Source organism: Chroicocephalus ridibundus, chromosome 6 (assembly GCF_963924245.1).
Source record: "Chroicocephalus ridibundus chromosome 6, bChrRid1.1, whole genome shotgun sequence".
NCBI lineage: Eukaryota > Metazoa > Chordata > Aves > Charadriiformes > Laridae > Chroicocephalus > Chroicocephalus ridibundus.
In genome coordinates, this window is record NC_086289.1 from 21,632,258 (window position 1) to 21,737,167 (window position 104,910).

The following is a 104,910-nucleotide window of genomic DNA, read 5'->3' on the forward strand; positions in this document are numbered from 1 at the left end:
AAACCCCAGCCTCAGCAGCATCTGGAAGTGAATTTGGCCATTCACTTCAACAGGATAGAGATCTGCTGGCCGTTGTAGATATGCCACAGGTGTCTTCATTAAAAGTTTTTAAATGCTAAAATATGGTAAATTTCAGCCTGTATTTTCTGAGGCATGGTCATGAAACAGTCCTCCAGAGTTCCCGGCTTGAGGAAGCCTTTAACCTAAGGGACAGCAATCAAGATTTTTACTTGTCTCTATCTGTGCCTTTCATGGAAAATACCTCCTAAAGTCTGAGTGCAGGATATGGAAAGTAGATATAGAGCCTTGTCTACAGCAGAATGCCTCTGATGTTAAAAAGGAAGCCCTGGACTAAAAGACAGCGCGTAAGGCTGCTGCAGTGAGATTAGCAGAGTTTAGCGTCACCTACGGTGCGCTGTGTGTGACACCCACGGTCCGCCAGCAGCTTGCTGTCTCTGGAGCAGCACGGAGGCAGCAGCATGTGGCACACGCTGCTTCCAGAGCATCCCGCTGCTTTCCAAACCGAGGGGAAATAGTGTGGTTCTTCATGCTAAGAGCAGGTAGAGGATAGTTTGTGATGCTGAATGCTCCTGAGTAACAACGGGGGCCAGCCATGAGTTCAGTAGAAGGGGTCAGCGCTTGGCGAAATCACACCCCAGCAGCAGGGTGTGGGTAGGCATCACGTTTCCTCTCCTCTCTCCAAAGGGAATCGGAGGCTGCCAGGCTTGCAGCAGTGCCTTCTCATGTTGACGTGCAGGACTACGACTCTCTTTACTCTGGGAGCAGAGCCTCAGAGGAGGACTCCTTCAGCCATATTTACGACACAGTGCTAGAGACGGACCCTGATCTCCCACAGGCTGCTGGCAATGCGTTGGACCCTGGTGATCCCCCCCAGGTAGAGGTGTTAGAAGGGAATGATCTTTATTTCTCCAAGCAAGACAAATGGGGAGAGATGGTTTATGAGTTTGAGGCAAAAAGAGGAATAGAGAGGAGCCCAGCCACTTTGAAGGAGACTGGATGGTATGGTGATACTGGCATTAACTGGCATTAAAACAAAAACAAAAACAAGCAAACAAAAAAGATAGAAAAAGCAAGACGCTGGACCTCTGCAAATCCCTGATTCATGGCAGATGAAAATCGCAGCATGGCCAGTACCAGCCAGGAGAGGGCACTGGGATCTTGAAACACTCAGAGGAGCCTGAACACCTTACACCATCACTGGTGGGACCGAAGAGCAAAAGGACATCCCCTCTCCTGCATCCTCCTATCCAAATCAGAAATTGTTAACAAACTAGCCAAGCAGCAGAAGTTGTTCATTTCTCAAAATAAGACAGTATCAGTTAACACAGAGGATTCCACAGTGGTGGTTGGGTTGGGTTTTTTTTTTGCCAAGGGACACCCACCAGCCTCTCAATGGGCTGTTTAATAATGACACTATTTCCAAACAGCATTCCGCACGATTTCTCCTCTGGCAAGGAGAATGCATCAGTGGCGGTCAGGATCCCAGCCACCTCCTATACACTACCTCCATGACTGTACTGAAAGGACTTAACTTCTATTCACCTTTAAAAAGCATTTTTGATGTTAACGTATGAGTACATGACCTTTGTAAATTAAACTGATTTGTTTACTGAAATACAACTGTGATAACAAGCAGTGATGATCTGTTTATTTTCAAAAAATTGTTGGTGGATTTGGAAAACTGGAACAGAAAACCAGAATTTACTTCCTGCTGGAGAGCTACGTTTGTGTCCCCCCCACTACATCAGCTCTGTCATTGGGTGAATTAAACACATCCTAAATTGTACAGCAACACACAGCTGGACATGTGTGCAGAAGGGAGTGTGAGAAGAGCCAGCAGCCTGGCCTGGGCCAGAGCAATGGTCCACCTATGCCAAAACCTGTCTGATAGTGGCCAGGAGCGCGCTGAGTAGGTGAAAGCGTATAGCACGCACTGCTGGCTGCTTGCAACACACTCTGTAGTGATAGTCACAGGGTCAAAAAGATGGAGTTTGGGAGAGAGGACAAGGGTTTCCTCACCCCTCCAGTCACAGCCCTGGATGGGGACGAGGAGAAGACTGAGCTTGTGTGAGGGACTGTAGCAAGGATTTCAGTTGCTCAGCTCTTGAAGGGCTTAATTGCTGAGTCCATGAGATTAAGGGCGTAATTAAGGGCGTAATAAAAAAGCATGTAAAGAAAGTAATTTGTATTGATCTTTTTACTTTTTCTTATATTTTGCCAAAAATTTACTTAACCCAGCACAGCCATAAGCAATTTATCAGATTATTACTTATCAGATTGTCACACTGATAGAGCGAGACATGACACCAGTAGGCGACAAATTTCCATATGTATCAATACAATTAAATGAACAAACAATGGCATAGGCAAGTAGTTTAAAATCCTTTTAAAAATTGTATACCATGGTTATAAATTATCCAGATAGCTGTATTTGTTTTTGTAAATAGCTGCTTTATCTCATCTAAGTTTGTTTGTTACTTTCAATTGCTCTTTATATCAGCCAAGATTTATTTCCCTTCATGACAGAAGGGGAAACGCCTCAGAATTGCCTCCTTGACTTTCGTAAATCCCTCGCTTTCCAGCAGCAGAGTGTGGCTGGGTCTAAGGAATTAAATGGGACCCTTCGATTGGACACTTACCAGTATCTGTCCCTCCTTCTTCCTCCGAGCCCGTAGTCCCCTGTAGCTCTCAGAAGTGGAGCTGCTGCCCAAGAGACCCGATGCTCAGAGGCTGCACCCTCATCCTGCCTTTTTTCAGACACAGATTGTCTTTTAACCCTGTCTACATGCTACTCCCAGATAGTTCTTCCTTACTGACCAGGTTTTTCTGCTGAGGTTTCCTGCCAGCAGCACCCCGGGACCTCTGCATCTGACACGTCTCCTTTGGGGAAAGATGATGGACCCGTGCAGCTTGGATCTGCTTCTCTGGGGTCATATTTTACCTAGAGCCCCCCTCTCCTCTTGGCTGGCAAGTATGTAGCCTGTGAGCCATTCAAAATTCAGGACCTGCCCTTAGTGGTTTGGCTGATGATTTTCTGCCTTAATGTCTCACTTTCCCAAAGGCAGCAGTCTGCGGTCTGCATAATATATTCAGACGGACCCATGGAAAACAAAACAAATTACTCTGCGTCCAATAGTGGCACAAACCACAACGTCATAAGGATGAACCCAGTATTGAGGCTAGGGCTTGGGGAAACTTGATTCAGACTTAGGAAGAACACTTTATTGTTTAAAAAGAGGGTGGTGATGTTCCTTTTTTTTTCTTTTTAAATTTTCCTTTATTAAGGATGAAGTACTTTTAGGCGGGCCTTCACGCTCACTTGATCTATAGGTCCCCTCTAGTACACCTGGATCAAATAATAAATAATGGTCCTTCCTTAATAGCTCTTAGTCTGAAGAGCCAATGTACCTTACTTTGAAGCGTACAATGAAAGAGGTCATGGTACATTGAAAGGTACATTGAAAGAGGTCATGGAAGTTCACTCTCCATTTTCACTGAAAGCTATTTAAAAAGTCTGATGTTGGACCCTTCCAGCTGATGCCTGGATTAACAGAGTTCATTAAGAAACATTTAACCAACCCATTTGCACTGATAAATCAAATATCCTTCTTGCCAAGTCCTTGTGAAATATCAGATAGGCTTTGCAATGTGTCTGCTTAGTTCATATTTATACTTTGTTTTGCTTCCAGCAGTTACATCATCTGAGCTATTGAATACTAGCAGAATGTATTGTACTGTACTACATGTGGATCACCGAGTATCGTTAGCCTTAGCACTACTGGGAGACTTACTTCAATGAACTCTATTTCAAAGTCACATAGGAAGAAAGCAAGGGTACATACACAAATTTTTCTTTTTTTTTTAAATGACAATTTTTCTTTGAAATGTCATATATTTCACACCTTTCAACTAGGGAAAATAAATCATAGTTGATGTTCTCCTTTTCCACTATTCCAAATGAGTTTAAGCTAAAAGATAGGGGACATCTTTCATGTTTATGAGAGAGAATGCATTAGGCACCATCATTTCCAGACGAGATGATGAGCCACCTTCCACACTTAAGGGAGGCAGGGATGAGAGCTGCAGCAGAAGAGTCTTTACATGGGCCTTGTTCCCCCAGTGGTCCCACACATGAAACCAGTAATGGGGGAGGACTGGAAGAGCTTGTTACACGCTTTGGCTGTGGGATGGGGCAAGAGAATCAAGACCCAAATCTGGACAGCTGCCACAGAAGACACTGGTCCCTGTGGGCTCTGAACCAAACACTGTCAAACATTAAATGAAACTCAAACACAATGATTAGCTTAGAAAATCTCACTTCAGCATGAAGTAAAAACGTATTTTGCTTTAATCAAGTGAACTCTGTCTTTGGTTCATTGACAAGTTCCTCTTCCAAGCCACCGATGTTTGTGTCCCGCCAGGAAAGCACTCCCTGTTCATCTGCTACCCAGGTACTGCTTGTGAGGTCATGCAAGTTCTTGTTCCTTGTGGCACGCAGATCATGAAAGTTCAAGCTGTGTCAGTTCACTATTTGCTGCCAGAGCTTTTCATGGATGGTTTCCATTGTGAAGAGTGGAAAAGGCGTCCTGGAAACTCCCCCTCAATTCTGCAAATACTCCTTTTCCCTGTGTCACCATGCAGCTGGTGTAGTTCCTCACAGAGGGAATGACTTGAGGTTTATGTCCAAGGCCACCACTGGTCCTCCCTGCGTCACCTGTCTCTGTCCTTGTACCCTATAGCCCCACCACATACTCACCAATTAGGCACTGACTTCTACAGAGAAAGGTCCTCCCAGGCAGTGCCCTCCCTCCATCCTGTCCAGGGCTCTCTGTACTTCTCTCTGACTTATAGTATTTTAAACACACTTCCCTCACTTTCTTCCATTTTCTGACACTGTCCTTCTTTCTAAAGTTATTCTACATTCCCTCAATTACCATCTAGAGTTGGGAAAGATGATTTACACTTTTACTGCACTTTTTACTCATGATGTGACAGCTGGGGACATCTGATAAAGTTGCCTCTTCACTTCTTTATCTCCTGGGGCATGGACCTTTCAGTTGACCTGCTGTACACCATGGTGGTTCTGCAGATGGTTCAGGAGGAGCTCTACTGCCCATGCAGCCAGCTGGGAGCAGCAGTCTCCTGAGCCCTACTAGGCTCAGCCATCTTCTTTGCAATTTGGCAGCCATCAGTTCTGTGCCTTCCTTTACCATGTATAGCACCAGGACAGACTTTTCCCATTTCCTGACTTTTTTCTGCCTGGCACAAGGAAGGGTCTATGCTTTCTTAATGATGATCACAGTCTAGAGCTCAGCATCTTGGCTTTATTCAAAGATGATGGATTGTAGCAGGAACATCGTGATCTACTTTTGGTGGAGCACAGGTCACAGGAAGGCTGTTATCAGCTTAATTTCCTTGCCTTTTTGGAGACTAAACAGGCAATTTGCTATGTATTGCAAGTGACTGATGAACTTCATTGACTTCATCCTTTTCTGCTGAGTTATGTTTTGGGTCCAGTGAGTTCATGCACAAATATTTAACCAAGCTTTTTGAGCTAGCTGGACAAATGTCATTTCTATGATCTGAAAACTAATGAAGTGATTTGTATCTTATCTCTAGTACTAGTGTAGCATGTTACAAGTATTGACGTTGCACAAATTGTTGAATGTTGAAGTTATCATTGAACCTTAATACATGCTGATCATGGCAGATCCTTTGCCAAATTGCTGTCAGAAATAAGGCAGAGGTTGATATTGTGATTTTTTACAAGGCACTAAGAAGAATCCTATCTGAAAGTAGTAAGAGTTTAGTAGGTGAGATGTTATTCACAGCAGAACAGGCAAAATGATTTCCACAGGCTACTCTGCTAATCTGCTCAATGAAAATGTTCAGTGAAATGTCACACTGTAACATAAGAACATAAGATTCTGAGGATGGATGTACTGGATTGTGACAATAGTCAAGCCAGCCCAGAATCCTGTCCAACTGTGGCTTAAAAATGAGTTCCCAAGGAACGGAATAAAAGCATGGCAACAGGAGAATGCTTTCAGACTGCTCCAGCCTGTAGTGGTTCCCAAGACATCAGTGGTATCTTTGTGTTTGAGTACCCTCAATGGGTTTTCTCTCATTTGTCTGGTTCCTTTTTGGACACATGCATCTTTCAAAATGGTGTTCCACAGCTCAAGGGTATGGTGCGTGAAGAGCCACCTTCTTTTGCCTGTTTAAAACCTGCCAGTTGCTATTTTAATGCTCTATAGCTCTGTACAGGAAGAGAATATGATCAGTCATTCCCTTCTTTCCTTCTCCAAACCATTCACAGTTTCACAGGTGTCTGTTATATCCACTGCATTCATATCATTTCCAGCCCAGGGGTACCTAGTCCATTTAAGCTGCCAGATTTTCAGTCATCTTAAATGCCTTATTCTAAGGCTTTTCAAGATCTACTCCATCCTTTTGGAAATGCAGCTTCACACAGAATTCCAGATAAAGGTCCACCAGAGGCTTGTATGGTGGTGTAAAGAGGTGCCCTTATTGGTCTCTATTCCTTTTTTAATAATGCCCTAATGTTTGGTTTGCTTTTCTGGGCATCCTACTGGGCATAAAGCCCCCTTCATATCCAGACTACAATGGAGGAAAAACTTAAATGGGTGAAAAACTGACACGGTCTCCTCTTCCATGACCTCAATCTGCCAAAAAGCAAACGGTTCAGGACATTCTCCAGGAGTGCCGGCAGATTTCCAGGCTTCATCAGTTCTAGACCCTCTTGCATTTGTCTGCCCAGGGGCTGCCCTCCACGGCAGCAGGACGGGGGGTGCTGCTGCAGCACACGCCTTTTGCACATCTTGTTTCTCCCAAGCACTCCCAGCCTCCTCCTAGCAAAGAGAAAGGGTAGAAAGGCTCTGTCCTTGAAAAGGCTAAGGAAAGATGGGAAATCTGGCCTATCTAAAGAGACGCTAATGTTGCTGATAATTTTGCAGTTTGATCAACAGTCTTCATCAGGTCAGGAAGACCTTTCCCCACCAAAACCAGTTGTAGCCAGCCAGTCTTCCCTACCTATATCTTTTCTCACTAAAGCATGTCTAACATATAGTTGTGTCTCAGGGGTGAGAAAAGATTTGAACGCTGGATGTCTTACAGTGTATGTGCAAGTATTATCCAGCATTCCAAAGTGCTTGACTGGAGCAGATAGCCCAGGAGACTTTTGAAAGAGGTTGGAGCTTGCACAATTGGTGATGTGATGTAATGGAATGGAATGGAATGGAATGGAATGGAATGGAATAGAATAGAATAGAATAGAATAGAATAGAATAGAATAGAATAGAATAGAATAGAATAGAATAGAATAGAATAGAATAGAATAGAATAGAATAGAATAGCAGCAGAGCATTTTCAAGGGACCTACTATGATCATCTAGTCCAACTGTCTGACCACTTCATGGCTGACTAACAGTTAAAGCATGTCATTAAGGGCATTGATGCTAGAAATTTGATTGCATATCCTTGTCTCTCAACTTACCATACAACATCCCACTGCCTGGGGTTCAAGGGCTTTCCCTTTCAGAAGCTGGATCTGGTTTCAGTTTGTTTGTGGAACATACGTAGTTGTGTAAGGGTTACCCTATGTAAAGCTGTTCTTAGAAACTTTGATACCCATCACACTCCCCATGATTAGCCAGAAGGTATATATTCTGATGTTGTAAATGTTTGTAGCCAGATAGCTTCCTTTGCTGGGCAGTATTTCTGAACATTGAATAAATATTGAAAATTGTTACTTTTATTTGTATATGGAAGTCAGGGAATAGACACTGGCTAATAGCCTGCACCCAGCTTGCCACTGTGGAAACTCTGGATCCCTCTCCATTGCTGAGCATGATGTTAGATGACATGGATTATCTGGTCAGTTTGGGTTAGTTGTCCTGTCCAGTGTCCCCTCCCAACCTCTTGCCCACCCCCAGTCTGCTACCTGGATTTGGGGGCAGAGTAAGCAACCAAGAAGGCATTGATGCTGTGCAAACACGCTTCAGCGATAGCTAAAACACTTGTGTGTTATCAGCACCGTTTTACCCACCAATCTAAACCACGGTGCCTTACAGGCTGCTGTGAAGAAGCCAGATCCATTACACCCTTGTAGGCTGTGAATACAGTTGAAGGGGCTGTTTTGGGGATAAGACGTTGTCTTTTTAGTCACAGACCCAACCTGGAGGAAAACAGAAGCAGGTGAATTAAACAGTAAATGCAGGTCCCAGATTAAAGGCTGCGTATTAACACAGGCTGGGATCCCAGGAGGCAGCCCATACATGCCAGTAGGCAGGTCCAGCAAAGCCACAGCCTCCAGAAGATATTGAGAGGAAGGCCTGGATTTTGAAAGTTCGGTTCATACAGTGGTGTTTTGCTTGGTGCCATTTCATAACAAGACCAGAGGCCTCAGCATCTGCTTTCATACCCCGCTGGGAAGGAAACAGAGTCTTTCAGGTGCATCTTGTGAATGTGAACTGTCTCAGGATGGGTCTTTTATACTCAAATAATTCCTGTCTTTCTGTCATCGGTGGTGATACAAGACCTTTGGCAGTCAAATCTCTTTCCAGTGAAACTCATGGATCCCTTCAAGCAGTTCTGGCTTTATCCCAACATCATTTTGAAATACTTCAGGGCTTATGCAAGTAATTAGACAAATAATAAAAAAAATCCGTGTCCAGATGTGGGAGCCATGCTGCGAGCAAAGCCCTGCTTTTCCAGCGCATTAGGCTTCACAGCAGTTGTTCATCCTCAGCGCTGCCAGTAGAGGAACACGAGGCACCTTATCTGCAAAAGTAAAGAAAACAAAAACGCAAACAACTTCAGTTTTTCCTGGATGGCAATAAAACTGAGTGTTCTCAGCAATATAATCATGTCTCCAGACACGGCCTAGAAGGCTCCTCTCAATTTCATTCGTCTGTCCACTTCTGATTTTAAATACCCTTGGTGTGCAGTATTCAGAGCAGTGCCCATTGTAACAGAATATGTAGAATTTGTTGCTGATAAAGAACATCATTAGGATCAGGAGGGATGTGCAAGCAATCAGTCATCTGCCTCAAAACAGATCCCTAGCAATCAATCAGAGGTGTAAATCTGTATAAGTCTCCTGAGGTCCCTTCATAGTCAAGAGGCACAAGTAAATTTCTTCAGTGACTGACTCATTTCACACTAAAATAGGAGTATAAGAAAAGTCAGACGACCTGTTCTCTGGAAGCGTTAGTGTTTCTCCACTAACGGGAGACTAGCTGATTTGTAGACCTACCTTTTTAATATCTAAATTTAGGTGGGAAATGTTTCTTTCCTTGCTGCTGTAGAATCTGCTCATCCTCAGCTAATTGGGCTAAAGATAAAATCTGCCCATCCTTTAAATCCCATTTTGACTGCTCAGTAGAAAACAAAGTCTGCTGTTCACAGTATAGCCGGCTATTTTTGTACACATGAAAGGGCAGATACGAGCACTCAAGAACTGATTGAACCAATGTGGACCCAAGTTCTATGCCAATGAGTTGGTGCAGGAAAGAAAATGCTTTTCATAGCCCATAACCTGAAAGAAAAATAAAAGGCTTTTTTGTATGTATATAAAAGAATATCTATATATAGGATATATAAGAATACATCAGTTTTAACGCTTACTTCCAGTGTCACACCACCTAAGAGGTCAGTAGCATTTTGGTTATGTATCTCAAAAGGTGTAATGGGACGGGCTGAGTGTTGGCAGGTGGCAGAGCCTGTTTCACTGGCTCAGAGGAACTGAAATGGTCCCTGATGCGGTCATTTGGATGGGATCTGTCTCATCGGACATTAGTTGCCTGAAAGTCCGGATGAGCTCCCTTTCTGGTCTGTGGAGAGAAATAGGCACTGCCAGAGGACACTGACACCCATTTATGCTCACCCACTATCAATAGGTGCTGGAGAGAGATCCTGTGTGTCTGAGGCGAAGAGCGAGAAAGTGGTCAGAGTGTGACCAGAGCCTATGGAGTGATGGGGAAGGGGTTCTTCTGTGGGGCAAGACCTACCCAGGAAGCATAGAAATAGGGACTTCTTACCCCTGCTGGGGATGTGAGACTGTAAAATACAAAGCTCCTCAACAACAGAAGGAAAAAAAAAAAAGAAAGAAAAAAAGAGAGAGAAAAAAAAAAGAAGGAAAAAAAAGAAGAAAAAAAATAGCAAACTGTTTGAAACAGAGCTGTCCAGGAAGATTTTGGTACAGAGCAACTCCGTTTGACCCACTCCGTTCTTACCAGCGTTATCCACTGCATTGTTTGGCAACAGTTTGAGCGCCAGTTTCATAGATAGGAAATATCTGACCTTTGTTAATCAGAGGAAATGAAAATACTATCCTTTGGCACTGATTCTCATTCAGAGTGAGTTTAAGAGGAATTTCATGTCTCTTGTTACACTGAGACTTCCTTCAGTGGTGAAACTAATTGGTTTTTTATTCCAATGATGTTCCCAACCCCTTCCTTAAGCTGCAGTTATCAGCTTCCATTCTCTACACCCCATGGTCTCTTCCCTTGCTTATTTGTTTTGCTACTGAGGCTTCACTGGGTCTGAATTAACATTACTTTAGGCCAATTATATGATTCACAAAAGCCAGGTTTAGTAACATTCCTTAGCCTTAATAACCAAAGAGTAATTCACGCTCTTCACACTTAAGCACTGTCAGAAAATAAGTATAATTTTTGCACCTAATAAATTCCTTTTTCCCACCTTGTACCCACTTCGCTGGTTTGCGCACTACAGGTTTCCTGAAACCTGAGCTATGCTATTCAGTAATTATGTGTGTAGTTTAGGAAAGACTCCTTCCCATACCTAGTTTTAGGAAGACATCATCCATCCAGCAAGCCCGAGTGTCTGCTGAAGGCGTAGCCCCTTTCACATCCCCTTGTACACCGATGTTTCCTCCAAGCTTCCCTGACTTGCCTTAGTCATCTTCCTTCCATGTTCCAATGTGCTCCGAGAGAGAGGCAGTATCTCCCTACGTAAAGTCACATAAAAAGGAAATATACGGCCTAATGCCATGCCATGCAGTTGGGGAATGAGTGGAAAGTGGGGGAACAGTGGGGGAGGCTCATTAGACCCAAGGGGCTGTAGGAGCATGAGTACAGTGTTTACAGTAGATGGTTAGTGCTTTACAGACACTACGTATGATGTACAGACAAGATTTGACACTGGAGTCCTGGTATCAGCTCTTTGGTCTCAGGTGACTGAATAACTGTTCTGCTCTACTTCTTTGCCAGAAAACACATACAGTTCTCATCCTATTTGTAGGGTTTTTGATTTCTGTGGGGAGGAGGAGTGGGAAGCATAATAGTAAATTTAAGATTTTACATTGTATTAAATACTCAATATTAATTAAACCAATCATTCTGTTAAGCTCTGTTCAGGGTGATGCATGAAAATCCTTTACCTTTCATGGATCTTCACACCTTCAACTAGTTTCTAGAAACATCAGAAAGGACACTGCAGGTAACTGCAGGGACTTGTGGTCTGGGGAGAACCCATGACCATGCAAATGCTGTAGATAGTATGGTTTGTCTGGTTAAAATGTCAGATGAGGGTGAGTTGAGTGTATTCCTCAAAACCTGCATGTGTGACTTGGGTACAATTACATAATTTCATTCCAGAAATGGAGGTGAAATGACAAGGGAGAACCTGGAGTGATGCCCCTTTTCAGCCACACCACCTCCTGCCACTGTGCTCAGACACTAGAGGGGCTGGCAGATGTCAATCTATGCGTGAGGGCAATCAGCAAGAGTTTAAGCATATAGATAGCAGCTAGGCTGTCAATATTTCTGCATTTTGAGTTTTTTTGACAGCATTTGAACTTGGTTTCTTTAGTGCTACATGAATGATTACGCAAAAGAACACAAGCTGGAGAGGGAAAAAAATCAGTATGCAAACAAGGAGTTCATCCCTTTGTTTGTTCATTCTTATCTCGAGAAGATTAATAAGTAATCTCATACCTCAGTAGGATTAGGGAGGCACTATTGGCTAATTTCATCCATGTGCTTTGGTATCACAGCATATAAATAAGCATGGGTTTACAGGTCCAACATCAGGCTCTTCTGACATTTGACCTCTTCCTCAGCCCACGATGGAGCTCCTGGGAGCAACCACTATTTTCCTGCTGGTCTGCATCTCATGCCTTCTTCTCTTTGCCACATGGAGAAGCATATCGCAAAAAGAGAAGCAGCCTCCTGGTCCCATCACACTCCCCATTGTTGGAAACATATTGCAGCTGAACCTGTGGAACTTGCCTGAAAGCTTGAAGAAGGTAAGAGACTGTATCCCTCTTTCTTATGTTTTCTCCATTGCATATAAAACCAAGTATGGTTCAGACTGTCTCAGTTTAATTGACGAGTTTAATTTGCATTGACCAAATGTCAGACTCAAACAGAAGCAAAAGGTTTCCCAGAAAGACATGCTTCTGAAGTCTATATATTGCAATAATCTATATATCTAAGCCTATATATTGCAAGTCTAAGTCTATATATTTGCAATAATTATACTAATGATGCATCCTGTGCTGACCTCACAGCAGTACTGTAATTTGCAGTGGATTTGCAATCAAGGCACTGATGCTGTTGCAATATTCACTATACTCCTCCTGTGCCCAACTCCTCACAACACTGGAAACACGGCCTGGCCCTTTTTTGGGAAGGAGTCTGCTCCATTTTGCTGCCTCTGTTCCCTAGCAGATAGGTAGGGTCTCCTGGGCGTGGAAGTAGAGAGTGAAGGGGTTGAAGCAAAAAAGTTTGGAGGTGAAGTGTGTTCATTCCCTCCCCTGGCTAATGTCATGCATCTGTCAGACAGAACCTGTGTGTTGCCAGGCCTGGGAAGGGGTAGGTGGAGGGAGTTCAGCTGGAGTGCCCTGTCCATAGGGGCTTGTGACAGGAGGGTGGCAGGTGGATGGGAAGGGGGGGTGTGTCACTGGGTTCTTCAGAGCAACATCGTGGTGCTGGCTGACATCACTGTGTGCGTCGTCAGATGCACACACACCCATATGAGCTCCTTTTTTCCTCAGTGCTTGTGAATATTGAGAATCACGAGCAAACTCAGGCATCCTGCTTTGTTTCAGAGCACTAGGTGATGCAGTTTCCCGCTATAAAAAAACCTGGGACTATATCTAGCTTGTTTTCAAAAAGTGAACGTGACAAGAAGTGTTCCAGGTCAGATCAAGTAGCCCAGGAATCCTTCTGCAGTTGTAGCCAAAAGCAGATGCCCAGGAAAGAGTACGTGATTAGTGCAGGGAGGCAGTGACTCTCTGCTGAGATACTCGTCCAGTTTCCAGAGATCTGTGGCCCAGGAGGTTTTTAGAGACAACTGTGGGATGTTTATGCTCAAAAGCCCTTCAGGCACTGGCTTGCATAAGTGTACATAATTGCTTTTCGGGCCCATGTAAACTGTTATCCACTGTGCCCTGTAGAAAGACATTCCAGAATGTTTTTCCAGCCCTATGAAGAACTATTTTATTTTCTGGAAGTTGGACTCGACACGTCACCATTTCTATTCCTATCTATCTCCTATTTCTAGTATAATTCCCTCTTCTCTGGCTATAATTCATAGTTGAAAGGTCTCTGCAATGCTGCTAATCAACGCCATGTCTCAGCGATGCTAGGACAATGGCATATCACCCCTCAGACCCCTCTGCTACAAACTTCTTTTCACTTGATTAACATTCAAACATGTTGCTCTTTGTGTTCCTCTTTCCTACAGCTCAGCAAGAAGTATGGTCCCGTCTTCACAATATATTTAGGCCCACAAAAGGTTGTGGTGCTGCATGGCTATGATGTTGTGAAAGAAGCTCTGGTTGATCAGGCAGATGTCTTCAGCGGAAGAGGCAATCTACCACTGTTTAAAAAACTCTTCCAAGGCACAGGTATGTCCCTGGTAATGTTATCATACCGAGCTCATGCTTTCCACGCTTTAGGAGCACAGCCAAGAGGGCAGTGGAGGAGGGAATAGTGGATTTCACTTACTAATTTCATGCATACAAATCAGCAATAAAAGACTAAAAGCTCAACTCATTACTTGGACCTTTGAGTAAATTGAACCCCTGGAAAACTGTTTAAGGTCCCAGGTTGGCTTCACTGACTGCCTTTCTATTTTCACCATGCTTCAAATTCTGGCTAAAATTTTCGTTTTTAAATGTGCCTCTAACATCTTATGTTCATTCTCCCATTTCTGAAAATACTGACAACACACAAACAGCTAAGGAACCAGCAAAAGGAAAGTCCACAGCACAACAAAGACAAGATAATACAGGCTGTCCCAGGAAGGACCACATTCAAGATTAGGCCCTGAGCTTATTCACCAGGGCAGTTCCCAGTATGGCACGTATCTGGGTAAATAGTACCTGTTTCATGGTACTATAGTACAGTATCAATGGTATTGTCAATAACAATCCGCTGTGTGAAGGCGCATAGCAGAACATTTGAGCAGTTATGTCAGTGCAAAGGCCGTGTGCCTGTGGCCAAGATCAATTCAGTACCAGTGTTACTTTCTTATTTACATCCTAACATATTTTTTTCTTATTCTGGAAATAAACTCAGTTTTACTCAAAATGCTGTGACAGGTGGATCAGATTTGTCGCCTACAGAAGTGCAGAGAGGCTAAGGTTTTGGGAATATAGCAATTGCAGTATAACTCCACATAGGGGTGTCTTTGCATGTTGAGTTCTTACTGTGTATCTCCCATTCAAGGGGGGGAAAATGTTTCCTCATGGAGGTCTTCTTTTCCTTCCTCTGTCAGGCATTGTGACGAGCAATGGGGAGACCTGGAGGCAGCTCCGACGATTTGCACTCACCACCCTGCGGGATTTTGGGATGGGGAAGAAGAGCGTTGAGGAGCGAATCCAGGAGGAAGCTCATTTTCTGGTGGAGAGGATCAGGAACACATGTGGTAGGACATGGACTTTGTGCCTGCTGGTGTACCCTGTGTGTCTGCAATGAGACAATGAGGGGTATGGGGTTGCTTCACCAAATCTATGACCCAGGAAGCGGCCATGCAGCTGCTGTTTCTGCTCCCTGCTCCAAAAGGCAAATTTGTCACTGTTGGGAGTGGGTCAGTCAAAGGCACTGTGACAGTATGGAAGGATAAATGTAGGAGATTGGGATTGGAAAGCATCCTTTAACCTGTTCTGCTTGAGGAACAAGACAGGAAGTGGCAAAGGGAATGGCTTGGCCTCGAAGCCAAAGGTTTGGTGGAATTCAAGCCATGGAGACAGGGCTGGGCACTGCCAGGTAATCAAGCAATGTGCACCTGCCGTGAATCCTGCCAAGATACTGATATCCTTCAATATCTTGAAGAAGGGGGTGACCAGAGAACTCATTTACAGATATTTAGGTTTGGGTTCAGTCCATCTGAACACTAGACAATACCTCCCAGTATTGGTGGGGGCATGCAATGGGAACAGGGAATATAAGCTGCTTTTGAGGGCAGGGCATAAAGTAACCCCCTTGGTTTCAACCTATAAATGCGTTTTCTGGTAGCATATAAGACAATGTTACTTGTAAGTACTTCCCCTGAGAATGGCACAGTACCAGCCTGGACCACGGGCTTCCTTTCCACAGCCAGCCTTCAATATGTGCTTATTCTGGAAAGGAGAAAAAGCAGGTGGATCTAAAAGGATGCTGAAGCTACGCTGTTTCCCATGAGCCACTAGAAAATTCAGTCTGGCTTCATAGATAAACATTCCTGCTACAAATCAGAGAAAACACTCTCACTTGCATTGCTTTTATCCTTTCATGAGCGCAGTAATGCTGTATTTCCTGTGCCGAGCTGCACGCTTCCATCTCTGGCTCACCTATTTACAGCACCTTTTACTGCATACTAAAAGGCTTTGCAAGCAAGATATATACAACTGAACAGTATAAAGCCATTACTTACTCTTAATGCAAATACAAGCAGATAGGAGTAGTTATCTACTAGGCTCAGCATTAACATACTCACAACCTCTGATGAGGCATCTGCTGAGTCTTCAATGGCCAGGGAGTCATCAGTCAGGCAGAGAAGGGTTGGTGCCATTGCTCCTTGGAATAGGCTGATTCTCAGTGCTGACAAGTTGTCATTTTCTGACTCCTTGGTTTTCTTTTAGCATTTTATACCTTTTCATCTTGTTGTTTCTTCTCTTGAAACCTTAAGATGCACCCTATCACTGTCTACAATTATACCTTTCCTTTCTTTCTTGGGTCTAATCTCACTGTTTTCTCACACTGTAGTTCTCAGAAGTTTATGCAGCTGTGCTATCAAAACTAGACTTTGATTACAGGCATCTGAAACCATAGGAGAGGGTTATACAACTGAGGTTACGCCAATAGAGTTCATAAACTGAGTGCAATAACCTAAAGACATGGCTAGGGCAAAGTCCTTATGGTTTCATTGAGTGTTGGTGGGAATCTTTAGGCCATTTCTAAGTAACAGTCTATAAGACAGACAGGCGTGTGTCAGCTGAAGAGGAACCAAGCCACTCAGACCAGTGTTCTGCTGAGAACAGGACAAAAGAGATACTTAAACCATTCAAACAAGGAAATTAATTCACTGCAAGTAGAGAAGAATAAATTGGATAAGTCCTTCACCATCCTTTCAAACTGTGCAAAACACTGGGTCTCAAGAGAATGCAAAACTTCCCTTAATGTCAGAGGAGAGGATGATGCCTGAAATACTGAAAGCAAGACACCGGGTTTGTTTTTTTTTGTTGCAGAGCAACCCTTCGACCCTGGCAACTTCCTAATCCACGCTGTTTCCAACATCATCTGCTCCATCGTCTTTGGGGATCGGTTTGACTATGAGGACAAGAAATTTGTAACTTTAATCAAGTTGCTAGAGGAAAATAACAAGCTCCAGAATTCTATACACACACAGGTGTGTAGAGTTTTATTTAATTAATAAATTTGTTAATGATTGTAATATTTTATTAATGTTTATTCATATTATTAATTTTTAATTGGAGTGGATTTTCCTAAATTTGGAGAAATTTTTTGAAAGCCAAAAAGGCAGTTAAATAACCAGTTCCTGTTGTTTTTTCTTACCTTATGGAATTGCGATTATATGTCCAAAGAAGGATATAATTGCAAAAGTTGCTCAAGTGAAGTCTATCCTTGAATATAGTGAAACCATAAAGTAAAAGGCATTAAAATCCTGTTGAATAATAAACCCTTTTGGAACAGTAGGTCTTTAATTGCCCCATTTTCATAGTAACATTTAGGGGAACATTTTATTGTATCCACATTAATCAGAATATGCTTTTCCATCATTTTATTTTTACAGCTATACAATTTCATCCCCACTGTCATGGACTATTTACCTGGGCCTCATCAAAAAATGATAAAAAATATTGAGGAAGTTGATAAATTTACTTTCAAAATCATAGCAGAACACCAGGAAACCCTGGATCCCACTTGTCCTCGAGATTTTATTGATGCTTTTCTTAACAAAATGGAACAGGTAATGTAAGAGCAACAGATTTATTGGATTATAAGAAAACCACTGCTTGAATCCCAGCTTCTTTTCAGTTGTGGCAGGGCACTGGGCTTTTGAAAATACAGAGGGGAACTTTCTTTTCTTAGTATATCAGCTTAGTTCTATCCTCTCCATTTTCTTATCAAGGATTTTTAAATATAGAATTAACAGCACTAGCCAAAGTTAGGAAAGCTAAGACCAGTCTGGCTGATATAATTCAGTGCTCCTCCCATATTAAAAAAGGTTCATAATATTATTTAGTAAAAGTACCATAAATGCTGGTGTTCTGGAGAGTTATTGTCGTATTTTTGAAAGTACGTTAGATGTGTTTAAAAACATACATTATAGGTATTTTTTTAAACAAGCTGCTTAGATTTGTCATTCAAAACATTCTGCCAAATCTTCCCCCAGGAGAAAGGGAATGGTCACTCAGAATTCACCGTTGAGACCTTGAGCAGAACCACCCTCGACTTGTTCCTTGCGGGAACAGGAACCACCAGTATCACACTGAGACATGGATTTCTGATTCTCCAGAAATACCCAGAGATAGTAGGTAATAGAAATAGAAATAAACAATTGAAAACTTTTTAATACGTCATGGGATCAACTTGGACAATTCCTGTCACTACCACTTGTGGCAATGGTCGCCCGACAAAGAAAACATGTATTTGCAGTGTGGAAATGTGTGTTAGTCTTAGTTCTATTCATAGGAAAGAAATACCAGTACTAAGTACATTCATATATTCCTGGTGTGTTAAAAGAAAGTTTTGCTGTAAATATGGGAAGACGTTTAGGCAAACAGGTGGGGGACCTGTCCATTCAACACTTACTTATTTCCCAACAGAGAAAATTCAAAAGGAGATTGACTGTGTCATTGGCCGAGACCGAAGCCCCTGCATGGCAGATCGGAGCCGGATGCCCTACACAGATGCTGTGGTCCATGAAATCCAGAGATTCATTGATTTCATTCCACTTAATGTCCCACATAGTGTGATCAAAGACACCAAGTTTAGAGATTATTTTATCCCAAAGGTATGTTCCACTGTGTCCGAGAAAGGTCATAATCTCTGGGAAAAAATGATGTCTTCTATTCATTGTATTTTATTTTCACAAACACTGAAATGTGATATAGAATTGGAATAATTTTGTTTGGAAGGGGTTCTGGAAGTTATTGAGTCCAACCCCTTGTATTTGAAGAAAAAAGGAAAAAAAAAACTTTTCATCCTCTATGTGAAGAGAAACATAGAGCTTGCCTTTTTTTTTTTTACATAAATGTAAGCAGTCGAAGTTCTAACTTATTTGGAAGCACTATTAAATACTCTAATCAGACTTACCATTAAAATTCATTTTAAAAACATCTTTGCCGTACCAATAGCACACATTTTTCTTCATTAAATGCTCATTTTGAACTGGTTTAAACTGGTTAACTTTCTTCTCCTCTCTCTGTTAATTCAGGACACTATGATATTCCCTATGCTGTCTCCCATCCTACATGATAGCAAAGAATTTCCAAATCCAGAAAAATTTGACCCTGGACATTTCCTGAATGCAAATGGTACCTTTAAAAAGAGTGACTACTTCATGCCATTTTCTGCAGGTAAGACCTCTTTCTATTTCAGATCCTAGACTATCTTCTCCTAGAACCTCTTTGAAGATTTTAGTGGCTCCATCACCATGGCCTGTACAGTGATGTCTGGTGATCTGCTAGAGTCACCTCTGGGCAGCTTTAACCCCTGTACCAGAGTTTCAGTTTATTTCTTTTTTTAGCAATCACAAAAGCTCCCCCAATGCATTTCACAAGAAGAGATGTATGAAGTGGGACTCAGCCAGGCAACGTCTCTCTTTCCAAACTTACCATCAAACTGCAGCAGAACATTAGAAACCAAAGCCTCCCAATTGCCTTTGCCCACTGAGCACTCTCATTGTTCTAGATACTTAGCTCCTAGTTTAATTCATTTGCTACCTCAAAATGCTACAGCGCTGCCTGACCATTCTGAGATGCCTGAACTTTCATGGAACAGTGGTTAAAATAAGTTGCCATCAAAATACTCCACTATCACCTCACTTTTTGTTATTTTTTACTTGCAGGAAAACGCATGTGTGCAGGAGAAAGTCTGGCCCGGATGGAGCTATTCATATTTTTAATAGCCATCCTGCAGAACTTTACTTTGAAACCTGTTATGGATTGCAAGGACATTGACATTTCCCCGTTAGTCAGCACTCTGGCAAACATACCCCGACCTTATAAGGTCTCTTTCATTCCACGTTAGCCAAGTGAAGACAGTTGCCAGTTCCCACGCTCATGAAAACTCTGGTTGAATGACAGTCATTTCCCAGTCCGTTGAGACCGAAACACTTGGATCTATTTGCTAGATACTTTATGGAGAGAAACGTGCTTAAAAAAGAAAATTGTACGGTGCTTTTATAATCACCTCAGCCAGCTCTAAACAGAGACAAAGCAGGCAATTGCATAGTGAAGGAGACAGTTCCTTGTGCAAAACGATACAGGCTCTCCTCTGCACCTACCTCACCTAGCTCAGGTTCCTATCTGGCTCCTGACATCCTGACGCGTCAGGGTGTGTACAGATGCTCGTACTCCAGGGTTTCCACAGACTCAGCTTGAGGTACCTCTCTCCTCTGTATTTTCAGTTTCTTTGTGACCTGTTTGTGAAGGTAAACATAAAACAGTGTGGGGGTTCTGTCAGAAGATGATAATCTACCGTATTCTTGCCCCAATACATATTGTCTCCTGTGGTGGGGATGGAGTTTATTGATGACTGGGCGGATGGGTCGTCTCTTGTGTGATTATAATGAAGGTTTGTGAAATTAAAATTTAAATTGAAAAATAAAGTATTAGTAGACTGAATTGTTGTTTTTCTGAGATCCCAGGAAAAAACACCTGCCACCACAAAGCTAATACTCCCAAATATTTTCCACGACTTGTACATATCTGTCTGTTTCATTTCACTCTTTTATATGAAATGTATTATAGACCGAAGACTGAGCTGGCCCATGACCTATAAAACTTCCATTCTCACTCACAATGTGGGAGGAGGCTGGACTGACCCTACAAGACCCATCAGAACCCCAAATGTGGTTACAGAGTTGTGTATTGTGGCAAAAGACGACAAGCAAAATAACACTGGGATCCCCCCAGTGCTATTTACTACATGAATGGCAGCTTGCACCTTCCCATTAATTTATGAAGCACAAAAAGATCACTAAAGCAATGTTACAATCAGGCAAAAAAAAGATAAAGATTTTGCATGAGTTGCCAAGCATACCTGTACAGATGTAGGACTGCCTTTTCCTAACTTGATCTCATTCCCTGTGATGTATAATTTATAGTGGTTATTGTGAAGACGGAGACATGAATTTGTGCTATGTGGAAAAAGACAACAACTATAATATTGCCACAATAGCATTAACTGTTTATGTGAAACGGGCAAAACTTCTTTCCTTTAATAAATCTTAATAAGCTTGATGTACCATGAGTTGGTGGTATGGCATTGCAAAGGCAGAAGCCACAAATGTCACAGAATCACAGAAACTGGAATGAAAGAAGGATATATGAAAATATCATCTAGTTGATCGCCATATACCAAAAAGGATCAACCACTACAAGTCTTCTCACCAGACAAACAGAAGAAAGCTCTCCATACTTCCTCTTCATCCGTGCCACAACTGAAACAGGCAATGCAAATGGCCCAGGGGCAGTTTCCCTGTTCCAGACATCTTCCTCCATGCTGAAAAGACAAGGAGGAGCAAATCAGCAAGAAAACAGCTTTAGCTCCCAGAGACTCCACCATGATACACAGCGGGGCTTTGAGATTAAAGGAGGGCTAAAGCTGAGTCCTGGAAGCCTCACTTTCTTTCGCCTGCATTACAAAAAGCAGTGCGATGGACAACCAACAGCTGCTCACATTTCCTCTGGGTTAACTTGATTTAGCAACGAGTAATATTATCACCTTCTGAAGGACTAAGCATCAGATTTTTAAAAAATGTAATGCTTAATGAATAGGATTTATCTCAGCAACCTTTGTTGACCACTAAACAGAAAAAACATCAGTTTAAAAAATCAACCATCATTGAAAAGCTCTACATATCTCACAAAGCCGTACTGCGCGCTCTCTCCCTGCCTGCTAGCACTCAGCATTACCCAGACTTTTTCTTCTGGTGGGACTGTACAGAGAGTGCATTCATTGCTTGCTCATGTGCAGGACTAGGTAGGGATATAAGAATTTCCTATGGCAAACCTGACACAATGTCCTGTCACTTGGAGACATGAAGAAGTGGCTTTCAGACTCGATTAATCCATTCTGTGCACTGTTGCTATTAGTTCCCAAATACCTCTCACTGAACACAAACATCTCTCTCTGTGAGCTCAAGTTTCTAAGACGTTTTAAGAAGCTGGGAAGCAGCTACGGAAGCAGCAGCCAGCTGGGCAAGCACTAACAAAGAAAAGAACTGGCAAGTTCTCAAACCCACTAAAGGTGTCCCAAGCGAGGAATTCAGTGAAATTACCCATGAAGCAAACAAATGTGCTTGAGCACTTTTCCCATAACAAGGCAATAGCACTTGCCTGAGCTACTGTTATAAATGACATGACATACATGACATCTCATGTTATAAAACATGACATACATAGATTGATTGTATATCTGGACATTGAGGATAGATATGAGTCAACGAGATGGAGTGATCAAAGGTGAATACAAGCAGTGTGAATCAGCTGGATGTAAACTCAACTCAAATATCTCTGATTTTTTTTTTGTTGAAGAGGAAAAAAATCACGGACGGAGTGCATACCAGAGCCTTATGTGCACATATATGTTACATACCCCTCGAAGGCTGCAGGAAAGGATGCCAAGACATTTGTGAATTCCCATGTAGAAGCTGCATTTAAAAGGAAAAATTATGAAAACAGTGTTTTTAACCACAGCTATCAAGGTTCTGAGTTATTCTCCCAGTTACAATTCCAAAGATACATTTTGACCTCTTGGGATGTCAGTGCTTCCTTGATCACTCCATACAGTAGCATGTTAAGCTATATATGACTGTCAAGAAGCCTAAGAGTTGAAAGTGGCTTTGTATCACACAGGATGCATTGAGGTTCACCAGCACTGCATTATCCTGTGGATGAAGCTCTCTATTGGAGTATTGATTAACACTGAAGAACTTTGGTTCTAGGACTCACCTTTCTAAATGGATCTTCTGTTTGGCACACAAATACACCAGAGATGTTTTTCACATGGGTCATAACCGTAACTCACAATACTCGTGTGCTGTGGGATACACACGGAGCAAAGGTTCCAACTTTCTTGTGGCTGAGGGACCCAAGGAATGTTTTCACACTTGTGCTTTTTCTTTTTCAAGCTCAATTATGGAGTATGCCTTACTTGGCTTCTTTCTTTCACTGAAGACACTCAGTCCAAGGAGCACAGCTTTTCCACTCTCTGCAATGTGTGGCCCTCTTAATAGTCACACACACACACGCCCACACTTTGGTTACTCATTTTTTAGATCAAGATCGCAGAACTGGTTAGATTGCAGAAAGGATAGCCAACACATTTTACTGCTTAGCTCGTGAAATCTAATTTCTGTTCCAGCTGACTCCCTGCCCCAGCTTCCTGATGTGTTTCATTTGCAGTTGTCTGAAATATGACTTGAAAAGTAAAGGAAAAAACTCAAAACTCTGCACAAGGGGATTAATTCCCTAAAAATAAAACCCTCCGTCCCATGCTCACACACTGCAAGAAATAACAAGCTCTGAGAGCCATACAGGCTAATCTGAACTCTCTTCATAGGCTAAATTGTGGCCTCTTTTATAGGAAACAGCATATGATAACCACTAGAGATAGAATAAAATGATTGTGCATGCTGTAGGTTAGCAGCATGGGTAACCAGTATGGGCAGTTAAGCTTTAGCAAGGCTTTAAGTTGCAGAGTCTAGGGAACACTAGTTGTAAGAAACTTCAGCAGGCAAAAATGAATTGGTCTTTCCATTGGCTTTTGCCCTTCAGATGAAATTTGGACTCTGTACTTAGGTAAGGTAGAAAAGATTTCCTGCCATAATTCCCAGGTTAAATGCATTTTAGCATCTTTCAAAGCAACCTTTACCTTTAAATTTGAACTGCTATTCACTCTTCTCACATTGATTCTCATTTTCATTTTATATTTCTAATTGCAAATAGTTTGTACTATTTTACTGCATGGATTTCCTATATTGTGTCTGTATTGAGTTGCTACTCCCTATGCAGTACCTTTATGTAAAATTCTTTAACTTGCTATCATGTCAGAGAGATACCTGGTTTCTTTATGGCAGCTTGCCTAAACTTCCTTTGTTCATAGTCCAAGTCTTCGGAAATGAGGGAGAGAGGGAGGGAGAGCAATGGCCCCAAAAGAAAAGCAGCCCTGGCTATCTTAGGATATACTTGTCGCACTGAGATGTCATAGTAACTGGTTACTAGGGTGGAAAGCTGTGTGAGGATGCCACCACAGCCACCTGCTCACCAGGTCATAACCCAGACCTTACAAGGTCCAACAGCTACCATCTACAACAGCAAGAGACTAGGACCACTTAACGTCAGTGAGCCAAAGATCTCTCCAGATTCTGCCAGGCTTTGCTCATATACTAAATGAAACATCAGCTCTTCCCACTTCTGACTTCTCAGTTATATCCTCCCCAAAGAACAACTCTACCTAGGGAGAATCTTGCAGGAAAGTACCTGTTCCTCTGAAGAACTTTTGGGAGAGTGGCATAAGTCCTTTTCCACTGAACTCTACACCTTTGTCAATCAATCAGAGCTTATTTCACAAGGTCCATACAACACCATTACACGTACCGAGCCCAAACATATTGTGAACATAGGACCACACTTGTTACTGAGCTGAAACAATTTACCAAAAAAGAACACAGCTTTTAAGTTACAACCACTTGACTCAGGCAAGTTATTCTTCAGCTGCAGCAAGTTTCCTATGAGGGGCAAAGGAAATGACCCAGGAGGCAGCTTCCCAGTTTCAGACATCTTCCTCCATGCTGAACAGACAAGGAGGCAGACACTGCAAACCAGCAAGAAAATGATTGTAGCTCCCAGGGGTTCCATTGCAACGTGGAACAGGAAGGGCTGAAGCTGCATCCTGGAAGCCTCGCTTTATGAAGCCTACGGTAAAAACAACAGTGCAAAGCTAACCAATAGCTGCTCTCATTTCTTCTTGGTTAGACATACTGGTTAAAAAAAATTACTCACTGCCAACAAACTCGAATTAAATGCTTTAATTTTTAAGTCTTGGGGACCTTCTTAAAGGTCAACCTTGTTCTACTGTAATATCAGAAAGCAGGGACAAACAATAATCATTAACAAACCCTGTCACACTTTCATAGTATGCTTGTCTTCTGCCTATTACTGTTGCTTCGTCCTCTGATGGGACGCTGCAAATACAACAATGTATTTGTCTTCAGGCCATTATATACATTTGTGATTAACATAGGCCATTATATACACTTGTGATTAACATCCCATTGACTTCTATTGAACAGAGTTCCAGGTTAAAAAGTTTACTCCATTCTAGAAGAGTTGTTTTTCAGCTGTTGGACATGTTGCAGTTTCCATTAATGATTTAAGAGTCCATTTTGAAGACTCTGGACATCTCCACAAAGTACTGCGCTGAAAGTTGGATGACTTCAGAATAACCTGTTAGTGCAGCTGAGCACCTGTCTTGAGGTGCTGGGGAAAAAAATACTCCTCTGGAACTGAATTCTTCTGTTTCTGGTTAAAGAGCTGTATTTGCTAGGCTGATTCACTCCCTGATTTATTTCAGTCCAAGTCCTCAAGAACTGCTTCAACTCTGAAGCAGCTGCATAGACTGCTTTGATGAGGTACTTTGCCCCTTGACGCTCATCTGTCAGCCCACCCTTTCCTCTGTTCTGTTCCACGTTCTTCCCTGCAAGCACCCGTTACTTTCTTATTATCTTTTCCACCAGGAGATGCTGCAGAAGAGAAGAGATAGAGATTTAGTCTCCCCCCTGTACCTCCTCTGACACTTCTCATTCCAGGAGAAATGTCTGAGCAGCAACCAAGTTGTACCTCCATTGTTGGACTACACATTTCCCCGGTACAATGCTGTTCACACACACCTAGCTATGTCTCTTCTGTGGTGCTGCTCTCTAAGGACCTGCCATCCTTGCTGTGATTTGGATTCTACCAGTCACGCAGAGGGCCCTCAGGTGGAGAAGGGAATGGTTATTCAGAGACAGAACTGAGAAAACAGCTGTCAGCTCTTGGCCTAATTGGGATGCCACCATCGCTCAATCATCCATCCATCCAGGTAATCAGTCTCTAAAATTCCTTCCAATAAAGAGTCACTTATGGGACAAGCTCCTTTTCCCATTTCTGCTTCCTGGAGGTGGGATATTCAAGAATTTATGAAAGAATCTGCTATTTCTTAGCTTTCTTACCAGAAAACACCAAGCACTTGCTGGCAATGCATGGCTAGATAGATTTCCATCTTCAGAGTTCCTGGAGGTTTTAATCTTTGTAGTTTTAAAATAGCATTGTATTTTCTTTATGTAGGAAAGCATTTTTTTCAACAAGAACAAGATCTGGCCACTTTGCCTTTACTTCATCTTGTGGAAGTTTTCTCTGCTGACACATCGCCCTCTCGTGGCCCTCCTGAAATCCTGTCAAGGAAAGACAATGAGCAGAGAAATGCCATATTTTTCTTTGAAATTTTCTATGCGTCGATCAAAAAGATTCCTAAACCTTCCAAGAGCATGCAGGGTTGCATGTGGTGAGTAGATCTCTTCATCAAGACAACTATCAAGTGCACCACTGTTCTACAAAACTGGATCCGAATAGGAGCATCACTGGAGTATATTTAAACCTGTTCTTGAGCCTGCTCTTTGCCTTGCTGTAAAGATACAAACAAGAAGACACCAGGCCTCGGACTATGAAGAGGTGGGATGGGGCAGGCCAGGAAGCTCCATGAAGACTGAGCCTTCCCCAGATGAGGTAAGTAGAAGGAACATGATACAACAGTTTTATTTGCGTGTGACCGTATTTATCTATCCACTGTCACTCAGGCCCCTTGATCCCCTTCACCTTGAGTGGTGAGGAGCAATACCTGTTAACACCAGCTGCATGGATGCTGTCTTAGAGAGCACCATTCCAATTTTAGTCCTGACACTGACAGCATCCTCTGCTTTCAGACACATCTTTGAAGATCTGAGAAGTGCTGACTAGGGCTTACAGCTAGTATGTGTGTACTGCAGAGTGGTTTTTTTTACAGTCACAAACTGCTTAATCACAAATTTCCAGTTCTCTGCTGAGCAGAAGACAAACTCTAGCCCTCATACTACTAAGACTTTGTTCTTGCTTAGCTAGCACTAGCCTATTCTTGAATGCAACCCTTTCTGCCCAAACACTCTGACAATCCTTATATCTAACTCCTGTGTTAACTTCCTTCTGGGGTGCCATCACGTCCATAGCTGCCTTTGGCAACACAGCATGCTTCAGGCACACATGATGGAGGGAAAGTCTTGCTGCTCAGGATGAACTCGGTACCTTAACCCACCCTTAAGAAGGGTTAGGTACCTAACTGTCTCCTCTTTTCTATTAAGACGAGCAGCCCTGAAACATCCTCACTATTGTGTGCCTCCCCATGGCCTCAAGGTGAAAAGCTGCCCTATTGTGTCCAAGGCAGCCCCTCTGGAGGTGCTAGAGCATGTAAACACAGAGAGGAGCGCCATGCCGCTGTTCTTGGCCACTTCAGGAACTTACACAGCAAGGCTGCTGTTATGATCCCTGTGACAGTGAATCCTTCTTAGTACAGAACTATGAGTTTTGGCATCCCAACTGGAAGGTGGACAGTATCTATTAAGGCAGATGGTGACTGGGATGCATCCTTAAGACAGAGCAGGATTGTCATGCATACAGTTCCACATCTAGTTTGGATCTGTGGACTCTGTCTCCCCTTGAGGGTCTGAGCATACAGTCCATGTCCAATAACTTGCAACTACATTGACAGTGTGCTACCATTAGAGCACGGAGCACGTCCGGGCCATGCTCCATTCTATGTTCAATACTTGATCTGCAGGCTATCTGCCATGAGGAGAACTTATTTGGCTTGCTGCCATGCAATAGGACAAGTCACTGGCACTCAGGGCTTGGTATTGTCCTTATCACATGGAGATGATCACAAGTCTCTAGACAGCAGATGGCCAGCATCTCCTTAAGGTGCAACTCTGTCACCCCTTCATCTTGGCCTTTGCACCTAGCTGAAGTGCAGAGTCAGCTGCATCCCTGCAGTGGAGAAACAGCACCCGCTCTTGTGCCTCTAGCACCATCTTCCCAGAAAAAGCTGGGAATTAGAGACCACTAGTACAGGAAGGGAACTGGTCTTGTTTCAATCCTGAAACAACCAGTCCTGGTAAGCGTTTCAGTGGCTGTTCAGCTCTAGGTGATGTTCACGTATCCAGAACCATTTCCAACCTGATACAACTGAATAACTTTTCTGTTCTTAGGCATGGGTAGAGGCCAGGCAGGGGGCCTACAGGGGATTAGGGACTAAGCTCCCAGCCACATGCAAGTGCTATATAGAATCACAGAATGGTTTCAGTTAGAAGGGACCTTAAAGATTATCTAGTTCCAAGCCCCCTGCCATGGTTGTAATGAAAATCTGCATTCTTCCAGGGAACAGAGAAGCTCTGAGCAGCACCCTCAAGCTTTTACATTTGCAGCCAAATACCTGTGATTCTCTTCCATAATGGCAAAGAGAAAGGATGGTACTATGAAAACCACTGGTGAGTCTGGCTGAATCATATCTAGCATGAAGCACTAGAGAAGCAGGACTTTTAGATTGTCTACAACCTTGTCTTTTTGCTCTTGATGTACTACACTTCCCATCATCAGAGGTCACCAAGCAGGCCACCGTCCAGGCTGTCATTCAAATGCCAGTCTCTAGGCATGAAGATTTTAGATCTGGCTGGCTAGATTCTCTTATCCAGCAGAACTGCAAACACACCACGAATCCTGAGATCATGATGATCTGTCAGATTTTAAAACAGGCTGCTGTTCTACATCGTGTAATTTCCTGCAACACAAAAATGGTAACTCATCTGTCGGTACCTCTTCCTGTTGGGTTGCAGCATGTTGCTTCGGTAACGATACTAAATGTCTGATTTGCTTTCACAGATGTAAAAGTCATCAGCAACTAACTATGGATAAAAGTAATACAGGTGCAAATGGCTGGATACCTCTGGGTGACTTAACCCTGTTCTTTAGAGATGCTCATTCCAAAAAGGCCTTTCTTCATAGTGAACTCAACTCTCCCTCTTAAATCCTACACCAAGGCCATATAATACAGTATTTTTCATTTTAAACAGAGGATTTTTAAAGCGATGTTGAAGGCTCTCTAAGGTCAACTGCTTCACTGCTTTTAAATAGCACCAGGGAATTGTGTCAATCTAGACTATTTACAGTGGCTGTACCCTGACTGACAGCATTACCACCTTTACCACATTGACACCTGACTAGACATTCTTCTAAACAGCCTGTAGGAAGTTTGAACTACTTCTTTCCTACATCAGCACTTGTACTATCCTCGACTGCAGCTCACTCAAAAGCCAGCTTGAACTAGTCAGGGTCAACAGGTACAGGGAAAAAAACCCAAACTTGGAATAGAAGTACCTGTTCAGTGAGAAGGCCTCTGCTAAATTAGCAATTTGGAACACTGTTAATCTAGTAAAGAAGCAGCTTTTTGCGCTGGGCATGCCTCTTCAAAAACTACTAGGATCAAAATGTGCTGGTAAAGTAGAGAAAGAATCTGCTAAGTTAACTGAGCGTGTGATAAAGCAATACATCTTGCAGTTTCACCTGAGGTCCAGACAGTCAAAGAATATAATTGCATGTTCTCTTCTATGATCTCCAGTAGTAGGAATGACTTTGTCTTTATTAACAGACCCTTCGAAAAAATAAAGACAACTTATACAATCTTTCCAACAGGAATTTGAGATTCCAGAAAGACAAATGCAGCAACTTGTTTTATTGTAAATTTGTAATGACTAGTCTCTCTATTTCAAACAGATGAAGACAGATACCAAACTGAAGTGTTTTCAGTACCATGGTCATAACTCCAAAGGTCTGGGTATCTTCTCAATGCAGAGCTCCATGAAGGAAAAAATGATGTTTAGGTCCTGCTGCTACTAAGCTAAGACATCCTTACAGGTTACGGAGGGCTTTTCCTAGAGTATTTCATGTGGGACATAGGACTAACACACAGATAGTCAGTATCAACGTATGGGTTAGGGACAAGTTTCAACCTTTCATTGCAGAACAACTGAGGCAACAGAACCATTTGAGAAGAGGAAAGTATCATTCAGTCTTAATGCCTGAATACAGCCTACTGTATTCAATAGATAGAAGTTACCAGTCTTGATGTTAGCTGTAACCAAAGCCTTTTCAACATACAGAATATCTGTTGTGCAACTGAAGCAGAGATCAGTCTGACTCATAGACCAACTTCAACTTAAAGACTCTTGTAATTTCATCGTTTTTCCAGTTTTTTGTACTTGGCTTCTGCAGAAGGAAAAATAACAATATTTTAGGACTGGACAGGTAAAAACTTTGAATCCTGTAAGCTGCTATACATCTTAAAACTCATGTTAATTTAGAGGATGATTATTTTTTTCTAAAGCATTTAGGCAAATATAACTGTACAATAATATTTTTAAGAACCACTAATACTACTTTAAGTCAGGGGGAGTTAGGTGTCTGGTGGAACTTTGTGAATCCCTCTATTTGCAGGATTAAACATCTGTCTTTAAAATTTGGGTCAGTGCACATTGTAAAAGAGAAATCAAGCCTCACTAATAATCTGTAGTTCAGTAATACCTGGTACTAGTCCATCTCCCTATAACTTGATAAATTTATCTTTTCCCAACACTTGCTGCTTCACATTAAATGTTTGTTGTTCAAAAGCAGGGCAACACTATTCTGCATAGGCAACTCTGCAGCTCAGACTTCTTAAATAAAGGAGTTGTTTACTTCACCTTTTTAAATCCCCTTGCAAGGGACTATGCTTCTAGGTAGTAACAGTAGAGGATAATAGTTACCAAGTTTTTTGGAATATGCATCCAATTTATAAGCTGCCTGCTCGAGAGCTGCAACTTGCTCCTCAATTAGGTTGATTTGTTCCAGATATGGCTGAAGAGCAGCATCTTAAAAAAGCAGAAAAATCGTATCTGTCAGTTCTTAGTAATCCACTTCCAAGAAACAGTTCACATTTGAAACAAGAATTTCTCATTACATTCTTCAGATAAAACACTTTAAAAGCTCATTCCTTCCCCTGCTCCAGAACCAAGCATTGATGCTGATACTCATGTTCCAGAAAAGTATGAATACAGGCTAAACTCAACACAAGTAACAATACAACGTGAATCAAAACAAGTCCTATTTCATTCCTATCAGATCCAAAATTTGGGGTAAAACAACACATAAACTCAGATGTGTTTTCTCTTATGCTAGTCTATGTAGTCTATAGCTGTAAAGAAATATACAAGATTGGCATTGTATAGCAGCACGTATATTTCAGTGAGTTTTCTTTCCTTCAGCACCTAATGGAGTGTGAAACATCCAACTCTTAAGTGCTTCATTTCCCAAACAAGTGTACCATTCATTATGCCCCTACCCAATTTGATTTACTTACATTTTTGATTTAAATCCTTCAGATTTCTACTGATGTTTATAGCAATATCTTTCATTTCTAGGTACTTCAAGCTAGTCAGCTTATTCATGTTTTCCAAGAGTTTGTAGTCTTCACTGGTGGCTTAAAAAGAATAGAGTTTATTTTAATTAACGGGTGATGTATGTGGTTTGAATTGGATGCACACAAGAGGACAAGCGATTTCAAACCAATAGGCAAAAAATGTAACAAGAATAGTTTAGATGGCAATTCAGGTATTAGTATAGTGCTCTACAAAAAGAGATGATGTTTTTTGAACTGTAAAAATCAACCAGACTGATGAATACTTATTCACTTGCAATTTTTTTGAGAGAAAAAATGACTAATTCCTCATATTTCTACTCTTACTCTGTCAGTTAACCACTTCTGTTTACAAAATTGATAGCACAAATCCAGACAGCAATCTGTACCATACGCCCTTCAAGCCCATGCAAATCAGTAGTGCTGTGGGGTGTTTTCAAAATTAGAGCCTATGGTATCCACTAACTTGTTGAGGAGCTTACTTTGCTCCAGTTAATGTTGCACAGCAGTTTATTGTAAAGCACAAACATCGGAAAACATGTGTATGATCATTGCTCTCACTCAGAAACAAAACAGCTGCACATGTTCCACTCTCAGTTGTGCTTCTCTTCCAGGCCTTCTTAACCTAGACCCCTTTGTTTGTTTGTTTTTCCATGTGCAAGCTTCTGCAAGACTAAAAAGATATTTTTTTTAAGTTGCTGATATCAGACTGAATTCTTTTGGAATGTATTTGTGCTCATCTGGGACTTCATTAACATGACTGTGTTGCTAGTAGTCAAACAACAAGTCAGACTTGAACTGCCAGTCTTGCTAGATATGCTCTAAATAGGTATAGTTTAGACAAGCTACACAACAGAGTTCTTTAGAAGAAACAAAAAGTTACTTGCAAGTCAGTATTGCGGTGTCTTACCTGTCAGTTCACCCGTTAAATAAATGGCCATTTTGTTGAACATGTCTTTACAGAGTTCATTGATGTCTGCCTCTGCTGGTTCTTTAGCTTCCTCCGCTGTTTCAACAGCAGGCTCCTCTGATCAGGGTACAGACATTACAGGGTTAGGGGGAAGTTGGTAGGTACAGAAACACACCACAAAAATTTAATGGTCCCATTTTTTTCAAATCGACCGCAAAATTTCCATATAACTTGCCTACTTTACACTAAGGGCTAACAAACTTAGGCAGTTTCCTTAAAGCGGCATCAAGATTATTTCAAAATAATGCTTTAGGGAACCTTTAAGGGACAGACACCTGGCCTGACCACACTTGCAAACACCAGCCCCCTCCTGTGCTTAGAAAAGAGAAGAGGAATTCGAGAAGAAATTTTGAGTGACTTTGTGCACAACGCTCCTGATGTTTATTTCTAGTCACTGATTCAGAATAGGAGAACAGTTCCCCCAGCCATTTCACGAGGGGCTACAACAGATTTCCACCTGTGGAAAGCGATAATCACAGCTTTTCTCCTCCAAACCCGTTTCTACGACAACTTGCCCTCGCTCTGCTCCCCGCAGCAGCAGTCATCCTCTGCTCCTCTGCCCGACAGGCTGTTTTTCGCTCTGTCGGCACCATTTGCCGGCTCGAACTCAAAGGCCGGGCCGAGGCCCGCAGCTCCTACCGGCGAAGCGGCGGCGCAGCGGGGGTGACAGGCACGCGGGGGTAAGCCCCGGGGAGCCGCCGGCCGGCCGGCAAACATGGAGGCCCGGGCCCGCCCCGCAGCCGGCCTCCACCCCACCGCCAGAGCCCTTCCCGCCGTGGGGCGGCGGCTGCCCCGCCGGGAGCAGGCCGCGGCCTGGCAGGGCCCGGCCACCGCCACGCCGCCAAGGGGGGCGAACCCGGAGACAACCCCCGCGGCCCCGGCCCCGGCCGCGGCCCCTTACGCTTGGCGGGCTGCGCGCCGGCCTCGGGCAGCCCCTCCGCCGCGGTCGCCATGGCGACAGGCCCCCTCCCGCGGCGCCCGCTTCCGCCTGCGACCCCACGCAAGGCCGTGGCCCTGCCCCTCGCCGTCGCGGCGCATGCGCGGCTGCCGGCGGGCCGGGGAGGGTGGCGGCGGGGCCGGGGTAGGGGCAGGCAGGGGTCCGCTGGACTGGGCCCGCGGCCGGCGGGGTTGGCAGCGCCCTGGCGGCCCCGGGCGTCTGTCCCCCAGCGTCGTGAGGGGCGGCCTCCGCTGCCGCGTCGAGCGGGTGGCTGATGGGCGGCAGCGTCGGCTGGGGGAAGAAGCAAGAGCAAACAGCCTCCCTCAGGGAAGAGGGAGAAAGACAAACACCGTAGATGTAAAACGTGGCACGAGTTTACTTGTCAGCAGCTGTAAAAGGCAGCGGAGCGGCACAGAAAGAGCAGATCATTTCCCCTCTTTCTAACACCACGACTGAACCATTTATCGCAAGAGCACCGGAAGCCCTTTCACGCTGCAGGCGGCTGCTGCCAGGCCGGCCCTCAGAAACAACCTCCCTTGTGTTTGATGATGTTTTCCTGTGGCTGAGCTGCACCAGCTTAAAAGCAGCTCTGCTTTTGCTAATGATGTGGTGAGGAGATAACTGCTAGCACGCTGCCTTCTGCCCTGTGGTGACTGCAGTAAGCGTTGCTATAGTTTCCACAGCAGTATCTCCACGGTCTTTTTCAGTCCATGGTGTACTGGTGCAGCTAAGCATTAAGTCTGTTAAAAAGATCTATTACTGAGTATACAAACTTTTATTTAAAAAAAAAAAAAGGAATTTCTTCCCTTAAGTAGTAAATGTATTCTTTGCAGTCGGTGGGCGTGGATTTTTTTTGTTTGTTTTTTTTTTTTACAGTACAACAGCCTCTATTTCTCACTCTTCTTAGATGAGATGTCTTACACCACTACTGTTTAGGTTTTAATCATCAAAAGTTGTTTCTGCAAGTATCTTCCACTGAGAAACTACTAGAAGTATAACTGCTCTTTTTCGGTAAGGAGTACTCAGTCCCTGTACTTAACTCCAACTCAAATGCATCTCCAACATGCTGTGAATGGTCTCTGTCTCTCCTCAGATGTGACGAGCACTAACAAGGGGCAACATATTGATGCATAAATGCCATCATCACCTTATACCATTTGTGATGGAGAAGTTTACATGTTCAAAGGAAAAGGTTTCCCTATGGACATTTACTGTATAAGTTGGCCAAAGAAGAATAATGCTTGCCAAGACATAGTTTGATATGTACCTAAAGAATTACAAAAATTATATTCTTACAAAAAATGATGTATGCAATGTACATTAATGCATTTCTTCTTAAAAACCAAAATCATACAATCACATGGAGATCATGCCCCAGAAACAAGGGGACAGAGTTCCCATCTGAAGTCCAGTAAAGTGAGTTGAAATCTTTTGGCAAACTCCAGGAGGCCCTAGCAAGCTTTGCAGTTTTAAGACCGGAGAAGCTGCAGAGCAAGGCAACGCAGGAGTCTATGTGAACTTTCTCATAAACCGAAGTTTTGCGTAGGCAATGATAAGGAAGATAACAGTCATGCAGAAGAGAGCCACTATGTTTTCCCACATTGCCCAGTCAGTAGGTGCGATTCCTTGGCTGCACAGATATGCTTCACCAGAACACCTGCAGAAAAGCATGGGGGAGAAGTTTGCATTACTATGTGGTGCAAGTCTTCAGGTTGTTACTTTTATTCCTGCTCCACAAAGATTCTTCTACCCTCAACTCTGCAAAACAGGTGATGAAAAGAGAGTAACTTCATAACCTATCACTAAAAAAGCTTAAGGGACAAATCTAGAGCTCTAATTCTCATCTTTTTTCAGTACTATCCTAACTGTTATTTATAGATAACTGACAATTTATGAGTAAACCTGAGAACCACATTAAACCGTGGTGAGTGCAAAAGCATTAGTTTCACACAGCAATCATTGGAGGTCCATAGCAGGGGTTTGGGGTCCAAAAGCTGCAGAAACAATGCTCTAGCACGGTTCCCTGCAATGACCTCAGTTTGCCAGCCCTTTAGCACGTGTCATGAAATACTTGCATTGCTACAACCTAAGGTAGCAGTAGTCAAGATTTTAGACAGGGCAGTAGCACTGGCAGATAGCTACCTTGGCGCTCTGCTCTATCTGCAGGGAGCTTAATATTTACAAACAAGCTCTGAAGGGCAGGTGTGTTTCTGATCATGGGTCTGCTGCATCCCAACAACTTTGTAGCTGTCCACACGTTGCATTTCCATTGCTAAGTGACCCTGGGTTTGTTTTAAGAAAACTGATAAGCCAGGGCTAGGTTACCCAAAACAAAACTTAATTTAGCTCCTCTGCCTATTTTTAGGAGTAAAGTTCCATCCCTATTTCACTCTTGGATAATTGTGAAGTTTTACTATATAATCCTAAAATATGTTATTTTGGGATATATTATTGAGACTGGCCTGTGGGGGGTTATTCTGTGAATAATACAAAGATTTGAAACAGTCAGACTTCTCTTTAAGCAACCCACTACAATTCAGGCCCAAGAACCACCATGAGTTAGAGACTTACATTTCTCCTGAAGTATCGGGGGGACAACTGCCTGCATCTCCCACAGATGCTGTAACATTTGGATTCATCTCACCACAGAAGTAGAGATCTCTGTACTCATTCACTTGAAGAGCCTAGGGAAAGAGGCAGACACCAGATTTTTACAGAGTTAGCGATTTGGGGTGCTGAAACACCTTAAAGGAACTTGATTATTAGAATACACATATCACTATTCTTGGAATTGTTATGTTCAAGAGCTTTTTCTTTTGAAGCTCTTAAATCACTGCCTTTCTGAGGAACTGCTACAAGTTCTACATGCAGGATGGTTTGGTGTCTGAGTCTTTAGCTTCAAAGTTCATTTCAATGATTCAGGCATGCGTTTCTGGCTTGCCAGCTACAAGTTCCTGTTCATCCACTGTCATGTGGGTCAGTCTACTGAGCCAGAAACCATGTGGCTGCATGCAGATACCCCAGCACCAGCACACGAAGGCAGCTGGCACAGTCAGCCAAGGCAAGAAGGGAAGGGTTCCCTTGCACTGGGAACTCAGGGGTCACCTCCACGTTCAGCAACACTGATAAAATATCTCAGTGATACCCAAACAGGGGAGGTCTCACATCTCCCCCTCCCTGATCCTACCTTTCTCTTCCACTGCCGGTCAACATGGTCCTGCCCACACTATCCTTCATCATCTCCAGCATTCATTTCACTCATTTTTACTCAAAAGGTAGGAAACTGTTCCTCCCAAATAGGCTTGGCCAGGATGAAGACAGGAGATGGAAGCACAACTCCCACCTTTGACGAGCGGGTGACCTGCTATGTCGAATTACTGTGTTTCGAGCAGCTGCACCCTTAGCTTTCTGGTATCCCAGCTTCTTATTATTCATAAATGGCAGTAAGTCATACTTCACTTCAGAGGAAGCCACACTGAAGACTGAGACCATCAGGCATTACGGTAAATCCTTTAACCAGTTGGACAGTCATTAACCTCAGACCGGTCACCCAAACAGCAGCCTCTGGAGAGGCCATGCAATATTTGACTTTATCCTAAACAATAGGGATCAGCTATTCAGGCTAGGAATTAGTGCCTCACTGGACAGCTTGCTCCACTGCTGTCCAAGCAGCACTAATTTTGTGGCACGAAGGATTTGTTCAGTCTCTGAGACTTCTATCTCTCACACAGAGATTAACTTTTGCTTCCTTTTTGGGGTCGGCTGGTTTGTTCTTCTTTTACCATGTTCGCACAAGAAAAGAAAAAAACCACAATATGACTTTTAAGAGAACTTAATTTATACTCAAAACCTCTCCAGGGAGCAGCAGTGTGGCTACATTACTCACAGGAGAGCAACGCTACTTTCTACTCACAGTGAGGCCGTATCTGGGGATGCTGAAGTACTTGAGCCAGTTGAGCCAGCCCATTACGGAAGGGAGGTTTACTAAGAGGCCTGAAAAGATCTGAAATAGAACAGAATAGATTAATGAGTCACAGACTGTTTACTGCAAACAGGGCCATTCCTGCACAGATATCGGAGTTGCCCAGCAGAGGTGCACTGGGATAGACTGACCTCCTGCTGCTGTTATGCCTGTGCCTACAGGCATGAGATTCAAACCTTGCAGCAGTCCCAGGCAGCTGGCCCAACAGCACACCCAAATATTCTAATAGATAAAAAGCTACATCCACATGTGAGCTAAGAAGCATGCGTGCTAACAAGCTCTCACTCTGGAGGACTGTCCTATGGTGGAGCTAGCCAGAGGCTAAAGAAGGATGACTGGGAGATGAGGAAGTAGAGAAACAAGAAGGAAACCATGGGGAGCCTTAAGGGCTGTTATTGTTTTGGCTCTCTCCTCTGACCTACATCTTTTAACTATGCTCACTCCTGCCTGGAACAAGGTTTGCTCTTTTACTCCTTAGAACCACTGGACTTCATAGCTAACCATGATGCTTCAGGCTGTGCTTCATCACAAGTTTTTATGTGCTTATCCTGCTGTTTTTCAGGATGTGCACGTGCTGTTCCTTACACACTGTGACTTACATCAACATACATCAGCTGGCCATCATTACGCATGCCCACTTCTCACCCACAGCAAGCACTTGAAGCGATACACTCTCTTAGCTTATTGCAAATTGAAGCGTTAGGGATGTGCAGTGGGCTCAGAATATGTACACAGACAGATACACCTGACAGAAGGTACTTTTTACTCTAAGGTAACCTGATAGGTCTCACAGTCAGGAAGTTTCATCACTAACATTATCTCTTTGAAAAAGAATTCACATCCTTCATCTATAAGTAGTCAAAATTCCTTTCTCTCTCACTTGCTGTCTTCCCTAGAAGTCCTTGAAGAACAGTATGGAAGTAATTTCTGGAACCCAAAGGCAATAATAAATTGAAATAAAGAAAGAGTATGCTCCTACTAATCCCACTGGGCAATAAAATCAATTGATACAGGTTTATTTCAAGATCTTTTTCCTTTTAAATGATCTAGTTGATCACTTAGATTTCTATTACTGGAAATGTGAGATTTTTTTTTAAATCAATTTTTGTGAGGACAATTTACAAAAAACCACCCCACTTTTTTGGGGCACACTGTTTGCAAAGCTCTGGTGGCATCACACCTACTGAATCGCACCTGAGCAATGATCTGACCCTTAGATTACAAGTTGACAGAAGTATATCATTGACTATAGTGACAATAAAATCACAGGCTTGGGGCTGACATGCTACTGGACTGTGGCTTCTCAGCCTGCTTAGGGCTGGCTCAAGCCAGTCCTCTCAGCTTGTCTCAGCTGCTTCCTCACCTCCACCAAAGGAGCCCACACATCCTGCTATACTTACAAGCATCAGGACAAAACAAATAGTGATGAGCAGATTGGCTACAGCCACCACATCCATCCCAGCACTGATAGCCAGAGACATGGCCGTGGCAGTGTAGGACACCAGCACTAGGGTCAGCATGAAGAAGAAGAATCGGCCTGCAACAGCTTGGTACCCTGTCAAAAAACAGGAAGGAAAGAGTCTAGTAAGCAACCACATTATGAATCCCAGAGAGGTACCCTTGGACTCCTATACAAGACAGGGAAAGCAGGAAGAAAGACCAAGTTTGGAGTGGGCAGGAATTATGCATGCTCCAAAGGCCCAAAGAGCCCACTGAAAGATATGCTCAAGCAGGTCCCTGTCTTTGCTGGTGTCTCTGCCCCTGCCCCAGAGTCCTCCTAAGTCATGATGCCAAGCACTTAAATCAGCCGAAGGTTCAACTAGCTTCATGTTATAGGTATAGGAATTAAACTGTGGCTAAGTCAGAAATCAAATGTGTTGGAAGATGACAGGTTCAATGAAAGCATCAATTCTTTACCAATCATCCAGTAACTGATGCATGAGAATATGATGGCTGGAGCAGTTCTCATGGGCAGCAGATCTCCTATCATCAAGGCCAGGAAGTAGGCAGACACACGGTAATATCCACTGGTGTACTGATGGCTGTGAGGACAGGAAGGAGGGGAGTTGTACAGGTTTAGAGGTTATCTAGGAAGCAGGCTCAGCTTCTGTGTCTGGTTTATCCTGATTCGGTTTCTGTTCTCTCTACCACTGACTCCTTCTCTATATGCAAGTTGCTTATTTTCCTCTGTGTTATCACTTCCCACTCTGTAAAGTAAGGGCTGATCTATCTCACAGGCCCTGCAGTCATACTGAGAGCCCTCTGAGGAAAGTTGAGTGAAAGGCTACATGACTGCCAAGTAACATATTGGAAAAGAGCTCCTAAATCTCTTTTCAAAGAGAACGATCCTTAACACAAGAGCAGACTGCTGTTAACCGGAGGAACACTTCATCCACAGCTAACTCATGCAGCTGCTTCTGGGGAGGAGGAATGATACCCAACAATGGGAAAACACCTTTAGGACATCAACTCATCTCCAGTTCACAGGGCAATTAACTGTCATTACAATTGTTTTGCTGCTTAATGGAGCCCATGAAAAGATGCTTTAATTGGTGAGGTGCCAGAAGGCCCATCGACACAGCTAGTGAGCAGAGCAGACTGGCAAGAAGTGTCAGTGTTAGGGAAATTCATTCCTGAGCAGCTGTTAGGGGCAATATTAAGCTGCTCTGAACAACCTGTGGGTGGACATGTGCAGTCCAGGTACAAATCTTCAGTTTCTTCTTTACTGCACAGGATCTGTCTCTTGCCCTTTCATCCCCATGAGCTGGAGGCTATTCCAAACCACATTTTCAACATATATGTATATATACATGCATGTATATAATATATACACACACATTTACATACATATGCACACATACAAACACATATACATATAGACAGAGAGATGCGCTTGATTATTAGGGAGCTCTTGTAAGCCAGCCAGCAGGCCTCTTCATCTGAGTATCCCATGCGAAGCTTTTCCAAGAACTCTCCCTTCATCTTTGCACAGTCTTACCACTTTAGGACCATTGCAAGACGGTGTTTCAACCCTGTCAGCAAGAGGGCAGGCAGGGTTCAGTTTGTGCAGGATTCACATGCAGACTTCAAAAACAGCTTTTACCAAAAGTAGGTAGGAAAAGCACTTCGCAATAAACTGTGTCACAGCAAGCAAGTAAAAGCATTTTATTTCTCCCCTCCTTCTGCCACCTCTTAGCATTACAGCTCCCTGCTCTACAGACCAATTTAGCATTACTATTACAATCCGATGTTGCAAGGGAGCAATCAAGTCTTTGTTGGAAAACATTTTGTTTAGCCTCTAAGATACTCCCGCCACCTCACTCCAGGGTATGAGACACCGTTAAGTGCCTCACTACTTACACAAATAGTTTCTTGTCTCTGATGAACAGCTCAATTGCAGAGACGCTGGAAAAACACTGATTTGTGGTGACAAAAAACAAGGATCCAACCCTAGAAGGCAAAATAGAACAGTCAAAAAGAACGAAAAGGGAAAACAGCCTAGATCAAGACTGGCAGCCTCAGACATCATCATACCATCAAGTCAGTGATTTTCTATCTCTGTCCACAGAATGGAAGTATTTAATTGTGCTATTGTAATCTTAGCTGTAAAATCAGGTTTATTCCTTTATCTTCCCTTTCACATCTCCTTTGCACGTATGTGCAAGCCCGACAGAACTTAAAAGAACTCCAGCAACACCATGCTGCAGCGCACTGAGGCTTCTGAACCCAACCCTCCTTTGTGGCCCAAGTGGATCCCAAGGCCTTCCCTGTAGCTGAAACCTGTCTGCTACAGACAGAAAAATAAGCAAAGCTGTGGCTTTCCAACTTACCGATTCTGAATGCCACTTCGATCCAATTTTACACCAAAAAAGATAGCGCCCACAACCAAGGCTAGAATTATGGTCACTGCAATCTAGAATTGGAAAGAAGAAAGGGAAAAGGGAGTCCTTCAAATAAGTAAATAGAGACAAACTTCATATTAAGGCATATGCGGGGTTTAAGACTTACACCTGCCTAAAACTCTGCTTTGTGAGCCAAAGTATACCTATGACACACACAATTAAAAGCCTTATGGCAAATATTCCAGGTTTATCCTGTTCGCTTTTCTCCTTCCTCTGATCTTCTTTGGCTGAGGAAGGTTAGTAGAGACACAGTCAAAGAATAACCCAGCTTAAAATTTCAAGTGAAGGTCACCCTAGAAGCTCCCCATGTCAGCCACAGAATGAAGCATTTTTCTCCCCACTCTCCAAGTGTAGTAGTCCTTGTGCTACGAAGGAGACTTTTTTCAAAGGCAAGAAAGTTAGCTGGGCATCTCACTCCATGTAAGTGGTAGTGGCACAGGACTTCTGTTTCCTGAGCTGCCTTTGAAAACAGAAGTCTGTCCTACAAACTGCAGATTCTGGAACTGAGAGCAGAGGGAGTCTGAGACTTTTAGGAATTGTTACCTACTTGTGCAATGGAGGCTTGTGGGCTCCTGATGAGGTTTTTGAGGGAACGCTTGGACACCCAGTACAGCTGTGTGAGGAATCCATTTGCGTAGGTAATCTCATGCCCCTGCTTGGATAGTCTCTGCCTGCTTCCCCGTCCAAGCTCCACTTTCCGCAGTGCTTCCTTTGTGCTCTGATACAGGCTGGAGTTAAGATATTTCTGGTGCAGCACATCTACCACGCTGCTGTCCATGTTATCTTCTGTCACTCCATTTTCACTGCTCACCTCTGAGTAAGAAAGACAATATACGGCTTGTAATTTCCCATGAACCTTACCTTCAGACATGACCCATAAACATGCTCAGCCACTTTGGAGGCTGAAAAAAAATAAACAAAACAAAAATGCCAGGAGAATTTGAATTGTTCAAGCCTTGGCTCTGAGCTTAAGAGGCTAGCTTGAGTGAGTGGGTTTCCTTACAGTTTCCTAGCTAATCTGCCTGTTCTCTGTGGCACAAAAATGGCCAAATTCTTAGTCATCGATGTTGAGGGAAATCAATGTCTGCTCTGATCCACTTCCCCATCTCCAAAAAGCACCATTCCCTTATAATCCTTGTTAGAGAGTTTGTTATCTAATCTAGTTCCAGTCTTTCTCACTGCCCTGTAAATCCATTACTTCTTAGCCTATCTACCCTGTCTTCTCTGCAGCAGACTCTTATGTGACTGAAAACTTCTGTCTTCTGTCAGCTGTCTCTTGAGACTAAGCAAGTCTAGTTTTTCAGTCTTTCCCACATAGGTTTTGTAAATTACTGACATTTATCACTGCTCTTCTGTATTACTGAAGGAAGAAAAAAAATCCCTTTTACAAGTTTTCCGAGCTCTCTAAAGAAGACCAAAGCAAAGTGTATCTATTAGTAGGAAAAATAAAAAGATAATGAAGTGCCCTTAGACTGGAGGAAACTCGAAGAACAACAGCTTGCCATCACCACATACAACTTCCCTTCTACACCAGCCAACGGTGGATTTCTCCTTCACAAATTACCTTTTCCTGTGTCCACAGGTCTGTGATCTTCCTTGCTTGCTGCCACAGCAGTTGAATCACCATTTATGATATCAAGGAAGAAGTCAGCTGGATTGTTGAAGGGTTCACATTCATATCCTAAAAAAAAGAAAACCACACACCAAAAAAAAACCAAAAACCACACATGCAACATGTTTGTACTGCACAGAGCACAGCTTGGAAGGTCACTCACTCTCCTACAACCCTATTATAAAAAAAACTTCACCACTTTCCACGAGCATTAGTTTACAGCAGTAGAATGGCACAAACTTGAACATAGAAATTCCATCTAAATAAGGAGGAAGTTCTTTACTTTGAGGGTGGCAGAGCACTGGAACAGGCTGCCCAAAGAGGTGGTGGAGTCTCCATCTCTGGAGACATTCAAAACCCACCTGGATGCATTCCTGTGCAACCTGCTCTAGGTGACCCTGCTCTGGGAGGAGAGGTTGGACTAGATGATCTCCAGAGGTCCCTTCCAACCCTGACCATTCTATGATTTTGTGTAATAGACAGGATTTAGGAGACAGTGAATCTGAGGTATCTATACAGAGCTTCAAAGTTGCTTATTCTCTGTTGATTTCAGGTGAGGAAAAATCCTTAATTCGCTTTTACACAGCTCAGCATGGACAACTCTGGCCTCCTCAGTACTGTTTAACCACATCCCACTCTGAAAGACACACAGTTCCTCAACAGGGGTTGCTGGATGTCCGCCCTACAGCCTCAGATGCTTGCTCTAGAAGCACAGGTCTTGCTTGTGTTTCCTGGGTCACCAGGAAGAGGAAGGGCTGTCCAAGAGCAGCTTCTTATAATATGGTCCTAGCTATGGGATGAGGAGGCCAAAAATAAAAAAAATTAAAAAAATGCTTATTCTATAGCATTCCTGCGAGAAAGGAAGTGAGGTGGGATACTAGGAGGAGGAGGAGGAGTGAGATTGGTTAAAGCATCTCCCTTAAAGCCAAGGAAAGCTTACAATCCAACATGTCCACAGCTGCATCTAGACTAGACTGGGAATTCACTCCGCATTCTCTGTCCATTATAGCCATAAACCCTCACCCTGCTTTCTTGGAGCAGGGGCAGCCACCCAAGAGTGCAATTATTAACCCATCTTAAGACACACCATGATTTTGTCCTCTCAGTCACCCACCTGCTTTCAGACTACAGCAGGATTCTTCAATCGGCCCCTACGGATGGCTGACAGTCTGCAGGCTGTGGTTCAAAACCCACTGGGTCTGCCACCTAGGCCTGGTAGAACTACAAGCATCATCTTGTCTATTGTGCATCATGCTGCTAGATATCCAAGCAGTTTTTGTCCTGATGCAAGGCAAAACAAAGGCAGCAGAGCGCCATACCCTGTGTTGTCTGAAAAACTTCATTTTTATCATTTTGATTTTTTTCCTGTTCTAACATGACACTGTTCAGACTGTTTGCGTACAGCCTCTAGTAGTCTAGAGATAAAACAGCCCAGGACTGTTATCCAGTGCTAGGGTAAACTTATTAGCCAGACTCTTGGCACAGAAGACTTACCAATAGAACTAAAGTATTCCAGGGCCTGCTTTGCAGGACCATGGTACAGGACTTTTCCCAAAGCTAGTAATGTCAGACTGTCAAACAGCTTGAATATGGAATAGCGGGGCTGATGGATGGAAAATATGATGGTTCGCCCTCTTCTTGAGAGCCTGAAATAGAAACAAACATCTCTCAAATACACAGCACTTCGCATTTCAGAAAGGTCATGTTAACCCAAGCAAAAAATAAATATCCAAATCCAAGACAATTACTTGTTAACTTCTCAGGGTCTCAACCCAGAAAAACTTTCGTTCCCTCTTCCCTATCACTGTCAGATGCTGGCTGCAAGATCTTCAAGACAGCACCCATCATTACAAGAGACCATCACTGCAGTCTGGCCAGACAAAGTATGATGTTGCCTGTAGCTAGCAAAGGTTGAGGCCACAGCTGTGTATAAGCCTTCCTTACATGTTTTCTATGCCAGGCTCCAACTTGACTAACTGGAGTGGTCCCACTGCACTCAATGGCAGTCCCAGGCCTTACATAGCAGACTGTGGAAGCCTGGCCAGCTAAGATTTCTCTCAGCTCTTCTGCTGAAGATTTACTCTCTAGAAAAGTCAAAACTAGTTTTCCTTCAGGTTTGTCAGATACCATTTCAAGTACTTTAGTGCTGATGCCCAACAAGAATCCTTGCCGATCAAAGGCCTCTATCCACAAACAGCAGAGCACAATGTGCCCCCAAGCAGAACCAGACAACATGCTACAAACCCAGGAGGAGGGTCAGGAACTCATTCTCATTAAACAAGCTTTCTTTAGTCCTCTTCGTACCAGAAGACAGTTCATCTCCAAAATACAGAAGATGAATGTAAACACTGAGGGTAAACCTGCAGGTGAAGTCTGATCTGAGTTCAAGGCTGTTGCCAGAGCAGAGGAAAAGACTTTGTAATAGACTCAGCTGGAAGGCCAAGAAATTATGATTACAGGCCTGACCTCCCAGTCCACCACTCTCCGTGGCAAAGGGAAACTGTCCAAGCTACATCTGCTTTTTGGGCTCCAATCCAATGCTTGCTGTGGAAGGACTCCCATCAACTTCAAAAAGCTTTGGACAAGGCCCAGAGAAATAATTCAGTACCACTTCTGAGTCTATTTGTCTAGACTTTTTTTTAATTTTTTTTTCCAGAGCACTGTAGCTACTCAGTTATAACAGCATTCCTTTTTTTACTAATGAGCTGACCACAAAATTGCAGCAGAGCCCTGAAGAACTGACTCTTACTTCTTCAAGAGGATGAGGACCGCATTGGCTGTGCTGGCGTCAAGGCCAGTTGTTGGCTCATCCAGAAAAAGGACTGGTGGCTCTGTGATGAGCTCCATCCCAATGTTGGTTCTCTTCCGTTCCCCTCCAGACACTCCCCGGATCAATTCGGTTCCTACCTACAAGCAGAAGAAATCAGGTATTTGCAACAAGACCTAGTCAGTGCATGCTCTGGAGTTCAGGGCTCTCCACACCCAGCAGCCCTTTTCATTTTCAGAGTCACATTAGCGAACCCCAGGGCCAGCAGCAGATGATGGGTCTGACTCGGTGAAAGGGACTACGTAGCAGTAAGCAGAGCCTGATTTTCAGAGGTACCAGGCACCTTATGACTTCAGGGAACAAGGATGACACTGACAAGGAAGAGCCAGAATGAGGCCATAGCAGCCAGAGGTGGCACTGGCATTCAGGGATGTCTTGTTGGTCAGCTCGCCTGCTGCTCAAGTAAGAGTGGGGTAAGTAAAGTAAAAGTAGAGTAAAAATGCTGCTGAGAGGAACAAGCTCTGCACAGAATTTCTCCATCACAGCCCAGCTTCCTACCCCTCACAGCTTTCAGCACTCTAAAAACAATTTCCCTGTCTTGTCCCACAAAGCCAGGAAGCAACTGAACAGCTTTCCAAGGTGCAATGACTAGGCGACTTTTTCCCCTCTGAACTTACACAACATGCTGGACATGGTCCAAAATCTTCCCCTTTTAATATCAAATACACATACCTCTTTACAAGCTATCTCCTGAGCTGGAGACTGATTTCTTGTGTGCAGTATGGTTAACTCAGGTTCCCGCTTAGCTTAGCATAGCTGCTCTACATACGCCATACTGCACAGAGCTGAGCAGTTCAGTTTCCAGAGGTGGTATGATTTCTGAGAAAGGCGTTCTCACTGCTCACCTTAGCATCAGCCACTTTGTTTAATCCCAGCTCGCTGATTATCTGGGTGACTCGCTCTTCCTTCTCTTGAACGCTGATGGAGCTGGGCAGTCGCAGGGCAGCAGAGAAGTGCAGGTTCTCCCTCACCGTCATTGTGCCCATGACAACATCATCCTGAAAGGAGTACAAACGGACAGTTGGAAAGCCTCCTTCTCAGCTACCTGGCCAAGCACCGGAGTCCCTGTAGTGGCAGTTTTGATAAGCTATTTGTGGACTATCGGGGAAACTGGACTGAGGGACAACCTCTTCTTCAAGACTTACAGGACATGAAGTTCAAGGTCACTCAGTAGCAGTCAAGGGGAGAATGCAGCTCTGCAGGCTCCCAGCTTACACCAAGCATCACCTCAGCCTGCTTTCAGGCTCAGGAGTCGAAGTGCAGACGGTAGCGTTCCGTACTGCACATGCACTTTCCTTACCAGCCAAAGGGAGGCAGAGCAGGAGGCTGGTTTTGTAAACTTCTGCCAGTCCACCTGAAGCGAAGGGACATTGCTAGTACTCAGTGTTCGAGACACTCAGGGAGTCAGCAGCTGGCAGCAGCTGCTCAGAGAAACAAGAGTATTGCACCAAGATGCTCCTGATTTTTTCCATGTTTCAACTATCTATAACTCTTGGGCACAAAACCTTATTCTAAGGGCTACCCCTTTAGAAAAACTTCAACAGTTACATGCATTTTGAGTAAGAATCAAATCTATCCAGCTGACAAACATCTGGGCAGCCTACACCAACCTGTAACAACCATGAGCCAAACAGAGTTGAGGCCGGGTCCATCCAGAGCTCCATGCCTCTCCAGCACCCCTGCTTTGATATTCAAGCCAATTTTGCATCCTACCATATGACAACAGAAGGGTGGCAATACTGGGCAGCTGCTGGGGAACATGGATGTTAATCAGGCATCTTGCAAATCTAGTGCCCTTTTAGAAGAAGACGCAGCCCCTAAGCTGCAGGGCAGCAGATTCTTGCCTGCTCTGGGACTCCTTCCACATCAGAGGTAGGTGATCAGCAGGACAAAGGATGTGCCAGCCAACCATGTTTGGCACTGGAAGTAAGAGAGGAAGACTGAACATGCTGCTGTGCTAGAACTGTGTGACAGATTACTCAGGGTGTAGTGTTATGATAAACTGGCTTTGCTGCCAAAGCTGGTTTAGGAATTTCCTGCCATCACTTCCCTCCCCACACACCCTCAGTCTCTCACGCTAGCCTCCCATTGCCCATCCTCAGATCCACCAATACAACTGTTGGGTCACCACATTGGAAACTAAACTGTGAATTTAAGCTACTTTAACACCAAACATAGCAAGTGAGGGTGTCATGCCACAGTTTGTAAGGCATGAGTGGAGAGACCAGTAGCAGCTTTACAAGATTAACACATGACTTAGCAAGTCTGTATGCTCATCTGCAAAGAATTGACCCTATAAGTATGTATGTATTTATGTATTTAGACCTTGAGTGTTGTTTGTAGTCTTTCAGACATCTTTATTGATCTAGGGAGTACTGCACAGGGGTGAGAGGGCAAAAAGTCCATTTAATGTCTCGCCTAGTTGCCTATCATTTTGAGGTTAAGTTTTGTTGCTTTGGACACTTGAGATACAAATGTCTCAAACCAGGACCACCTGCAAGAAACTTCCTGGCCATTCATGAAACACTGAGCATTTGGGGATCTTTGACCTGCAGGATCAAGACTCGGCATCAGTCTCGTCACATCCATCCTCCCAGAGCCCCCCAGCTGGCAGCTTTCAGAAGAGCTGCCTATTTCACATCTGCCTGCAGTCAGAAGCCTGGATGGTTTCCAGATTTGGCTGCTCATATGGCTGCCAGGAATCCCCTTCTCCTCAGCTCCCCCAGGGCTTTGAGGGTCTATTATTGGTCCGGGCCTCCACCCACTTCCGCAGATTCAGCTGGCTTTTCCTGTCTCTGAGTGGAACGAAGCTCTGTCCCAGCCAGCCAGAATCAGAGGAAGAACAGCAGGGATCTATTTACTTCCTAGAATTATTGTCTGATAGTTTGAAGGTACTTCTGCCAGCTAGAACTGCTTTTGAGTTTTACAACAAGAGATTTTGGGTGTTGTGGGTTTTTTCCTCACCTTTTTTTTTTTTTTTTAAACTCTTGCTAGTACTTCAGGGCAGAGCCCAAAGAACAAGCCACAGTAGCTCTGTGGTTTGGGCATCCGTGTGGCTTTGGGAAGACAAACACCTCCATGCTTGTCTTGGTTGGAGTAATAGTTTGATCCTCTTGTCTTCCATATCCCAGAAAAATACTAAATACTGTAACATCTGAGTTATCACATTGTATTATTATCACTCTGTAGCCATCATTGAAGATTACCTAACTTAGTAGTTTGTGCTTTGCTCATCTTATGCAGTTTTCCCTCCCAAGGGCTCCCAGGCTTCCAGGCTCATGAAGGCAGTTACTCACCTGCACAACATATCCTGAGATGCACTTGAAATTCGGAGGTTGTGGGATGCCGTCTATAAGCACTTCTCCAGACAGGCCTGCTGGGTCCTTTCTGGCAGCCAGCACATCTAGGAGACTTCAGACAAACACCAGGCATTAGGTTTTGCCATAACAGCTGCTTTTACCTTTAACTGGGGCAGTGCCACCAGTCAGGACTGCAGTCACAGCCTGCTCAAGGCATGCTGCAAACCAAAGGGCACAGAAAGGGGCAGCCTCTACTCTGGGAGCTTTGTACAGAAAGCCTGGTGTAAATAGAGGCTTTTCCAGCAGCAGGTGTGCCCCAGGAGTATGGTAGTATACAGACCCCCACAATTCACCGCCGTCAACCCCCTGCAGACATAAACTCAGTCTCCGTATTAACAGCTAACCTCCAATGCACATAGACAAAAGCACCCTGCCGAGTAGCTGCAGTCTGCTCTCCAGCCAGGGGAGCACAGAAGTAACTACTTTGATCTCAAGGAAATTAATCCAAATGGGCATAAACAAGACTAGAGTAAAGGTTAATTTTATAAAGTAATTTTGTTTTAACATATCACTGGATTCTCCTTGCTGCCAAAGCAGAGGCCAGCCTGTCTGCTAGGTAAGTAAACACCACCCTGATGAAGTGCTGCTCTTGAAAACATCCTGATTAGCCAAGAGTCTCCTTAGAGAGGAATACCAAGCGTCACCACAAAGATACACCTGTGTGAACTCTGGCCACACTTGCCCAGTCTCTGACATTCTCAAAGGCAGAGAGTGACAAAGAGCTCTCTTACCATGGTTATACGGGAGAGAAAACAGCATCAGTACTGGCTGGAGATAGTCTGCATGGTATTTTTCTGTGTTTTCATCCAAAGAACTCAAGCACATGTGCACACCCACCACCAGGCCACAGCCAAGTTGGGGGTAAGGATCCAGAACATCCTACAGACTGACGTTACACCATGTTCCTGTCAGTTGTTAGAGTGGGGTTTGGCCTAGCATCTTCAAGGAAGTCTCGCTGCAGTGACTTCACAGGGGATGACATCTCTTCTGCCCCGAAGGAGCTTACACCCCCTCCCTAACCCATTACAGGTCTAGGACGGAGCCTACATCTGAGCTCCAGTCACCCCAGTTCAGCCTGGTATCTTAACTCAGGCCACCGCCAAAGGTGACTGCAGTAATATGGACCATCAGCTGGAGCAGATGAGGGGTGTGACACTGCTGCAGGGCAAGAACTCCAGCAAAGCCAACAGCAGCAGGCCACGAGGTCAGACTGCATCACCAGATTTCTCATGGGTGTGCAAAGGTCTGAGCCTGCATATCCCTCACATCTCCCCCAACCCTCAGAACCCCAAATCCTCTTTGACCAGCTGACTGTCCATTCAAAGGAGCAGAAAAAAGTACTCACGAAGATTTACCGCTCCCTGTTGGCCCCAGGATAGCATTCAAGCCTGGCTTCATAATGCCACTGGAAGAAGGAAAGAGTTATTTCCAAATGGAGGACTGTTCACATGCAGCTCATAGTAGAGGTAAGGTGTGAACAAAATGCTGTTGAAAGGAAAACTTGGAGATTATTAAAAACTCCTCCTTAAATCTGAAACCAATAAGCATTTTTCCTTTCTTGTCCCAGACTGCCAGAACTGGACATAAAAAGCAATCTACAAAAGACAAAAATTGTCTTCCCTGCTGAGCTGAGTCTTGAAAAGAAGACACAACTGCTCTCTGCTGCTCATTTCCTCTGACTACAGCTTGAACCATAGTTAAGGGAACCCTCAGATCTTCTGGCAGAAGAGTTCATGCAAGTGTAGTCCTAATTTGCTCAGATCAATAACTGAAGCTGCTCCAGCTACATCCCGGTTATTTTGCCTAAAAGCAAATTAGAAAGTGCTCACATGAACTGTGGACTGGCAGGAGGGTAGTCATTTCTTTACCAGCACAGCTGGATCTGGAAGGTGACACTGAGGTCACTGATTCACAGCAGCAGATTAATTCCTACCCTCCGTTATTTTATTTAAGCAAGAACTTACTAGACATTATGAAGGATCTTCTTTTCCACAGTTTTCCGTTTACATAGGAATCCACTGGACTGCTTAACGGAGTACTGGATGTTATGGAAACTCACAACAGAACCCCGAGGAGATCGGAGAGACTCTCGTGTTGGAAGAGAACGTTGGAAATTGCCCACTCCTTCCTCTTCTCCAACAGAAATAATGCTGTGATCAAATGTGTCTGCCATCATGTCCTTGTTACACAAGTCAAGCTCCACTGCATGGAGTATTTTGAGGTCACTGTTGTTTTGAGCAGTTCCCATCTGTTGAGACAAAGAACACAAAAACATGCAGGGAAGGAGACACGTGAGCAACAATTTCTGCAGAAAGTGTCTTGGAAAAGCAAGTTCATGCACACCACACCAATCCTTACACATGCCAAGTTTCCAAAAGGATGGACATCCGCACTGGAAGACATCCAGTAGTCCCCAAAGGCATGGAAACCCACAGATTTAGAACAATACACATCGCCTTTAGGAACGAGACATGTATGTTCTTGAAGTGATGCTAGCTCAAAGAGCATCTAATGACGTACAAACCAAGCCCATCTGTGATGGGGGACTACAAATGCAAGCTGCTACCACTTAAGCTAAAGAGACTCAAGCTCCCCTCCTTCAGGCGTAACATGCTAACCCCCACAAAGCCAGCAGAGAAAACCTATTCATGAATCTGTATGAAGAACCACAGGAAGAAAAATGGTTGTGCTGATGAAAATGAAAGCCAGTCACATGCATCTTGTTCACTGGCACAAGTTTGTTTCAGAGATACCAATGTGATTAAAATGACAGTTACACATGTTGCTTACCATGTTTCAGTCACACCAGTTATCAAGATGCTTCACAACTACAAATAGGAAGAGAGAAATGTCTGTAGGCGCCATTTACGCTGAAGAACAGCAAGAGATCCCCCTCCCATAGGGAGGAATCTTGGGACATGCCACACTAAGAAAAACATGGTATAAACTGGTACATAAGGAAAATTAAATATGGTATCTATTTATAATCCCAAAGTTATAAAGCATTCTGGTTCAAGCAGACAGGCTGCCTCTGTAGCTCAGGATGGGAGCACCTGAAAGGGAAGACACGCCAACAGCAAAGGGAAGGAACTGTTCTCCCTGCCCATGCATCAGAGCCTACATCACAGGAAATATATCGATATGGGTATAACCATTAATATTGATTCACTTATTAATCACAGCAGCAGAGCTCATTTGTCAAGAGGCTGCTTTGCTTTCTGTTGCTGTAAGTGATGGAGACCAAGTTTGGATCCCTCTGCCCACTTAAAAAAAAAAAAAAAAAAAAAAAGGAAAAAGTTTAAAGTTCCTGCCTTGATGTTACATGTGAAGAACTTGGAAACCCTGCAGTCCCCAAGTTCTGCAGCCTATGCAAGGCCTGGGCTGTACCCTGCCTTATAGCCTGGTGCCCTCACAGCTGTAAACCTTCCCATCCCCTTTCCAGGTAACTCCAACAAGGAAGAGAGGAATTACTACATGCCCCTTCCAGAAATCAAACACGACAGGTTAGACTAACACAAGTTAGTCTAATCATTTACTTTCCTTCTAGCTGCTGGCATGAATGTGTTTGTTGGGAAGCTAAAAATTTACTGTGATGTTGCAGAAAGCCAAGGCGGTCACCAGGCTAACCAAGAGAGCAAGGAGAGAGAACTGCCCACAAAGACATCCACAGCTGGTTACTCAGGTTTTGTGAGAAGGCAGATATATCCCACCATCATCTTTTAGCCCACTCTCTGCACTTTTTTCCTCCCAGGACTGATAACCAGTAGGACCAACAACATCCATCACTGCAGTAGAAGTGGATTTCTCAGAGAGACAATCGTCCTTTTAAGAAACTGGAACTACAAGAGACCAATTTAAAGAAACAAGAATTACCCTTTCCTCTCCACTTAAAGCTCAAGAAGTTGCAGTAGTTGTTTCCTGTATAAGTAAAATAAAAGTGGGGAGTGGGAAGGGTTGTTTAGCTTGGACACATCCTGAACTCTAAGGCTAGTCACCCCTGGGAAAACCTTGCTATGGGAAACAAAAAAGGATATGCTGGTTACATCAGCAAGAGAAGGCTTATATGCTTGAAAGGTTGCACAACAGATCAGAAGAAAAAAAAAAAAAACGTCAGGATGACAGTGACACCGGGGGCAAAGACCCGGTTAGACTTTTGAACACTGAGCTGTCTTGTATACCTCACATCTGTTCTGGGTGGGTTCTGTAGTTTATTACACCAAAAACGCTGTTATACCGGTTTTTGCAAAGTTACTAATTAGCACGGCAAGCTAAACCGCTGCTGCGGGTGTGTGCAAGGATGACAGGAGGATGAGAAAAGCTTAGCAGAGGCTACAGGTGGGACTAGGCGGCCGCAGCACCTCCCAGGCGGTGTCCCCTACCCTCGCCCCCACGGGCCGGTTCCGCTACTGAGCCGCGAACCGACCCGGCCCAACCGAGCCCCGCGTTCCCCCCCGAGCCCGAGCCCCCACCCGCAGCGGGGCAGCCCCGCGCCCCGCCCGACGAAGGGCTCCGCTCCCCGCGCCGTTACCTCCGGGCTGCCGCGGCGCTCCAGGCGGCGGCGACGATGCTCTAGCGGCGGCTCTGCCTTGGCGGGCGTTTTATAACCGGGTCCGGGCGACGGGTTACATAAACCGGCGGCGGGGAGTGCCCGGCGCTGTCACGCAAACCCCGCCGGGACGCGGGCAGGGGCAGCGGGGATGGAGCCCCGCTTCCCCAGGCACTGCGGCCCGGCCCGGCCCGGCCCGCGGCTGCGAGACCCCCGGGGCGGGGCCGCCCCCGAAGTTGAGCAGCCCCCTGCTGCGTGGGCTGTGACAGGGGCGCCGGTCGCGATAGGGGCGCCCGTTCCGCCGGCCGGCGGCGTGGCGGAGCCCCCCGTGCCCCGGGATGGCGAGGGCAGCCCCACGCCGTCAGCCCGCCCTCCCGGGGCGGGGAGAGGAGGAGGAGGAGGAGGAGGAGTAGGGGGGAGAAGCAACGTGGTTCTCTCGTTGGAAACCACCGAAGAGCGGGGAACGGGCCGTCGGACATGCCCGGTGAATTTTCCGCCGCTCCCGCGCATTCCCGGTACGGCTCGGGGTGGGAAGCAGCACCCGCTCTCTTCTCCTGTCCTCCCACCTTCGGGGAAGGTCATCGCACCCAGGGGATGGTTCCAGTCCACCTGGGTCACCTGAGGCCACAGGCGGGCCTGGGAGCCCCTCCAAGGGTGGCACTGCCCCACTGATCTCAGGCCGTCAGAGGCAGTGTGCTTCTCTTGCCCCTGCTGGGCCCAAGGCGCTCACAGCAGCCCACTGGGGTCACCCGTTGTCCCGTTGGACAGCCTCTCTGAGCTGCCATGTGTTCCCAGCTAGGAGAATGTGTGAAAGCAGGAAGATCAGATTTCCTTCCATTTGTTGTCAGGGCTTCTCGTCGGCCTCCTGTTCCCAAGCACTGTCGTCTTTATAAATAAACTCACTCTCCCCAGACTCCTCGGTGTTGTGAACGCAGGAAAAGCCCGCTTTTATGGTTTATAAGTATGATTTATAGCAGAGCTGTCAAGTCACCATGTTAATTGCCTCCGGCTTGACTACCCTCTGCAGTTCCATACAGCATTGTTTTTTTCCCTAACACCAGCTCTCGCTATATCAATTTAAGGCTCAGCTAAGCCAAAGCATACCTCCAGCTACCCAATCAATACCAATAATAAAAACTCCAAAGGTTCACCTACGTGCTTTCCAATGCCTGCTATCCCTCCAGGCATGTTGATGCACTCAATGCCGTTGATGCACTCAATGCCGTTGATGCAGTAGGCAGAAGACTCTCACATCTTAGGCGGATGTATTGCTCTATGGGGCTAACAGGGGTCCAGAGCAGGTGGACCCCTGTGGTCCACTGCCATCCAAATATGGCAGTATTGAAATAGCCTTGGAGATCTGTCAGGAGAGCAAGTTTTGCCATAGGTACAGCCAAGGATCAGACTTGCTGAATAAGAATGTTATCTTCAGTCACTCTACGGGTCAGAAGCGGACTTGAGTTCATGTTTCCTTTGTGATTTAACTTCCTCTTTCGAGGAAAATCTGCCTACATTGAAGACTTTTACCCTACTGTTTGACCGAGCACACACACATCTCTGTCTCCAAGCATATTTCAACCCTAAATGCTCACTTGCCCTCAATGTGCTGCACTGACAATCCTCTTGTCATGTGCCTGGGACAGTGAGAAAAATAATCCTGTGTGCTTGGGAGCAGCGGGGAGCATTTTCTGAGTCATGAACTTGCTGCTCCACATAGCGCCTGCACAGTGGTGCAGGAGAACCACTCGCTGAAGGAGCACAATTAAAGGTTCAGACTACTCTTGACAGTTTCAGTTGCTCAGCTGCTCCTCAGACAGAGGTGATGGATGCCTTCATGCTGGCAATTTCAGGGAGCAGCATTGCTCCTCCCACACTTCATGGAACGGAAAAAACACTTCTGCCCCCTGCGCCCCCTGTGCACATGCCTATGGCATAGAAATGGACAGAGACCCAAGGTATGGGGAGGAACCAGATCTGCCAAATACAGCATCTGGCTGGAGGCTCTGGCTCCTCCAGCCCATTCTTCAAGCAACAGTCTTCTGGGCTTCTTCAAGGGCATTTTTATCCTCAGTCTGTTCCATCTCCCACCTGACCTGGAAGTATTTTTCAACTGTATCATTTTACTGATCCGGTTGACCTAGCTCATACGGTTGCTGAGGAAGGTTTCTGCCAGTACGAAGGTAGAAAACAGTGGCCTAGGGGGTGGTTTTTTAACCTGAATACTCATAACAAGCCTGAGGAGAGCCTGATGTTACGCACGGTATTTTTCTCTCACTGCACCACTCTGTAGGTCAGTGGGTGCCATCACTGCTTTCTGCTGCTCATCCGCAGAGAGGGACATCGGCCTTGTAAGCTGTCACCCTTTGCTTCTGATTAAAGGATGTGGCCTTTACAGAAAGACAACAAAGGCATTAGCCCAAGCTCTAGCAAGCACCAAGCTACAAAGCCCTGTTGCCTTTACTGAGTGACGTTAAACAAATAATGCTCCAGACCTTGCCTTGATACACTGTGATAGCAAGGCAAGGGCATCCTGGGTCATGTTTCAGATCTCATGCAGGTTTTAGCACAGGTTTGGGATCTTTGCTCTTGCTGCTTAACCCCTGCTGCCTTGAGCCTCTGATCTGTCTGCCACTACAGACAGTCCCTTCATCCCGTCTTCCTACAGCCTGAGCCACAGCATCACAAACACACCTGTTTGAAGGGGGCACTGAGGGTTCCCTCTAGTCAGTCTTTCCACATGGGCCAAGACTTGCCACCACTTGATCAAGTCAGACATGGCTTTGTCTAGCGGAATCGCCAGACACTGAATTTTCAGATCTGTTTCTCCACTGCTTTCTTTAGGATGCTGCTTTCATTGCCCTAAGATTCAGGTTGTTTTTTAATCCTGCCTAATGCTGAATTTCATAAAGCTCGTAAAATATTTCAGGGACTTGAGCCAGCAAGAGAGTGCATGAGAAAAATGGGCAGTAGGAACTGTGTGCTGGTAAATAATATTGCCTTCTCTACCAAATGCAGCAAAAAGCAGATCAGATCCCAGTGCTCTCTGTACAAAAGCAGTTCTGAGATCAGTGCAGAAGACAGCAATATCAGACATGGTGCGTAAGGGATAGAGATTTCCTAGCTCTTCTTTTTCCAAAAGCTTCAGTAAACCATTCTAAAAGACACACCCTGTACAGATGTGTGTACACGTGCTGAATCTGCTACATCTACAAATTCACCACCACCCTAGGCACAAAAAAATCTCGTCTTGCCTTTTCCACCCTGATTGCTCATCATGTCAAAGCTAGTGCTGACTGGCCTCCCTTACTTGGCTAAAGTGCTGCTTGCCTTGGGGAAGCTGGCTTTTGCAAGACTTGCAGATTATGTAGAAGAAATCCTTGTCAAGTTTTGTTAATCATTTAGTCCATTATCTGAATTCATAGTAGCACTAAATCCTTAATTGTTTGAAGATAAGAAAGGATTCAAGCAAATCTAAGAGTAAAGGAAATCAATATTTAACTAATGTGCTATACTGAGGTATCATGGGCTTGACTGACAGAAAACACGAATAGCTAAACTATAGGATCAATAGAACTACACATGGGTGTTATCTGGGTAAAGCAAGTAATCAGACGAGGATATAATACCAGTATCATGAAGTATCGTGCGCATCTAAACCACCATTGCAGTTTTTCAGTAGTTAAAAAGCTAACATCATAAATGTGCTCAGATATTTACAGCTCCAACTCGCTGTTCTTAGTAACATTACAGAGAACCTAGGACTACCATAAGATGTGCAATAAAAATACAGTGAGACACTCCCTCACAGCCTAGATAGATGAAAAGAGAGATAACACGGGCAGAGGGAGCAGAAATGGTGAGGTGTGATGAGAAAGCTGGGAATAAGAGACCTAGACCAGGGATACATCTTAGGTATCTTATACCTTATACCTTATACATCTTATCCCTTACATGCCACTGTAACCGCATCTTAGCCACTGTACAGCAGCTACTAGGGAGACAAGCTTTGGGAGCCTGCTAAGAAGAAAGGAAGCTCCCATGTCCTCTCTAAGAAACCAGCTCTGGAGAGACAACAGTCATGACTGCCCCGTGTTCTTACATCTTTAGGACAAAGCCTGGGGCTGCAGCCTAAGAAGTGTCGCCAAGCTAAGCTGTGGCAGCAACACAAGTTCCCCAGTGCAAGATTCTGCCTCTCAGCCCAAGCTGCTGGGGCAGGACTCCCTCCAGTCCAGTTTGCATTGCTATTTGCAAGTCAGGAATTGGCACTCCATCCTTCTGCTTCCCTTTCAAGGGCCTCAGTGCCCGCAGGAGGTTAACAGGATTAAAGTGTGTTTTATCTATCCTAACTCAGCTCTCCAGAGGTCAGCTCCCTCCCTAGACATGAATGTTGACATACACAATGTTACGTAGATATTTCACCTCCTTCCTCAGGATCAAAGTCCAGGCTGCCCCACCAGCCATTCCTAAAAACTGTTTAACTTTTACCTGCTCCCAAGGCCTGAGCTGCTGCCATTCGCATTTGTTGTAGCAGCCCCCAACAGATGCAGACTTGTTTGCAGTAAGCACTGTATACCCAGAGTAGCAGAGTGTCCTTCCCCAAAGGGACACTGCACAGAACATGACATAGTGTGACAGCAAACAGCTTGTATTCTGGAGACAGAGAGATAAGAGACTAGCTCTGTCTCGTCCATAACTTCCACCTTCCTTTGTGCCTTCCCAGATGCCTAACAGTGCTATGTGGCCTTGACAGAGAACTACCGTGCCACATCCTTCCGACACAGGGCAGACCATCAAGTTAGGTGAAAGAAAAAGGCAAAGCGCAAAGGCCCGTAAATCTCAGCTGTCCCCTACTTTGATGCAGACTGCAGGAAAATCACATTCACCAATAGGGAAACAGAGGCAAAAAGGACGGGTAATCACCGGGTGGCAAGTGTTATCAAAGAGAACCCAAAGCAGTAGGCCAGACTAGATGTTTGACTTAGGGATGAAGGCAGTAACTTAGATGAAGGGGAGAACAAAAACAAGCAAGAACTTGGGTGCACATCTCACCCAGTAATACCACAGGAAGAAGCTCCACACTCCTAAGCTACTTATGCCAGAGCTCTTTGTACTCACCTTCCTGTATGGAACTGGTTGTGTTCCACAGGTCTCAGGTGCATCTCAACACTTAGCTATTTCTTTCAGTAGAGCCGCTGCCTGGTTTGTCTTGGTCAGGGGGTCTCAAGGTTTTTGACAGTGCTGATCTGCTCCTTCCCAGACCTAATTTTTCTCTCCCAGTCTGAAAACTGCTGTGTAAGTGGAGGTGACTAGTTCATGCAAAAGGGGCAGAGGTTCTCCAGAGCCACACAGGAACCACTAAAGGGCAGCTCCCGCAGTCCTAAGGCGGGAGACAGTTGGCAGTAATTTGGGAGAGGCAGGGGGAGTAGAAGAATCATAATAGAAAAGCTAAGATAAGTCTGAATGGAGAGTAAACGAAAGCCTGGGTGTGGAACACCAGGAGTGGCAGGTGTTGGTGGCACTATGCTTAGCAGCTCACCAGGACATCAACACATTTAGGGTTAGCTCCTCCAGGCGCTCAGACTGGGAAAGAAAGGCAAATAAGTAAATCTTAATGGCTCACAGATGAAGGACACAATAAGAAACTGAACACTGTCATCTCCTAAAGGGTATGAAAAGGCACATTCAAAAACAAGCCATGGTCACCAGGCTAAGAATACAGAAGACATGAGAACTCCATAACTGGTGTTCCTTGTTCTGTGTCATCACCAGGACCCCTGACCACAGCACCTGGACACAGACCTTGGTGCCCAAATTCTGAACGGTCCATTTGGACATACCTCTCGGTGCTTATGAGTATGCAGGTACGAGAACAGAAATGAGTGGAATTGGTTCTGGTTTAAAATGAAGTAACCATTGAGCTTTGCTGCACTTTCTTTTTTCCTGCTCCTGGTGCCTGCATTCTCACCTCTGCACTGATCTCCATCCAATTCAGCCTTCTCTTCTGCTCTACTTTCAGCAACTCCTCAGGAACAGCCTTACCAAGGCCACCTATGCCTCACATCAGAGCTAAAGACCTCGGTAGCCTGGTTCTGTGGCCAGAGCATGGACTACAGACCACTCCCTTCTGTCAAAGTACCAGGGCCCTGCGGGTCTATTCACCTGATTGGGGCATTCCCATTAGAAGGCCTTCCTTCTCCCTAGTGCAAGAAACAGGCAAGCATTCAACTTAGTCCCTGAGGTTTTCCTTCCGGAGTGATCTCCCAGCCCTCTTCCACGAATCCAGCAAAACCTAAGAAGGCTGGTGAAATCAGAGCTGGAAAGGCCTTTAACAAAGCGTGTCCAGCATACAGAGGAGGTGATCAAGGAGGCTTTTTCAGTGCTGTGCTGTGTGCTTCCCCTCCACCTTGCTCTTGGAAAGTCTAGACATGGGATGGATGTCACAAGTCTCCTCCACCACTGTTCGCCTCTTTTGAAAGCAAATTCTGTCACACATCTCAACACGACCCATAAGCAGCTCAAGGACCAAACCCTGGTGCTGCAGGACTTCAGATGATCCACTGCTCTTGTCTCCATACATATATGGTGGAGAACGCAGGCTGGTGGCATGGCCTTTTCTGGGCTTGTACAGGATGAAGCCCTTTGAGGCAGAAGAGCCTGGATTCCTGAAAGGATGCAGAAAGACTAACTCTCATTGCCATAACAGTCGTCTATTCTGTAGGAAACTGAGGAAAAGCTCTACCCTTTTGTTTGTCCCTGAAATCTTTGTATGTGATTTCAAAGCTTGCTTTGCTTTGTGGACTCCAAATATGTCTGAACAACCTGGGTGGTTTGACACATTACCAATGTGTTAAATGTGTGTGTGTGTGCATGCATGTATATAGGGTTTTTGCATGTCTGAGCTAGCCATTTGCTGGTATTCCTGATGCTTTTTGCAGAAGGGGACCCTGTAGGTAGTCACAGCCACCAGAAATGATGGGATGGCTCTTCAGCCCTTTCTCGGGCAACACAAGCACAGCCGCCTTCAAGCTCCTGCCTTGCACGTTGCTCTGATGGGCTGTTTCTTAGGCTGCTGCTGTGCACCTAGAGGTGAGTATGCCAGCAGAGAAACGACTGGTATCTCCTGGGGGTGGCAGTGGTCAGGATACCGCACCATCCAGAGCTGGTCTGGGACATGCTGTGCTGTAGAGCCCCGTCGCTTCCAGGAGCAGTGGCTCCCTTGGTAACTTGCTGTGGCATGCCTCAGCGGAGCCTGGCGTGACCTCAGGCTGGAGACCCGTCACCGAACACCCGCATTGTTTTGTCAGCTGAGCATTCGCATTCCTTCTTCAGCTCTCCTGGGTCAGGGCTGGGCCTTAACGGGCCGCACCCCGGGGGCTGGCACCCTTCTGCCACCCGCTTGGGTGCCTGGCATGTGCACAGCATGGCTGGCTGGCAATGAGCTACGTCTGACTTTTGCCACCTCTGAAACTGGGCCATGAGCAAGGCTTCTTAGCCAGTTCCTCAAGTGTTGAATTCTGCCACCTCTCTCCAAAACCTGGCATATTCTTTCTAATGTATCCCTCGGCCTTCGAGCTCAGGAAAGGGGCTGGACCTGGCACGCACTGAAATTCCTCCTACTTCTGCTGCTCTCCCAGCACTGGGCTCCTTGCTTTCAGGCTTGGAGGCCCTGAATTAGGGCTTTTGTGACCAGCAAAAGGATGGCATGGCACTTAATCTGGGTTTGTAATCAGCTGGCTCAGTAGCTGATGCCTTCCCTTCTCCCTAGTTACTGATAAGCTCTATGAATACTGATAGTTGTTCCCTGATGTTGGTCTTTTCTTTTTAAGGGACTCCTGCTATGTGTTTGTAAAACAGGCAGGGGCAGGGCAGTCTCCAGTCAACAACCTCCTGTGCGAGAGCTGAGCAGTCAGCAGCAGCTGTAGGCTAATACTACCACTTAGTAAGGACTTTTCAAAAGCCTGCAAAAAATGAGCAAAACCTATACTAACCCTGTTTTAAGGTTGGAGAGAGAGCAACTGTAACCTGCCAGAGATGGTCAAAGTGCAGCAAATACTCAGGTGGGAAGGAGCTGGTATCACAAAGTGTGCTTTGGAAACCCTAGATTCTGCTGCTATCTCTTTGCCACTGAGAAAGTAATTTTTCTGTGGCTCAGTTTCTCTCAGTAAAACAAATGGGAGATTTGCTACCCAAAAAGGGAAGAGAGAAGGGGTTGTAGGCGCACAGGGCTGTGAGTGGTGCCGACTGACATCTGCTGGTAAACTAAATGCAGTTGATAAGGTAACTCCAGAAGCTGGGTTGTATTTGTGGGGGAGGGTGTCTGGGAATTTATATGGGAATAGGGAAATATTCCTTTTCAACATGAAAAAAAAATTATGAAAAAAAGCACCATGCTCATTGTTGAGACAAATGCATCATGCTCTTGGAGAGACACAAAGAAGAGTTGCTGCCCGGAGATTTCCATGCTCATGGCCATGGCTGGTTGGGGCTGCCCCTTGCCAGATCCCTGAGCCTGCGTTCAGACATCTCTGCTGTGCTTTTCCCTGGGCACATCAGTGAATCTCTCCATGCCTCACTGGTGCTTTGGCACCATGGTTAGGACTCCGCTCTCTTCCCCCTTGGCTGGATCCAAGAGTGCCTTACGGCAGCCTCTCCAGAGCACCCGCAGCACCTACCACAACGCGGCTCAGACCCCAGCCGCTGCAGCTGCCGACACAAATAACTGTGGTGGTAGTGGTATCTCTTCAGAGCACCTCATACTTTTCCAAACCCCCTCCTGAAGATTTTATCTACCTCAAAGCACAGCTGGGACACTGCAGTCCGGAAGGCTACCCTCTGCACCTTGGAACAAAACACAGCCGTGCACCCGCTGTTGAGGAAAAAATACTTTACTTTCCCCATGAGTCGTATATCATCTAAATAATACCAGCTCTTGGTGGGAGGCCTGACAACACACATTTGAAAAGAGGAGCTGTGTCAACTTACCATACAGTGTATTTATGTTATTTCTCAACCAGCTTGAACACACAATTGACAATTACACACAAGCGATTGCTGGGGACAAGTAATTGCCTTGCCCTACTCTAGGACACATCATATACATGACAGCATGTTGACAAGGAACAGACAAGACACAGTTGCACTGAGGTGTACAAGTAAAAGAGAAGACATTAATGCAGGAACAGGCATATACCAGTGACAGAACTTGTTTTACACTGGGCAGTGCTGGCACCACAAAAATCACAGCACGGGGTGAAGGGAGTGATCTTTCTGCCAGAAAGGGGGAAAGGAGCTCCCTGACCAGGCTCTTGACGGACCCAGGAGACCACTGCAGCCTTCTGATCTGAAGCAGTTCTTCTCTGATCCCAGCCAGAGCTGGTTCAGGGCTCCTGAACAGGGCAGCCCAAAACAGAACAAACTCTGCAGCACAAACACAACCGTTTTGCTCCTCCTGCTGCCCTAAAGAGCAGCCCACAGTGCCTGAGTCCTGGTTGCCTGAAGCTGATGGTCCCTGTCCTGTGGATCTGAGCCCAGCTGCCACGCCATTGTCCTCTTGCCTCACCTGCCTTCCCCGGCATTTACGGTGGTCTCTGTGCAGAAGGGAGCGGTGAAGGTCGCCTCCTGGTGCGTGGTGACGGTGGGGCTCTTGTGCTGCACTGCAGAGGCTGCAGCATCCCTACCTCCGTGGGCGAGTTATCCATGGGGCTGGTCCTGCAGGTGTTTGGCACAGCTCAGGAGGGGAACGGAAACACTGGACAGTACAAAGAGGGAGGTCTTGTGCCGCCTTTTCTGTTGAACAGAACAATGAAGCCTAAGGATTTAGAAAGCCAGGCTTCACAGTTAATCACTTTCACCTTCATTTTCCCGGCAGGACCCTATTTCAGGATCCTGTTGTCCTCGCAGCCGTTGTTGCTATGTTAAGGACCTGAGCCTCAGCCAGCAATGTATCTTCCACTGACTCTACCAGCACAGGATCAACCCCCTGAAGCAGACAGTTGCTGCTTGGATCTATTCCATGGTGCTAAGCTTAGTTCTTCACAGATCAGTATCCCAAGTATGATATTTATGCAGTAATGCAGACTCAGGACCTTGCCCGGTATTCTGAGTCTCTGGAAAAGGCAGGCCGCCCCTTCAGAGATTTCAAAAGAACATATTTCTGATTTTGCAATTAGGCCTCAGCAGCCATAGTCGGCTATTGAGCCAGGATCTAAAACAGGGTCTTGTAAATTAATTGAAGGAAAAGCCTTCGTCTGTGCTTTTCAACACACAGAGCACCCCATTCATTAACCATAAGGAGCTATGTGTACTCTTCAAACCCATTAGAGGGCACGTAGTTCCTCTGTTCAATTAAAATTTAGCATATGGATTTTTTGTTCAATTAAAATTTGCAAATAAAAGGGTTCTCCTGACATAGGCCGTTTTCTTCTGAATAAGACAATAGCTTCAATGCTGAGAGGAAGAAATAAGCAACACCATTGTTCCGACTTCAGCTGGAATAGCTGAAGGCAAGAAGCTCTTGCTCAGTTCTGAATTCAGTGGAACTGAAGGCAATGTCTCACAGATAAGTCTTGCACCCAGCGGCAGGACCAGCTGCTGGGGAGTGAGTTGTGAGACCCTGCAGATCCTGCCTCCACAGCTCCTGGCTGAAATCTAAGCTCCCTGTGGGCCGGGTGACAAGGTCTCACAGCTCCTGCTAGGCTCTCGCAGCTGAAGGACCCTCTGCTTCAGTTTATCATTGGTATCTTGTAGCTGTGACAGCCCCGCAGCCTGGGCCATCTGGGGACAGAGCTGATCCTGAGGTCCTTCAAGCATTCTCGGGGAGACTTTCCCACAGAACACAATGACACATCCATCTTAAAAAGGTGGCTATACAAAATGCCACTACGCAACGTCCCCACTAAAGCTATCACTGTATTGCGTAGCTACACTAAACAGTGAAGCATTAATATCTGAGGTGTTAGCAGTGGTCTCGTACAACTCGCACTTCCATTGGCTTTAAGCCTAGAGAGCCTATTTGAGGTTAACTGTTGCCAGAATACCAGTGATTAAGATATTTCAAATACCTTCGTGGTGGTCCTGTAATAGCTGCAATAGTCTGCACCAACTACAAGGAAACAGAAGTCTCAGCAAAGTCAAAAAGGCGTGGAAAACAAGTATTTTGCCTGTGGTTGAAAAACTGACATTCATCTCATTTTCACAATATTCTTCAACTGAAATGGTGTCAGCACCCACAACTGCAAGCAAAATTGCTTCCTTGACAAAAAAAGAGAAGCGCCACAACTTTGTAAATATGGTGCTAATTTTGTGAAGTATAAAATGCAATTTAAGGAGTGCGAAAATAGACAATGAGATTTCTTAGTGTCAACAGCTGTGTTAGGAACCGTATAACCAGAAGTCTGTTCCCTAAGACTCAGACCTCGGACTCTAACAATAACGACTTTTCCAGGAGATATTTCAGATCTCCTCCCAACTACACTGGAAGTCAACTCTCATTTTATTGATCCTGCGCTAGTATCCTCTTTCCGCAAAGTCTGAATCTAAGGTACAGAGAGGGTTACCAAAGCGTTCTGGAAAGAAACTACAACAGAACAAAACCGCTGGTAACTATCTAGACACAAATAACTAAATTTCTCCTTTCCATCTCACACTAATGATTGTATTCAGCTTTGTTTACATGATTAACACGTCTTTGTCCTGAAGACAATTGTGTGTGTTGGGAACAAGTTGCAATGTGCCATTCTGGACCCAAGTGTTCAAATAGTCCTGGGGTCTTTGCATCTTGGGAAAGGATAGATAAAAGACTGCATGGGCCTGTTCAGAGGCAGAAACCTAATACAACACCTAGGCCAGAGGTATGGGCGGCAGAAGTTCTAGCTCTGATATTATGCATCATTATGCTGGAAAAGAGCATCCCTGATTTTTCACATGACCAGTTTCTGGCAACAGTGGTGTCTCCGTCCGGCTGTCCAGATTACTCTAAGAGTGGGGAAACAACTGACAGTGACTTAGTACCATGGGAGCCAAACTGGGAGCACTGGGGTCTTTGCTAGAAGCACACATCAGACTGTGGCTGGATGTTCTTGGACACCTGAGACCCCGGCATGCTTGACCTGGACAAGATGGGGCAGACCCCATTTTGGGAAGAGTTGCCACTCAGGTTGTTTCCCCGTACACGTTCCATCCCCCAGCTTTCTGCTTCTTCTTTCCCCAGCTGGTCTAGGCTCTGGGGGAGCAGCAGCTCTTCCTGACTGGGTTCTTCCTCCTGTTAACCAGAAAAGAGAGTGACCTGCGTTGTTAGCAAGCTACCAAGAAGTCTAGCAACACTCCAGGAGAGAGACAAGGTGTGCACGATACCTAAATATTTTCCTGCATTCTTCCAGAAATTAGTACAACCTGCCTGTCTATTAAAGATCCAATATGGTGTTTGCTGCAATGCACCGGTGAATGTACATTCAAGCATTAGACAGATGAGGAGTCATCCCTTTTCGCCCTCTACAAGAACATTCACAGAAATCATGGGGCAAAGCAAATCTGTGAACGAACACTTGAATAATCTTTCAGGCATGTTTACATGAGAAGTAGGACCTTCCAAACTACTCTTTCAGATGGGAAGGGATCACAAAACTCTGCAAAAGAAAGAGACTTCTTTCTGTCTCAGCTAGGTCACTGTGTGCTGTTGGACTACTCTCGTTATGGGAGCCACAAAATCATGAAGTAATGACATGGCTCCCACATGCCTTGCTGCCTTTGACTTTAAAGCTGAAGATACAAAATATGCTGGTTGATTAAATACAGGCAGTCTTTGGCAAAAGTTGCAAGTCTGCATTGAGACGCTATGGGCACACCGCTAACAGCCTTCCATCTCATGTGTGATAAGTAATCCACAGACAAGATGTTCATACCACAGTCCACAACGCTGTCATGAGCTGCTCTTGCTGGGAAGGACAATATGGTCTTTTTTGACATCTGCAGACATGCAGGTGCAAAGAAACTGAAGACAAGTGAATTGCATCCACTGCCACAGGAATAAGCTTGTCCTCAGGGGAGCTGGAAGGTGTGTTAAAGGGTACCATGGTTAACTGAGGGGACATGAAAGCAAGGAGCTTTTTGTCACTGTGCTTGAACAGAAGAGGCTTGATCACACAAAATGCTGACCCTGCCCAACCCTTTTGGTCCTATGTCAATGGGGACTGTCAAAGCAAAGATGATATCAGGTCCGTTCACATAACAGGGCTGGTCACCTACCCTGAAGCTGGTTCAAATGCATGGTGGAAGGCTACCAACCTTGCTAACATTATCCAGTGGCTTGCCCAACAGGTCCTTCCTCTTCAGATTATTTCTTTCCAGCACATCTAGCTTGTTCACCACTGCATCAATCTTGGAGCCAATGCTGTTTATGGACTGTTCCAGCTGCAGCACACGTTGCAGGAGGCTGGGGGAAACATGGAGAGCATTTGCAAGCTTTTTGTTGTGATGAACTGCAGCATTTGCAGCAGACATCTTATGGACAATGAGACCTCAAACAGGTGTGAATGTTTCACATCAGACAACTGATTCATACCCACTGAAGACGTAAATCCCTGCTACGCTCTATTTTCCCCTGTAATCAGTGATTCTGCTTAGGATGAGTCCCAACGAGTTTGGATCCCAGTCCAGCCACAATATAATCCTATTATTAAATATTGCACCTGCCTCTCCTTTCATATGGCCCTATGTGGATTTCTCAGTATTTCTCAGTAGCAGAATCAGGGTCTCCTGATTCTCTGTGCTGTGTTTATCCCATGCTCCTCCTGTGGAAGAAACAGCCAAGTGTTATTCTCAGACCTGGAGGATGAAGGCCAACTAGGCTATAAACCAAGGATATTTATTCCCACAGGACCTTCTGTGAAGGTATCGACTTCCCTTGGCCCAGTTATTTGGGCTACCTTCTGACCTGAAACACGACAGCATGTTGCCTGTGGCCAGCTGACAGCTGCAGAGGTTATTCAAGAGTCAGAAAGCAAAATTTCTTAACCCAATCTTTTACAGGAACAAGCAAACTACAAAAACCATCCCAGTTCTCTCTTGACCTGCTCATTTTCACGTGGGCAAGATAAAAAGGAACAAGATCTTACTGAAACTGCTCAGCACCAGTGTAAACAGTTATATCAGGGAAGGAAGGAGCAGGGAATCAGACCCCTCGTTTGCGGAGGAATTAAACTATTGCCAGCACAAACATACACTTGGAACTCTTCTTTGGAGACCCAGATGGCCTTATTGGCATGGTTATTCTTTGCTTCCACGTAGGTCAGATTCTCATCCAGGTTGTTGTCACTATAGGATTTCCCCAAATTTTCAATCTCTGTATTCAGAGCAACCTAGAAGGTAGATAAAGAAATTCCTGCAAAACTGACTACTAACTCTGTGTCAGTTTCACTGCAAATAACACACAGCTTCACAGGCACTCACATACCCAGCTGCTCTCCAGGCAGATTTGGAGCTGTATTTGAGTTGCCTGCTTAATTTATACCACAAACCCAAAGATTCCTGAGGCCACTTTGGAGTGATCTCTACCAAATGGAGGGCTTCTTTCCTTGAGCCCTTTTTATTTTTTTATTTTTTTTACCCTTTTTGCCTCTAGATCGTGCTTCATCTGCTGTTGCTCCTCTTCATCCAGGATGTGGTTGCCATCTCTGTCGAACTTGGAGAAGGCTGCTGTGATCTCATGGTCTGCATGGCCCAGTCTGCAAAACAGTAGACAGAGAAAGCTCAAGCCACTGAATTACACTGTTAGGCTCTAACAGAGCAGGAGCACCCCTTTTGAAATCAGTGTATTGTTTCCTCCTGCCAGTGACAAACCTAAACATCCCAAATGGGAAAGAGATAGTAACACAAACCCATTTAGAACAGGAGATTAAACATGCGAGGAAAGGTGATAACTATTTTTTTGCATCTTACATCGCCCGGATCTGAGCTTACTGCTCTCCTGGTCTTGAAAATCAGATAATTTAAATTACCTGTATGACCAAGAGAAAGGGACAAGTGGGCATCCCTCAAGCTGGCTCACTTACTCCTTCAAGCTGTTCTTGAAGTCTTCAAAGTCCAGTTCTTTCGTTCCATTCTGTAGTGCTTTCTGCACATCGGAAATCCTCTCCTTCTTCAGCTTCAGCCTCATGAGCGTCCGGTTGTAGCTCTGTTACCGAAGGTGCAAACATACACACAGTCATGCGGGCAGAGCAGTGAAAACTAGGGCAGAGTGGACAATGCAATATGGGCAAGCACATGCTGACTAATACAGGAAGATTTTGAGCTTTCCAGAAGCAAAAATACAACACTGCTGAATGGGCCCAATCTCTAAACTGGGATCACTCCTTCAAAGCGACACCAACATAGTAGCCAGAGTCTCCCTGACAAAGTTTGCCCTCTGCTTTTCTCCTCCCGACTCTCCCTTTATCTGAGGTCCCAGTCATCATCTGCTTAAGATAATGTTTCAAATACCATTCTTTGCAGAATATTGGTCCCACAGCACAGCGAGCTGTGAACTTCCAGGATCTTATCTGGAATTTGACCATTGCAAATCCACATGTAACCCACCAGATTTGCATCACTGTAACACGCTCAGCTCAGCAGAGTCGAACCTGCCACTTTATTGATCAAAATACACTATATCAAAGACTGAAAGATCTTTGTCTAGAGACTGTCCTGGAAAGGAAAGTCTCTGAGAAACACTACTAGCATGATCAAGCAACAGGATTCTCCCAGCTCCTGCTTTCTCATCTCCCTTCCCAAAGTATCTGTGAGCTTGATCTATCCCAGAAGGAAACTGTGACTCCTGTTGCTACTGTGTGCACGAAGGTGGTGGATCTTGAGTTCGAAACCACTTTTTTTCCTCTAGTGAATTCCACATAAGTCAGGGTCTTCCAGAAGATGTTTCTGGATTTATCTAGAAAGTATCAGGTTTCGCTATTCATCACCTGCTTCAAGATGTCTGAGAGCTGCAGCTCATCCTTCTGGCTTGAAAGTTCTTCCTTGACTTCTGAGTAGGTATCATTGATGATGGCCAGAAACATGTTCTAGAAAAAGGAGAAGAAAAGAGATTAATTAGCCTGAGATATCTTGCCTGCTTCAACAGCTGAGGCAGCAAGAGACTGGCATAGATGTGCAGGGTGCAGTTAAAAAAGGAGCTCTTTCCACATGGAGTATCTCCCAGGCAAATGAAAGTGGGCGAAGGGAAAGCCAACTTCAGCCACACAGTGCTTTCCCACCAGGGAGGAGGTCCTTGCAGCTAAAGGTGGATGAAGGTACATTTGTTCCCAGCTCAAACACCATCTCTGGTAGCCTCTCTTGCAAGATCTTTGGTTGGATTTGGATTCCTGGCACTAGGTGTTTAACCTGGTCATTATGCATCCCTCTGCATTCAATGCCTAGCAAGCCAGAGACTGCCCCCTGTGCTCTGTTGCCTGCCTACTACAGAGCAGCTGAACGGACCCCCTTGAATTCAGCTACATCAGTGGTATTCCCAGTCAGTCTTAGTCTTCACCTGAAATGATGCGACTATGGCCCTCAATCGCCCTGATGACCAAATCTGCAATTGCAGTGTATTCTTTGTCTTCTTTGGTCTATTTGCACTGCAAAGCTATTGTAACAGAAACTTCCTATCTCTCTAGGGGTTTGCACTGCACCTAATCCCCATGTTATCAGGAGGGGTCTCTCAAACACTGCTGTCAATATAGAGGCAAGGAAGGCTTTCTTGCTTACCAGGAGCACAAAGAAAACAAAAAACACATAGGTGACGAAGTAAATAGGCCCAAGGACCCTGTTGGCATTGTCAATGGAATTGTAGTCAAAATCACCAAGAATGATCCGAAACTGGGTGAAGCTGGAAGAGAGGAAGAGCACAAGGTCACACAACAGCACATACATTTATCCTACCTCCTCAGACAGTCCTGAGGTGAACCCTGAACCTGCCTGCAGCCCAGATGGTCACAGGCACAAGCCAGAGCAGGGTCTAAGTCACTTAGTCTGACTGGTGAGCTAAATGTATCCATAGTATTCCAGGGGTGAATGGAGCTGATCTGGTTGGAGCAAAAGCTGGCTGGAAAGTAAAACACAGTTTCCACACAGATTTCTGGTTCTAAGTGTGGTTTGGTCTAAACAGGAGTTAAAAACGTAAACAAAAGAAAAACTGAATTCTCCCTTATAAAAGCATTTGACTCACTGAAGCCTTCTCTTGCAAGTGTTCATGAGACTGGAGTGGATGTTAGTACTGGTGGGTGCTCTTTAACCTTTTGCAATCCATAGCCCCGATAATGAAGCAAGTTTAAGTCTATTGATCAGAAGTTTGCTTATCTCAGTTATCTCTTGTAGACACCTCGAAGACAGGACCTGGATGCCAGAGGCCTGTGGAACACAGGCTGAAAACCCCTGCTGTAGCAGGTACCTCCCTTAACATCGCGCGTTGCCCGAGCAGGCCTGTGGACTGAAGGATTGTCTGAGATTGGGGATCTTAACTCACTTCCCCAGCACCCCCTTCTGTGGGTGATCATCCACCCACTGGTCATCCCCCATCTCAGGTATCTTGATACATTATCAGTGGGACTTCTCTGGAAATTTAATCCATGAAATAACCCTTGTAAAAAAAAAAATCTTCCAAATAAAAAATTAAAGAAATAAAGGAGAAAAAAACCAAAAACAAACCAGACAGAAAGAGACTGTGAAGCCATGTACAGGGAAAAGGACCTTGAGAGCCCAGAGCCTGAAAATCCTGTATGAGAAATACAAAGCTCCATTTCAGGTTCTTTACATTTGGAGTATTTAGGGAGCTGGGAATGTTTTCTCGGCCTAAGGAAGAGGGATATGTCATTGCTTCCTCTTCTTTGTGTAAATGGTCCTAATTCAGTAATATTGAAATGTCTCCTTCCAGTAAGAAATTATTTTTACCTCATTTGCTTTGAAAATGTCTACTTAATCTTATTTCGACTATTGTACAGCATATTTTAGAAAACTTCATGCTGAATTTGTACTAACATATTATATGACTACCAACTTTCAGAAATGAAGTACAGCTGCTATCTTATCAAAATCAGATATATTTATAAAAAATATAAATATCAACTTTCTGCTTTTTCATTTCAGTGTTTAAAGCTATCGTCTTGATAAGACAAACGCATTACTTCTGCTTTTCCCTGTGAAAACCCTGTAGCAGCAAACAGTATTCCTTCCAAATCTTTGTTTGAATTAAAGTGCACTATCTGATGAAAAACAGAAACGTTTTCATGCAGCTGTTGTGCAGACACTGAAATGATGTGATCAGCAAGTGTATTTGAAAGCCAGAGAATTTCAAAACTCCGAAGCTTCAATTATTAAAAAAATTCCTCTTCCTTATTAAAAAAAAACCAAACCCAACCACCAACACACTCAGCCTACCTCATAACACTTGTCTTGAGCTATTTAGTTCTTACCACCAGAATTACAGCAAAGTTTAACCTAACTAGGCCTAAAGCCATCTGCTGGTGTATGAAAAACACAAATTTGCCAAGGTCTCAGTGACCATCAGACAGCACCATTCTACCACCCTTATAGACCCACAGCAGGTGAGAAGGTAACAGAAGGTCCTGCAGAACAGAAACTGCATTATTGGCTGAGATATGATTCTTTTCTGCAGAAAGGCGTTAAGCCACTCTGCATATTGAGTACCCTTGGTGTGCCTGACAACCTCACAAGCAAAAGATGTCTACACTCCAGCAAATGGAAACTTCTCACTAAATGCTCCCATGAAAGGCTGTGATGTCCATTGAATTGTAGGGCTGCAAGGAGTCTCAAAGTCTGGTAGGATCAGCTATTCACGTCCTTACTGATAAACACTGACAACCAGAAATCTCCCTGTAACCCTCAATTTTCTTACTGCATTCTTTTGTCCATGAAGATGTCACAGCTGGAGCAACTTATTAACCATTATGGTTTTATTACAATGACATACAACAGGTGTCTGATTGACATTCACATTTGCAGTTGGGGAGAGATTGGAAAGTAGTTAAAATTCTTTTGATGAAATGATGAAAACATGGTTCTGACTTATACACTTACATGCATTTAACAAAGGTACTGAAGTTTTCCACTTGTGTCCCAAAAAGAAGGTAACCCAGCTGGGCATAGGCAAAGAAGACAATGAAGAACATAATGGCAAAGCCCAGGATATCCTTGGCACAACGTGCCAGTGTGGAGGAGAGCTGGGTCATTGTTTTGTTAAAGCTAATGTACTTGAATATCTGCAAGAAGAAAGAACAGAGACAAAGTTAGGTCAAACCATCAGCTAGGTCAGTCTCTCATATATACGGGTATGCTTACTAAGACAAAAGGTTCACTATAGTACCAAAGCACTGAGAAGACAGCCAGGCTAGGGGAACGGTGGCTTAGCATTGAGGATATTTGTCATAGGTGCCCCACCATCTTCCTGTGGGATCATAAACATCATCATAAGGATGAATTTCTTGAGGCTAATGAGGACCCCCAAGTACAGCATGGCTTTCTGCCATGCCAAGACGCTTTGGTTGAAATGCAAAGGCCATGCCAACAGATGAGTTATTTCCAGTTGTTGGGTGGCCATCATGAAAGAAAAGCATTGGTTTGCCAGATTATCCTCCAAAACACTAAAATAGTACGGGATGGACAAAGTTACATTGTACTCAGCATTTTCTAAAACCACTTTTACAACACAGCGTCTGAGCTCATCTCCCTGTCTGTTATCTCCAAATAACTGGCCTCAGAATGCAGGGTGAAAAGTTGTCTGCATCTACTGCAAAACAGAGCATACAACTTCGAGGAAAATCCTTCTCTGTTATATAGCTGTTACCCTCATTCACTCAGAGGGATGGAAGAGTCACCCCCGAGCTATCTAGAGGAAGAGGTCTGAGACTGGAGGCCTGGCACCTCCCAGACCCCCTACAATACCTTGATCCAAGCAAAGAATAAGTTGACTGCATTCATATTGTTGTACTGTGTCTGCCAGAATGCCAGGAACTCAAAGTCTGCATAGGTGTCGGGGTGTTTCAGCAACTCTCCCAACAGTCTGTTCACCTCAATGGTGCGAAAGATGTGAAACCCAATAGCGACGATGGAGAGCTGTGAAGAGGAAGAGTCTGATGTGACCGCTGTGCCTATGCTTTCCACAGATATTTAAGTGTCACAGTTCCTTGGTATCACGCTTCACTACTGCGGTCTACTGGTGGGGGATGGAAATAAGGTCTTAATGCACTGAACCATGCCCTGACTTCACAGTCTCTCAGGCATCTCTAAGAAAAGAAATTTCTCCTAACAGCTGATGAAAGACCATGTGTCCATTTACTCTGCTAGTTCACTTTTCTATTGTAGCAAAAGGCGTGCCAGCTCTTGCCTTATGTAGACCAGTTTCCCCATTCCTCCATTTATTTTTGTTCTTATACCTCTCTGCCATTGCTCCCTCAAAAAAAAGAGTGCAAGAATCCTCACCAGGATGACAACCACATCCAAGATGTTCCAGATGCTGGTGAAGTACTGAAGCTTGTGGATACGCAGCTCCAAAATCTCCTCCACCACATAGTAGAAGATGAAGACACAGAAGACAATTTCACAGGCAACAATGAAGAAGTCCCATGTGCTAACATATCGTATAAGCTTGACTGTCCGGATTTGCCAGGAGGGAATGGCACCACCAGTGGCTGGAAACTCAACCACTAACCTTGAAGAGGACAAGAAAACTCTGATAATTACAAATAAGGGGATTAACTCTTAGATAATTTTGAGAGGCATCAAACCTGAGCATGAGCTACGCACCGAACCATAAGTGGAAGAGGTGTGTGTGTGTTTATTTACACAGCTTTATCTCTGCTGCTTCATTGCCCACAACAGGAAAGGGTGAAAGGTGAAGAGCAGTGCTATTGGTTATGTCAAGAAGACCAAGTCTTCTTACTCATCTATGTAACATCTACTGACACCACTCAGTCTTAACCCCCTGGTGGGCCATATTAAAATATTATATTTTAAGAAACTGTGGCATTGAGGAAGAAGCAAGAGGCAGAAGAACTTTCAGTGGGACTTCGCTTACCTCAGGACACAGAACAGATTGATATTTGCATTATACACAGAGAAATCAATGAAGACAACTCGTGTCCCCCGATCCAGCCACAACTTCTCCTTCAAGACTTGCAGGGCTTCAGCACTCTCTTCTCTGGTCAAATTGAGGTCTATGAAGTATCCTCCCCCACTGTAACTGGTTAGCCTTCCCCAGTGAGATGAGCCACCCAGCTCCTCCTCAGAATGGTACCTCCACCTGAAACGGACAGGCCACAAGCAAAGGCATCACCATCCCAGACTTAGATATGACCTTGTAGCCAGGAGAAATTAGACTAGATCTTCAAGGGACAGAGCAGTTTTTAATTAAAGAGTTAGCACTTAGTTCCTATTCCAGATCTGAGCCTTCATTATTGACAGATTTCTGATCCGGTGCTTCCCAGCAGTGACACAGCATGACCTGCAAGACTGTGGAGGGAAAATTCTGCAGGTTCATTGGCTATGCCACAGTCTTGTTTGTGTGGAGGTTACTGCCAGGATCTGCTGGATTGCCTTCTACCACGTTGCACAAAACCCTCTGCTTGGAAAACACTTGCACTTATATTTCCTTATGAACAATAGCTTCTCATTGACAGACCAAGACTTGTGCAACAAGCAAAGAGTTATTAAACTGCAGCTGTCTCACATTATTGTAGAGAAATATGTTTTCAAGATGAAAGAGATGCACTCCCTTCTCACTGGCTCCTCAAATCCAGGAGGGAAGCAGATAGCATCCTCCATTAGATAGATCTGGTCCCAGAGGTCTCTATTTATCCTCACTCTCTTACAAATAAACAACAATCTCTACCTAATTTCCCACTCATTTCTCATAGCTTTCCCAACAGGTCCCACTCTGCCACTCATTCTGTTGTGCTTTTCCTTGAAGAGACACTTGGCCTTATTGAGAGACAAAATGACTTGCTGCTGGTGACTGCATAGGGAATTCCAGCCTTATGTGAAAAACTCAATCCTGGCATCCTGTGTCTCAGCAGATTTTATTTTAACTAGAAGAGCGCAATTAAAAAAAAAAAAAATCACAGATTTTCTAATCCTGAACAGCAAAAGATATACTTACGCCGTTCCATTGATGAGTCCAAAGGATACCTTTTCCTCCTTGTCTTCTGAGTATACATCATAGCAGCCTGAGATTTCCTCCTTGAAATCATCATGGACCACACAGGAATTGTTCTTCACCTTCAGCTGTCGCATGCGTGGGACACCCAGCAGCAGGTTCTCATAATAGATGTATGACTGGGTGCCGTGTGCTGCTAGGGAATCATTGTTGTACCACTTTGTCCAGTAAAGATTATCCAGAAGGGGGCCTTGTGCATACTGCAAGAGAGGGAGAGCAGAACAATTTCTTTATAGCCCACACCTCAGAGGAATTTTCTTAACCTGGGCTTGAGATAGTAAGACCTGACCCACCCCTCTCTACTCCCCAAGATGGAAATCAGTAGAGGCTTGTGTTGGATATATGCTAAGGACAGGAAAGACCTGGGCTGGTGGAGCCACACAGTGGAATAGGGATGCTGGGCAGCAGGGGGTTCTTGGCTCCTCACAGGTCTGTAATACGGTTGCTGCACCCCATTGTGCTAATGAAGAGACAAGGGCTCTGCAAGCCTCTTTGCCCCTTCTGCTTCAGTGAACACAAGTCTCAAGGAATTGTCCTGGCTTGAGGTGTGAATTATGAAAAGGGGGTGTGCCCGTGGCCTGGAAACAGTGGGGGAAAAACAATAGTGCCATAGTTCATTTTACTTTTTTAATACGGCAGCAAAAGACAAAGCTAACTGACGGACAATTTCTGGCTGACTGTCAGAGATAAGTGGTAGCAATATCTCAACAACGTTCACCGTGGCTCATATTACTCCTTCACCAGTTCTTTGACAGAAATGTGTTAGACCCTAGACATCTTTTCCTCTCTTTGTTCTCTTTGATAAAAGTCAGTGCAAATTTTCATCCAGCTTCTTCATGAAGAATCTATAGATCAGCCCAGCGCAGGCATGAATTACAGGCAGGTTAAGTATGCTGTTCCCGCAACTGCCCGTGAAAATGGACGTAAGCTTATTACCAAGACACCAGCATGAAGACATTGGACTGTAGGATTCAAAGCCATTTCTACCATCAGGAAACCTGTAGTAAGTCACTTGGCTGGTATTTCCTATCTATGCACTGAGCATCAATATCATAGCAATTTCTTTCTGTTATGTCCTGCCTGTCTAGCTGGCAAGTTTCTGGGGCATGGACTCTTCTGGGCAGACACACCATTTAGCCTTGCCAGTATTCTGGCCACAATGCTCAGAGGGAAAAATTACATCTTAAATCAGTGGATATTTCACATGCAAGCGATATTATAACTATTGCTAGTAGCTGGCGAAAGCCTGTGGCAGCAAAATGCCTTGCTGAAGGCACTAGGTAACACATTCAGAGGGAACTTAATATCCCAGTCTAGATGAGATTTCCAGGGCTCCCCATGCCGGGCCAGACTTGTACTCACCACCCAGAAGTCAGCCATGCTGCCGATGGACTGGAAGGAGACACGGCTGTCCGAAGAGGTTTGCAGGAAGAGCTCAGACATCACTTTGGTGTAGTAATAGGCATTGGAACTTGTCATTCCGTATGTCACTAAGAGAAGAGACAAGAGGAGGATCCTGCCTTATAAATGAATATTGGAGACTGATATAAATATACATACTTATATAAATATACATACATATGTACTTATATAAATATACATACATATTTAAATATATATATTATATATAATATATATAAATAAATATACATATTTTATATAATATATAAATATATATTTTTTATATATATATAAAAATATTTTTTTTTTCATTTTCTGTGTAGTTTATACTATCACAGATAAGCTGAGCAAAGCACAAGACAAGAAACCTTGGGAATTCTAATCATATTACTTTCTGCTTTCTTAGGGATTTACAAACTTATCTGTCGCATGTTCCAGAATTTCAACTGTCAGACTGACAGACTATACAAGTTTAAAAGCCAGAGAAGACCGTTGGATGATGCAACTGAACATCCTAAGTAACAATTATTTCCTCACACAAAATTTCTGAAAGAAGTTTTCTTTCTCAGAATGAAGTCCATGATCTGTATTTTGAAGTTCTGATTCAAATCCATAAAGGTATAGAGACCACCCCATTTTCCCAAGTGGAAAGCTCCAGTTAAGTTCCCATTTATCAATAAATTCAAACAGGAGCAGGCTCTAACTTCCCTGAACATGTTGTTTCAACTTCCCAGTGCTCCTTCCTGCAGAAAAGCATCCATCATGGTGATCACTGAGAACACGTCCTGCTGTTGAAAGGGTACCATGAAAATAAAGCAGCTGACATTCAAGACACCCCACCACCGCCACTTCTGGATGAGTCAGTGTGTGACCACACGTACGTCTGTGTGCGTGTCTTGGTTCTTTAGGAACAGTGGCTGAAGTGCTGTCCCCCGGGCCAGTGTGATATTACCTCAGGTTGGTATTGTCTGTCTATCTCTCCTGCCATAGGATCCATGAAATATAATCCTCTTCACTGTCCCATGCCACAGGTGCTCATTTGTGATAATGAATGAACCTTCCCAAAAAACAAACAGCCATTGTTCTACCCACACAAAGTCCATTAGCATTCAGCACAGGGACGCATTAAATCCACCTAAGAACAACAGTGTGAGCTGCCATCTGCTTTATCACCTCAGCCACCCCTCCAGTCCCCAAGGGGAAAAATCTCTCTGAATCCTTTGTCTTTGATCCCAGGAAGTTTCTAGAGCTGCTCTCTGGGTCTTGAATATTTGCTGTGAAACCAAGAAAAGGCCCTCGGCAGATTCATGCAGGACTGTGGAATCAATGTTGAGAATTGATAACGTGGATCAAAAAATACCACTTAAACCTAATGAATATCAATTAGGTCTAGAGCAATAGTTAGTTATTTTATTTCTGTGTGCAGCAGCTGTTCTGTATGTTAATGACACACCTGGCTTGCTGCAGTGAGTGCACATACAATAAATTTAACATCTACAAAAGAGTGAGAAAGTCTAATAATAAAACTTCACATTATTCCTCTGATGCTGCACACAGAAAAGACACCTGAGACATACGACAGCCACTTACGTAGACAGATGTCCACCAAGAACACAATATAGACTAGCAGCTCTCGCAGTGTGGTCTTCACATAAAGCTCTCTGTTCTCAGCTGTGTTCTCAGTCAGCGTAGTGCCCCACAGACCTGTTGGGTGTAGAGAAGAAATTGGAGAGTTTTGATGGCCATTCTCAAAGGCCGTGTGAGGAGTTGAAATCCCATTCCCAAAGAACACTGTTGGGAGTTGGATTTTTGCCATTTTTCAAAGCAAAACCACTTTTCAATTCAAAACTTGACTAAGAGTTGTAAAAATGTGTTAAATAACCCCTAAAAAGAACCACTCCCGCATGTACAAAAGATTTGGGGCTGACCAAAACTGAAATATGCTGGCTTTCTTATTTCGCTAAATCACTCTCGTTTTCTGTTTGAGTTCAGTATGGACTGATCTTTTCCTGTCTGTTTTTCAGCTTACTCTTGACAGAAATTCAGTCTTTGTCAAAAGTACTCTCGAAACCACAAAATTTCATCTCAGTCATCCGTGTGCCAGCAGCTGACCTTCTGATAGGACTTCTGTAGCAGAACTGCATCTGATGTTAGCTTTACAACTATTCGTTCTTTTAGTGTAGGTTGAACCACCAGGCCCCAAATATTTGTCCCTTGCTTACCTAAAAACTCTTGCAGATTTCTTGTAGATCACGAGACTCAATCAAATAACCCAACTCAATATTTTCAGCGTAAAATTTAGAGCCACATTATCTTCAAGATGTCTATCAATGGAGCTCTGCTGACTTCAATACAGTTATGCCAATCGCACCAGCTAGTGATCTGATTTCTTCACGCAGTGAAAGCAACTCATTAAGCATCACCAGGTTTGATCAAAAAGAGAGAAACACTTCCTTTTAAAGCAGCCTTGATATTTTGGGTTTGATGAACCGCCTGATACCATTAATGTATTTATTTGTTCTTTTTGTAATGGCTTTCTGCTGTGATTTCCGAAATGCTCCTGAAGTTGAAAGGCATAAGTACTTCCACTTGAAAGCCTAGTGATGGAAGCCATGTCAATAATACCCATAGTCTTGCTACTTTCTGCAGCTCCTACGGAGCTCAGTCCTGATGCCCATCCCAGTAATACACAACAATCATCTTCCTGCGAGCCAGGATCAAAGCTGATCAAAGGCCACACATTTGAAGTCATCTCTGGCAGAGGACAAAGCACTTTTTTCGTTGGAGCAAGCAAAAGTGGTATAGTGGTCTGTGCACTTTTACTCCTGTCCTTTCGATAGCTCTTTGGCATCTCAACAGATTAGAGAGCTTTCTGCACCATAGCGACTGTTGCAGCATCCACCCTCACTCCTGGACAGACAAACCAGTAGCCTGTTCTGGATATGCCAGATCAGCAATAGAAATGAGAGCCTGGAGAAGATCTGGCATGTGGTCTATACAGGAATCTCCACAGTGGAGAAAAACAAGGGGAAACAACCCAACCATCTGTTCGGGTCACTTTTAAATTACCCCCTTCATCTCTAGATATGACTACATCACAATCTTTTAAGAGGTTTATTTGTTTTTCCACAAGGCAGGGAGTCCCTAATATCCACATGTTGGGAACAGAAGCACAGACTTTCTTTGCTTTGGAATAGAAGTGCACTTAGGAACATCTAAATTCAGGGACACTCAAATACCCTTGAAAACTTGGTTTGGAGACTTGCCCAAAATTATACCTGAAGGACCATGAGGTTAGTTCAGTACCCTTTCAGGTTGCATCCAGTAATTGTAAAACTATATCAGTTGAGGTTTGGTTTCAGCTGTTTCCTTAGGAAACACGCCATGTAAATATACCACCTCATACATGAAGCATGTCCCCATCTGTGTCTCCTTTGGCACCACCTACCCCCTTGAGGATGGAGATGTTTTGGACATGACATTTGGAGTAGAAGGATACTCAAGACTAGAAGCCATACAGGCTTCCATATGGCATCTTGCTACTCACAAGGCAGAGCAAAGAAAAAAATCTCAGAATCTAGAAAACAGGCAATCAATGCAATTCACTTGTAATTCTTACCTTCCTGCTAGTAACAAGTTACTGGTAAGAATTAATGGCAACATCTACATTATCTTCCAAGGCTGCTTTTAAACCAGACTTGTGACCCCGGTGAGTGACTAGCTCACGGTCTCAGCTACAGCTGCAGATCCTCTTCCAAAGCTGAGCGTCCCTCACTGGCCACCGTGCCACTCAGATCCCCAGCAAAGTTTGTCTGTAGGCTGGCCATGAAACAGCTGAGGTGGCAGGAGGCAGGCAGGAACAAGGACACAGAGTTGCTTGGACACAGTTTGGAGAGGACCAGTCCTGAGCAGTGGCACTGGGAGCAGCAGCTACTCACTGGTAGTGCAGCCTGGTGGCTGGTGAGGACAAGAATAGAACTCAATAAGCCAACTTTGACCAATATCCCCGAAGACCTAAGGACATGTAATCCCAAAGAATAGTTTTTAAGAAAAAAATCCCACAAACTCTCCTTGGGTAAGTGGCTTATCTTTATTACCTCCATTTTCCATGTGAGACCCTAAGGTGATTAAACGGAAGGGGAGGGGGAGAACCAGCAATATTTGGAGAGGCAATGAAAAATAATGACCACCTATTAAAGACGCAAAGGAAGGATGCAAATTCTTCAAGGAAAAAGTCCCCACCTCTGTGAGGCTGATAGAGGCCTTTCTTCTGGCTGCACTGGCCCTTGGATATCATCTTCCCAGCTCCGGTCTGTCCTACAGCCCTATTTACCACCCTTGCTGGCAGGACACACTGCTGCAACAGCCATAGAAGGAGGGAATGGTGTAGCGTCCTGACAGGCATTTTCATTTGCATCCTCCATTTTCAACCCTGGCATCTCACAAATGAAATTTTGATGTTAAAGTATAGATTTGTTTTTCCTTCTTAAGTTTCAAACGACGTCTAGAAGAAAGGATATCAGAATAAAACAGGTAAATGATACAGTCTGACTGAGCAATCTGCAGTTACCCACCAAGCCCACCCAGCACTGCTCCTTGGCCAGGAGAAACCTCTAATGCCTCAGCTCTGGCTTCCATGCGAATTAATAGTGTTAGACTATTGTCTAACTGCAATGAGAAGTAAGAAAGATTTGATCATAGAGGGGCTGTGCAATTCAGGACCAGGCTATGCTGTTATTCACTCACGCGCACTGTTAGAGGGTACAGCTCAGAAAGATTCTTGCCTTCCAAGTCAGGAAGAAAAGACACACTGGCAAGAAAATAATAATTTCCACAAGAAATACAGTTTCTTGCTTTGTCTTCCCTGTTTTTACAGTATTAGGACTTTATGCCTTCTATAAGAAACTGTTCAACAAATGCTCTTGCCCAGGGCTGTATCATTAGAGGAGACCCCACTTGCTCCCAGGTTTTTGATTGCCTCTGAATAAGCCTACATAATATTTCATTCCCCTTTGCCTTTTAAACTGGAAACTAGCACCTTTTTCTTTCAGTTGTTTCCAAGCAAAGTCTTGTTTGATATATTCCTGTTATCCTCTGCATTTTAGTCCTGACAGAGATAAATTTTCTCTCATGGATATCAGTTCTTAAGTTATGGTAACACAGGGGCCACAAAGGCACACAAAGGCAGAATAGTCTCATCACCAGAGTGGTGGCTACTGTGGACCCAGGACACCTAATCTCTGCCAGCAGATTCACTGCATGACCCTGAGAACACCACTAAATCTCCCTGTACGTCCCGCCTTGTGGTGGGACATAGGTAACAGGTCAGACCCTGGAGCTACAGCAAGGCACACAGAATGAGGATGCTCCCTCCAGATCAGCCAAAGATGATCTCTGGAGTAATGCTAGTCTATGTTGAGCGGGTTCCTGGACTACACAGATATTACGGGGTTTCTACCTTCTGCATCCCCATCCTCACACCCTCCCAATACCATTGTTCTTTCCCAAGGGCTAGTAAACCCTTTCTAGTGAGATATCAGAGCTTTACCTCGGATGCCTCTGAAGATGTAGAAACAGCACTTGAGGAAAGGACTTGTCTTCCCATCCACAGCTTTGCTGTGCTCTTCCTGGTAGGACAGAGGATCCCCCACCTCTTCAAAGTTCTCATAGGGATTCTCCAGGATGGACTTGGGGTTGTAGATGGCTCGAATCTTCAAGGAAGTAGAGGGAGAGCCATTGTAAACAGGATTATCCCAAGCCTTCTTCCCCACTGCCTTCAGTTCATGCTCCTCTGAGGCTCGAAAGTGGCTCTCGGCTCTGTTGTTTACGTGAGACGAGCTCATGGCTAGCCACTGCCAGCAGAAGTACTTTTAAATTGGAATTGTGAAGATTGCCTGCCCAGGCTGGAGTTGTGAGCTAGCAGAGAGGGAATCGGGCAATGCCAAACAGCTTATCTGCCTCAGCGACCCAGAAGAGGGTGCACCACCAGCTTCCCACAGATAGCGCACATCCTCTCTCTCCTTTATACCAGCTCAGCTGGTGACACCTATCAGAGGGGTGGCACTACCCGTTGTTAGGAGCCACCGTCAGCCCTATTATTCCAGCGGTCCTGGGAACACTGACAAGTCCAGGAGACTTTCTTTGCTTTCTAAGGGAGGTAACAGACCCAGATACCATGGTGGGAAGGGGAGGCTGCTAGGAGACGGCCCCTGAGTGGAGGGGGGAGGCAAGAGGAGGAGGCGGCTGGTGAAGCTGCTTCAGCTCCAGGTGAAGCTCCGGCGGGGCGCAGCCGGGGCTGGGAGCCGTGGCGGGACCCGGGCAAGCGCCGCCGGGGAGCGGGGCCGGACGGGGAGCCTTCGCTCCAGGGGTCGGGGAAGTTTCGAGTTTCCAAATAGAAGCAGCGAAGAGCGGAGCCGGCGGCAGCGCAGCACCGGCGTCACCAGGTGGCGCCGGCAGCTCGCCACGGGCGAGTGCCTGCACGCGGGCTCGGAGGCACTGCGATTCCTTAGCCCAGCATTGCGGGTGCTTCAGGAAGAAGCTGGGTTTTGGCCTAAAACGTGATCCCGGTCAGCATTTCCAGAGCATCCTCTTTGCTGTCTCATTGTTAAAAGCAGGAGTGAAGAACAGGGGTAAACTTCTGGTGTTGGCTTTGGAAACCAGGGGCTGGACTCCTCTGCTTTTGCAGAATTTCCATAAGCCCTGCAGCGCCGGCTAGCCCTGAGGCAAACCTGAGAAAACACAGAGTTATACCAGGCAAAACTGGAAATAATAATACCTAGGGGTTGCCAGAATCCCCCCCACTCCCCAGCCAGCAGGAAGAAGTATCCCCAGGCCCCAGAGGTGCTGGAGGCCTGAGTGCACCCCTGGAGAGGAGGATCAGGTGGTGCCTTAACCCTGGGATAATAGGCTTCTGTCTTGGGGATGAGATGACAAACGAGCGTATAGCCTGAGCCTGGTCCTTGCTCAGGTCTGAATACATAAGTTGGAAGAGATGCTTCTCCACAGGTACTGGTAGCTATTTTTCCTGACATTACCCAGAGATACAACATGACTCTTGCACCTGTAGGACCACAGGGCAAGAGTGTTTTTTCTGGACTATAATGTTCATGTAGGTGATGCCAGGCACCAAGTAGCTGCTTGAACAGTGAGGCAAGACCTAATACTCATAGGGCATTAAGAAGGCAACAGCTTGCAATTTCAGTAGCAGGCTGGAGATCTGGGCTGGATCCTGGAGTAAATTTGGTATTATTAGTGCATGTCATTTTTTATTGCTCCCCAGCAAAACGAGAGTGATGGAGGGGAGTCATGGGGTGGATGGACGGAAAGCATTTGCAGAGCTCTCTTGCAGCTGAAACACAGAGGGATGAGACCTCAGTGAAGGGTCACATGCCAGAGCTGGGCATCCAGTCACACCCCTGGGGCCGTACAGCAGATATCCCTGCCCATGCACAAGCAGCACGGCTTATGGCACAGAGGTGCTGCTTTTGGGGAGCATGTGGGTTTTTCCGCAGTGCCTCTCTCACTGCCTGTGGCACAGCACAACGTCACACCACATAGCATCCTTCAGGGCCCAGGTGCATTGCAGACCAGCCTTCTCCTTGGCTCAGCCACAGAGCAGGTGGTGAGAGGGGAGACCTTGACTTTCTGTGTCAAAAGACTTGCCAGGGGAAAAAGGGTGAGACTGGCCAGTTTGTAGTTCCCCGGGTCTTCCTTTTTCCCCCCTTTTTAAAAATGGGAGTTAAGTTTCCCCTTTTCCAGTCAGTAGGAACTTCACCGGACTGCCACAACTTCTCAGATATGATGGAGAACGGCTTAGCAACTTCACCACCGGTTCCCTAAGGACCCGTGAATATACCTCATTAGTTTCCATGGCACCTTCAGGTTCCTCAGATGGTCTTGAGCCTGGTCTTCTCCTACAGTGGGTGGTTCTTCATTCTCCCCATCCCTCCCTGCCTTTGCCTTCTGCAACTTGGCTGGTGTGGCTAGAGCACTTGCTGGTGAAGACTGAGTTAAAAATATCATTGAGTACCTCAGCCTTCTCCATATCCTGGGTAACTGGGTGTCCCATTTCCTTCCAGAGAGGGCCCATTTTCCCTAGTCTTCCTTTTATCACTGGTGTACCTGTAGAAGCTTTTCTTGTTGCCCTTGTCCTCCCTGGCCAGATTTAATTCTATCTGTGCTTTAGCTTTTCTAACCTGATCCCTGGCTGCTCAGACAATTTCTCTGTATTCCTCCCAGGCTACCTGTCCTTGCTTACACCCTCTGTAGGCTTCCTTTTTGTGTTTGAGTTTGTCCAGGAGCTTCTTGTTGAAGCATTTGGGTTTTTTTTGTTTTGTTCAAACATGTCTGTGTCACCTGATTTTGAACAGCCTAACACAAGACAGAACAAAGAGCATCCTATAATTAAAGAAATGCACGTAGTGCTTTGCAGGCAGGCTGGGCTGACTCATTCATTTACGCAGGTCTGTTAAGGTCCTTTTCAGCCAATAAACTGGAACCACACTGTTAGTGCCCGCTTCGGTTTCGGAGGGTGCTCTGGGTGGGGCTTGAGTTGTCTATCTGGCTTGCAAAATGGTACAAGGATCTCCTTGCTAGGAGGCAGGATATGTATTTGCATAGGAAGCTGCCTTGTTTTACACTAGATGGTGCAGGGAGAATATGACTCAAGCCTTAGGACCCCATAAATCACCATGCTATGTGTTGCCCTCTGTGGTGTTTGCTGTAAAACCCTGTGGAGCACCAGTATTTGCTGGCTGAGGAGCCACACATGTCTGATGGCACCTTTCAGCACTTACCTCACATACTTATTCCTTCCAGTGCCTTGGGCCTTATTCACAACCTTTCATTCTTGTGAAAACCAGCCAACAGAATTTCTCTTCTCCATTCTCTTCCCCCCCCACCCCCACCCCCCTCATGATGAGGTCCGTTTTTCAGCAGGCCTAGAAGAAACCTTTCAGAGATACCCAGGGAGGGCTGGTTCTAAAATCAGAAGCCACCATCACAGTGGGATTCAGCATGTTAGGATAAGAAAAAGGAGCGCAGCCCCAGAAGTTTTCCTGTCAAGAAATTCCTTAAAATATGATATGTATCAGAGCAGTTCCCGGACCGATCGCTCATTCACTGCGCAGAGAGGTTCCCCAGGGAGAAGGGCTGTCAGCAGAACTGCTCACACACAGCCACAGATGAACAAGAAATAAGCATATGCATTCACGGTACAGGAACTCTGGGGTTGCTGCTCTTTTTTTTTTTACTGGCTTCTTTCTAGAAGTCAGTACTGATGCTCTGAGGGAAGCCTGGAAATTTGTCCTGAGGCAGAAGCAAGGACCAGGAAAGAGCACAGTAAGTGTTCTGTGGTATAAAAAGCCACCACGAGGAAGAGATAATTTGTTCATTGTGACCACAGGGAAGGAGATTTAATTTAGACACTGACGGAAGCCACTGAGCAGGTGAGAGGAAGAAAGCTGTGGAAGAGTACACCCAGGGAGAGGATACATTCCCTGCTGCTGCAGAACATTGTTATGAATAGGCTAGGTGAAAGTCTCTTCGATAAGGAGAGAGAAGGGAGGGTGACAGGAAGGAATTTTAAAGTTAATGACAAGATTTCATCTATTGGAAATCATGTGATAAGAGGAGAAAGGGAGAAGAGTTACATTTTAAAAAGCCAACAAGTAACCTTAATCACTGTATATTGTTTGTATAGTATTGTCAGTGCTCTGACTTCATTTAAATTGCTGATTCAAATGGCTAATTGAAACAAAGTGTTTAACATCAAGAAAAATATCCAATTTATCTTGAGGTACGCACACACACAAACACCCCCACTACAATTTTCCATCAAGATCCCCACAAACTAAGAGCTGTAGAGCCACTACTAATGAGCAGCACTAAGTAGGACAAAATATAAAGATACCGTCTACTAAGTAACACTGCTATCACCAAAAAGACAGTCTGTAAGATCAAGGACTACCCTTCATTATACTGCCATAGTTCAGAAACAACAGGCCTGCTTCTGAGTGCATAAACCCTCCTTCAGGCTCCTGGAAATCTTCTGACCAAAAAAATTAAAACAAAACAAAAAAAAGGCTTGCATTTCTAAAAATATGTCTTTCCCCAATGATGTCTTCTCACCTAATAAAATCTATTGCCTTTCCCCACACCCCATGTCTTTTTTATAGCAATAACTCAGCTCACCAATAGCTATAACAACTCTGCTGCTGTAACATGGTTAAATCCAACAGCACTTGCCCATAGTTCAGCAGCAGCTGGGCAGGTGTGCAACTCTGGAAGCTCTGCATCCTTCAGAAATAGTTCTGCAATTATCCTGTGCAAAGACCTCCAGAAACAGGACAATGTGACGGTGGGAGAAGGAACACACGTGCCAGGTATACGCGCAGTGCTCGTGGCTGTTTTAGCAATCGCTATGTGAATTTGCAAACACTCAGCGTGCATTGCCATGAGCCTGTAACCGGTCTCTTCACCTGATCCAAATCTGCCCTTTTTCACCAGCTCGGCACAGGGTTGCGAGCTGATCTGACTGGGGTAACATCGATGTTTCCTCCCAGTGGCATCATAGAGTTTGGCTTACTTACGTTTGCAATTATGGGTATTGCCCCTCAAAGGCTCTCAGGGAAATGGACATCACAGCACTTGAAGGGTAGGCACGCAGGAGCTTTTGCAGGTTTTCTGTGATTTGTTTGTTTGTTTTTAACTGTTCTTCTATATAGCTAATCTATAGTGCTTATATGGTATGAATAAATCTACCCTGCTTCTTCACAGGAGTCACCAATTTTGCTTTACAGTGATTGAATCTCCTATAAAAAAAAAAAAGGCCAACCACCTTCTGCATAGCAAAGGATAAAAGAAAGCATCTAAATAATCCAAATAACAATTAAAAACATATAAGCAGTAGGTTCCTTCAAATATTCACTGTGAAGTTAGTTGCTGGCATGATCATTACATTTGTAACTGTTTTACAGGAGAAATATGAGGCACAGCTAATTTTGCCATTAATGCGTAACACGATGATCACACGATACATGGGTGCTGAACTCAGGTAGAAGGCCCTTGTGAAGGCATATGAGGCTGCCTATGCAGAGCCAAAATAAAAATCCTTTTCAAACAATCCAAATTTTTAAAAAAGCTACAAGTACTATAAAGCAGAGAAAAGAGGAGTAAATGTATATATGACACAATTAGACAGTTCTTTAGTTTCATGACATGCTCTTTTCCTAAAAAAAAAGAAAAAAAAAGAAAAAATAAACAAACAAAAACCCCAAGTGTCTGATGGAGTAGATATCCTAGATAGCAAGCAAGTTATGCAGCAAGTATGGTCCCTGTTAAGTGTCCACATTAGATTCATCCACTTTAGTGGCAAATGTAAGGCCTTACTATACATAGTACACTGGGAGGGAATTAATCACAGTAAAACACTCAAAGATAACGACATGGTAGATTTGATTTAATGTTCATTAAAAGGACACATGCCTGTTGCCTCTCTTCCAGTTTAGCTAGGACAAGCTTGAATACCTCTATTAATTCTAATTAAAATAATGTGATATGAATTAAATGGAGAAAAAAAAACTTTATTTTGACACTGTGCAATACAGTTTAAAACATAATTTAGGAAACAGACAGAGTGGCACATTTAACTCAATCTTCCTGGAGAATTCACCATCCCTGCATGAGATGTTATTGCCCACCTTGGCACACTTTCTCTGGAATGTGTGGAGGTTCAAGCTTGCCACGGGTCACTCCAGTGGTAACACTGCGGCCGTGCACAGTGCCCCTCAGCACAGCCAGGGAGCAGGAAAACATCTACAGCTGCTAGCTGGATCTTGAGTTTTAGGGTCGCTTGCAAAAGCCATTAGCTGTCATTAGCTGTCCGCACCAATCCAACTGCACCACACAGGCAAAGTTAATTCTGCCCTCTACCCTACACCTCACTTGTACCTGTCCAACCAACAGCTTTCCAAGATCTACCTTCAAACCATCCATATTTCACCCTTTCACACTAAATTTCTCTCCTGCTCTCTCTACACCATCTCATAGATAAGCCTTCACAAGCTAATCCATTCGTCCTGCAATAATACTCTGACATCGACAAATGCCTACAAGAAGGCTTCCATGATAACACTCCAACGTCAACAAGCTCTAGCATGAGAAATTTTACTTTCTCCTTAAGTTTCTACCTTACACTAACCACTGACAAACATACACTGTCCTCACCAAAGCCAAACGCCGCAACAGCTAGTGCCAAATTAAAATCGCATGTGCAGTGCAATGTTGTAGGTGTGAGTTAATGCAGAGCTGGACTTGGAAGTTGCAGAGCATACACCCTATAGTTTAATACGGCATTTTACTAGGGAATCTGTGTTCTCCCTGGGATTAGTGTATCAGCAGAAGATGTTCAAAGGCAAGACAGGAATGGCTTTCCAGGTCTCTGAAGCTGAGAGCAATAAGTTTTACCTGTGTTGTGGCAGAGGATCTTCTTGTCCACCTGCTTCTCTATCCAAACAGGTGCTGCAGGAGATAGACAGATAAAAATATTTAGGACAGGATTAACAACATCAACATCCCTGTCCCCAAGCCTGCAGACATCCTAGGATGCCTTCCACGCTACCAGTTAAGGTAGTCTAAAGGACAAGATGGTCACAGATGCTGAAATAGTTACAATAGGGAAGACGTGAGATGACACCTACCACAAATCATGTAACTAGCAAAAAGGGTCCCATTTACTGGTTGCTGTGGCAAGCATACATACCTGTAGACAACATCCCACTCAAATCCTTAGCGTAAGCAGAAGAGAGCACCAAAGAGTTCATGAATTCCCCAAAACAGCAGTATCAAACCATGAATTAGAACTACAAAGCATTTGGATTTCATGGTTAGAAAATAAAAGTTCAATCAGTTAATAAAGGGCAGACACTTGTTGAGATACTGAAGGCAAATCTATTTGCCAGACCTAAGAGGACAGCCTCTCCGGGAGCTCACCAGCCACTGCTGAAGCACCCCCAAAGGGAAATTTTTTCTCCAATAGAGATGATGCTGGGACACCAGTTACAGACTAACTAACCCTCTGTGCTGAGCAGGACTGGAAGCTCAGCTCTGAAGGTCCTCACTTCCCCACTCCTACACCCTTGCTGGAGCACCAAGACTGAAGTGTTCATCTCTATAACCAGCTCCTATCTGGATTTTGACCATTCCATTTAGTTTTATTCCTGGAGCATAATAATTATCGCAGGGGTTTAAGGTTTCCCAGACGTCTCATTCTTGAGAAGCCTCGTACAACAAAGTTATAGCACTACACAATATATTATAGTCACTCTTTGCTGCAACTGAAACAAAAAATACACAGCCATGGATAAATAATTCTACTCCAAAGTCCCCATTTTGTTATTTATGGTGCTATGTTCATTCTATGGGTCATAATCCATTTTCAGCAAGCTCCCATGCAGCTCATACACAAGCATTTGGTTCCCATTCCCAGACAACGTGAGCTGAGCTAGAGCTGGTGGTTATCCCCAGGGAGAGCATCAGGGTGAGAGGAGGGGAAAATAGTGGTGGCATTACTAATCAACTGCTAAATATCAGAAGAAAAAAACCTGACTTCCAGGCAGAATACTTTGGTGACAATTAAGCTGTTTATACTACATTTGGAAATTTTTCACAGCACAGTGTATTAACATGTCTTTACTTTTCATTTAAACCAAGTCTTTTTTGACTATCTCCATTTTAGCATCAAATGAGTGGATTTACTCTGTGTTTGAATCACTTGATACCATTTTCATTCTAAGAACATGCAGAAGCTAAGACAGACAACCCTCTCATGAGGGACCTGTTGAAGAACTGACACAAAAGGTGAAAGCTGCCATCTGCCAACCAAGAGGTAGAAACACCCTCGGTCAGTAAGCAGCCTTATGTGTCTCCAATCCATAAAGACAAATCTACCTGAAGAGGTGGAGAAGGATTGGAGTGCATCTTAGACAAGCACAGGTTGAAATTGAGCTTGTTAGAAGAAACTTGCTACTGTATTGTACAACTTAGCAAGAAGTCTCCATAAACGTTTGTATGTGTATAAATATATATTTACTAACACATATTTCCTAACACACTGGAGAGCTCTCTTGCATTCATGTACCCGTGCAGTGGCCCTCAATGAGGATTTCACTGGCTGGCTGAAAACTCACAGGGAATGGCATGTGCAACTCCAGCTGAGTGGAAAGAAGCAGGTGTAGGAGGACATTACAAGGTCCTTTACAAGACAATGGCCATTTTGCCTCTTTTCAGAATATAACAACTAAATATTCTTGGTCTGTTAGTCTTACTTTGATGATGAATAACCTGTACTACTGCTCTGCAGGGTGTTGTTTTCTTAAGCCTCCATTGCAATACATCCAGATGTCCACATGCGTCTGTGTGTGCATGTACACACCCCCACACCCACTACAGACTTTTCTGTTGAGTTCCACATCAGCTAAAAAGCATTAAAGCCTGCACTTCCAATCACCATGCCCTGTGTAAACTTGAGGCCTTGCAGGCACCTTCCCCCCTAGTTTTACCAGAACATTCAGAATGATGGTCTCAGTATGCTGAATTGAATGGGGTCTAGGAAGGGAGCCCCCACACCCCATGGCTCCCACTGGCTGCTCAGGGCCTTGAGCACTCCTGCACCAGTGACTCTCCAGCAGCCACCCAGCTCCTGTAGCCCCAATTCCAGTAGGGCCAGTCCAGCCTTGGTGAGCCCTGACATGACATGATGGCAGTGAAAGAATAACCAGAAGCTGGCTAACAGCTCTGGTGCAGTATCTCTGTAGCAAGCGTGCTCTGTGCTTGGAGCTGTCTGGGCCAACCTTGTATTGGCATTACCAAGAGGAAAGTCCATCTTTGAAACACTGTGGGCAGGGATGAACGCCCAGGTGGACACCACACCTAAAGAAGCAAAAGTGCCCTAAGGGGCCTGGCTTGAAAGCAAAAGATACTTCCTTCTGTGCAATGCCACTGGCTCTGGGGTGGCAACCAAGCAGCAGTTCACTCCCAGAGGTGACCCATGCTTAGAGAGTCAGCAGCTTCCTTCAAGGTCCTCAAAGAGCAGCTTCCAACAGGCTGGGCTGCTGTCAGTGCCAGTGTCTTTGGTTATAGGCTGCTTTAGCACAGCCAGCAGAGAGAAGGACACACACCCCGTGTGTCCCATGGCATATCACAAGCAAACACCTGCCAGTGTTCCCTGAAAAGACAAAGCAGGATTCAGAGATCAAAGATGTCTTCCCCAACCCAGCTATCTGCCAGATGAAGGTCAGTCCCTGCATAATACCCCTGAGAATACAGCAGGCTGCAAGCTCATGTTGAACAAGCGTGATGAGAGGAAGGGATGCTGATCACTCGTCCTTGATTTGCTCCTGAAAGGGCATAGGCTGGCTTTTAAACACCTGTGTGGAAGGCCTGTTCCTCTGCACCCTTCACCCTTGCCACCAACTATTCAGGCAGATCACTTGCTGCTTTCCCTCAATATCTCTGTGCACAAGGTGAAGAACCAGCTACTAAGTGGTGTGTTATACAACTAGAGAAAGTCATTATACCATAAAGGCCTTCCCAGTAATCAGGAATCCTCAGGCTCTGCATAGCCTATTCCCTTGGAGAACTTACAGGTTACATGAATAGGAAAGAAAATAAAGGCTGGCACAGATGTGAAGAAACTGGCTGGATCATTTACGGCAGAGAGAGTTGAGCGAGAAAGACCTCCAGACTCCTGTCCCACCAGGTTCCTGGCAGATGAAGCCTGCCTTTCTATAGCTCAACACCAACAGGGAGAGGTCCACATCCAAGAATTCAGTACCTTGTCTGTTTAGTCCTGAAAAGGCCTTCCCTTATAGCAGTCAGTATGCTTCTATGATAAGGTAATATAAGGAGCAGTTTAAATCTACAGAAGTAGGAAGAGCTAATTGAAGAGGAGAAGCAACTTATGAGACAGTACAGGCCTAAACTGGTGAAAGCTGCACTACAGAGTAGGCAAATGTACAGGAAAAAAATAACAGGAAGCATCAGAAGTGAGGGATGAGTTGGGACTTCCCATCAGCTTCGTTAACAGAAGCAAGAACGATGGAAAACAGCATCACTACATCCACCTTCCTGACGGAGTACCATAATTCGTATAATGGGAGACTAGTAAAAGAAGGTTTCTGTTGTGACATTGTTCCCCTCTTACTGAAATGGTGTCCCTGCTGATGTTTCCACTTTTAGATGCACCAGAACTTTTTTTAAGCATTTCATCTCTGAAGCATAAGAGAGGTCTATGCTCTTTTCAGTTTATTCACGGTAAATCTTGCATCAATATATTCTGTGGTTTCATTAACTATTATTTGTACTTCACTGCTTTTCATCCACTCACCAATTACTTACAAGTAATACTTATAAGTTAACTTATGAGTTTAATAAAGCTCTGGAACTCATTATTGTGACCACCTAGATTTGCTGGGCAGCTCCCAGATATTTTACAGCATGTGGCTCTTGGCTACCAACCAGCACAGGGCCGCCCTGTTTGGGAAAGCTCACTGGGAGCATCATTGACCTTTTCTGACTTTCTGGACACTTCCTATGAGGATGGTGTTCAAACCCCTCAGTAATCTGGGTCCAGCCTACCTCAGACGCTTGCTGCCCTGCCTGAGGTGCAATTCCTCACCCGAGATCTGTGGGATGCTCGGAGGGCTGCAGCCCTATACTTCCAGTTTTTGCTGGACTTCGGCAACCTTGCAGGAGTCAACAGACCAGATCTCTCTCTCAGCTTCTCCCCTTCCCCCTGTAAACAGCCAAAAACGTAAAATTCTCGGTGAACATGTGACCCGTGGTCCGCGGGGCAGCACAGGACTGCACTGAACGGGAGAGTGGCAGCTTGACGGGAAGGACAAGGGCAGCCACCAGAGTCCTCGTCCTCGCCCTCTCCCGTCCCGGCCTGTGGGGCCGGTGGCCCCGCTCTGCGGGAGGGGGAGGCTCCCACCGCTCCCGGCCTCTCTGTGCCGGTACCTCGGAGGTGCCTCCCGGGCCCCGGCCAGCGGGTGGCAGCAGCGCTCCGTCCTGCCGCCGCGGCGGGTGGCGCAGGCCTCCCAGCCCCACGCCCGAGGTGCCCGGCTGCGGCAGGGCCCGCACCCAGAATCCGCCTGTGACCCGTGGGTGTCGTGTGCTCCTCACCCCGGCCGGGTGACGCCATTCTCCCGCCACGACCATCTCTTCAGGTGGTCCTTCCATAGGAGCGGAGGTGGCCCAGACCTCCCACGCACGCACAGCAACGCCCCTGTGTGAGGGCAAGCCTCTACTGCTGTCCCAGGAGCCCTCCAGCAACACGGCTCTGGGGCTGCTGCCTTTTCCGCAAGGGCCCCCCCAGCCCCAGGCAGGTTATGGGCGGAGGGGGCCATGGCCTTCTGGGTGACAGCAAACCATCTCATCCGCTGACTTCCCCAGACACCTGCCCGTGTCAGGCCACAGGATACCAGGGGAGAGTACAGCCTGGACCACTGTCCCAGCAGGCTGGGCACGACTTGTGAGCCAGAGTTAGGCCTGATATAAACCTCATTGACTGCAACATAACCCCGCTCAACAACCCTCTTGTTCAACACAGAGAGGAAGAAGATTGCCTTCTTCCAGCCTCATCCTTGCCTCCCTTCGCTTCTCCTGTGGCCACCACCAATCGGCTCCTTCATGCCGAGCGCACACCTTGCATTCCTTCCTATTTTCCTCACTCCCTCCTGAATCGTCCCCAAATTCGCTCCCTCTTTGAGGGCGTGGTGCCCACTGCTGAGCACATTTCTCCAGCTGGTGCCTTCCCAGTGTCGGGATGACTTCACATAGTGACCTCTGCTGCTCCTGCTGCCACAGCCCCAGCTTTGTTAGCTTATTTAGCAACCCCCTGGCACTGCTGACTTGGGTTCAGTTGCAGCTCCACAAAGACCTCCTGGGCCAGGCAGCACAGGATGGCTGCCTGGGCACCCGCTGCCTTGTCCCCTTTGTGCAGCTCATCCTGCTTGCATGGTCCCCTCCTCAGTTGGCTCCTACCGCCTGGGACCACATCCCCCGGCAGCCACGAGCACTGGGAATCCCAGTCCCACCAGCACTCACCTCCCACAGCAGATTGGTGGTGTCCTCTGCCAAATTTAGTCAATTACTGCTGGCTCTGTCACCTTTGTTAATAAAGGCAAGATGGGCAGAGCCATTACAGCCCCAACAAGACCCATCCTGTCACTGCCAAGACAGAGCTACAGAGGCCCCTGCCAGCTAGATGAAAAGAAGGACATCTTCTTCAGGGACTAGGCAGAGCACTCAGCTATAAATCCTGTCTGAGTGCAGGTGTTTGGGATGAAGGGAATGCAATTTATTCCACCTGGGAAAGCTTTTTCTGGCAGGTTGCTGCTTCCCGCACATCACCCACGTGCTGCAGCATAAGGGGCAGACACGTTCTATGGAGGGCAGTATCACAGTCCCCACTAGCAGGCACCTGCCGAAAGTTGCCAGGCTCTTTGCAGTTAAATCACTGCATGTTGAGAGGGGCTGGGTGACAGACCTTGGGAACACTCCCACCTCTCAGGGCCTTCTGGCAGGGGCAGACAATGCAGATATCCCATGCAGATAATTCAGGGAAAGTCCAAGGGGTGGGGCTGGGGGGATAAAACTGGATTAGCAGTTCAAACTTACATTCTCAGCACTGGTTAACTGTCATGTAGCTGATACCTGGCCGGGGGAACTCACCCTGCCTGCTCCTGTCATGCCTGGGGCAAACTTTAGAGATGAGACACAATGAGATCAGGGACCTCCAGAGCAAAACCTCGAGCATCTCTGACACTTGCTGCAGGAGTATCCCTCTCCCTCAGGTGTCAACTGCTGACATTTTGATACTGTTTTTTCCCTTAGTCCCTGGCTGAGACTCACGTTAGCACCCACGTGCTGAAGAGGAGAGACTCTGTCCCCAAGGGTGAAAGAAACATCCGTGATAGATCCAGCAGCACCAGGGGAAGAGCTGGGTCCCTGCACCCGAGGGCCTGGCACATCCTGAAATCCAGCTGTGAGGCCCAGGGAGGAAATGCAGAACAAGGAGTCCTGACATCTTCAGAAACCAAGGCAGGGACCTTCTGGGCACCAAAGAGCTGCCCTAGTCCTACCCCAGCATGTCCTGAGCTCACTCCGTTGATTTTGGGGGGATGGTGCTGGCCAAACCCTGGCTAGAGAGCAGAGGGGCAGATTCCTCAGGAGCTGCTCGTGATTCACCACCCTTCTGCCTTTGTCCACTGGTTTTCCCTAACCAAACTGTTGTTTAGACGAAGATCATTTGTCTGCAGTGCAATTATATCAAGTCAACCTGCACAGCCGTATGCTGCACAATACTTGTTTTCCTCTACTCACTCCTAACCGTGTCATTCCAAATAATCCATGACGGTCCCATTTTATAGGTAGGACAACAAGAGAAGAAAGGCACGGGTGGCCATTTGAAAAGCCAGAGGCTGGCATTGGTTTGGGGATTAGATGCTACATGTGCCTGACATTCACGGGTGAGCCAATCACCTGGTTGGGCCAGCTTTTTAAGGATAAACTTGACTGATTGAGAAAGAGGAGGTGAAGGAGGAGTCTGGGACCTACCAGTCACTGGCAAGGTTGCGTGTTTGTGCACCAGTTATCTGTTATCTGTGTTCCAGCACTTTCCAGACTCATTCTACCTCAGCGTCCAGGCGTGTCAGCTCTGGGGGGGTGTCACTGCAGGGTGGTCTCAGCATATTATAGAAGTTGTGATAAGGTGGGGACATCCTTGGAGGGATGACATTGCAGTCCTTTGCTAGTGGTTTGAGAGGTGCCACCCTGACAGGCATCCATCCCGCAGTGCTGCACAGCCCGGTGTCACGCATGCAACCGAAGCTTTGCCGGTGCAGGACAGGGTAAGTTGGCCTGGATTCTCCCTGTGCGTTATTTTTTCTGTTCAGGGAGGCCCTTCAAATTTTAGGGTTGCTAATCTTTATACATAATTCCTTTTGCAGAGTCGTTATTCCCAAGGCACGACACAGAACCAACGGACTATTTAAAAAGCAGAATGGCACAATGGACAAACAAGGCAAAACCTCAGCGCTAAGGTGTCCCCAGTGCCAAGCAGAATCAGACGGTTTCTCCACGTGTCTTCCCTGTGCTACTATTTCTACATCTATAGTTTGCTCTGCTCGCAGTAGCATGACATTGTGAGCACATGCTCCACTGTTGCCCTCAGACTTTTATCTGCAGAACTGATCTCTCACCAATTTACTCTCCCGACGTAGGTTTGGACAGTTGACTCTTCCCCTCAAACCAGAACTTTGTACTTGTCTAGTGAATTACATCCTATTTATTTCAGTCCATGTTCCCCATTTGCCAAGATCTTATTGGAAATCTAAGCAGGGTGACCTCCAACACATTTTCCACTCTTCCTAGCCTAGTGCCGTCTGCAGAAGTAGGAAACTTGATCTGCCTTCCATCACATATATCAGCAGGGAAAGTCAGAGTAGCTGCGCTGCAGGTATGGATCCCAGAGCCCTTCCAGCAACCCTCAGACTGAAAGTGGGTGCTCTCAGCCCAGTTTCCCAAAACCTCCACCACCATCCTCATCTAGGTAAAATCAGGAGGGTAAGAACAGTTGTCATAATGTCATGTAACTCTATACCAAAAGCCACACAGTTCTGCTATTTTGCCCTCACCTCACTTTCTTTTCTCAAAGACTCGGGGATAAAACCACCTGGCATTATCAACTAGAGAAAGTTGAAGTCATTTCTGTGCCAACATGGGTTGTTCTTGAAGTTTATACCTGAACTCTTTGCAAACATGATGCCCTCAACACACATCTCGGATGAAGCAAAACGCATCCCTTCCAGAACACGCTGACTGCCCGCTGTGTGAATGCGTGAATGTACAAATGCATGTGGTGGCCCATCATCTGCTGCAGCTTTCCAGTGCCACGAGGACCAGGCTTTGTAAGAGGCCTTTGTAGATTAACTTTTTGAATGAGACTTCTATGTTAGCACTGTCACAAGACTTAAAAGACAAAACAAGGAAACTTTAAAAAGGTAATCAGAAATAGCTGAGAGCAGATATTGGGCTGCAGGGCCCTTTCAGTGTTACCTGCCCAGGATTTCTTTCACACTCTCCCCCTGTTATCACTCCAAACACAAACACCAGCTTAACATGGGGCATTTTGGCCACCAAAACTAACATGAACCCAGATGTCTGCAGCCCTTCTCTTTAACTATGGAAGTAGATGTGGAGAGGGGAGAGTGTGTTTCCAGCTCCATTCTTTAAAGGAGACAGGGTAGACAGGTTCTTTAAAGACCTGGAAAGGCAGCAAAACCAGGCAGGCAGGTAAGGGCTTCATTCCCAGCAAAGAGACCTAAAAATGTTCCCAGCCAGAAACATAACAGCTTGTAGCACCTCTCTTCTTCAGGACTCTGAATGTCCTTTCCTTGGCCAGCCATACGCACTGCCACAGCCTGTCACACGTCATGGTGGGGAGACAGTCTGCTTAGGTGAGAATCCTGAAGGATTTTCAGTTCTGAATGGACTTGGACAAAGGACACATGCACCACCCCCATTTTACAGACACAAAAAAAGAGATACAGTTCTTCACTGAGACAAGCAAAGAGGGAAAGGAGGAAAAGCAAGGCTGGATTCTGGAGGAATACAAAAGACAACTCTCTGCTCTAGTGCTGTGGCCCAAGAGGAAAGAAAGCATTCCCTTTAAAGGAGACTGAGTATGGACGTAGGCAAAGTTGGGGGTGGCAGACAGGGAGAGACACACCCCATCTTTGAGGTTTTCCTTTGTGTGCCACTGCTAAGCCTGCAGTAGGGAAGGCTGGGAAGAGGGTCCAGCAAGTTTCCCCTTTATCCTTCCTGCTTCTTCTACCAGCAGCAGGTATGCCTTCTCAGGGCAGCCCCACCAGTTTCTCCCTGCCACGCTACACCCACTTTCCCTAACAGGAGTCTATCAGAAATCTCTCCAGAAGGAGAAGAAATACCTGAGATTCAGCCAGCAGATCAGAAGGGAGATGTTTCCCTGATCTCTAGACCCCAGGTTATTTTAACTTCGGAAACCATGTGTTCCTAAGCGTTGGGCAGCCTCCAAATGCCCAGGCTGCTATTGCAGCAAGGAAACAGGGTAGAAAGCAATGATGCAGAGCACACACACAAAGAGGATACACAGTGGCATGGGACACCATGCTCTCCCCAGCAGGAGGAGCCGCAAACTGACCTTGGATGTGCCCTGATCCTTCCCTGATGCTGCAATTTGCCCCTGTGCTGACCATGTGGCAATCCGTCCCCAGGGCTCACGCGTACAGCCCCACAGCATCACCTTTCTCCCCACACAGACGGAGATGCACTCTTAGATGCAGCTGGCATCATAGATGTGTTAGCTGCATCTAAACCTGGGTGGCACCGTGGAGCAGGAGACAGCGTGGCATTGCCCGCGCCACCTCAGCTGGGTCAGAAGATCTGCCACTAGGAGGTGGCATTTCCCCAGGTCCCTGCTTGGCACTTACAGGGTGCTGGCAGCAGGGGATGCTTGAGAGGATGGTCTCGGCCTGAAGAGAAGAGGCAGGAGGTGTGGGCTGTAGGTGTGGGAAGGAAGGCACAGAAGGCCTGGAGAAGGAGAAAGGACAGCTGAGATGATGGAAGCAAACCACATCCCGAAAAAGGGAGGCTGCAGAGGGTGTCGCTGCCCAGCCAAGGCAGTCCGGGCAGGGTGGGGAAGGGCGGTCAGCATGCCGGCTCCTTGGCACCTGGCCTGCCATGTCTGATGTGGGTAGAAAGGCACCAGAGAGCACCAGTGCTGAAGAGAGGGTGGCAACACAAAGACCGCTGTGTTCCTCTGCTCCCCATCCCTTTCTCCCCCTCCTCTCCCAATTTATTTACCCGAGTTCAAAAGACAGCCTCACAGTCCCGAGGGGCTGGCTGAAGTGGCCAAGGGGTGGGCTGTGAGGTCATCTTTAATGAGGGCAAAAATCCAGTGTCAACAATGCTGCCCATTGTATGGCCCTGGTTAGACAATACCGGCTGGGTTCTTGCTGCTGGCAGCCCCAGGACGAGGAGCAAAGCCTGTTTGGGGTAACAGGAGGGGAGGAGGATGGGCAGGGGGTCTGGCACTGCGTCAGGCAGCAAGGGATGGGGCAAAGTGCAGAGATAAGCACCCTATTCCAGTCATGGCGTGTTATCAGCCTAATTCTCGGTGCTGATAAGATTACTGTACCAATGGCAGAGAATTTAGCCATCCTGGTCACAGCCTGGAGGCATGGCCCGTCACCTCACCCTGGCAATGAGACACCAGCGATTTCTGCTACCTTATCGCCTCCACCCTGGCAATGAGACACCAGCGATTTCTGCTACCTTATCGCCTCCCTCTAACCCCACATTTCCCACTCAGCAGCTGTGGGGTGGCAAAGTGAGCACCAGCTTCTCCTTTCTTCTTTGTGGGAAGGCAGCTGGGGGTTTGGCCACTGCTGGTCTTCTGGGAGCTCCCAACAGCAGCTGTTAACTGAAGAGCCCAGGTAACCCGTACTGAATTTAGGCATGCTTTAAGGGTGAGGATGGAGCAGGGGATCTTCAGGAGTTTGTGGGATCCACTGAACTTATGGAGCGACAGATGACGTTCTAAGGAGGGAGGGAAACATGATAGAAAGCAACTAAGCGAGCAAGATGATGCCAGTTCTTGTAAATATAAATCTCACTTTTGGTAAATGCCATGATATCAGACTCCCCAAGCAACAGTTTCTGGAGCCAGGTGACTACACAAGAGTCTTAGCTTTGCATTTCAAAAAGGAGTGCCATTTGCTACCTCTCCTGGCTGAGGAAGAGTGTGTGAAAACATAACACAGGGTCACCAGATTCCAAAAGAGAGCACGTGGGAGAAAGCAACATTAAACAAGGGGGGCAACCCCACGAGCTGGCATCTGATCCCCTGGCATCTGAACTCCCGTGACTGACAATCCTGGAAGACCTGCAGCTGCCATCACCTTTCAAGCAGGCATTAACTCCGAACTCCTGTAGTCTGAGCCAGGTCTTCTCCCAACTCATTCTGTAGCCGTGGGCCCCCACCTCATTCCTCTGCAACACATCACTGTGCCCAGAAGTCAACCTGTCAAAACTAGAGGGACCATCAACCTCTGGAACTGCTGGCAGCACTGGTGAACCACACTGGTGTTCATCTGCTCTGCAGAGAGGGTCTGATGCCTTTGAAGAGCAGATTCTTTATGAGGGGAAGGAAGAGAAAGAAAGGAGGATTGGAATGACAGAAAACCACGCCTGCACTTCTCCTTGGATGAAAGGTCCATGGCATGATTCTCCTATCCCTAGAAAAAAAGCTCTAAAGCTGGAATTGCTTCATAATTCTTCAGGAAAACAATGCAAGAGATGAAGAAAATAATCCTATGAGAATTTTTGTAAACCTTTATTTTTGGCAGAGGGGAAGGGGTAGGGGTCAGCTCTTTCCCCAGTTTTCAGCTTATTCCCTCTTTATTTGAGTCTCCTTTTTTTTCAACTTCTACTTGTGAAATAGAAGAAAAAGGGGAAAACAGGGAATGCTGTTAAAGAAGACAAACAAACAACACGAAACAAACCTTGCAAAGCTCTTGCAGCAAGATTTTGTGTGTGTGTGGCTTTTTCAACATTTTTGGAGGGGGTAACTGAGGAGATTCACTAAAATTTCCAAGATGTCGACACCAGATGAAATCGCCTTGCAAAACGTACTGCTAAATGGAAAATGGAAATGGAAATGCAGTACTTGTTCTTTTTTTTTTTTTTTTTTTGAGGGGAGAGTAGGAAGGAAAATGTTTTGGTGAAATGCCCTTAGCTTAGCCTGGATGCTGTTCTTCTGCATTCTGTCACTGTGGTAGCAAATCCAGGCTGGTTAGTGCATCCCAGGAGAGGAATGCAACCATTCTTTCTCATATGGGCTCTGCTCACAGACGGTGTCTTGGGATAAACCCCGCTCCTGGTTTGTGCCTCTCTTTTCCCCCACCTTGATAAAAAACTGTGAGACCCTCTGACGAAAAGTGCTCTGCAAGAGCTTTTCATGACCCAGATTCATGACCCAGCACAGGGCCTCAGCGGGGTCATGAATCTGGGGGGGGGAGTTCTCCAGAAGGTGGAAATAGCCTTACGTTAGACCATGCATTTCTAAAGAAGCCCCATGCTGAAATTCATGGCCTTTGCTGCCCGTGGCATGGCTCTGCTCATCACTGCCCCGTGCCACGGCCCTGGCATTGCATCAGCTCCTTTATGAAAGACCGCGACCTCAGGCAAGAGTCACCAGATGCAGAAGAACTGAATCAGTTTCCTGAGGACGATGGCTGAAGCCGAATCGTTGGTAAGCAGTGCTGCTGAACTCCACCAGCGTCGTACTTCTGCTGAAGGCTCAGCTGCGCAGCTCTTCCTGGAAGGAGGTAAAAGCCTGTCCAGAGAGAAATGGGGAAAAGCCCATTTGCAGCTGTATTGCTGTGTCTATACTAGGCATTTCTGATTTCCCACCTGGGCTGCCCAGTGATCATAGAATCATAGAATCATAGAATGGTCGAGCTGGAAGGGACCTTAAAGGCCACGTAGTTCCAACCCCCCTGCCCTGGGCAGGGACACCTCCCACCAGACCGGGTTGCTCCAAGCCCCATCCAGCCTGGCCTTGAACACCTCCAGGGATGGGGCATCCACAGCTTCCCTGGGCAACCTGTTCCACTGTCTCACCGCCCTCACAGTAAAGAATTTCTTCCTAATATCTAATCTAAATCTACCCTCTTTCAGTTTAAAACCCTTACCCCTTGTCCTATCATTACACCCCCTGATAGAGTCCCTCCCCATCTTTCCTGTAGGCCCCCTTTAGGTACTGGCAGGCTGCTATAAGGTCTCCCCTTGAGACCTTATCTTATCTCAAGCCTTGAGCAGCAGAGCTGAGACAGGGGTGTGCAGCAGAGAGTCAGACAGGCAGGTGGTAGGGGCCAGGGGTGCGCAGGGTGCTGGCCATCACCCCGGCCAGCAGCTCTCCATGGGAGGGAGCCTGGCTGGCACGGCGTGGCCAAGCTTCCAGCCGGCAAAGGGCCAAAAAGCTTTTTGACAAGCAAGGCTGGAGCTGCCGCAATTTAAACATTGGGAAAGCGAACTACCCTGCGCAGCTTGCCAAGATGTCAATGCCTGAACCTCATGGCTACATTTAGGAGCATTAACCTGTTTCAAAAGTGACCAAAATGCCAGCTGCAGAAGCTGGCCGTGCTGCGAAGGGCCTTCCTCAAGGCTGTCCTTAGCACATAAACCTGGGGATCTTCAGGAGTTTGTGGGATCCACTGAACTTATGGAGCAACAGATGATGTTCTAAGGAGGGAGGGAAACATGATAGAAAGCAACTAAGCGAGCAAGATGATGCCAGTTCTTGTAAATATAAATCTCACTTTTGGTAAATGCCATGATATCAGACTCCCCAAGCAACAGTTTCTGGAGCCAGGTGACTACACAAGAGTCTTAGCTTTGCATTTCAAAAAGGAGTGCCATTTGCTACCTCTCCTGGCTGAGGAAGAGTGTGTGAAAACATAACACAGGGTCACCAGATTCCAAAAGAGAGCACGTGGGAGAAAGCAACATTAAACAAGGGGGGCAACCCTGCATAAACCTGCCAGGTGAGCAACAGCCCCAACAATGGTCAAGATCGATCTCTCCCTCTGTGCAAGAAAAAAATGTGATGGTCACCTCCCAGGATAACTTGGCAGGGAAATATTCAGAAAACTCGTTCCTGTTGTGTGGGAGCAGCCAGACACGGTGTTAATTCCAGAGAATGACAAAGTCTAACTGCCCTGTACGTTCCCTCTTAGCCGCGCTCCACGTCTGAGGAAAGAAACTGGTCAAAAAGGAAAGGGCTCTGGTGGGTCTGAGTATCTGCAGAACTGCAAACCTTGAATCCCCAAAAACTTCATTGTCACCCACCAGTAGCACTTCCAGTTCTCCCCCTGGTTTGTGGCATTGAGATTATTTTCCCCATGTGGCATAAACTGCAGATTATTTTTTAAAAACAAGTACCACCTTCTTTTTTTATTTACTTCCTTTCTGTTTTTCTTTTGGAAATAGCAGGAGTCAGATTTCCTTAGGGTAGTTTTTAGCACACTTTATAGTTCTTCCAACACTCACATAGAAAGTAGGTAGAATCTTTAATTAAAACATCATTTCTCCCCAGTGTTCAGTAACCCTCATTGTTGTTAACCAAACATTTAAAGGAAAGTCTTAAAAGAGACAGTTAAAAGTCCCTCTCTGACTCATGTCAGCTTTCACCATCTAGGAACATCTTCTGACGTGGGCTCTCTGTTTTAATACTGTGTCTCAGAAAGTAAGCAAGACTTCCATTCCTACTGTAAAATTGAAACACAGGCCACTCTCAGATCTCTTCATCCCTCACAGTGAAATGCAAAAGGAGAGACGTATTTTTCCCCCTTTTGCTGGACACCTCTAAATCCAGAGGACAACTGGGCTACTGTTATTTTCCATTGCCACATTTCCCTCCCAGTGATGACAACGCAGCTCACTTTTGACAGCTGCCACCGAATCAGCCCCACTACGTCTGAGCAGGATCAGCCCAGGGACGGACTCTGCAAGATCTCGGTTGTCCGTCTGCACCTCATGCGGTCAGTTCCATTGCTGCGGGACAGGATATGTGTGAGGGGATATGGGCACACTTCAAAATGGCTTTTGACATCCCTGTTCCACTCCCAGAATGACTCATGTGTCAGCCGGAGGCTGAGATTGAACCCCGGACACACCGGCAGTAGGGGAAAGAGCTGAAACGGGTCCTGGCCAGGGTGATGGCACTAGGGCACCTCAAGCCTTGGTGCTAAGCAGCTGAGGGTGCCTGGCACGGTGACCACACGGTGGGGATTAGGAGAGCTGCCTCCAGGCTCTGCCAC

The 104,910-nt window shown here is 45.4% G+C and overlaps 4 protein-coding genes and 2 long non-coding RNA genes across 10 annotated transcripts; 1 reads left to right on the forward strand and 5 right to left on the reverse strand.

Annotated features, from left to right (window-relative positions):
- Positions 1-4,006: 4,006 nt before the first annotated feature.
- Positions 4,007-12,114, reverse strand: LOC134516841 (uncharacterized). 3 transcript variants are annotated; one of them, XR_010071462.1, is made up of 5 exons: positions 12,003-12,114; positions 10,849-11,014; positions 9,299-9,580; positions 8,090-8,823; positions 4,007-6,893 (listed from the first exon to the last, which is right to left on the reverse strand). It is a non-coding gene; the product is annotated as an uncharacterized LOC134516841 (long non-coding RNA). The 3 variants fall into 3 exon arrangements; XR_010071463.1 differs by lacking the exon at positions 12,003-12,114 and having other exon boundaries at positions 8,090-8,218; positions 8,319-8,823; positions 10,849-11,966; XR_010071464.1 differs by lacking the exon at positions 12,003-12,114 and having other exon boundaries at positions 8,113-8,823; positions 10,849-11,966.
- On the forward strand, positions 12,084-20,365 carry LOC134516839 (cytochrome P450 2H1-like). The gene is made up of 9 exons (XM_063337496.1): positions 12,084-12,313; positions 13,756-13,918; positions 14,791-14,940; positions 16,742-16,902; positions 17,308-17,484; positions 17,911-18,052; positions 18,344-18,531; positions 18,955-19,096; positions 19,588-20,365. Exons 1-9 carry the CDS (start codon positions 12,134-12,136, stop codon positions 19,767-19,769), a joined length of 1,485 nt encoding a protein of 494 aa, XP_063193566.1. The 5' UTR covers positions 12,084-12,133; the 3' UTR covers positions 19,770-20,365.
- Positions 20,366-20,515: 150 nt separating this feature from the next.
- On the reverse strand, positions 20,516-27,545 carry LOC134516842 (uncharacterized). Its single transcript, XR_010071465.1, has 3 exons — positions 25,957-27,545; positions 22,341-22,395; positions 20,516-21,245 (listed from the first exon to the last, which is right to left on the reverse strand). It is a non-coding gene; the product is annotated as an uncharacterized LOC134516842 (long non-coding RNA).
- Positions 27,546-29,525: 1,980 nt separating this feature from the next.
- BLOC1S2 (biogenesis of lysosomal organelles complex 1 subunit 2) lies at positions 29,526-33,286 on the reverse strand. The gene is made up of 5 exons (XM_063337497.1): positions 33,131-33,286; positions 32,170-32,286; positions 31,203-31,322; positions 30,610-30,714; positions 29,526-30,073 (listed from the first exon to the last, which is right to left on the reverse strand). The coding sequence occupies exons 1-5, from the start codon at positions 33,180-33,182 to the stop codon at positions 30,042-30,044; spliced, it is 426 nt and encodes a 141-aa protein (XP_063193567.1). The 5' UTR covers positions 33,183-33,286; the 3' UTR covers positions 29,526-30,041.
- A 1,191-nt stretch (positions 33,287-34,477) lies between these two features.
- Positions 34,478-53,783, reverse strand: LOC134517598 (broad substrate specificity ATP-binding cassette transporter ABCG2-like). Of its 3 annotated transcripts, XM_063339252.1 has the most exons (17): positions 53,377-53,783; positions 51,639-51,676; positions 50,813-51,096; positions 50,194-50,253; positions 48,786-48,900; positions 46,335-46,487; positions 45,412-45,569; positions 44,157-44,308; positions 42,615-42,731; positions 41,598-41,863; positions 40,979-41,061; positions 40,509-40,598; positions 39,066-39,190; positions 38,549-38,703; positions 37,080-37,169; positions 35,738-35,850; positions 34,478-34,823 (listed from the first exon to the last, which is right to left on the reverse strand). In XM_063339252.1, exons 2-17 carry the CDS (start codon positions 51,639-51,641, stop codon positions 34,676-34,678), a joined length of 2,112 nt encoding a protein of 703 aa, XP_063195322.1. In that variant the 5' UTR covers positions 51,642-51,676; positions 53,377-53,783; the 3' UTR covers positions 34,478-34,675. The 3 variants fall into 3 exon arrangements, with proteins under 3 accessions (XP_063195322.1, XP_063195323.1, XP_063195324.1); XM_063339253.1 differs by lacking the exon at positions 51,639-51,676; XM_063339254.1 differs by lacking the exons at positions 51,639-51,676; positions 53,377-53,783 and having other exon boundaries at positions 50,194-50,333; positions 50,813-50,947.
- An 11,608-nt stretch (positions 53,784-65,391) lies between these two features.
- Positions 65,392-82,833, reverse strand: PKD2L1 (polycystin 2 like 1, transient receptor potential cation channel). The gene is made up of 15 exons (XM_063338788.1): positions 82,539-82,833; positions 78,581-78,694; positions 76,952-77,079; positions 75,533-75,789; positions 74,453-74,677; positions 73,858-74,086; positions 73,321-73,491; positions 72,457-72,638; positions 70,129-70,249; positions 69,345-69,443; positions 68,442-68,563; positions 67,997-68,114; positions 67,612-67,748; positions 66,676-66,823; positions 65,392-65,653 (listed from the first exon to the last, which is right to left on the reverse strand). The coding sequence occupies exons 1-15, from the start codon at positions 82,831-82,833 to the stop codon at positions 65,438-65,440; spliced, it is 2,562 nt and encodes an 853-aa protein (XP_063194858.1). The 3' UTR covers positions 65,392-65,437.
- Between the last annotated feature and the right edge of the window lie 22,077 nt (positions 82,834-104,910).

Coding starts and splice junctions, on each gene's coding strand:
- BLOC1S2 (XM_063337497.1), bottom strand. CDS start 33,182: ATGGCGACCGCGGCGGAGGGGCTGCCCGAGGCCGGCGCGCAGCCCGCC. Junction 31,323..32,169: donor TTTAACGGGTGAACTGACAG/GTAAGACACCGC, acceptor ATTCTTTTTAAG/CCACCAGTGAAGACTACAAA. Junction 30,074..30,609: donor TGCATATTCCAAAAAACTTG/GTAACTATTATC, acceptor TTCCTTCTGCAG/AAGCCAAGTACAAAAAACTG.
- LOC134516839 (XM_063337496.1), top strand. CDS start 12,134: ATGGAGCTCCTGGGAGCAACCACTATTTTCCTGCTGGTCTGCATCTCA. Junction 14,941..16,741: donor GAGGATCAGGAACACATGTG/GTAGGACATGGA, acceptor TTTTTGTTGCAG/AGCAACCCTTCGACCCTGGC. Junction 16,903..17,307: donor AGAATTCTATACACACACAG/GTGTGTAGAGTT, acceptor TTATTTTTACAG/CTATACAATTTCATCCCCAC.
- LOC134517598 (XM_063339252.1), bottom strand. Junction 50,254..50,812: donor AAGATCCTTCATAATGTCTA/GTAAGTTCTTGC, acceptor TCCTTCTTCCAG/TGGCATTATGAAGCCAGGCT. Junction 41,062..41,597: donor CACAAGCCTCCATTGCACAA/GTAGGTAACAAT, acceptor TTCCAATTCTAG/ATTGCAGTGACCATAATTCT.
- PKD2L1 (XM_063338788.1), bottom strand. CDS start 82,833: ATGAGCTCGTCTCACGTAAACAACAGAGCCGAGAGCCACTTTCGAGCC. Junction 77,080..78,580: donor CTTGGTGGACATCTGTCTAC/GTAAGTGGCTGT, acceptor CTCTTCTCTTAG/TGACATACGGAATGACAAGT. Junction 73,492..73,857: donor TGGATGTGGTTGTCATCCTG/GTGAGGATTCTT, acceptor TCCTCTTCACAG/CTCTCCATCGTCGCTATTGG.